The sequence below is a fragment of the Chelon labrosus genome, assembly GCF_963514085.1.
Source record: "Chelon labrosus genome assembly, chromosome: 22".
In the NCBI taxonomy this organism is placed as follows: domain Eukaryota; kingdom Metazoa; phylum Chordata; class Actinopteri; order Mugiliformes; family Mugilidae; genus Chelon; species Chelon labrosus.
In genome coordinates, this window is record NC_140355.1 from 15,369,588 (window position 1) to 15,507,988 (window position 138,401).

A 138,401-nucleotide genomic window follows, 5' to 3' on the forward strand; every position below is an offset into this window, starting at 1 on the left:
GCTTTATATGGTTGCTTTGTAGTTTGTGGTGTTGTTGAATATTTTGCTGCATAAGAGGTGTGTCTATTATTTCAACACTTACCCTCGTTGAGTGTGCAATAAATATAATAAACACAACACAGGAGAATAAAAGTGTTTAACAGGAGAATAAAGTTCAGCCACACCGACTCACACAGTTGTATCAGGATGTATTTTGCAGTTTGGGCTAGGTGCAGCTAAATAACTGGGTACTCAATGTATACCAGGAAAACAGTTGAGCTTAAGTATAAACATATGACATGCATTTTAGCTTACTCAAGTAGGAAAGTTGGAGAAAACTTCACGGAGGAGAAGAGAGGCCAACTGGAGGCTGTAACTTGAACAACAAGCACACATAACTGTGGCGCTCTCCTCTCTCTGGTATGAATGCAGCAGAAAGTAGCACAAACTACTCCCAGGAGGATCTCTTTCGGTTGTCTGAAAAAAAAGTGCAAATAATAATTTTAAGTTCATTTTTATTTTGGAAACATACAGTGAGATAATTCCATGTTTAGTTATGGCTCATTTAATTGTGACAAAGCTCTTTTCTAACCTCTGTTTATAGTCGTTAGGCCTTAACTTCTTCAGAACTACTATCAGCTGTGAAAGTTGGTATGCGCACCGAAGCTAAACTGTACAACCTTTGTAGTATTAAATTTAAAGTTAAATAGTTTAACTCTTTCGACTCACTTGCAGAGTTTAGTGCATATACTTTCAATATGAGAGGTCCACAGGCCCTGACCTCTGACTCTTGTGGTGTTAATCCTGTCCCGTCCCAATCGGCACACATGCACTCTCCTCTTGACTGATCTCAGACCAGCACTGGCTCTTCCGGTGTTATGAATAATTGTGGTCTGCCTTGTGGCATGGATACACCAGCTAGGGACTCTAAATATATCCGAATGGTGTGTCTGAAGAGCTCAGGCATGAAGATCATATACTTACAGAGGAAATCTACACCTTACTCTATTTTTTTTCCCATCTATTGTGTGTGTGTGTATGTCTTTGTGACACTGTTTGATTGTGCATTCACAAATTCTACTCTTATCTCAATAAGCATTGAAATATAGTTCTCTTTTTTAACTTCTACAATTTAAGCAATACATGTTGTGCAGAATGACAGCAGCATAGAGAAGCAAAGGGTTTTGACCATGATAGAGAGACAAAATAAGAAAAGCGGGACGGACAAGATAAGAAAGACGTACAAGGACATTTATAGTACAGCAATCCTGTTAGTACATAAAATATGTCTTTAAAAATGCAGAGCAGTCTTAGTAGCAACAAATCATTTGAGCTCCAGTATTACATTTAGGTTTCAGCACACATTCTTGGGTCACCTGTTTTCTCTTAGCAGCACATGTCACAGAGTGAGTGAAGATAAACCCAGCTGCTTTTCGTATTCATTTCAGCAGCACTTGCTGTCCCCTTTTAACTGCAGCCAGCCTTTCGACTCTAAGCTTTCAAATCACCAGGGGCTGATATGAGAATAAACAATTTGTTGTATAGCTCATGATGCCTGGAAGCACTGGCATATTTCAGGACGCAGGCTAATTCTTCTTATCATTATAGACTTTTTGCAGCTCGGCCACACAGGTATATTGTGCTTAATTTGTTATTCAATGAGCCCGCAAAGCAGCCACAGAGGTAAAGTGTGATACTGTTCTATCTTCCACCAGCAGTAATCTGTCTTTGGCTCAAAGATGGTATTGTATTCGGCCTGCTGTGCCACGGAAAGCCCCACTCCCTCCTCCTCTGCCCTGCACGACGAGACAAGAGTCGGTCTGTCTTTCCTCCACTGTGGGTTTCAGTCACTTCTTCTTTGGGAAAATGTTGCCCAACCTTTGACCCAAAACAGTGACCCTTTAAACCCACTGGCCCCACCTACAGAGTCTCCTTTTAACCACAGTTAAAGGTAACTGCTTCTTCACTGTGGCCAACTACCACAGAGGAAGCTGAAGTCACGTCCTCTCCACACAAATGTACCTGCAAAGAAGACATGATAAGATATACTGATTACATAAAAACGCCTACTGAATAAAACAAAGGCTCCATTTTCGAATGTTTTTAAAATGCTGGGCTTGTCATTTATCTGTCATGCAAAGTACATAGAAAAGTCACTGAGAAAAGATATACAAACAAGGCTTTAGTGAGCATGTGCAGTGTGGTCACTCTGCAGCAGCTGTCAATTATGATTTAAGCAGTGGCTGAAAAACTATCGAGCTTCTATACTTAAGTGAAAGCAGCACAACCACAATGTAAAAGTACAGATGTGTATTATTTATTTAATTAACATATAGAGAGAGAATTTTAATGTAGTAGTAGCTGGAGGGATGACTAGAGAAGCAGAATAGGGACCGTAATATTGAAATGTACTCAGTTTGTTTGTTAACTTGTGAACTTCTCATGCATTTAGACTGGCAAGTTAAGTAGGTTTAATTCATCTGTTTCTTTGTAGATATCACTTTTTGTTTTCACTTTAGCCGTAAAGGTTTTTAATTATTATTATTTATTTATTTTGCTAATAAAAGAAAAATTACATGGACCATTATTCCATTTATGAAAGCAATAAAAAGGAAAAACATCCAAGGGGATGAATACTTTTTAACACAAATCAGGCATAAGTTTATGACCACTGACAGGAGAAGTTAATAACATTGACCATCTTGTGACAATTCAGTGTTCTGCTGGGAAACTTCTGGACCTGGCATTAATTCATGTGGATGTTACTTAGACATATAGCACCCACCTAAACCAGAGCAGGCACCCCCACCCCATAGCAATGACGCTCCTTGATCCCCAGCAGGACGCAGCCTGACACATGTACTCACACAAAAACACTTTAGGAACAACTAAAAAAAAACATGAAGAACAGCACAAGGTGTTGACCTGGCCTCCAAATTCACTAGATCCCAAACTGATCAAGTATCTGTGGGATGATCCACAGAGGCCCCTCCCCTCAACCCACAGGACCCAGCGGTCCCCACTAACAACATTCTGTTGCCAGACACCACAGGACACCCTCAGAAGACACATGTCCCTTCTCAGATGAGTCCCAACTGTTTTGGAGGCACAAGGGAATCACAAGGGAGAGTGCAATAACATATAACATTCCCCTGTCTGCACTTTATCCACTTTGTTCATACAGTCATGTTTACATCCTCCATAGACGGTTTGGAAAGTTTTAAACATTTATGGCATAGTTTTTGTATATATTGTCTATGGTTCTATTTTTACTTTCTTTAAAAGTGTTTTGGTTTTCCACTTATGCTTCTCATATGTGTCTTAAATTGTCCCCCGGGGACAAATAAAGTTTTCTGAATTTGAATCTGAATCTGAATCTACACAGTATTATGAGGGTGGTCATAATGTTTTGACTGCATATGGATCTGTATTAAATCATGTTTAAGCTGATAAGATTGTACTTTCTTTATACTAATATAGTAGTATGCAGCTTTTAAAACATCAAAACATCAAATTTGTATACTACTTTTACTCTTACAGTCATGTTTACATCCTCCATGGACAATTTGGAAAGTTAAAACATTTACGGCATAGTTTTTGTTTTGTATTATACTTTGTATTGTTCCTTTTTTTGTTGTTTTTTAGTTTATTTAAAGTGTCTTGTACTTGCACGTCATGCTGCTCACATGTGACTTAAATTGTCCCCTGGGGATAAATAAACTTTTCTGAATCTGATTCTACACAATAACATAACATAATGTTTTGACTGATCAGTGTATATGGATCTGTACGAAACAATGTTTAAGCTGATGAAATTGTACTTTCTTTGTGCGATTGAAGCAGCTTTTAAAACGTCAAATTTGTTCAGTAAAGTTAGTATACTACTCTTGCTCTCACAAGTCATGTTTACATCCTCCATGGACAATTTGGAAAGTTAAAACATTTGTGGCATAGTGTGGGGGTTTTTTTGTATTGGGTTGTTCCTTTTTTTGTTGTTTTTTGTTGATTAAAAGTGTGGTTTAAATCTTCTCCCTGTGACAAATAAAGTTTTCTGAATCTGAATCTACACAATATTACGAATGTGGTCATAATGTTTTGACTGATCGGTGTATATGTGCGTGTATGGATCTGTGTTAAATAGTGTTTAAGCTGATAAGATTGCACTCTCTTTGTGCTATTAAAGTAGTATGCAGCTTTTTAAAACCTCAAATTTGTTTGGTTAAGTTATAAGTCTGCAAACTGGAAGAAGAAAAGAAAGAAAAGAAAAGAAAAGTCCTCTTTGGAGGATACCTTGGATTCCCCCCACCACCTCCTCCTCCTCCACCAGCTGCTCCCTCCCCCTGTCTGTTGATATCACAGCCCGGAGAGGTTTGAATTCAGTCTGTGGCTCCAGTCGCCGCCATGCTGAGCTGAGAGAGACCGACAAACCAAACTTTGTCACGCTGCTTCTGCTGCTGCTGTTTTAACACTCACCTCTTTACGCACCGGAACAGAGAAAAAAACCTTCCTCACCGTGAGTACTACTCGCTTTTAGTTACCGTGAGGACTTTGTTTATTCGCTTTAAGTAGTATTATCTTTCTAAAAAGTTATTTCAGGCTGTGCCCCGGTGCTCGTGCGTGCTGTCGCGGACTCCAGCTGCACTTGTTGCACTTGTAGCCGAAATAAAAAATAAATAATAAAAGAAAACTCCACTAAATCTCTAAAGAGTAAAAGCACAAAGCTGTAATTTTCTTTTTAGGAACTTTTTCACATATTTACACCGTTTTCCTTCGACGTTTTGTCGAAATTTAAGATTTTTTACATCGCAAATAACTGCTCAATATTATTATTTCTGCGTATCCGCCATCTTCTTTTTTTTCTTTTTATAAACATTAAACCACACTTTCACCTTTTTTTTTTTTTTTTTTTTTTAAATGCCAGCCTGAGGTCATTCAGGGGTTTTTGTAGCCTTGGCATGCATAAATCAAGGGTTGCTCTTTCACTTGCAATAACAAAAGAGCTTTATTGACAGCGGCGAGGCGCACAGCCACGTAACCACAGCTCGCACTGGAGGAGCATGAGAGAAGTAAAATACCTGCAAAATACCTATTTTTTTTTTTTTCCTCCAGCCTTGGAGGCATCTTATGCCAAGACGAGCAGGGCAGTTTTGTGCAGCTGGGGCCCATCACTGGATGCTCATAAACCTTTCACCTGCATGCATGTCTGGTCCTGGCTGCCAGTGGAGCTGTGCAGACGGCAGGGAGTCATGAGGAGTTATGGGGCTGCTTTGTGTCTCACCATTTGCCCTCTGGCCTGGCTAATTGAAGTCCTGCATCTCTGTGTGACTTTCTTGGCTCTTTGCAGTATAATTCAGAGTGCACCATCATAATCCTAAACCGGGACCTTCTCTTGACCTTTTTCTTTTAATCCCTGGGTGAAGTTTTTGGAGACAGATGTGCCGTGAAGTTCTTCGGATTCTTCCTGATTAGAGCCAGAAGCCAGTCTTTTCATTATCGATTCAACTGTATCTTACTTTACTCTATAAAGTAAGTCTGCAAGATGGAGTAAAGAAAGAGAAGAAGTCTCTCTGAAGGATACCTTGGATTTTCACGTTCTTTTTCTGTCTCTTCCTGATTAGATCCAAAAGTATTAATCCATTAGTTTGATGACTAAGTCCTTTCATTATGAAGGCACCTGGCATTTATTTAAAAACAAATCACAATATATTACTTTGTTTTGCTTCCTGTGCTCAGAGATGTACAATTTGTCCTAGAAGACAAAGAAAATGGGAACATTTCCATCATTTCTGCTCATAAAATAATAATAACTTATAGCATTTGGCATCACTTTGAAAATTGTAAATGGAATTTTTGGATATATGTATATTTTAAAGGTCAGATGATTAGCTGACTTATTGAGCAAACAATCTACTCTGATTTATTGGTATGGATTAGCTCTGACTTGCAACCCAATTCCTTGCAGCCCATGCTCTTTACCTTTCCAGGCTCATGATAAATGCATTAATGACTGAAAGCATTTTACTTGGACTAAATGGGAGCTTAGTTTGCATTGCATAAGCACTGAGGAATTTTGCAACATGCCAGCTATGCCATTTTTCCCTTTAAACACAACTGTTGTGTTTGCTAAATCTGTTTTCCACTGCTTAGTTTTTGCCGTTAACCCCCTCTCCTCCCGCCTCCCCGCTCAGCATTTCACCCCAAAAACAATGCACGGGCCGTGGCATCTCTTCCCTCGCGGCCTCAATAGGTAATTCTTCTGCCTCGTCGATTTTTGATGCCACAGGTCCTTGGCTGGGTCATACCAGGCATCGGGGCAGCCACCCGGATCTTGTCAACGTGACGGGCTGGCTGGCACCCGGGCGAGCCAGAATCATGTCAGCCAAACCCTCGGGGGGGGGGAGAGGCAAAGAACTAGCGAGAACAGGATATTGCTGTGTGATCATTCACCAGCAGTAGAGAAATCATTAAACCACTGGCTGCATGCCGCCGAGCGGTTCAGGCTTTTCTGTCTGTCACTCTGACTTTCCCTCAGGCTAGAGGTTGTGTTCTAAGTTTGTCATAGCAGGTTTTGTCATTTCCTTCATGAGACATGCATGCTGTGACTTAATTATTTATTATACAGCATAATGACTTTGAGATGTAGCCTTGTTTTCTGTGCCCTTACCTGCTTTTTTTTTTTTTTATGACTGGCAACCTTTGCCTTCACAAATCACTCCCAAAAGCTGCGTAGTTTATTTTTACTTGTCTGTATTGGATTTGTTTGAATTCTATTAGTGGAGAAATGGATCTGTCTTAAAGTAGCTTTTTTCCACTTTCATTGGAAGCACAGGATTCACATGTGCTAAATGAAATTACACAGAACGCTCTTGCTCATTAATGATACACACAGGCACGCAAACCCCTCTTCAGACCGCTTTTTTGCCTTCTTTTTTTTTTTTTTTTTTAAATCAATAATCAATTTAAAATGGGTGGGAAATGGGAATCCGGTCAGGAACTGTGTAGCTGAAAGAGAGCTTTGTGTTATACTCGAACGTTGTGTAGACATGGCATTTATTTTGGATGCCCGGGGTCATTTAACCCAATGCCTCGTTTGGGTTCCAGACCAAGATCTGGCTGTTTGTCAAATCTCTATCTTCCAAGAAGCGTTGATATTGGGTCTGACTGGCGCGTGTCCAGGGTCGCATATGGAGCGCGGATACTGCATTCCTGCTCTGATCTAAATGCATTAATTCAACAACCTCTTAAGGCCTCGCTTTTAGAGATGCCACGTTTCTTCACATGCTTGTGACTGTCACCTAATTGAATAGAGTCCTAATGGATTTGATGGTGGCCATTCAAGGGGGGTCGGAGGCTTTCTTCTCTTGGTCGTCAGCCAGCTCCTTTGCTGGAAAAGCCTGGAATACCTGCAAATGATCTGGGAGGCAGTGCTTCACCTCCTGCTGTGGAGGTCACTGTAAAAGGTGTTGTTTTTGACACCAACACACACACACACACACAACCTTTTTATTGTTCTCTCCTGCTCATTAGCAATCTAATTCACTCCTGGCAGACGAGTCTGTAAACAAGATTTGCCTCCGGTAAATCAAATGCAGGCACACTGCATGCCGAAGATGCAACGTGTGACACACACGCCTAGGCTAGTCACCTTTTTTTTTTTATTGTGGCCGTTTTAGGAAATGCGGAAGGCGAGCTTGATGTATGACTTGCCTCAGCCTTGTTGTTTTGGTCCTGCAGGAATTGGAGGGTAGAGGTCAGCGGCTAGGTGTGCTGTGCTGGCTCTATTAAAACAGACATCTGGGACAACCCCCAGCTCCTTTTGGAACGCACAGACCTCCCCAGCCACACCCTAGTTCCCCATCACCCTCAGGCTGGAATAATTTCCTATTGGCAAAAAGAGAGCAGCATCTGGCTCCGTATCGGCAGCATACAGTTTCACGTGTATGCACTTTATGCGTGAACCCGGCCGTGCAGAATGCATTTCTGCATTTCTAGTGATGTCTCGGTAAAATTGTCTTGTGATTGAATGGTGGTTTGTTTATTAAGCTAGGTTACATGTGTTTTGGAAAACAAAAGTATTGAACACCACACCCTGCAAGGCTTGGCTGCTGTGATTAGTTTTCATTGACTGAAAGCAGTCATTGAATTTGAAACCACGACACATGCACGCAGTGACGTTTTAGAAAACGTCAACAATGATCGCATTAATCAGAACTTTGAAGATTCCCAAGATGCTGCGCGTATGCATGGCTGTGAGCGATATCGCTGAGGGTGCAGGAAGCGCGCTGATCCGCTGCTGCAGCTCTATTGACGGCTTGCGCGATGTTTTGAAAAGGTTCCCAGCGTTGTGCTGCCGAGAGCAGGGAGCTGGAAGGGAATGGAGCGTGGACAGCGAGCCGACATACAGTACATTCTGTCGCTGTGGAGGATATCGCTGTCTGACACAGCTGACTGGAGAAGGTGTTTTCTGTCTTTGTCCGTCTTCCATCTGCAGTAAAGCAGCGAGCAAGTGTTGTTTACAGGTGGTAGTTCTGCAATGAGAGAGACTGTGTAGCTGGACCTTTCACGTCAGCAGATTTTAATCAGTTTATCAACTTGTTGTCACTGACTGTTGTATTTGTTTAGTGTTTGCATAGAGAGAACGACGTCCCCGCATCATTGATTCATTGCCTGAGGATGCAAACTGTATTTACAGTTAACCTGTTTGAGTAGTTCATGCCACCTCGGGGCAGCAGCTGAACCTGAAGTCCACATCCACCCCCCCCCCCCCCGAAACGTCCCCACAACAATAGACACACTCCCACAGATGCACATGCACACTGCTCTAACCTCAGCCCCCTCCCCCTTTCTTCTCTCCTATCACCCCGCCACCCCAAATTCCCCCTCCCCCTCCTCAGCAATTGTGTGCGTTGACGCTTTCCAGAGGCGCGATCTCGGCGCTGTCGCTCCCCTCTGGCTGCAGCGTTTCACTGCCCTGACAGCGGGGGGAAACGTAATCCTGCCCGTTCGGTCATACGCTCAGATGGAGACAGTCTGCCACTGGCATGCGCTAAAGTGAAACGGGACTTGAATGGAAGCACGATCCCTCCACCCTTTGCAGCATCTTGTTCCTGTCGTCAGTGTTTATCGTGCTAGATGGTGAGAGGAGGGCTCAGGGAGAGCGAAGGAGGGAGCGTGAGAGAGCAGGAGATCGACCGGGGAGTAGAGAGGAAGGAGGTGACGGACAAGTCGCGGTGGATGATCTGTTTTTTTTTTTTCCCCCTCTGTCATGCAAACCATTGGTGACTTTCCCAGTAATGACAGTGTGACTGAGCCAGACTGGAAGAGCTTCTCCTACTGCGTTCTTACCTCTTGAACCTGCAGGATCTTCCCACTCAGATTTTGGTAAGATTCATTGTCACACACAGCATGTGTTGACAGAAATGAATGTGTCGACTGCTAGTATTTAACACCTATTTTCTTCTGCAGTGGCACAAGATCTGCTGTGTTTTTTTTGTTTTTTTTTTTAAAGCTCACTCTGTGCTGCAAGGAGTGTCTCCAGCATGGTGCATGCTATTTTTACCCAAATCTCATCTGAGGTAAATAATTCAGTGTTGTGGTCCGTAGCAGGTTCTCATGATGCAGTGAGTGGGACTCTGTTGTGTCTCATTTGAGGAATCAACCAACATGCTGATTTTGAGTGTGTGACAGAACATTTCGAGCGTCTCTAATAAGCGACAGCATAATATTTTCTTCATAGAAACATGTGGAAAGAGTTTGTCTTCTCCTGGCACGCTGTTCATAAATCTCCCTTGAGACAGGAAGGAGTGGCGGTATCCTCCCAGTTTGGACAGTTCAGATTTTCCTGCCCTCGAGTCAGTCTCCTTAACTGGGCGCTGAAACACTTGAGAGAATTATGCTCGGTGTATTTATTTGTGAGCTAGATCAAAGCTCGCCAACGTGTTTTTTTTTTTGTTTTTTTCCCCAAGTGTTATCACTTCAAAGAGCTCTACTACTTCTCTGCACGCCTCTATCTCTGCAGCGCACATGTGGGAACCTCTCTATCTTTTCGGCATTCACGCGATCTCTCTTCTTTTTTTTGTTTTGAACCCACTAGCTGCAAATGTTTTGCAGCTCAGTCGCTGTTCTTTGGTGTGCACCGCATTCATTGTGGAAAGTTGAGCCAGCATGCGGTGCATCATGGTTTGCGTGGGTAGATTTAAGGTTTGGGTAAGGCGCTCTTGCTTTGCAGGAAAACACCGTGCAGATCATCACCACCACTCAGAGAAATGGGACAGTTTGTGTGTGAAAAAGCATTTGCTGTGACGAAGAAAGAAAAGCTGACGTTTAATTTCTTGTGGTTGTTTTTTGAAGAAAATGAAGAATGATTATCGCCCTCAAATCAAATGTCAGCCCTGTTTGTTCAAGCTGATTTTAGATGTTTGTGTGTCTTTCTCTTTTGACTACGTTTCCGATAAACAAAGCCGAGACTGAGAGACCAGAGGAAATGGAACTAAATTGATTATCGACATGACTTGGGTGTATACAGCTAATGCCTGTTTCTGTCCTGAAGACGGATGCATGGGGAAAGGTTCAGCGAAGTGCCATTAGACAGGACAATGAAAGAGATGGACTGACAGGTTAGCAAGGGGCCGAGACCTTGCCTCCGCTCGTCTGCTCATCTCTTATGTAAACTTGACTGTCTGCGAATTGGTTTTTAATGCTCGCCTCCTCGCGGGAGCCAAATCCCACTGTTGCAGGTCACAATCTGTGTTATGCCAGCCTGTTAGCACATCACCGGGCATAATCTATGAATCCAATGCGCCGCTATCATAATCTTTTAAGGGCTGATAAGCTGAAGAGCTAATGCCAGGTTGGCTCATCAGCCAGCAGGACACAGGATGCGACTCGTCTAATCGCCTTATTAAAATTTCAAAATAGGGACGCTGGCAAGGAAGTGATTCTGCTGATTTATGTGCGCTTCTCGTTATAATTTATTAGAGGTGTATTTCTGCAGTTTATTGATCAGTTTTTAATGAGCTTTTTATTGGTGTTTTGGTGTATTGGTTTTTATGAATTATTCATCCTTTGATGCCGGGAAATAATCAGCTCCACCGATCCTGGCAATGGGTTTGTCATCTGCGTCTGGATTCCTACTGTCTGTGCTCTCTACCCGGCAGACTACTGCTTGGTGCTCTCTATTTGTGGTAGCTGGCTGGTTGGCTGCCTTGGTAACCATGGTAACAGTGTCCCCCAGAAAGCCGAAGAGACCTTGCCTTGCTAGGCTAATTGTGAGCGAGTGAAGCATGTCTGCAAAGTTTAGACGTGGACCCGGGCTGGACGACGGCCTATTCAGTGTTTCTCAGGTTTTTGTCTTTTCACTGACTTGCAGCGGATGTCACAAAAGACTCTTGTCTGTTCAGACCTTTGTCTGATGATCATTTGGTTCTCGACTTGACCTACATACATGTAGAGCAAAATAATGCATGTAGTTCATGATTAAAAAAAAAAAAAAAAAGACTTTGAACTTAGTCACAATGATGGAATCTTAGTGATAACTTAATCTTTAAACAGTTGAGTTACTGTTTTAATTTTCTTAATACTGTGCTGTGATAAGGAGAATAATCGATTTAATGGTTTGAAAGAAGGTCAATCTGGAGTCATTCTCAAAGGACAAATGGATCTTCATATAGAAGGATCTTCAGCCTGTCTTTCTCATACAGAATAGCAAATTAAATACGTTTTGAGTTACTCTATCTTTGTGAATTTACAAATTTGAGCTCTTGAAAATAGCTTTTTACCGTTTCAGGTCCGTTTACTTAATTAATGGGATACAAATCAGCAGATTTAGTAACTGAATTCTTGAAATATATCCTGTTCAGCTACTTAAATGCAATCTAATGTTTTTTTTAGTGATTTAAAATATTGAATCTTTATTATCTTACTGTTAAGCATAAAGCAAGAGATTTGAACACATCAGCTTGGTTGTAGCGTACCTATTTCACTATTGTCTGACATTGTATATACAAAAAAGCAGTTGTTTGTTGAAGTTATTTTCCCTTGAATGTTTAATACGCCTACTGTAAGTGCGAAATGAATGATTTACCGTAAACCTTTTTGATTTTTACCTCTCTTCCAGACCTGTGTTTGTGACCTGAGCCGAAGGTTCTCCAGCTCAACCGTTTCCATCCGTGTGTAGAAAAGCGAAAAAGAAGATTTAATGAATCAGTATTCGCTAGCCGACGCCATGACGGACAAGTAAGTGATTTATCCCCTTCGCGTCTGTGTGAAGAGCCACTTGTACCGTGGCCCTTTTGTTTTCGAGTGTGAAGTAAGAAGATGATGCAGTCCCTTGTAGTTACACTCCTCTGCCTCTGCAATGAGACCCGTCTCCTGGGAAGTGTTTACACGAGTGTGCCTCGGTGCGGAGTTGGAGGAGAAACAGGGGTTCAGATAGCACAGAGAGAAGTGTGTTGTGGTGGGGGGTTGGTATAAAGACAGCCTGTATTGCCCTGTGAAGACGTATGACATTTGCATCAGGGCTGATTTGCATGCTCGTTCACTGCGCTGGTATGTTGCCGCTGCTGTTGTCTGCTCTTTATGTCCCTGACAAAACAGTCATTTAAAGTTTTTTCTTTTTAGGTTTCAGCATATTACTACCTCTTCTTTGTATTCTCCCCGTTTTTCTTTTTTGGTGGTCTCTCCTTCATCCCATCTTTCCCTTCCCCCCCCCTTTTCATTTTGCACCGGTGCTCTATCTATGCCCCCCTATCTCTTTTCTCTTTTTGTCTCTTTTGTCAACTTTGTCTCCCGGTCCAGTGTTGGTCGGATTTAATCTATAGAGGACGGAGAACTTTTGGGTGCAGTAAGACAAAATAATCTGCCGTCAGCGTTCATAATAAGCGGAATAAGTGGTGCGGGCCAGTCAGCTGAAAGGGATAGGCACGCACAAGGCTGGGGCTATTATTTGCCTGAGTTACAAAAGTTTGGCCTGTAACAAAACTAAAGAAACACGTTGTTCTACGGATACTTTGATAAACCGTAGCGATAATGAATGTAGACTGAGAAGGTACATGGAGTGAACTTGTGAAAAGTAATAGTTTGTGTGCACTTAGTCAACCTCCTGCAACTCTCAACTTGTTATTAATCCACCTTTTTGAGAAAGGAGTGAATCACTGTCTTTCTATGAAGCAGGCCCTAGGGTGCCGTCCCTGGCAAACACCATGCACGCCATTATGTCAACATAAAATATCGAGTTGTTTAGTAGCGTTGGATAATGCTATATTTGCCCAGAGGGGAATTTCTCTTGCAAATTAGACGGTTGTAGCACTTCCCTTGTAATTTTTCAGGGTTGGAAGTTTTTTTTTTTTTTTTAAAGTATCTTGGATGCAGCACGAAGAAAAATATGTTCTTGGAAACTTTAATTTGAAAACAAGACACGGCAGGATTTTTCATTAAGGCTCCGCTGAAAACGGAGTGAAGAGAAGGTTTTTTTTTAAGTAAGTGATGATGATGTTGACAAGCTGCCCCGCTGGATGAAAGGTATCCAAGCAACCCGGGAGGCGGTGATGGTGGCGGGGAGGTGGGGTCAGTCCCATTGTGTGCTAGATGCTCGTCCATGTTGTAGGATGATTGTTTCACTGGGAAGAATGATAAATGTTATGCTAAAAGGAAGTGAGGGGAAAAGTTGGAGGACGTGCCCCCCGACGGTGACGGCGAACAAAGCCTCCCTCAACATGGGACTACTTAAGATTCATACAAAGGCAGAAGAAGACGGCTACTTGCTTTCTTTCCAACACACATGCTTAAAAATGTCCCCGCCCCCCTTTTTTTTTTTTTCTTTTCCCTAAGGGTAAACATTTACACATGCCAGGATATCAGAGGACATTCCTGCAGATATGTGCATTCCAGTTGGTATTCCCAGATAATTCACTCTGAACTTTGTGATTTCCATGTGTTCCTGTCGATTCACGGGTCAACTATGCACCTGCGAGCGTCCGTCCTCTTGCATCCTCAAAAATTAACATGTTTCATTTGCTGAAATTCGACCTGCTGTTGTTCCAGGATGCTCTGCGATGAGGAAACTTTTCTAAAGCCAGATTTGCTCTGTGGAGCCTGTGGACGGGGATTCTTTCTGTTTAAATTCAAGCCGGCATAATCCTCTTCAGCGCACGGCTTTGTGTGTGTGAGTGTGTGCGTGTGTGTTTGTGCGCTAAAGTACAGAGTCCACGCACTCTCCATGCAGGATTTGAATGAACAGGAATTTCACCTTTCTTTCTGAGAGACTTACACAAGGATTCACTGTATTGCATCACATGGGAAAAGTAGGACAAAAATGCCACACCCCGAATGCACAGAGAAAATGTAAACTCAGTAGAAAATAGCACTTCACAATTAATGTGTAAGTGTAAAACTCTTAAAATTGCATCTACAGCCTCTTGTTGTTTGGGGCAAAACAGAAAATCAAGATGGAAAAATTCATTGTTCCTTAAAGCCCTCAAACCATACGATCACGTTTCTTTGTGCAACCGTTCCCTTCTCGTTTTCCATAAGGAGAATCCTCCTCCTACTCATTTCTCCTCGTTCTCCGTCTTTGTCTTCTCTCTTCAACCACCAGAAACCTGCACGCTACAGTATCCTCTCTCATATCAGCCACTCTCCTTCCTTCCTTCCCTCCCCCAACTGCGTGGGGGTGTTCGCTGACAGCCTTGTCAGAGACTTGGGATGCTCGTAGATGGACAGTAAGGTCGGCTGCACAGATGTGTGTGTGTGTGTGTGTGCGAGAGAGTGGTGGGGAAGGGCTTACTGGAATGACCGCGCTGTCACAGAGATGAGTGGCCTTTCCCAACCTGCTGTATGTACATGTGCTTTGGCTATCTGTAACAGTCAAGGTCCCGTGTGGGAGTGCATGTCGGTCTCAGGGGAGTGAGGGTAGAAGTCGGTTAAGAGCTATCTGTTACGCAGAACCATAATACTTATGCATGTTAGAAACCTGCTAAACGCAGAAATGTGTGGTTTGGAGGTGCACTCTCCAGAGTAAGTGTTTGAAGACTGACAAGAAGTCCATCGGTCAGCGCCAATCTGTGCAGGCTAGAGGTTAATTATTGCATAATTCACATTTTTCTCCAACCGCCTGAATGAAACAAGGAATAAAAGTATTTGCACTTAATTACACTATCATTTTTCATATAATTTGTAGAAGAATTGACTGTGGCCAGAAGATTGATGGCTTTGATAAGCCCCTAACTTTGTGATTTTTAAAATGTCATGAAATTTGGTACATCCAATAATTTCCATTTCTGGGTGAATTGTATTCGCTGTGGTGTTCCTTTCACTTTCCCCCGTGGCACCAATATGAGGTCAAACTTCTTTTGCTTTATTGTCACGTAACATAACGCCACTCCCATCAGCCTGTACTTCACTTTAATTATAATTAGATAGCATGCCAAGACTGTGACTATAGTAAACAAAATGCCAGCTGTATACCAGCCCATTAGCCTCATCACTGTTAACATGTTGGCATGCGGGCGGCCGCTATTTAACCCGAAGTGCTGCTGTGCCCAAGTGTCGCCTCAGGAAGCTCCTAGCATGGCTGGGGACTTGTAATCTTGTAATTTTGCGCTTTGATGAATGGAAACCTTTAGCCTGTTACTGGGGCAAAACTGAACTTTGTTTTTGGCTGGGACGCCTTGTGCTGGGAGGAGTTTGTCCCATCTGTTTTTCTTATCAAGTTCAAACTGTTGAGTGTGGTTAGAAGTAAAATATATGGCAGGTTGTTCAAATTACCTCAATTAAATCCATCGCTGTTGCCGTCGGGCAGGGAGGTGGAGTTGTGAAGGTCATACGATATTGACAAAAGCTCAAGCGGAGACCTTTATATCAGCTTGGGGGTAAAATCAGGTGTCACAGTGGATTGAGTTGAATAGCGCTTCCTGTCAGTGTGTTTACCATAGGCTGAGTTTCTGAAGTAGGGCTATTAATACATTTGTTCTGGCTTGAAGAGTCCTCAAAAGGCCAGCTTTGCCCGCTCCTCATTCAAGTCCACTCATCAATTAAAAACCCCGAGACCCGTGACATCTCCGTTTCCTCTCCGTGACTTCTCCAGACCACTGTGTCACCCAGGGCGTGGTTTGTTGGGGCGGGGGGCACTGCTGGGCTCGCACCCGGGCTCGACACCCACTCAGGACATCCTGAATTGAGACATGTGAAGGCGTGGTGTCACTGGTGTCACTGGGATTTGCGGGAGCGTAGTTAAAAACTCTGTATCAGCTGTCACTGGGTTTTGTGGGAGCCAAGGGAAGCCAAGTCAAAGTGCTTCCTGAAGATGTCGAGGGGGCTGCACCCTTTGGCCTATGGCTCATCAATCTTGAACCGTCATCTACTCCCAGTGCTCCATTGATGCTGTCACAGGACGGAGACGGGCACGGATCTGATGCATCGTGTGTTTTTTTTTTTTTTTTTTTTTCTTGACCTTGATTCCTGTGAACAGTTGTTTTCTGTCGCCACAGGAATCACGTCACTCCTCTCCTTCTATAATTTCTAGTCGTTTATAATCCACACGTGATGAAAGAAAGGGCGGCTTATTCATTACACGATAACGGTTGTCACCACAGATGAATGTGAAACCTGAGAAAAGCGTGCAGTTAATGCTCGGGCACGTACAAAGCTCCTCGGCCTATAAAGCGATCAGTAAACTCCTCGTGTTTGTAGTCTGGTGTGTATCATCACTGCTTAACATAATCTGATTATTCTTTTATACACCAGAGCAGGGGGTCTGCATTACAGTAGCTTACCCCACACAGCAAATGCTAATGAATCTGCATATTTGGGTTGATTTGGTTGACCTGAATTCAGTTGTCTGGAAGATTTATCTGGGACTGTATTATTTGTTTCCAAATCCATCCATCAGTCTCCAACTTTTAACTTATTTAAAGATTTTTATATATTTTTTTTTAAAGGTGTTAGGACAATTAGGCATTTATTCTCTATTTGAAAACTGGAAACAGACCACGACTCACAAGCTGAACCACAGTCAAGGCAAAGTAAATATGTAACCCCGTGTTTTCCACTCAAACAGAGCTGGATTGTAGAGGACTGTGGGAATAAAGCCGGTGTACTTGTGCAGGGAGAATGTATTCAGCCTTGTTGGGAGGGTTTTAATTTTGCTCAGGGAAGCAGTGTAAAGGAACAGACTGGAAAGTGTTGTGAATGGAGGCCCAGCCATCTGTCACAAGACAATAAGAAGATTTCTACTTTTTCCACTGGTCGACTTATAAACTCTTTTTTTTTTTTCCTTCACTGAAAATGAAAGTAGTAGAATTTTCCAGCTGACTGCAGATTATTCTTTTAAACCTTTTAGTTTCATTAGTGATGCACCACCAGTGCTGCTGACACTGCAAAAATAGACTTTTTTTTTAAGAGGCTTAAGGCTTTTCTCGATGGTTTCTACCTGAAAACCAAATTTGAATTGCAAAATTACTGCTGCCTCCTGTGTTTCTTTTTCATTTCTGTGCCATTTCAGTCAAACGTAATCAAGCCACGTTTACATAGTCCTGATCAAAGTTGAGAATTTTTAATCAATAAACCATATAAGGCTGTCATCTCACGCTAATAACAGATTGTTTTTACCTATCCAGTGAATTATCTCGGCATATAACATTTGGATCGGCACCATTATATAGTTATGGTCTTTTACTTTTCTGTTTTAAATAAAAAGTCAACAACTGATGGCATTTGGTTTATGGTTAATGCCAATAAACAAATCATGGCACACTTTAATTTAGCTGCAGCTGCATGGTTGCACTGTGGCTTTCTATCTTTAAACTTTGAGCGTTGAAAACATGTACACGAACGTACAGTAGTAAAACTGTTTAATTCCTCTGTTGAATTGATAACGGTTTGCACAATCTATAATTTACTCGGAATAGAAACCGTGCAACTTCCAAGGGGCCTGACTGTGGCTCACCTCATGGGATTATCGCAAACACGGAGAGGAAATAAATCCCGAGCGTTGACGGGTGAATACGTTTATTTACATCTGGTCGTTCGTAGACATGTCTGACCGCAGCCATATATCTGTTCTCGTGCAAACAGCCAGTCCTCTGTGGCAGAAGAGGAAGTAGAGGAGGAAATTAGTGTAGCTGCTGCAGACCTGAGGTTCCAATGACGGTATTCACACAAGATAATGTTTGGCTGCTCACCATTTGTTTGTCCTTGGTTATAAAAAGTCAACACTGTATCCTGATATACATCATATGATATCACCGGCTTAGTAGTTAAGGATATTTAAGTCGCTGTGTAATTGTTTTGTCCTTCCTAGAATGATTGTCTACTTTCTGTGTTGGGTTTGTTTTATGATGTCAGATTTAATGTGCCACATGTGTTTTCATTGATTCATCATATCTGTCTCACTACGGTAAATCTGTAGACAACTAACCATACACTCAGCCTTCTTCTTTCTAGATGCATGTAACACACACATTACATAAGTGTCTTGTCTGATCTTTCTGTCTTCTCCCCCTCCCCTAGCTTGAGGATTTTATAATTCTCCGGAGGAAGAGCGTCGCAACTTTTAAGGAGCCACAGGTCAGAAACTCTACTCCTCTCCATTCCTTCCCTCCCTGTTTGCTGTGCAGACAGACTGTGAGCCGCTTCACTGGCCTGCATGCTTCGACACGAATGCCGCATGCTTCTCCAACCCCCCCCTGTAATCACCTTGGGGCTTTGTTTTTTGTTTTCCCCCTGCATGACCGCTCCTGGACCACGCAACTCTTGATTTGATCCCTCTTGGCTTTGTTGCTTCTGGAAGAAAACCGCCACATTTTTATACTTCTCGTTTTAAAATGCTGCTTTCCCTTTTCTCCAATTATTCCTTATGTCATTCCCTATTTGGTTTTCCTTTCCTCTTTAAGTTGTGATTCTCTTATTTTGTGTGTGCTTGGAAGCAAACGTCTGTGTTGTCTTATATCTAATGTGCGTCTATAGTGACGAGCATTGTGCCTGCTTGCAGTGGCCTTTTGGACAACTAGCATTACTCTTTGGCTTTGCCCTGACACGGCTAAGTCCCTCCTTCAGACAATGATTGTCCAGTCATAGCTTAGCAACCGTAACTTGGCATGGCAAGTCTGTCAAGCTTAGAATTTCTCCAAATGCCAAACTGGTGTGAATGTGTCTGCAGAAAGAGCTAAAGAGTTTGGTGTCTTTTTTAGCGCCTTTCTGAAAGTAGAAGCGAATAGAGAAAACTCTGCTCTAATGTGAGCTGCAAATGTTAGCATGCACAGCAAAGATTGTGCCTTTTCAACACGTCAAAACATGAACTAACTTACAAATAGCCTTGTTCTGGAGAAGCACATAAACATTATGGAAGCAAAATGCCTCCATATCTAAATTAGTTGCCTTGGCAGCTTTTTATTTGATTTTAGCAACTTTATACTCAAGCAACCACATAACCCCAGTTACCAAAATAGACTTATATTTCCTGAAAGCATCTTAAATGAGTTAATCCTCACTATCAAAGCCGTTTCTCTTGTAAAAGTGGAAAAAAAGTAGTAAAAAAATACGAACAATAAGAAACTAAACTAAAATCTCTGTACACAAAATTTCTGTAAGGCATCATTACGTTTGAAATGTTTAAACACACAAGTGTGAAATGAAGTCAACATGCCCGAAGCCTCACTCGTGAGAAGCTTAATCGATACAGGATGTCGGTAAGCTTTTTCCCCTTCTGAACAATTGGGAACTAAACATCAGATTGTCTATCCAGTTCTGTCAGTCTGCACTTCAATCAGCTGCCGTGACACTCACAATGAAACTACTCAATTTAATTTGTAAGTGTTGATGACAGGGCTCAACAAAGGTTTGCGGTCTCGTGACAATGGGTCTAATTGCATGCAGCACCTCCGGTCGGAAGTTACCCAGCGGCCCCGCCCTAGCTATTTGTTTTCTATCACTTACTGTGCAATCACCTCACTTATGACCTGGCTTGAAAACGTGTTATTATTAAGCTTAACTAGCTCTGACATTATCAACTGGTGAGGATGTTGACTCTTATATGCGGTTCAGACTTCTGCATCAATTATACATAAACCCTACGCAGGCCCTAGCGCCGTAGCTGACGTGCACCTCCCCAGAAATGTGATTGGTCCGCTAGGTAGTAGCGTGTTTCCGCTTTAGTATTTTGGTCTGCTTCTCCATCTCCACAATTTTCAAATTGATTGCTTTGGATGAATGAAGATGGAACACATCGAGGAAAGGTTAAAACTGAGCAGGTTCAGAGGATTGTCTTCGGCGAAATTTCTGCAAATGTTTCAGTTGCGGTTGTTGAAAGTGAAGCAGGAAGTGGAAACAAAAATTAACCTGTTTGCCAAAAAAAGACACAGCGGCAACCAGACTGATGAGCACACAAGTATAAATGTCCTGCACCTGCGTTGGCCTCAAAAGAGCCTTCAGTCTTTGCTGCAACGTGTAGCTTTGGCCTGAGGTGTTTAGTAAAGCCATGTATGTTGCCATCATTCGCGTATTAATAACCTTCACGTAGCTCTAAACGAGTCAACTGGAGACAATTGTTAACCAATTCAGCGTTTTGTTCGCTAAAAGAAGTGGTGCAACCATTTGTTTGAGGACTACCGTTTGACACCTCGGGTTTAACACTCTGGTCATCGGCATCTTCATTATTTTGAGCCTATATTTGGAGAAGAGGGTGGAGCTGGAGAGAATAAAGTTGATGCTACGCACAGCAGTACGGTAGAAACTTGTCAATCACAATGTAACCATTGTATTTAGCTAAATGTTGTATTAAACAAGACTTGAAGCTAGTGACTAAAGTTCATAAACTTACAAGGAAAATGGAAGTATTCGTGGAAGTATTGTTTGCTTTTGTAAGGCCTCTGATGATAGTTAATTAGGGAAACCAAATTTAGTTATTTTTTTTTTTTTTAGTGAATGTCCCACTGTTTTAGTAAACTGCATGCGCTTCGCGAGATCCGAATGCTTGACCTAAATCTGCCGGCCAGATCACGGGATCAGCGCGATAGGTGTAGAAAGTTTCACGACTTGGCTTTGTGTTGTTTATCCCCCTGTGCTGTGAGGAAAACGGTGAAATTTGTGTTTTATGTGCTGGTATGCCAAGTTCAGGAGGACACACTGTTGGTGTTGTGGCAGGCTGTGTGGGTGATGGTGGGGAGGGAGAGTTTTCACACAGCACTCCAAAGGAGGTTTTTGTCTCTGCCGGCCAAAATTACCAGCATGAAATCGGTGCCTGCTGAAGACTGCACTGAGAGAAAAACAGAGGAGAAAGGAGTCCCCTTTAAAGGCGGTTAGGGTAGGAGGAAATATAGCAGGGTTTCAATCGTGTTTACTGCTTCTTCAAATGTTTCCCGACTGGTAGTCAAATGTTTCCAGTCTAGTAGCTGCAGTTTGTTTGGTTTCTTTGTTTATCTCGTCGTATTCGTTCCCCAGTGCACAAAAAAAATCTGTAAAATGTGCAATCATATAGACATGCGTTCTGCATTAGCTAATTTAAAACCTAGTCACCTGCCCTTGGCTTTAAGAGAAAAAAAAAAACTACAACCAATGTGACTACCATTCAACAACGTGGGACCGCAAGGCCTTCAGCTGGGGACCACAAGGCCTTAAGTTGGGCTTTCACAGATTCCCAAAATAGTCCCACATTATACGCCCCAAGGCCTAGCCGGCATCACAGTAGCCTCAAGGAAATTACATCAAGTGAAAGGTTTATGACTTGACTGTGAGTGGTGGCTGCCATGTGACCCCAGGCTATATAACGGATTATTCACCTCGAGTAAAGCGACAAAACTTGCATGCTTCACTGGATTTCTTTTAAATGCAGCGGCAACCGTTTAAGAAGTTTAAATTCTTTTACTCAACACTTACTCCATTTGGCATCGTTTGTATGTTGTTTCTAGCAACAGCTTGGATATTATTCTTATAATTGTACGGGACTTATGCTTCAGGGAGAAGCTTACATTTCTGAATGATGACAAAGTGTCTGGTGATACCCAGACGTTCCTATAATTTTTCTTTTTGCTGTTGCAGATGTCAATAGTAAAACGCTTAAACGTTTTCCTCCTTTAATTAAAAGAAAAAGAGCCCGGTGATTATGTTTTCATGTTGGACTACTGAGGCACATTCAGCACTTGGATGGGGAACACCACACAGTAATCCCTGTTCCTCTAGTTAGCTTACTTCACTTGCCTGGATGTTTATAGGGAAGTTTTTCAGATCTTCCAGAGCCACGTGACCCAGGGAAAGGGCGTGTTGTTTTTAAAAAGCTTGCCATCGGCAGACTAAATATACCCTTTACTGGACCTGACCCCTCATTTGCCTTTGCTGTGGCCACTTTAGGTCGACATGCTAGCTCAGCAGGGACCCTACAACTAGTAATTATATAGGAGGGTTTCCATTTTACATCCCCTGTATAGTGTTGCCTTTACACAAGCTCCTTTCCTCAATTTAGACATCTGAGTTGTCATTGATGGTTTACCTACATTTGAAGTCGTACTTCTTAGTGTAAGAAGAAACCGTCTGTTTTCAGCCCATTGGGACGTCAGCGATGAGTGTCATGTGCGCATTGTCATCATGAATTAATGTTGTGGATCAGGCTGTAAATCCATGATCTGGCTTTTTATAAATGGAACTTTTCCTCCCATCTGTCATCCCGTGGGCTCACCACGGTTAATGCACAGTGACTGCTGCATCATCTGTTGCAGTTTTAGTTGATGTTCTCCGTATGACCACCAGTCAGCTGTGCGGCGGAGGTCGTACAGCTGTTCCCTGGCTTTCAAATGACTCAATGTTAACATGATGGGGCTTTGACTCGGCGGCTTTGCACGTCTCAACTTAAGGCCGGAGTCTGTCCTCCGTGACTTCCAGATGGTTTGGACCAAAGCTGCAGTTTTGGCTGTTGTGATGATTTATCCCGACAACTTGACACGTTGAGAAAATCGGACCGTTCTTGAAAGTGAGGGGAATTTACCAGATTTACACATCAAAGACGGTTTGCGGGTCTTGGAAGAGTGCTACTGCATATGTGCGAAAAAGACTGGGTAAAGTGGCTCCAGATGGGGGTAAATGGTCTCCAGTGATATTGCTTTAGTTCTGCTTGAGGCTAGCAGGCAGCAGAACCAGCTTCAGCTCCAACTCCAACAAGAGCCGCTCATCTCCCGTCACCATTGTTTGAAGTACAGAAACTTGACAAGCCGCAAACTAGTGTCTTAGCGACGTGGACGGTGGCAGAAAATTTGGACATAGTGTGCATCCTTGTTCATTAGATTAAAGAATATCAGGCAGCTGCAGCTATAATACCAGTAGCTTAGCCAATACTGAGTGACTATAAAACCTTGGCTGTCTATGTTCAGAATGTCAAAAAGGGTTCGTCAGCCTGCAGGCAAACGCAACCCAAAACTCTGGTCAGCTGGCAGTATTTTAAGATGGGCTCTCGGTCCCTGTCAGGTCTCATAAGGGGGATTTGATGCCCGCAGTTGGCGTTATCGTGTCCACATGTGTGCAAGCTCGAGTCTCTGCCACATCTATAGCCAAACGCCATTAATCTGTAAATGACATCGGAGCAGACATCTGTCCCCATCTGAGTGTCATCCTCTGTGGTCTCTGTATTTTGTTTCAAGCGAAGGATCTCTTGCTCCCTCGCTTTTTTTAATACATGCCTGCTTCCAAATAACTCACTAGAACATTGCAGCGACGCAAAAACATACGACCAGAGTCATTAAAAAAAGGTCTTGCAACAGATGGTTCGGGCGTTCAGTCTATAATGCAAAGGGTACAGAAATTAAATTCACCTATTCCCCATGGGTGAGGTTTTAAAACCAACAATGCAGAACCCAAAGATTTTCAATTTAAATCTCTAACAGATGAAGAAAAGCAGAATATATTTATGTTTGAGATGCCTGAACCACTGGATTTCTGTTGTTTTTTGTTACTATATTAATCAATTTCTAACCCTTTTCATTAATTTATGTAGGAATATCCAGTGGCAGCCACATGGCCATTAGGTTATTACCACATGAAGTAACGGTGCATGTCTTTTAGAAAACATTCCGTAAAGCAGGCTGATAATCACAAACTGTTGGTGTTGTGTTATCACCAGTCCCACAGCTTGGTATTTTACAGTCCGCCCTGCTGATTAAGTCAGTCACCAAAAGAAAATGTGGTATATCGTTGGTATTGGCGAGTGTGGAGAGACTATAGGTGCATTCGGGCAGTAGGAACTTTACTTCCTCCAACAATTATAGGAACTGTCACTTTCTTTATGCGATCGCACTACGGGAACTGAGAACACAGGTGGTTTATTTTAAGTTCCTTTAGCGAACCGAGTGTACAGTAGTCTAAACAAAGGAATGCAACACTGACAACCGCCTTTTAAACAGACCTGTCTAAACTTTGGTAAAAACGTAAATCTACCAAAAACACCTTGTGTTATCCTTAAAAATGGAACAGAATATGGAGATACGGAAAGTAGAGTCCAGGCTTTATCGAGCTTGGAGTTCATTACCTTTCCTCTACCATACCATTGCTGTATAATACTGGTTATGCTATACCAGCTACACCATTCACAGCTTTCCTACTGGTGGTGCAGATTGAAGGTATGTACTTCTTGGGGGAACTCCCCGGTGGATAGTTACCCTCCGAGTCCCCAGAACAATTTGATCTGAGCGTTCCTTATAAGTGCCTGTCCAAGTAAGGCCCCAGGTACATAATTGCCAAATAGTACGTTTATGGCGGTGGTGACGCAGGTTGTAAAGTAGTTGTCCTCTAATCCCGGGGGTGGCAGTTCGACCTTTTACCCTCCCACGTGCCAGTGTGTCCTTGGGCAACACAGTAAACCCAAAGTTGCAAGGACATTTACCATTAACTGGAAGTGGACAACATACTGAATTGTTATTTTTCATGAAGAGTAAAGTCAACAAGTAGGAGCAAAGTTAATATGCAGCACAGTTGAACTTCCGAAACTGAATGGCTTTTCCACAAAATGAACTACTTATAGGGCATTTCCTGTTGCACAGTGTTTAGGAACCTTGGTATTATAGCAACAGATGGAGCTGAAAGAAAATGAGACGCATCCTCTTGGCGCGCTGCAGCAGAAGGAAGAAGAGCATCTCTGTGCATTGATGCAGTTGACGAGGAATGCACGGAAAAGAGAGCCAGTGAAGGAAAATAAGTTGGGAGTTGTTGGCAGGCGCTGAATGTCCAACTCCTTCACATTAGCCTCCATCACGCTCTGTGTCCTCACCGCACTCTCTCTGAGCTTCCTGTCTGCACTGGAAATGAGGCGGTGAATCCTCGATGTGGCTCTACGTGAGAAGTCGGACAGGCGTTTCACCGAGGAATTAGATTGGAGTCAGTTGATCTAAATTGATCGTGAGGCAGAATGAATCCATATCGGACTCGGCTCAGGAGAGGACACTGATGAGGCGTTCAGATCACATGTTGGCTTCACAGTAATAAATCAAAGTATAACGTTGGATGGAAAACTGCTTATAAAGATTTTATAAGATGGAAGAATTAAACTGGCTTGTTTATATGTGAGAAATAAATTGACAAAAAAAGCAGAAAGGACGTAGCTCTACAAATTTGCCTTCACTGCAGTTTTTGGTTGCTATCAGAGGTCTCTTCTAGTGTTGCAGTCTGCTTTCTAAGCTTTTTAACCCCAACTGTCAGAGTTGATTTGTTAGGGTTTGCCCCATTGGTTATAGTCCTGCATATACACTGATCAGCCACAACATTAAAACCACTGACAGGAGAAGTAAGTAACATTGACCATCTTGTGACAATACAGTGTTCTGCTTGGAAACCACCCACCTGACCAGACCAGGCACCCCCACCCCATAGGAATGACACTCCTTGATGGCAGCAGCCATCCCCAGGAGGATGCAGCCTGACCACACAAAAACAGTTTAGGAACAACTCAAAAAAACATGAAGAACAGCACAAGGTGTTGACCTGGCCTCCAAATTCACTAGATCCCAAACTGATCAAGTATTTGTGGGATGATCCACAGAGGCCCCTCCCCTCAACCCATAGGATCCAAAGCCCCCCACTAACAACATTGTGTTGCCAGACATCACAGGACACCCTCAGAAGGCCCATGTCCATGCTGTGATGAGTCCCAACTGTTTTGAAGGCGCAAGGGAGACCTACACAGTATTAGGAATGTGGTCATAATGTTATGCCTGATTGGTGTATATTACACGCACATACACTTACACTATGTTCCTACAGTCCTATCTAAAAATGTTTTGCTTTAAGGGCTCGACTATCAATCTTATATTGTCCTTCATTAAGAAGTGCCCACAAACTTTAATTAAAACTGGTTACATATGTTTGCTAATGAACTGATTAGTTGTTGGAGACTGCCCCGTCGTTGTGGTTGTGTCGAATTAGCAAACCAAAGGGAAAAATTAATTATCAGGAAGTGGAAAGCTTCGAACTCCTCACCCAGTGGTCAAATATGTGTAATCAGTGATTTATTATCACGACCGGCTTCAATTAAAATCAAATGATTGGCTCAGGCAGAATCATTCGTTGCTTAAAGACGTTAAAGTGCTTTCCAGATGAAGCTCATTCATTTCCTTTCTTTCAAAGCTCTCATGCACAGATAGGCTGAGCTCCAGTTTCCCCCTCTCTGTCCCCTGTGCTCAATGGGCAGCCTGCCAGTATCCATGCCCAGTTAACAGCACAGTGCTGGGAACCCCAAGGCCCCAAGCAGGTGTCAACCTCCCGGCCCAACCAAAGGAGCTGAGAGGGGAACACAAAGGCCTCAAAGAGACCTGCCAGCATGGTTACCGTCTTAAATGTCCCAGACCAGTATGGCCACTCCTCTAAATCTCTCAGCAGCATAGGGTAGCTGCCAGTATGCTCTCTCTGCTACTGTAACACTCAAAGGGGTTTGAAGCTTAAGCTTTGACCTAAATGGGGCTCAGAGTGGTAACATTGATAAAAGGTCTCAGGAGTGTGCAGATAGAGGACAGGGTCTAGTTGGAAGTTTTGGATTTTATTTTTTTTTTGTGTTGCCTATAGGGTCTTCATCCTAAATTCAGTAATGTTATCTCATCCATTCACATTTGTTGCTGTGTCAGTCCTTTTTTTGTCTCTTTTTAACAGTTTTGCTGCGTTCGACGTCTCTTGTGGGGGGTTTGCGTGATCTTTTAAAACGCTAGCTCGCCTCATGGCTTCCTTCATGGCTAAGCTGTCCTGGCATTTAGATTGGCAAGACTGTAGAGAGAGAGGGGGGCGGGGGGTGATGCCTTTCTCTCCTCTCTTTCTTTCTCTCTCTCTCTCTCTCTCTCTGTTCATTGTTGACTGCTCTGCAGTGATGATGTGGATGCGATGGGGGTGGAGTGGAGTGGAGGCTACCCTCATCTTCAGTAAACAATAGGTCCTTGTGTATTTGACCCCTTCTTTAGCAGATCGGAGTAGGGATGGAATTCCATCTTTGCCAGATTTCGCCAGAGGGTCCTGGCCTCTGGGGCTATTAATTCCAAACTACACCCCAATCGATAATCAATTATCATTCCTCCTCCTTTTCTCTGGCTGTGGTGGGCCTCATTGATTTCCTACATGTGCTGTGGCATATAATGCACCCCCCTCTGCTGGGTGACTGATTACTAACCTATATTCGAGTGGAATTTGCCAAAATGGTGTTACTAGGTCATTACAGAGTAGCTGACAATGATTTATCTAGTCTATGAGGTTTAAATGTGTTCTGTAATGCTGGTTAAAAAGTCTAAAATGAGGAGAAATGACCCAGTAAAGCAGCAAATTTTCAGTGTAACATACTTTCTTTCTCGAGCGCCGAGTTCTTTCATTTGGTTTTACCTTAAGTGACTAACATCAATCTACATCCCACACGACATCCGATAACCCTTAATCACATTCTTCGCGTGACTGCCCCACCCATTTTGTCGAGGTGTTGTGTTGTGCGGGTTCGTCTTTTGAGCAGGTTGTGGTAAAAACCAGAATTACTTGCTTTGTGTCAGATCGGTTTTCATTCTCAGAAGAGAAGAAGAAAAAACAAAAAACATCCGGACCCGCCTGCCTTGGGTGAGCGCTACGTGCAGGCGGCTCGCGGCTCCGTCAGCAATCCTCTGCAATAATGTAAAAGCCAACTTCATCCGTGAGAGAAACCAGGGGCTGTGCGGCCGCCCCCTCGGCATTTCTCCTTTCACATGATTGGATCAAAAGAAAGGAAGCGGTTGAGCTTTACAATTGAATTATGCGACTTAATCACTTTCCAGGCTAATTCCTTTTCAGTGTTAATAATAATAATTATAGAGGAAAAAGAAGGTAATCTTCACTACACGCCAGAGTGAATTTACTTTGACAAGTTGTGACATTTATTTAATTTTTTATTTCTTTTGCACAGCAGCAAATTTGGCCAACACAGCCAGGATTGAGAACAGATTTAGAGATTTATTTTAATATCTTACTTAAGCTTTAAAGCCTATGCTTTTTGCCTCAGATTTTCTGCTGACCTCAAACGGCCAACTTTGACTGTGGTTGGTTCAACTGTAAGATATTATCCCTTTTTAGATAAACCCTCAATAAAGGTATTATTATTATGTTAAGTGAATCTTTTCAAAGAAAACTACAATTCATTAACAAAACATAAAACCGTAAAATAAACTTGCCTCTAAATAGAATACATTAGATTTATTTTGTGACGTGAATGGACCAGGCGAGAGCTGGTGGAAGGCTGCGGTCTACAAATTGACAAATGGAAAAAGACGGCCGCGTCCGATAGGAGCTGATAGCTACCAGGAACCTCGTGATTATCGCGCCTGTTGTCTTCATCACCCGAGGCGAACAGATACACCTGTCTGAACAGTAATGCAGTGCAGGACGTAATAAACCCTGAGGCGTGCGCACACAGACACAAAGTGGAAATGTTGTTGGATAATTACAAACACAACATGATCCATTAAAAGGAAGTATTAACCTGCATGTCATGGTGCCCTGCTGCCTGGGTGTGTCCGTTTTCCTGCTTATTAATGTTTTAATGTGGTGTATCCCTCCTCCTTTCTCCTCCTTACTGCACATCTGATACCTTATTTATCCCTTCAAGCTTTCACACATAACTCCGAGTCCCAACCAGTCATTTACAAGATAATCTTTTAGTTATGCGCTGGAAATGTGGGGATTGAAAACTCCTGATCATTGCAGCTCTAGAGTAATGCATGAGCTCAAACCTTTGGCTCTTGCATGTTTTTATTGTTGGAAAATAGTTTTTTACTGTTTTTCTTCCTCTGGTTTCATTCAAATATATGATGTGCTGTACTAACACGTACAAAAGCAAAGGAATCACTAATGTCAGCCTTCAGTATAAAGGGAAGTAGTCAGTGTCTATGCTGCTGTGATAAGATCAGCCCTGTGAAACTACACATCACCATGAAATGCCCCGTCAGCGCAGGTTTTAGCGCGTCGCTTTAGTCTTGCCTTTGTGTCCTCGCAGAGGAAACTTCACGGTTCCGAGGTTATCAGAGTCCAACATGGGGTTTGGCGTACTGGGAGTGTTTCTGGGGCTGCTCTTGGAGGTTTCCACCCATGGACCCCACGCTGTGCCCCGGACGTCCTGGAGGCATCAAGGTAAGTTATATTCTGTTCAGTTTTATCTCTATTCCTTCTGCTTATGTCTAATTTTTGCAGTAACCCTAATCTTTATTTCTGATTAATGTTCTTTAGAGAACCCTGTTCTAATTTAAGGTGAAACTGTGGGAAGTCATGCTTGTTAGTCTCAGCTGGTATTTATGAGGTGACACAATCTCGAAACCAGAAACATGAGACGCTTACTTAAAGTTAAGTCACTCCTCTGGCAACATAGGTGTGTATAGATATGTACTGTATAATCTATCTTACCTCGGGCTCACAATAGACGGCCTGGTTACACCTGTTTCCTTATTTTATCACCCGAGATGGCTGTCAGTCTCGCCACAAGGTCTCAAGTTAGAACACAGGCCGAAGTTGTATTTGCATAACGCCGTTTACAGAAATAGCTCAAGTAACTCGGTCTCAGTGTGAGAACAGTTCACCCTTTAACAAAGTTTCTCCAGCCGACTGTGACACAGTCACTGTTTGGGCAGGTCAGTCAGTGAAGGTATTTGCTTTCATCACTGAGGCGTTTATGACCCGGCACCTGCAACCCGAACCCACTTGCACCTGGCACAACCAGTACCATCCAAACACTAACTCTGGACTAGGTCCGCCACCAATCACAACACAAAGTCTAACAAGATACGCAGTTATCCAAGGTTGAGCTTGTTGCATACTCCACAAGAACAGAAAAATTTGTTCTCTCTTGTTTGGGAGTTTTGTTCTAGACACTTTTTTTTTTTTCATGTGCCGCCCGACAACTATTCTCTGATTGGTCAGAAATTGGAAGTGGCCGTGGTCAATGTGGGGAAAAAAAGGGGAAATGTAGCCCGAACGTTGTGCACAGAGAAGCACGTCTCTCACGAAAGATGTAAATGACCCAGCCTGAATGAACTATGTTCCTTCTTGCAGAGTATGTAACAAGCTTTAATGTTAATGTGTGGTACTCAAAGAGACAGAAACGTCACTGCATACACAACACTGACATAGGTTTATCTTATAAAGCTGGCCTCAAACAGAAGGATCCCCATTATTTGAGCCAGGTCCTGCTCAAAGGGAGCTTTTCCTTGCTACCGTCCTCTCAATGCTTCCTCTGGGGTTTCAGGCGTTCAGGAGTTCTGTAAAGCGTCTTGGGACAATTTATATATTTAAATAACTAAATAATAACTTAAATTTGTAAGAACTTCTATACCTCCAGCAGACACAGGGTAATGTTCAATACGAATTGTGTTTCTGGATCAATTTAAGTCTATTTAGTCTCATTTTTAGCTCAGCTTTGGTCACCACCATCTCCTTAAGGAACAATCTGGTTAAATGCTCAACAGCGAAAATGCAGACTTGGCTGAAATTTGAATTTTTTTAATATCGATTCAATCTTTTAAATTATTCAGACTTGGACCTGATGGAGTTTTCTGAGCCTGGCATCTACAACTACTCCACTTTGCTGCTGAGTGAGAAAAAAGACGCGCTGTACGTGGGAGCGAGGGAAGCCATCTTCGAGCTCAGCAAGAAGAATGTGACCGTCAGCAACAACAAGGTAACGAAATATTCATCAGATCCGTGAGAGAGAATCTGCAGAAAGTTATTTTGATTATGATGTTTTTTTTTTATTATTATTTTAAAGGTTCTGTGGAGAGTTGCGGAAAACTCCATGACAATGTGCACGCTAAAAGGAAAATCAAAAGAGGTGAGTTAAAGAAATGTTGCTTCATCTGCATCATCACTCTTACAAGTCTATAATAATATATATTTCTTACATAACGTCTCTTTCCAGAGGGATTGTCTAAACTACATTCGAGTGCTCCAAGTTGTAGATGACGACCGGCTGTACGTCTGTGGCACTCACGCCTTCCAGCCTCTGTGTGATTACTTGGTAGGTTAACGCTCGACCCCTCTTTTAACTGGAACGCAACCCTGAACAAACATACATGTGTTCGGACTCGCCAATCAACACCGCGACCTTCAACTGAAACCTAATCTACCCTTTCAGAACCTTGGCGACTTTTCATTGAACAGTCAACATGAAGATGGCAGAGGGAAGTGCTCGTTTGACCCCTCGCAAAGCTTTACCACGGTCATGGTTGGTGAGTTGAGGCCAGTTTCATCTCATTTTACAAAGAGCTCTTTTGGTTGTCAGCCCTGCAGTAAAATGCACAATAATCCCCAGTAATCTGTTTTTTGTTTTTTTTTGTTTTTTGAGGAGCATGCAAAATGGACGATAATTTTTTTTTGTTTTATTCTCCCCCTTTCTGTCAGATGGAGAGCTGTACTCGGGGACAGCTTATAACTTCTTAGGCAGCGAACCGATTATTTCCAGATACTCCCCATCCCAGTCCCTCCTGAGGACGGAGTACTCCACATCGTGGCTCAATGGTGAGTTGGTGTACAGCTAAGAACGAGGAATAGTTTGTTTGAATTAAATGATTTGTAGATCTCTACAAGAGAGACCTAATCTTATCTTTTCTTAAAGGAACAGTATGTAAGATTGTGGCCAAAACTGGTACTGCAATCACTTTCAAAATACTGTAGAACGGTGTATCCCCTCCAACCTCCCCCCTGACTCGAGGTTGCCAGGTTACCGAGGTAACGTTAGGCTACTCAATACGTCTCAATTACGTTTCACATTGCCATAATCGACGTGCTAATGTTGTTTTCCTCGGCGTTTCAGCATAGTGACAGAGAAACAGGCTCATAATGCATTGCTAATGTTAGCAATGACGACTCGCAGTTTTTATTTCCCAAACAATTCCTTACCTTTTCAATTCGATGACCCACCTCCTCTGTATGCGCTAACGTAACTTTGCACGAACATGCATAACTTTGTTCGACTGTCGTGAATATTTGAAATGTCCATTTACATTATGTACAAGTAAGTTAGCCAGATGAATCTTACCTGTCCAGGAGAAAATTAGCAACGTTGGCGTCTGTCTTCAAATTCTTCTCCGTTTTCAGCCGTCTCCATCTTTCAAAGGCATCTCCTGTACAAATCCTTGTTTTATTTCGGACTTTGTCACGACGTATTTCGGATTCATAACGAGGTCTTAGGTTTCGTAACGTTATACATGTTTTATCCGACACGTTTGTAGCTGCAGCTGCGGTAACTAGAGCAGAGCTGGCAACCCGGAAGACGAAACTCTACTGACTTCGTGATTGGTAGATAGGTGGAGGGTGGCGCCTCAGGCCAAAACACAACATGACAACAATAACATCAGTTGAGGGCTGCAACTCTCACTTTTAAATGACAATATCCTGGCCGGACCACTGTTGTCAGTGATATAAGTATTTGAAATGAACATGATTTCTTCATGTCTAGTGACATATCAGGGCCATTTTATGATTAACTGAAATACATTTCTTACATACTGTTCTTTTAACTGTGCAGTGTTTGCGGTTGGCAATATCTAAATGTTTCAGACACTATAGAAATCTATTCTTCCTCTTTCTTGTTAGTAGAGGGCAAAATACCAAACTCTGAACTAACCACTTCTCATTTTTTACCCAGCTATGACCTCATTAAAAGTAAAAAAAATTATGCAGACAGCGGAAGTATCGACTCTCACCTATTAACACACTGACACATATATGTTGTAGACATGCCTGTTCATGCAGCAGACGCAGAGCTTCGTTATCACCAACCTGCCTGATTAACGCAAGTTCATTCCTTTTAGCTTTAGTTTTGGTCTCCACCAGAGCCCTGTCCTGTCCTTCAGCTGCTGATTAGTAGTTAATCTTTAGTTTAATTTGGCCTTGACACCACTCATAGAATAAAAGTGATGTGACACGGTCTTGCAGATGACTACGGCTGAAAAATAAAGTGTCACAGATTTAATAATAACACAGCTGTACAAATGTTGCGTCTACATATATACGTGGCAAATAAAGCTATTTGATTTGAGGCATCTAATATTAAAGGAGCATGTTCTGTCCCTTCTCCCGTCCACCCTGCTCTTCAAAGGTTGACTGTCGAGCGCTCCACTGCTGTTAAATTTATTGTTTTATTCATTAACAACTTGTTATGATTGACGGTATAAAAGAAAAACACATCCTGCAGAGTTGGACTAGACGCTCCAGTGAATTACTAACCCATCTTGTGGTGTAAAGTGGGATTGAGACACGGTACTGGACAGAGCTAGCTAGTTAGCATGCCAACCACAGTAGAAGTCTATGCAGTTCAGTACACAGATGTCTTTGTTAGCATCATAGCTAATATTTCTTCCCATTCAGCCCAAGTCAAATGTCTCAATACCTTTCTCTGTCTCTTCCGTTTTCCTTTCAGAGCCCAGTTTTGTTTTCGCCGACGTGATCAGAGAAGGGGAGAACGGAGAAAACGGCGAGGACGACAAAATCTACTACTTCTTCACCGAGGTGTCGGTGGAGTACGAGTTCTTTGGCAAGCTGCTCATCCCCAGGGTGGCGCGCGTCTGTAAGGTGGGTACATGCCATGCGCCATCTGGCCTTTTGAGCTCCGTCCCTCTTTAGCCTGTGACCCCCCTGTTGTTTGTGTGTCTTTCTCTTTTTCACCTTCCTGCCTCAGTTTCCTTCCTCTTTTGTTTAAATCTAATCTGAGCTCACAATCGAGTTACTGACCTATAAGTCTCAACCATGACAAACGAAATCTGGTTAAAAACAAATTGAAATTAAGATGAGGCTTTCTTTTTATGCACTAAACTTACTTAAAATCCTAATTTTTTAACATTTTTTAATAAAGTAGTATTGGGCCGGCTGGCCTTTCTGTGTGGAGTTTGCATGTTCTCCCTGTGTCTGCGTGGGTTCTCTCCGGGTACTCCGGCTTCCTCCCACCATCCAAAGACATGCTTGTTAGGTTAATTGGTGATTCTAAATTGGCCGTAGGTGTGCATGTGAGTGTGAATGGTTGTCTGTCTCTCTGTGTTGGCCCTGCGATGGACTGGCGACCTGTCCAGGGTGTACCCCTGCCTCTCGCCCAATGACAGCTGGGATAGGCTCCAGCAGACCCCCGTGACCCTTAACAGGACTAAACGGGTATAGAAGATGAATGAATGAATAAAGTAGTATGTGCAGGTATTCTTTTGCAAATAAGGTAAAGTAGTCTGTATGTTAGAGGCAGACCTTGGTGCATAAAAGTCCAAAACAAGGTCTGTTTTCCTCTCTAGCTAGATTATAACAGGTGAAAAGTAAGATAATTAACCCAAAGAAATAGAAGTGAGGACTTCCAAAAGCAGGATTTAGGACAGCAAGGTTATATTTCCCCTCTTTAGAAATCCTGCCTTTGCACAATTTCTAATTTCTTTAGCCTCTTTTCTCTGCTTCACTGTCTAATGTCTTCAACGTCCCACCACAGGGTGACCTCGGGGGCCAGCGCACTCTGCAGAAGAAATGGACGACCTTTCTGAAAGCCAAGCTGGTGTGCTCCATGCCCGAGCTCAACTTTGTTTTCAACGTAGTGCACGATGTCTTCATCCTGAAGGCGGACGACCGGAAAGACACGGTCATCTACGCCGTCTTCACCTCTCAGTGGTCAGTGATTTATTTTTTTATTTTTTATTTTTTTAAAGAAAAATCAGAAAAGTAAAACAAGCCAGTAAAACGCCTTACATTCACTTCCCACCCTAATTTTTCTGACGTTTTCCCTCACTCTCCCAACTACTCATGTCCCAGGGGGAATGTGGGTTTGTCAGCTGTGTGCGCCTACAGCATCACAGCAGTGGAGGAGGTCTTCTCCAAGGGAAAGTACATGCAGAAGGTGACGGTGGAGCAGTCGCATACAAAATGGGTGCGGTTCAACGGCCCCCCTCCGTCTCCTCGCGCTGGAGCCGTAAGTGTCTTCAAATTACAAACTGAGCTCAGCTTTCTGTGAGTGTTAGTCTAAAACACAGCACAGATACAAGGCATCTCTTCTTCTGTCTTCTTCACCAGTGTATCAACAACCAGTTGAGACGGCAGAACATCAGCAGCTCGCTCCAAATGCCCGACAAACCCCTACAGTTTGTGAAGGACCACCCCCTGCTGGAGGATCCCGTCCTGCCCATCGGCAACGGGCCCCGCCTCATCACCAAAGACGTCAACTACACGCAGATTGTGGTGGAAAGGGTCCGAGCACTCGACGGGAACATTTACGACGTCATCTTCACGGGGACAGGTAACGACTCATCAGCTACGGTGCATGGGGACGATCCGAGTCACTAAATATTAAAATCTGTCGTCAAGTGGGTGGTATTCAATTTTCATAGTCTATCTTATAAAGAAAATAAAGGGTCACATCTCTGGTGTTTATTTGGACTATTGACCGTTCCTTCTCTATCTTTAGATAAGGGAGTCCTGCACAAGTCGGTGGTGTTTGAAGGAGATGTTCATATGGTGGAGGAGATCCAGCTGCTGAAGAACTCAGAGCCCATCAAGAACTTACTGCTGTCCTCAGAGGTCAGTGGCTTTGTTTTCAAGAATTTAAAAAATGTGTTTTCAGCACGTAGCCCTTCGATGTGCTTACTCTGTTGTGAAATATTTCAAGATAAGGAGTGACAAAGAAGATTAGTCACTTACGCATTAGTGTTAAAAGCAAATTCGCCAGTTCCTCTAAAATGAAAGAGGCTGTATTGTGTTTTAAAGTGCTTTTAAATTCCAGATTACTCATTGAAATGTAAATGTTGCGCTCTCTTGCCACGTATTTATGTGAATAATCCTCCACAGACACGGTCTCTGTACGCTGGTTCCGACTCTGGTGTAGTCCAGTCACCTACAGCTTTCTGTGGGAGGTACTCCACCTGCTTTGACTGTGTCCTGGCACGGGACCCTTACTGCGCCTGGGACCGTCGCACCTCTACCTGCGTCAGTATCCTGGATGCTCCCAGCCAGCAGCTTAGGTAACTCATCACGAATCTAGATTGGCAACGTTCAACCTCTAGCAGACTGTCTGCATACCAACTCATTGTTCACCAGAACATGAAACTAAAACCACAATTGAGGCATTAGTAATCCATCTAGTTGGACCTGCTTTACCGTCTCAGATTGTTATTTTGTCATCTCACACTTGGTGCATATTTTTGGCTTATGAAAATAATGCTTGTTTTTCAGGAACCTAATCCAGAATCTGAATGGTGACGCAGACACCTGTCCTTCAGGTAGGGTGCAACACGCTCATATACAGCCTCATAACAAATCTGATAACATCTACAGTGAGATTCTCAAGAGTTTTCTGACCCATAAAACATCCCGCCGTATATTTAAGAGTACCTCAAACTGGGTGATATATACACTGATCAGCCACAACATTAAAACCACAGACAGGAGAAGTAAATAACATTGACCATCTTGTGACAATACAATGTTCTGCTAGGACATTTTTGGACCTGGCATTCATGTGGATGTTACTTAGATATGTACCACCCACCTAGACCAGACCAGGTACGGTATGGGGTGGGGCCACAGCAATGACACTCCTTGATGGCAGCAGCCATCCCCAGCAGGATGCAGCCTGACACAGGCACATACACAAAAACGGTTTAGAAACAACTTAAAGAACAGCACAAGGTGTTGACCTGGCCTCCAAATTCACTAGATCCCAAACTGATCAAGTATCTGTGGGATGATCCACAGAGGCCCCTCCCCTTAACCCATAGGACCCAAAGGCCCCCACTAACAACACCACAGGACACTCTCATAAGGCCCATGTCCATTCTCTTATGAGACACAACTGTTTTGGAGGCACAAGGGAGACCTACACAATATTAGGAAGGTGGTCATAATGTTATGCCTGCCTATACAGTACCACAATACAGGTTTTGGGCCCGTTTTGTCTTAAGAACTTTTAACAATCTTTGGAAAACAAACCAGGAAGTTTGTTTTATTCAGACGCTGGAGATTGTTGTGCATGAATCAGCAGTTTTTGAAATGAGCTTAAGCAGATCATCTTGACCATGTCTACGTGCCTAAATGCACAGAGTTGCTTCCATGTAATTGGTTGATTATTGAAAAGTCATTGTTTTTTCATATTTACTATTTTTTAGTGTCAGCTCGGTCTCTGAAGGACTACCAGCGTGTCACGGTAAAACCAGGGAGCTCCGCTGAGCTGCCGTGCCTGGTTCACTCCAACCTAGCCCAGGTGATGTGGAAGTCTAACGGCTCGCTCCTCACTGAAGCCTCTCGCTTCCACTTCATGGCCGAAACCGGGCTGCTCATTTACAGCGTGGCTCCGGAGGATCAGGGTTACTACGAGTGCTGGTCTGTGGAGTGGGCTCCAGGTGCCAAGAAGAACTTCAGCCGCCTCCTGGCTGGATACATGCTGGCTTTGGATGTTCCGCCGACGCCCCCGCACCAGGCGGGCCACGTGGCCACAACGCTCAGCAAGCAGGAGACGCTGAGCACTGAGGGTCTAGAAGCTGAAGGTAATGGTAAGACAGACAGAGCCCCACTAACTTCGGCCCTTGCCCCTCCCAGCTTCACAGCCACAGTCCTGCTCACCTCCCCGCCCCAAACTGACTCATCACTAACCCCGTCCTCCAGCAGCACAGTCAAGTTGCAGCCAAAGCAGCTTCATCCCCAGAACACCATTGTCACAGAGAAGAGCGGCGACCCATCAGCCGAGTATCTGCAGCACAACAACAGCATGGCCCTCCTCTTCCTCTTCCTCCTGTTTTTCCTCCTTTTCTTAGCAGCACTCGTGTACAACTGCTACATGCAGTATCTCCCAGCTCCCTGCCTGAGGCTGCGAGCCGCTCTGCTGGGGAGTCACAAGAGCACCAATCAGCCCGAGTACAGGGCCTGCGAGGCGGGTTTAATGGAAACATCTGCCGCCGATAAAATTAACATGACAGAGCAGCCGACCCAGAATGGCAGCCAGGCCACTCAAAACCTCCGGGCGCTCCGCGACACCGGGTACGAGACTGAACCGGAGTGCGGCAACGGTCAGATCCCTGCTCAAGGTTTCAGAGACGACAGCCCCTCCCAGGAGAAACCGTTCGATGTGGACTGTGACTCTCAGTCCATACAGTTCGCGGACGCAGACGAACCTTACTGATAGCCTCAGAGCAAAAATAAAAAAAAAACTGTATTCAAGTAAGCTGCAGCCTTTCAGCTTAGTCCAGCAAGAAAAGCTAATTTCTTACATTCCAAATTGGAAACATTATTTACCAAATTGGTACGTTACCGTGATGTTTTCCAGATTGGAATTTCTGTACAGCCCTTTTTTTTATTTGCAGCAGTGTGTCGTCGCTCCGACGTTAACAGTCATTTCTCAGGGAAGATTCGATCAGCCTGGCTTTGTCGCACACACACAGCGTCGGCATCCGCAGCAACAACCTGGCATGTGGGCCTTATAATCTCAGCCAGCGAGGGGGCTACGCAGCGTCTTGAAGGTCAAACGAGCGGACACGTGACGACTTGCAAGACGGCGAAATGCTGGAATAAATCAAACCACTGTGTAGAGTTTGACATTGCTGAGTTTTTTTTTTTCCATCCCTGTGTGAAGTCCCTTTCGTGGATACGGCTCCTGTGTATTAACCTTCATTAGTGTTCTGTAAAAATGTACAGCATGCTTGATAACAAAACCCTGGAACCAATCTGAATTTTTTTTTTGAGATTTTTAGATGATTATTATTTAAGTCACACCTGTGGTAACATTGTGTCTATTAATGGTTGTGAGCATCCTTTGTTTTTCATTTTATTTATTGCAACAGGTTTTTAGATCGTTCATTAGTCTCCTCCTTGTGTCTGGTGAGCATGTCATCCCTTGTTTCCCGTTTCCCTCAATTCTCTGTTCTCTTCCGCCACTCCCTCTCACAGCCTCCTCTCCTGTCGACACTTCATCCTCCCTCTTCTCCTCTGGAAGTAGCACTCGCTCTGCCCTTCCTTCCTCCTCTTCCTCTTCTTCCACCTCCTCTTCCTCCTCCTCCTCCGCCACCAAGCACCACAGTGTGGAGGCTCGGGAGGCGGAGGTGAGACTGTTGCCTCCCCTGCTGAAGGACCAGGCCTGGGGGGTTCATGCTCAGGAGGCTTTCCTGCTCTTCTGCCTCGCCCTGGGTGAGTGGTGCCCGTCGCTTTGACTCCCAACCCCCTCCCCCCTCGTTCTCACCCATTCCCTCTCCTTTCTCCACCGTGCATGTTGGCATTTACCCAAAACGAGAACTAATCGTATTCATTCCTAACAAGCCTGCCGTTTGCTTTAACACGTCTTGTGACTTGTGGAGAACTCAAAATACCTACGTAATCGATGAATGTTTGAAAAGACGAGGCAAAAGTTTAAAGGTACAGTTTATGTGTATTGTTGTGTAACCACAGACTGATGAGAAACGTGTAAAATGTGTCCAGAGTGTTGAGAATTTTTTTTATTTTTATTTTTTCCTCAGAACAAATTATAGACAGCTCGACCGTCTCCGTACTGTCTCTGGATAATTTCTGTGCCTGTAAACAAATGTAAATATATTTGTGTATATATGGGAAAAAAAAAAAAACCTTTTGAAGATGTACATGAATCTAGGGAACATTTTGGGGCTACGGCTCTTGATAGGGAGGAGAAATAAACATTGTTTTCAACACTGTTTTTAACTTTTCTTTACTTAAACTGGCAAAAAAAAAAATACGGTGTTGCTTGAAACTATAATTGATGTTGAGGCTGGCCTTCTGATTGGTCTGTCAACCAGAGTGCTCCTACCTTTTGTCAAGTCTGGAGTTTCTGTGTTTACTATGTGAGTGGACCCCTGCATTGCTTTTGTGTGTCTAACCTAACAATTGTAACGTAGGAAGCTTCCACTTGACAAAAGTTCAAGCCCTTTGGACAAAACGGAACATGGTGTCAATTAGGAAAAACGTCTACGAGGCATGACGCAGACTCACCATCTACTCTGCACGTTCACTTTAACTGATCTCACACACAAACGGACCCACCAAAAGGCAAGTATCCCCACACGTCATGTGCGTGGTGTCGGGAGGGCGTCAACACGTAGTCCAAATATCTTGTCGCCGCAGGTCCCAGCGACGTCCACATTCACTGGCTAATAAACGGGCACACCCTGGACACCCCCATAATGGAGTACCGCCGGCCGCTGGGTCAGAAGGAGGTGCTCGTGAGCAGCTGGCTCCGAGAGGGCCCGCTGATCAAGGACGCCCGTTACAACTGCGTCGCCGAGGCCAGCACGGGAAATGACATGTCAGAGGTCGACCTCCGCCTCACTATTGGAGGTATCTGGACCTGGTTTGGGCGTGGCTGTGGAAAAAAACATTGTTGGAATAGTATTGTTTTGAGATTAATGATCACAGAGCTGCATGGGGAGTGCCAGGGACTTGTTGTCAGTTGATTTGTTTTTAAGCGTCCAGAAACGATAAATATGTGTAAAAGATGCTGTTATTTGACAGATGAGGAGAACATTCCATCCAGGGATTTGAACCAGTGGAGAGGTGCTCTCACAGAGCATGAGCAGCTGCTAAAAAGATGGGAAAAGGCCTGGGTATGTGTACGTCCTGAGTTCTTGGAGTGGATTTCTTAAAGTATTATTGTGCAGCTGCCTTGGATTGACTCACTGTGTGTGTCATGTGCACCGGTTTTTAACCTGCTCCGCATGTTTGGCTTCAGGTTTCCAGTTTTGTTTGGGAGCACGAGAGAAGTCCAAAGTCCCTGTTTGTTGGGCATAAAGTTATGACGGGTTGATTTATTATTCCATAAAATAAACAGCTCTATAAATGCCTCTTTTTTTTTTTTTCTACAGTTTTCCACAAGGGTTCTGCAAACAGCAATCTGGAAACTTAATCAAAACCAGTTTTTCCTGCAGCTTATTTGTTAAGCACTCTTAACTTCACTAAATCTAACAACATTTTTTCAACCACATGAGGGATTAACTATATTCGGCTAATTGTGTTGGAGATAACTAAACGCTAAAAGCATGTTCCTGTGAACTATTACTAATTAAATTTACCCAAAGAACCGAAGTGCTCGAGTCTCGTGATGTTCACTACACCAGTCTTAGTTTGAAATCAGATCTTCCACTTGTATAAATCAAGTTAACTGGAAAAATAGTTTCTCTTATTGCAAAGCCTTTTATTACTGATAAAATTAAAGGAGAAAAAAAGGTTGTATTACTAAAATTTAGTTGAATTTGCCTTTTTAGTCGTATAAAATGGCTACGCTCGCACAGTACAGTTCTATTTTTCCCCTCTACAGGAAAGCTGTGACGACCACAGAGCCGTGTGAAGGCGTCTATTTAATCCGGTTGTGAACGCGGTCCTCAGTTCGGACGGACCACACCTCTTGACACTGAAACTATCACAAACAGATGGAATATAATGTCCCAGTGTCACCTCTTAATGGGAGTTTGATGGACCATGAAGCAGAGAATTGCCTCCTGCAGGGGCCTCACCTGGTTGTGATGATGATGATGATGATGATAGTGGTGGGACTCCTACCCAAACCCTGCACGGAGATGAAGCCTCATCGGTTTACCTCGGCGTGAGGACGTGCGGGCTGCCTTTCTGTCAGAAATGCATTTATTTTTATTTCACAAAGGTCCTGAAAGCAGTGTTTGTATGGAACAATAAATCTGTCGGTGTATGAGGGATGTTGATCAGTTCCTGTAAGTGACGCAGCACATGTCGCAGTCCAGTCTGTTTATAGAGTGATTTATCTTTTGCACCTTCAAAATCATCAGTTTGGTCCTTCACAGCTACCTTGCAGTTTGACATTTTCACTTGAGATTATCTTTAGCGGACACCTTTTCCTCCAAGTGCATCAAAGCTTATCTAGGTCCGATAACAGGAATGGAGCTACTATTTATTTGACATTTAGCAATATTTTAGAAGCACAAATAAAGATCAGATAGAAAATACATCATCCGCACGGACTTGAATCAAAGTATGGCACAAATTGAACTGTTACAGGCTTAATCCTTTCTGTCTGTCATTATTTTTCTTCGCATTAAAACCACTTGACTTTAAAATAGCCATCTTGAAGCGTCTTAAAACTTGTTCTTGTGAAGTTATTGCTGCATCACATGGTTGATTAAATATTCACAAGGTATGGCTCTTGCTGGATCAAACTAGAGTGACACGTCAGCTTTTTCTTTTTTCCTTTTTTTATGCTGTCTGAATTATTTACTAACCTCCACTCAGCATTTCTCCTTTGACGTCAGCTTGTAGAGTTTACAACAGTGTCCTTGACTGGATTCAGACTCTTGAGAGTTAAAGACTTCTGGGCATTTATTAACAATATTACAATAGATACTTATTACCTTAGAATAACTCCAATATTTGTTTATTATGTGACATTTAATGTAAGAAGAAAAAAAGTACCAGACAAACAATATAGTTTGCTGTGTGTCATGATTAATATATTTATTTGTTGCTATGCTGCCATCTACAACAACTTGAGCAACAGCGCCCTCTTGTGACAATGTAAGATGAAGAGAAAAATTCTTTCTGGCTTTTATTGTGGATCCCATATGCAGCAAGTAATCAAATCTTTACACCAAACACAGCTAATACACAGTGCACAATCACCAGCAGCAATAAAGTATTCCATGGAAATAATAATGATAAAAAATATTACAGCAGGAGCAATCATCAATGTGTCAATGCTTAGGTAGAGGTCTTCTGAACAGAAGGATGTGCGGCTCTGAAAGGACAACGAAAGACAAATGAAAGTCACCAAACCAAGGCTGACACTGTTTTCTCTTGATAGGTCTTTAAATACACCTATCAGCCACAACATTAAAACCACCATCCGGGTCCTGCCATTTATGTGGATGTTACGTTGACAGGGACTGCCACCTGAACACTGCTGGTCCGGTTCTGATGCTCACGTGCCCATTGTTGACGCTTTCAGCAGTGGACAGGGGTCAGCATGTGCAGCCCTGATTGGTCTGCGGCTGTGCCCTTTCTGTCAGAACTAGCATTAACTGAGCTACAGTAGATCCCACGTGCGTCAATGAGCCTACCACCAATTCACAGATTTTCCACTTTTGACACTGACCACTGCAGACTGTGAACACCCAACAAGAGCTGCAGTTTTGGAGATGATCTGACACAGCCGTCTAGCCATCAAAATGTTGCCCTTGTCAAAGTTGCACAAATATATCCCACCCACAAACAGGTGCCACGATAACAACATAAACAGCCTTATTCACTTCATGTGTCGGTCGCAATGTTATGGCTGAAAAAATTTGATACGTAAACAGTATGTATTTTTAAGCTCATCATCGGGACAGAGGTCTGGGTCGAGGTTTTGACCTCTGACACACGCAGTACCTGGTTCATGTATCATGTAGTGGATCCATCCTTGACTCTGCTGCACTCCCAGTTGTCTCCACTCGTGTTCAGACATGAGGTGGGACTTTGGGACGTACTTCACCATTTCCCGAGGCAGAACGACGTGTCTAGTGAGGAGAAACAGATTATAGTCAGCGACTGTTGGTGACAGTTTCAGGATACAGTGGGGTTTACAGTGGGGTAATATTAAAAAATACATTCTCATCAACTGTAGCCATATGATAATGTACATCAATCAGCGTTTTTTGTATGAACTTGGCAATCTAGCCAGTTAATTAGATGCAGCTGTTAAAGCTGCAGGTATTAAAGATAACTAAACTAAACTAAAGTCTGAAAAAACATTTTAATTAACTGAAATAAAAAAAAACTAGACATTGGAAAAAAAAATTAACTGAAACATTACTGTTTTTCAACTAAAATAAAATTAAACTATACATCTTTAGTTTTAGTCTTTGTCAAGTCTGCACTGCTTAAAAAAAATAAATAAAATAAAATAAATCCATGACACTAACACTAAAGTCTTATAGACAATAAGGATTATAATAAAATTAATCTAAAACCATTTCGAAAATTACATTAAACAAACTAAAAATAATAAATAAGAATAATTAAATAATATCAGGAAGTTGTCAATTAGATTTTTATTTTTTTCAAAGAAGAGTGTTATGGAAAATGTAGTTTTTATTAGCAAACGTTACAAAAAACTAAATAGTTGTGACAGTTGGCTAACAGGTTAACACAGTTTGCTCACCTGTACTCATATTGGTCGTCTCTATACCTGTCCGAATAGTATATGTTGTTGCGAGACATAATTTTGGGGATGAAGTGTGGCGGTTGTTGAGAAAAGTTTGACAGCAGAGAGCTAACACATTACAGAATGACAGCACAACTCACGTTTAGCTTGTTGCTTGAAAATAGCACAAAGGCTCTGATTGGACGATTTCGGTCATGTGACTAGAATCTCATTCACTGTACTTCCGCATATAGTTTTCGTCCATCGTCAAAAGGCACAGGTGAGTGATGTTTCAAATTATTGTTTGTTCTCAAAGCTGTTCCTATGAAGCGAGTAGTTGTCTGTTGTTGTTGTTTTTTTAATAAATCTTTATTTAAACAATATACATGAACAAAAATATGTAGCCTTGGCTCAATATATTTTCTAAGGGACCAAACAATATATTCTTCCAGAGCAAAACAACATTTTCAGTAATAATCTCGGTAACAAAGTCGTATACTTTCTGCAAGAACGAATACACACTCGTTTCTGGACTCATATTGTTTTTTTGGCATGACAAAATTTATGAAATTTCTTTAACCTTACTGGAAATCAAGTATTAACTGGGTTAAAGTCGGATATTTTAAGGGAATTCTTGTCTTATCTTTTTGTCATACCACATTTTTTGTCTTACCACATTCATGGTTATCTTGTAGCTTAACAAGTTTGGGAAATGTTGCTACACAAAAGCACCTACACCACCTTTACAATATACATTGCCCTGATTGTATAACGTATTACTAGTTTTCATTTCATTAGTTATTTATGGTCCATATTAAAATACTCTATGTATATGCCAAGTATTTTTACATATGCAGGACTAAAGCTGTCGTAATCGATCAATAAATAAATAAATAAGTACCACAATAAGTAAATGTACATGTCATTAACATAAACTAAAAATAATATTAAACTAAATGTTGATATGAATTAACTTATAAAATGTGACATACATTGCTTTTGTAATTCCCCTATTTGTAAACATAGCATTCAAATGTGGTCCCTCTTCCCCAGCATGGAGTGCATGAAGAGAGGGAGCGGCGTTAGCAAAAATTCATTAGAGAAATAAAATGTTTTTTTTTTTTTTATCGTCATTGTGTGTGGAGTGGATTATTCACTCCTGATGTTCTAGAGAGTTTAAATTAGTTCAGGCAATTACTGATTTGTTGAATGAATTATTTTCTATTAACAGCATTTGATAAGTTCATTCATAGAAGTGGCTTGAATGGCACATACAGTATGAGGTCAGTGGGTCTATAGGGTTACGTAAACTCATGCATATGCAATTCTTTTGAGCTTTTTTTGTGAACCATTCACAGAAAACTCAAACGATGGCCCAGTCGTGATTATGAAAATCAGCCCTCAAGGTTGCGGATGTTATTATCCGCACAGGAAATACTTACATCACTCCGCTCTCTTCAAGCAAGCTATCAATATTGTCTCCCTCTGCTATTCATTTTATTGTGTTTCACCGAGATTTTAAGAAACATGACACACCATTGTATAATCACAGGCAACAATGTTATTGGAACATGGTCACAAAGGGGCCCAATATTAGGACATGGATGTAGGACAAGAAAATGACACTCTAGACAATTTCAATCATCCCTGTGAACATGGTGACAACCCGATGTTGTATAACCTTTATTTATATTTTCATCAGAGCCAGAGGGATCCCTGTAATTTAGACTGAATACAGATGTATTGATCCATACACTTTCATAAGAATTAAATAAAATAGCAACTAATTACAAATTATTTTAAACGCCCTAATTATGGATCAGTTGTGAAACAAAACTGAAATACTGGTTAGCTATCTCTGAACTGTAAAAAATTAAGTATTTTTCCAGTTTGTACGACTGGAGTCACATCATTCATTTTACTCATTCCATTCATAAATTTGTGATGCCAGTGGCGTGTCTAATAATGTTGTGTCTAATGTTGTGCCTGAGGATGAATCCTAAAGGCTAACCATCTTAGTTGTCTTAGTACCATCATGAGGTTCATATCTGTAGTTTTAAATTCAAAACCTGACATCACCCACTTAATTTTCCAAGAGCGGTTTTGAAGCTAAATGTTGTTGCTCAAGTTGTTGTCATCTTGGCAATGCCTCGCTCTGCCCAAATCCTAGCAAAGTTTTTCAGTCTTGCGTCTTTCTTTGTCCCTTATTTATACATAACTTTGACTATAACTTTACCGGGCTGTAAACATTTTATTTCTGCCGTAAAGTTAGACATTTTAGCATGGAGGTCTATGGGGATTGACCAAGTGGCCATTTGAGGAACTGCAGTTTCTGGGGCTTCACCTTTGGCTTCAATTTTCAGCCCCAGAGGTTACCATTTATCAGTTTGATAATATCCTGCCTTTCAAACTGCCTCCAAGTCAAAATTTAGATTTAAAAATAGCTTCAAAAGTAATCATACAACCATCAGCCCTAGACTTTTAAGTAAGTAGCAAGTGGTTAGCATGCCAACACAGGGCCATTAGATAAATAGATCAATAAATACTTTATTTATCCTGTGGGATGGCTTAACATTTCACATACAATAATTTAATAATTTAATCGTTTCATCTTTGACGTTATTTGTGCTACAGTCTGTATGTAATTGACTCACATGGTAGATTGGTTTGGAGACACGTTTTATTGTAACCCCATGCATCTGCTTTGTTGGATGTTTGTCTTGTGATATATATGTCAGTGTGAGAGAATATCCTCTGCTAGTGTATTTAGAAGGATGCATTTCAACTTTTGGTAAAATAAAATCTTGTAATTGTTACAAAACCTGGTAGTAGCAGCTATTAACCATAGGAAACTAAAAGTCCTGCTAAAGTTTGCCAACTGTTTCAAAGGGGAAAACTGCTGCAGTTATAGAAGAGGAAGTAGCTTATTTAGTACACATTTGACAAGACAAATAAATTAGATGCTGCACTAATATAATTTGCCTTTCCCTTAACAATACACGTTCTGTTGTGCAACTTCATGTTTTATTATGTCTGTCTCCTCAAATGTTACAAACAGCATGATGCTTTTCATTGCTGTTGGTGTATTTCTTTCTTTTTTTTTTATAATTGCACACACACACACACACACACACACACACAAAAAAAAAAGGGTCACATTTTACCAGTTGCATGTGTCTTCCCTTTTCTGTACCGTCGGCTATTTTGCTCCTAGCTAGTCTGAAAATAACTCTTGCTTTTTTGAATGTTTTTGGTAACCTGGCAACAGTAGTCAAGTGGAGAATTGTCTGTTGCTTTGCTTGCCAATGGATGCTCTTTTCCTCTGTCTCTCCTTTCCCATTCGCTCTTAATGTACGCCTGAAAAAACGAGATCAAAAACTCATATTGGTTCACATGTTTAAATTCAAAGAAACACGTGTTTTTTTCCCCCACTTGTCACAATTGATTGTTGCTATATCCATTTAATGCAACAAACTTTATCTTATAAGTGCACGTGATTCATGAATGAAAGTGTCATCTGTAAGTCACCTACAAGTATCTTAGTAAGTTTGGAAATTAACCCTTTAAATCTTTTTTAATCTGGCAGGTTAGATTTATTATTTATCAGATGGTCTGTGACCTGTTCATATATCCACTTGTTATCACGTACAGGAAGCTTCACTGTGGCCTGTGCTCCATGCTGCACCACCAACTAAGACTGAATGCCAGTCAGTAGGGAGGAAATACTCAGAGTGACCTGCCATAATGATTAAATTTCATTTTGTGCTGTTTATAACTTATTTAAAGGTATGCTGTGACGCATTTGAGGTCTGCTGTTTGTAATCGGAGCACTCAAACAGGAGTTGAACCGTTGGATGTGGTTCAGCGGCGGGTTAGGGTGAGCGGAGGGGTTAGCCAACCACATCTAATGATGGTTTAATGGCCACAATTGAGGAATGCCCACTCATGTTCTGCAGAGGCTCCTTACACAATCGGGAGTTGCGACCGCAGATTGCCAAACCGGAGAACTTTTCACTTAGCTGCTCTGGAATCAGCTGTACTGAACAGTTTTTGTCCCTGTTATTTTCGTATCTATATTCATAGCCTGACCAATACTGATCTTTTGGAATGATGCCAGTTTTTAGGAAGTAAAATAATATATAAATACTTTTTATATAAAAAATAAGAAAATAATTTTTGACAAATCCTGACGTTGTAACTTGTTCAAACTCTGCTGTGGATGTTCCCTTTCCAGTTGGGGGTGACGTGTTGTTGTTTATGCATAATCCTTGATTCTGCATAGACGGAAAGCACCAAAGCGGAAATAAATGGCACCAAATTATAGGTCAGTTCAGTTCAATCATTTCATTTTTGGCATCCCTAGACTTCCACACGGTACCGATTCCTTGAGCTTACACGCATCACACCTTATCCGACCATAGACTGTATAAAGATAGGCAGAGCTGCTCCTCTAAAGTGAAGCCAAAGCAAGTAGAGCTCCCCCTGGTGGCTGACTGCAGTATAGGTCATAAGCTTCACCCCCTCCATGTTAGTGGATGGGACTTGCGCCAAACTAAAACACTAAAATACACGTTAAAATATTTTTTTTTCAAGGATGGTTTCTGTCATTTAAGGTAGCTAATATAATGTTGATGCATGTTCAAGTGTCAATTTCTTGGATAAGTTATTTGACGCTATAGAAACAGGATGTGACATAATGGCGACCACCAGCTGCCATGGCAACTGCTCCGTGAAGCGTAGTCCCGTGGGGCTGTGAGAGTTGTAAAAAAAATAAAAAAAATAAGTACAGTGTATAATCCAACATTTCCTTGTAACTGATGAAGGTAGAGCGGAGCGCAGTATTAATTAAACAAAAAAAGCAAGTAAGTCTGGAGGAAGTGTGGGCGGGGCATCAATATCGTGGCTCTGCGTGGCTCCACTCTCGGACCGTACTGCGCAGACTCTGGCTCCAAAGTCGCAAGATGGCGCTGCCTGTATCCCCAGGAAAATAGCATCAGTTTGGCCAATGCAAGAAAGTGTGGAAGCGTTGTCCATATTTATATACAGTCTATGTATCAGACAGTCATGCATTATTTTTGGATTTGCAGTTGTTGAAAAGCAAATTGACAAATTCTAAAATTAATTAAACAAAAGCAGATTGTTACAGACTTGAAATTGGAAGATTTATTTCTCCATACATGCTTGACCAGTGATTTTTCCTCACAATTTAACCAACGTATCAGCTAAAAGGCAGTTTTCATAGTTGCGATTAAATGGATAAAATAATGGGACAATATACAATATAACATATATGCTGATATAGCGTCATTCTAATAATAAAATCAAAGCCCAACATGATGTATTTTCAGATGTCCAAATATATCTGTATGCCAAAAATATAATTTGTTGTTCTAGTGCATTTGTACTATCTGCCCTCATACATATAACCAGTAAATCAGTAATTAAATGTGTGTAGGTGTTCACATGAATGTGGAGGGGGGAAAAAAAAAAAAAGGTGATAATGGTGACAATCAAAATGATGGGGGTGGCTTTTTTCCGTCTGTTTCACGTCCTGCACGGTCTTCCTGTTTCTTATTCCGTGAACTGAACATCTTCTAGTTAAACTGCGCAAACGTCTCACATCTGAGGATGTACGGGGCTTTTTTGAACGGCAGTTAAGGGAAAACAAAATGTACACCTGTGTCCGGAATGGTCTCTTCCACTATTCTGCAAGCCTCCCCTGAATGAGTCATCCAGCTGGCTCCTCATTGGATAAGACCATGCCATCCCTAGGGATTGCCTTGCAGAGGCAGAAAGGCCTTGCTTCCATTCACAGAAACACTGGTATGCCAGCCTGCTATTTCATTCACATAAAAGACTAAATATTGCATGCTTTTTTTTCTCCTCCTCTGCTCTTTTTCTCCTTTGTCTTTTTGCCTCTTCGTTTGATTTGCGAGGGCCTGGCTTTTCTTCCCCTTGCTTTTGTGTTTGCCTTTGTTTCTGAGGAGAGGAGGCAGACGTGCTGTCTTTTTTTTTTTTTTTTTTTTTTTTTCTCTCCCCGTTTGCCAGGCAGGAAAGAGAGATATTGGGAGGGACTGCAGTGCGAAATCTGCAGCACAGTGAGAGCGGAAGCTGCTTATGAATGAGTGTCAGTCTTTCGCCTTTTCTAGATGCTCCTGAGGACATTTTATATGAATGTGCGCTTGCCGCTACCGGGGAGACAAAGATGCTTCATTGCTGCTGGTTTTAAAGAGACTCTTGGGCTTTTTATTTCCGTTATCCATTTTGGTTGTTTTCATTGACTTATCTGCCTGAGAGACGTGTTGTTCCTTCTGTGTTTTGTTGAGTTGTATCATTCATGTTTAGACTGGCTGTGAATCTGCTTCCTAGATGTGGATTTTTTTTTGTTGAAGACATAGAATTAGTGCTACGCAGTAGACTATTAATCCCAAAATAATTGAAAAATTGCTTTATTCTCATTTGAATTAATGCTTGATTATATTTTTGCGGCGAGACAACAAGTGCATTTAGTAGTCGTAGATTTTGGATAGTGCAAACCTGCGTGATTATAAATTAACATGGGCAATATATTAATGATGCTACGTATTTCCAGCCAAGCTAAAATTTTACTTTATTGTTTCCTTTGACGATTTATTGGGATTTCTTTCACGGTAAAATTTTATTATCCGTTCGAATAGAGGTTTTTATTCCTGAATCAAAAAAAATAAGGTTGTGCGTTTTTTTTCCAGAAGAGATTTTAGCAAGCTTCCTGTCGATGAAATGACAATGAATGTTAGTTTTCGTGACTTATTTCACCTCGTCTATCGCGATTAGTTTGTGGCGTGTCATCCTTTTCTCGCAGCTTGTGTCTGATCGTCGGCTTTAATGGCATTAAGTGTTCAAAACGCGAATTCAAGCAAACGATTATGTGTAATTGTTTTACTAAGTTAGATCATCAGGCTACCTCTCGTTCTTCATTTCCCTTTCTCAGAAAAACAAATAAGGGGGAAAGAGTTATGGAGAATAAATATGAGACTGGGGAATTTAAAAATTGATTGGTTCTAGTGTGCTGTAAGTGGGAGGCTTTTTTTTTCTCTCCCTCCAACAGGAAGTGATTTGCAGTGTTCAGCAAGCCTTTTGTTGAGAAGGTTTTCTCAGATCAGTGAGTCATGCTTTAGCTCTGAGCCGGCAGGCAGGCAGGCAGGCAGGCAGGCAGGCAAGCAGGCAGGCAGGCAGGCAGCAGTCAGTAGAGAGTATTTGCTCTTCCCTTGCAGTGTCCGTGATCATCAACAACATAGACCGTTTTTTGTTTTTTTTTCTCTTCTCTTACTTTTTTGGATTTTGAGGCTAGAAACCAGCATCACCGCTGGAAACCAAATAAGCTGCACCACAACCCTGGCAACCTTTTATCCTCTTCTTCCTCTGCCTCAGTGTTGTGTTCCCATGGATTGTGTCTGTGTGCTTCTCTCTGACGGATTGGATTGCAGCTCTGGATTTTACTGAGAGCAGATTGGACTTTGGCGACAGCAGCAGCAGCAGCAGCAGCAGAAAACACAACCACCACTGTAACCTCAATAGAGAAAATTACAGTCAGGTGGCCTGTGATTGCTAAAAGGCGTTTGCTGCCTGTACCATTGCTGCTATGTTACAGGAGAGGGTAATCAGCACGGCTCAGCCACGTCTGCCAGCACACTTGTGAACGAGGCAGGCTGTGCGCGTTGGTTGGTGGAGAGAGGGGAGAGAGCAAGAGAGAGAAGGGTATGCTTCACCGTACCAAATACAACCGCTTCAGGAATGAGTCAGTAACATCCGTCGATGAGCTTCTCCACGGCCTGTCCATGAACCCCAAGGTCTCGGCCACCCCCCAGTCTGCAGCCGAGACATCATACACACCCCCGACTGAGGTTCAGCCCTCATCCACCACCGCTCCTTCCAGCACCCCCACCGGCCACAGCTCTGACCACCTGGAAGATGGAGGCACCACCCTCTGTACCCTCATCAACAAGGTGTCCAACCTGAAATTCAGCAACTCAGGCAGCTTGCTTGGCATCAAGGGTCTGCCCTCGGCTGTCAAGGACCTGGCTGTGTCTAAGCTGCAGGGGGGTGGGGGATCGGGCTCAGGCAGCTCCAGTGGCCCGAGCCCCAGTGCGGCGACAGCAGCAGCCTCTGGTGTGGGCGGCTCTCTGTGCAGCTCGGCCTCTCACTCAAGCCCCTGCTCACAGCTGGAGCCAGCTGTTAGCATGAGCAAGAAGAGCAGGCTGGACGAGCTCCAGCCCAGCGGAGAGGACTGGAATCCAGGTGGAGGCGGTGGACTGGTGAGCAAACCCTCCAGAGGATGGCTACACTCGAACGAGAAGATCTCTGGTCCAGGAGTGACATACATTGTGAAGGTTGGTGGCCGCATTTTGGTCTTTGTCCTACCCTTCTTTTCCAGTCATTCTCTTTTTTCTTTCAATGACTCCAGTTTATCTACCTGCATAACGGGGGTGAGATAAAAGAGAGATAACTTGCACATCACAACATGCCCTTGAGTGGGTGTATGTAGGTAGGCTAGAGCAGAAAGCTGAGCGAAGGAGCAGCAACCAGAAAATAGACATTGAATAATTCAGGAGATGGAGAAGGTCAACACTCAGGAAAAGTAGATGAAAACCCCATGAATGCAAAATAAAAACAGCAATTACCAGCGTCATCTTAAAAATGGCGCAAACCATTTAATTGATGCCGTGTTTCTGTCCGCCTTGTGTGTACGGAGCCACGGCGTTATGCTTTTGTAACCATGGTGATGTGTTATTTCTGTACATTGTGCACCTCCATGGGCTCCGTGGCTGTTTTAGCTGGCCGATAGTGAAACGGTCGAACGGAGAAAAGACACAACAGCAGCGCATGTGAGTCTCATTACACCCGTACCTCTTGTTAATGTAGCTCAGCCATCATACATCATTTAAGGGAGCACAAGTTGGCGCACAACTACAAGAGCTGTGAATGTCATCATGCCGGCAATGAGTCACTAGCATAAGGAGTGATGATGCTGAGCCCTGGCTCTTCAAGGTGTGAAATGAATGGGAGAAAAAAAAGAAGAAATGGACTGAAGCATTTTTCAATGAAACCATAAAGAAACCTCAAATTCTATTCATGCAAAGTCAAATGTAGGTTTAGGATAAAAATATACATGAAGAGCAGCATTGTCGGGTGAAATGTGTTATCTCCCAAATCAAGTTACACGCAGTGATTGCCATCATATGACACCTTCTACAACTTGCCCGGACAAAGCCTGCAGTATCTGTGACCAGCATGGCATTCCATTAACTGCATTAAGGCAGAAAGCGCTTATTTGTCCAGTCAATGCCGCTGAAAGCATCCACACTGCGAGGGGGGAAATGGGTCCGCTCCGTGCACCCCCACCCCCGGCTCTTTCCTGTGGTTTGAGTCCTGCGAGTATTGAGTTCAACGCGGTGTTGTGCTCACAGCACTTTTAATTAGCGTCATGTGGTCCGTCCTCGCACATCATGCACCATTACTCTGAGGGGACATTGACTGACGGCGACACTGTTTACGCTCGCACTTTTAACGCATGCATTTATGCGAAAATAGACGGATTCGGTTGCACTTTTGTCGTAGCAATCCTTAATGTTATCGCTTTTGTAGCTTCAAGATTGAGTAGGAACTTTTGTTGCTGTTTTATTGTTGTTGTTTTTTTTGTTTTCTTTTGAATGTCGAGCCATTTTGTTTCCAGGCAATTCAGATGTGCTTGGGATGGCAAAAAAACAAATAAGTCAGATGTAAAAAAAAACTGGCTTGGGGTCACACCAATTCGACATCAAAGAACTACTGCCAACGGTGGCCAAAAAGTTGCACTTAAAAAAACGTAAAAAAAAACAAACTTCAACCAACATCCAGCGGGAACATACGTTTTGCAGGAAATAACACCCGTATTGGTCTGTGTTACTAATAACTGGGATCATGTTGGTTTGTGGTTTTGTATTTTCGTGACTTCTGCTTTTCTTCTCACGCACCGGTTCGCTGAACTGAACAGCCAATCAGAGAGGCCTCACTCACCGACTTGTTCTGCGGCCAGGTCAACGCGCCGAATCAGCTAAAACGTCGTCGACAGGGGTCCACGTATTGCCAACGGTGCAGGATACACCACGAAAAATAGAGCCACAGATACGGACATGGCGTAACTAAAATTCATAAGACAAGCGTTTTAGCAGACAGTTGGTACTTTACACATACTGCAATCATGGAGGAAGATTAGCGTAAAAAAAAAACTTCACTCTGCACAAGCTGGATGATTTAATTTGCTGTTCTTCCACTAATCTTTGCGTGTTAATTGATAAAGCTTGACCTGACTTACACTGACTGTACAGAAGTGGACTGTTTATATCATAATGGCTGCACACCAAAGCAGTCCAGCTACAGAAGTACTCTAATGGTAGTGCTGTAGTGGAGGCCGTGACAAGTAAATAAAAATCTTATTCACGTGCGTAATATCTAGACTCCAGTAAATATGACTGTATCCTGTGAGATAAGGTCTATGTATTGTTGTGACTTCTTGTCTACTGGAATCATTAATGGCCTCTTACGATTTGGCCTCTTGTCAATTTTCAGAATTAGTCTGAAGTTGAGTTTTACGTTATGATTGAGGTGCGTGCAGTGAGAGTAAAGAAAAGCCTCCGTGTTGTGCTCAGAATCGGCCTCTACCGGTTTTATAACAGTTTGATATGTGTCTGACCGTTTTGGGTTGAACACTTCAAACGCTTCATTGTTCTAAAAATAGCATAACGTTAAAAATTTGCAAACGTCACGTTGACAGGAATTGTATCTGTTTGCCTGAACTTCGCAAAATGCTCGCTGGAGAGGCCGCGAGTCATAATGTGAAATTTATGATTCTAATAAGTTTTTCCTTTTTTTTATGAAAAGGAGTTGGCGTGTCTGGATGCCTGTTTTGTTTACAGCCAGATTATGAATGTGATTCTGATAAAGATAGGAGCTCGTCAGCACAAAATGTTCCTGGTCTGTTCAGTATTAATCAGGGGAGGTGTTGTAATGTGAGAAGCCGGCTGATACAGAAGATGAGTTTATGACAAAGCAGGACGTAATAACACACTTAGAATTTTATATGGAATGAGCATTTATTTAATTTTTTTTACATCAGCTCTGCGTCTGATTGTGGCTCTGTGAACTCTTTGTCGAGTTTCTAAGAACCTTGATATCAGCAAATTTGTAATGGTGGTTTAATATGGGTTTATTTTTACATGTGCGTGAACAGATGTAGGTGGCATTAAATGGTAATAATTAAAGTGAAGATCTTCTAATAATGCTCATTTTTTGACGGTGCTGACATGAAACGCCTTTATCCTTAGACACATTTCCTGGGACACCAGCAAATACATGTGATGATAAATTAACTTAAAGGGGAAATAACATTTTTTCCTTATTTCTGGCATAAAATACGATCGTTTACTCACCCATATAACTTTAGTGTCATTTGAATTTGTTCGGACGATATTTAGATATGCTTATATCCATATAGTGGGAGTGACTGGGGCACCGAAACGCGGCCTCTAAATAACACATTATCTGCCGTGAAACTCGTTAATTTCACCAATATTTTGTTATGATACGCTAGTGCTATTCCCCGCTGAGTCCGGAGTTAAGTAGACAACAAATCTTATATCAAGGCCTTATATTAATGTCAGTGTTGTAAGGTACAGAAGTTATTTTCACTTAAGTTCAGATCGCTAATCAGATTGCTCTTGTGCACATAATGCCGTGCTAGTCTCTGTTTTGTTTATTCTCACAGGTTTTTTATTCTTTCTTTGCAGTATCTGGGCTGTATAGAAGTCCTCCGGTCAATGAGATCCCTGGATTTCACCACAAGGTCACAAATAACAAGGTATGTACAAACACAGTGTAGCTTTATATCCAGAAGTTAATAGATTTTACAACAAACCCCAAAACAACATGCACCTCGGACTGGTTAATGGGTAGTTTTATTCATAAGAAAGACTCAGAACAGACACTCATACTCATACTATATTGTTAATTCATTCATTTTTGTATGCATCTCTTACAGTCCCACGTGACTGCTTTAGAAGCGGTTGGCATGGCAACTGGTAGTCACCGTTATGTCACATCCTGTTTCTATAGCATCAAATAACTAAAACGAAACTCATCCAAAAAATTTACACTTGCATCAACATTATATTAACTACCGAAAATGACAGGAACCACCCTTGAAATTTATTTGACATGTATTTTAGTGTTTTAGCCCAAGTCCCATCCACTAACATGGAGGGGGTGGAGCTTATGACCTATAGTGCAGCCGGTCACCAGGGGGCGCTCTATTTGCTTTGGCTTCACTTTAGAGGAGCTGTTCCGCCGCCCGTCTTTATACCGTCTATGATTATAATACAGTTTCAAGATGCTGTAGTCACATTACACCTGTTCATCAACTGTATCTGTATTGCCATAGTTGTGTTTGTGAAGGTTCTCAGTCATCCAGGTCGTGGAATATTCAAAAAGTGTTTGAAAAAAGGCAACTGGACTTGCAGAATTTTTTTTGAGAAGACATTTCACCACTCATCCGAGTAGCTTCTTCAATTTGAAGGGACGTGTCGTTGAGGGGGGACTGTTTGTCCCTGTCCTCTTGCCCTATGAAAGGTGCTCAAACAACCCTTTGTCAGACTGGAGCCTCTGACTGACAAAGGGTCGTTAGAGCACCATTCATAGGGCAAGAGGACAGGGACAAACAGTCCCCCCTCAACCACAGGTAACTATCTAGCCGTTAATGGAAATTAGCTGCCCCAGTTCCTGATTGTCAACAGAAACAAGTCAAGCAAGTTTCTGATGGGTTACCAACAGAGTTTCCTATTTAAACCTCAACTTCCCACCTGTCCCTTAGAGCTAAAGAAGCTACTCTGATGAGTGGTGTCTTCTCAAAAACCTCTACAAGTCCAGTTGCCTTTTTCAAATGCTTTTTGGATATTGCCATAGTTTTGTTGTTATGAATTAACCTTTTTCTTGTACTTGCTCACAGACATATGACAGTTCAATCCAGTAAAGTGTCATCTACTCTGCAACAGATTTTAAAACATCGGCTCATTTTTAGCATTAGCCACCATGCTAGACAGCAAGCTAGCTTGCTTTCTGAGATTAATGATGCAGCTCATGCTAACATCTGTAAGTAAGAATTACTGTTAATGACTATTAACAATAATTACAAATCTGATATGCAATTTAAAGCTTGGGTTACTAGTTTGCAAATTATTGAGCATTTTGATGATGTGATGCTAAGCTTTGCCGTGCTAACTGGAACATTGTCTATAGGCTATGTACCGCTGCCCTCAAATGGGGTCCCGTTTACTAGAAAAGTCCGTATTGCCTCCTCTTGTGGTATTAACAACCTCATTAGTGAATTTTTTTGTTAAAGTCTGAGTTTACAAGCTGTGACGTACAGTATATGTTAATGTTTTCAGAAATTGCAGAGGTTGATAGTAAGTTTAACATGTTGTAATTTAGTCGTATAGAGTTTTCTTTGTAAATTAATACAAGGTTTGAGCAAAAACGTGATTCGTAATGGGCTCATCTTTTCATTTCCTACATTAATTCAGTCTACATTACGCCAGCTTGATAAACTATTAGCCTGGGTGGCTTCAAGACACTAACAGTTGCCTAGCTGCAGCGTCACTTCATTTAAATGTTGTCAACACAAGCTCTTGAGCTCTATATGAAGGCAGCATATGTCTACTTGTGTATTTCTAGTTGGGTATTGAAACAGACATACAATGACAGAGACAATTATTCCATAATTAGTTGGGACTTAAAAGAACGCCCAAAAAATAGCAGACAGTGTATCAAACAGAGAATATATTGTTTGTAAAACGACATTTTGTGTCATTGGTTTTAATCCATCAAATGTTTAACTATCTACAAAATGCTGCTGAATGGTTGAATATATGCTTTCAGCTATGATTTATTGAGACCAAGCATTTAAAAAATATCATCTTGCATATGAATTTTGAGTGCATTTATTCGTTTGCATGGAATTTTCTTTGTCTCCACTCTGAAATCATTGACCAATGTGCACTGAGGCAAAGGCCAGCAGTGAATCGGTTTCTGTCATGTTCACTTTTCTGCTTGACTTCCTGAGGCCGGTAACGTTAGCTAGCAGTAGGCTCTCTCTCGCTCTCTGTCACTGTGTGTATGTGTTGTTTTTTCCTGATAAAGGGACAGATAGAGGAAGAGATATAGAGACAATCAGAGAAAGTATGCCTCTATTATTAGACCTTTCATTTTTTAAAATAACCTACTGCTGTGCGTGATTTGGAAAGGATACAGAACGTAATATTTCTGGGTGTGTTGTGACACCAATATTCACTCTCATCTCAATTTCCTTTTATTTCCATCAAAGCAGCTCTATGTTTAGCCATTGTTTAATCCGTGTATTTTTAACTTTTACATAACAATCATTTTAGGATTGTTTTAGATTTCCCTCTGAAATGTATGGCACTGGATATGGGATGCAGATACCGCAGGCATTTTGAGGGCATGGCAGTACCATAAAAGTCATCCTTCATGTGTTAATAGACAAAAAAATCAACAGACAGTGCAATAAGTAAATAAATCCCTCAACATTTCATTTAGCACCGCCCACAGGTCGAAATCTTCACTGAACAAATCTCCACTTTGCCGCCCCCTGTGGCAAAACGTGGCAATTACAGGTGTGTTTTTTGGACATCGCTTCCCGGATATCATAAACAGAGTCGCCTGTGTGACATTGTCACTCAGTTAAATGTTAACTGCCCGAGAGATGTATTGTGTGCATCATTAACTGTGTGCGGCTTGTAATTTTGCACAGACACATCATTGTGAATACTGTCAATGGAAGGATTGTCATATAATTTCATCAGTGTCAACCACCGTTTTGTTATCTCATTTGGTGAAAGGCATTAACGCACATTTTCCACTTTAAAACTGCAACAACCGTACTGTTGTATGGATTGGTCAGAAAAGCTAATGAAATACAGGACAGCCTCAATCGTACTTTGTACTGAGTGCATAATACGGGGTTTTTCAGGATATACATTACACCTGAAGACCACCAGTTTGTCAACACTTTCACTGTGGGTTTCCTTGGCGACCTTAGCATTCAACGAAAAAATTCTGTAGAGACATACCATCATCACCTTGGTGTGTGTCACAGCCCTTAGTCTTGTTCGTTTCAAGATAACAAAATGCATTTCTGAGGCGCACACTGGCGATTACTAACTGTAAACACAGTCTAACTTAATGCCAAACTAACTGTGGCTGTGTCTATAGTCACCATCTTCTTTTTCCTCCTCTTGCCCTCCCTCTAGGGAAGCCATCAGCCTTGTGTGCGAGGCTATTCCAGGGACCAAAGGAGCACTGCGGAAGAGAAAGGTACATGGACAGAAAGGGAGGGAAAGCGGGGAGGGAAGGGGGAGGGGGGTAGTGATGCCCATACTGCAAGCCCTGAGAAAACGAATGTACAGTAGATAGAAAAAGAGGAAACAGCATTAGATATTCATTCACCCTTCCATATTCTATATATAGCATCTCCTCTGTATTTTTTTTCCTCTCCTCCTCTCCCTCCTTTATGTAAAAAGAGAGGGAAAATAAAGACAGAGAGATAGAGATAGGGAGGAAGAAACGATGAGAGAGAAAGATTGTACTTACAGAAGAGAGAGGCTGAGGAGAGAAGAGAGAGAGAGATGAAGAGGTACGGGACTGTATCTGCGTGGGTGTTGCTCCAACCCACGATGCATTGCACACCGCACACAGTGCTTAGTGACTCATGTAGTGCACAATATCTGTGATCAGGAGGCTGAGCTACTGTGTGTGTGTGTGTGTGTGTGCATATGTGTGTGTGAGTGTTTGTGTGTGTGTGTCCACGGTGTGTGAGGAGACAGTGTCTTAATGTGGGGTGTGAAATGAAGCATTACTCTGCTCTCGAGAGCTTGCTCAAATGTCAGGGAAGAGTATATAAGACGGAATCGGTGCAGACGAGTTTCTCTCCGAACAGATTTGAGATATAAGATAATGTTATTTTGGCTGCGTGGCTGACAAACACACTATGGTGTCACCAGCTTCATAATGATTTTTTTTATTGGCGAAATCCAAATCTTTTTAATTTTAAGCAGAATTTGTGTTGCTCAGACTATAATTAATACAAATATTAATGTTAACCTTTTAATTGTAAAGTGGTCCATCTAAACGTACGAACATAAGGTGATTATTTTACTGTTTTTAAACAAAAAAAAAGATTTAAAAAAACTGCTGTCTTTAAGTAAAGAGTGAATGACACTTCAATTAATAATTTAATTTAAATTAATTGTTCTGCATTTTGGAAAGTATGTTATTCTTTGAGAGTTGGACGACCTGTTAGCTTAGCTTAGCATAAAGACTAGAGACGGCTACTCTTATTATAGCGTCACTGATTTCCTCTGACTGAGTAACTGACTGCTACTCATTTCTTTCATGTCTTCCTGTGATCCTCCCAGCCACCGTCCAAAGCTCTGTCCAACATTTTGGGGAAGAGCAATCTGCAGTTTGCTGGCATGTCCATCAACCTGAATATCTCCACCAGTAGCCTCAACCTGATGACCCCTGACTGCAAACAGGTCAGTGTGCAACCTCTGCAAACTATTATAAGACATGTGATTAAAAAAAAAGGAGGAGCTACTGCTACGATGGTGTGTGTAAGGGAATAAAAGCTCTAAAAGTTTTATGCTGAGTCTCCATTGAAGCCAGCTCAACTTTGATATTTAGCTAATCAAGTGCATTGAAAGTTAATTGTAGCTTGTAGCTCCACTGCTGCAAGTGTGAGCGCACCATTAGGAGGTCTCACCATGCTCTGGCAGCAACACAATGTTTTTTTTTTTGCAAAAAAGCCTTTCTCCTCCTCAGCTAACATGGAAACTATTTTGGTCCAGAAAATTTAGTGAGTCTGGACAGTTCGTCTGGCCACTCCCCTCTGCTGCTATAAGTATCTGTGGATTGAAGTGTCAAGTCATAATGTGTGTCCATTCTGTACCGCTATATAAATAATATGACTGGGCGTCAACCACTGTTCAGCTCTGAATGAGCCGGTCGTTGTTAACTGCACCGAAACGGCTGATACAAGCACAAAAAAAGGGGAAAAAGTTGCAAAAGAATATGCTTGAAAGCTCTGTAAATAATAGAGTTTCTGGATCATGTATTTTAGAGTATACACCACATGTGGCCAAGGTCAAGAAAGAATCTCCACTGTCAACTAAAAGCGGACCAGTAAACCACATTGAAACTACTACTGCACTAAAGGAAACTTTATTTTAGGCATTGTTAACATGGCAAGATTTTTAAGAAAATAAATGACGTTCCTATAAGGAGGTTTATACATATAACCAAGGAGCAATTTAAAGAGAAACAGAAATAATATAAAATCAACCAAAACATCTGTGCTCATACAATGACTGCATTTGTGTTTGCATGTATGCAGTAGGATGGGTTAAACCATATGCATTGTATCATTTCCTTCCTGACAGATCATAGCCAACCATCACATGCAGTCCATCTCCTTTGCATCAGGCGGAGACCCAGTAAGTAAATCCATAGCAGCATGAAATTGCATACATGATTTGATTGTGCAAGAAAAACCCTAGTATGTGAACATGCCTGCCTTGTATACTGTGCACGGTTAGCAAAAGACTTCCAAAAGATATTTAGCCCTCTGAGTGCTTTCGTTATATCAATAGATTTTAACAAGATGCATCTTTTGTTATAGGACACAACAGATTTTGTTGCATATGTAGCAAAGGACCCTGTTAATAGAAGAGGTGAATATTCTTCTCTTTAATACTATAATAGAGGATCTCATATGCAACATGCTCATTAAAACTTGCTGCTCTGACTCTCGTCAGCATGTCACATCCTGGAGTGCTCCGACGGACTGGCCCAGGACGTCATCAGTACCATCGGCCAGGCCTTTGACCTTCGCTTCCAGCAGTACCTGCAGTGTCCCTCGAGCAAGCTGTCCGCCACGCATGACAGGTGTGTGTGGTGGTGGGGCTCATGGAAAACACACCCAAGAGTACTTATACACATACACAGAAGCACCTACAGATATGTTTTTATTGTTTTCTCTTAAGGGTATTAAACATGGAGGAGTTACCGTGGACAGAGGAAGAGGAGGAGTCAGCAGAGCACCCTTACTATAACAACATCCCCGGCAAGATGCCACCCCCCGGAGGCTTCATCGACACCCGGCTGGCCAATCAGAATGCAGCATCAGATGGAGGCCAGGTACAGCTTAATTAATCTGGACTAACCTCAGTGTTAGCCAGGCCAACTTAGGGAAGACGTCACACAGCACGTTACTGTTTCTACTTGTGTGTATCTGTGTGCTCTGGTGTCACAAATAATGGGCGTCGTTCGGCCTCAAACCAGCCATAGCGATAACGGCAAATGGGTAGAGGCGGGACGGAAACGAGGTACATTGAGCAATTGTGTCAGGTCATTACTGTGGGACTGCTAAGTAACACACTTTGCCTACAAAATGCTACAAACGTCAACACACTGCAGCTTATACAAAGTCATCAAACTGTCCATTCACATTCTGAATGCGCTACCATGGTTACTATATGATTTGCATAACTGTAAACAGTATATACTGTGGCTTGCACAGATAGCTATGCTAAGTTACAAAGTTTAGCTTTTTAAATCATGCTAAGTGTCTAAATCTACTAATCCTGCAACCCTCATCTCACTATTCTCATAATACATTAATTAATATTGAGATAACATCCGATATTTTAAATATCCGCTGTTTTTCTGCATATCCCCAGATGGGTCCCGGCTCAGTAGATCAGACGTATTACCAAGGGCGACATTGTGAAAACTGGGGAGACGAAAGAAAGCCCATCTTCCTTCAGCAGGGTAAGAAAATCCAAGCAGTGCACTACACGAGGTATTAAAACCCTGCACCGTTTTTATCACTTGAGCAATGCGACTCCGATTGTTTCTCCACATGTCTAGGATCGTTTGATATAAGCAGTCTGCCAGAGAGTAAAGGTCAGGCATCAAAAGCGGGGGAGATGCCCACGTATGTGAACACCCAGCAGATTGACGCCCAGGTGCTCGCGGCGCTCCAGGCCGAGGCGGAAAATGTGACAAAGGGCATGGCAGCGGCGGCCAAAGAGAGCCCACAGAAGGACCTGTTTGACATGAGTAAGATTTGGTTAGCCTGGTGTTGTAGATTAATGCTTTTTCTTGCTTTTACACGGACACTTCCAAATCAACAGTTTACACCAACGCTAAATAAAATGACTTGATAAGATAAATGCGTCCATATGCCCTAACCGTAAATTAGAATATAATGTTTTTGACACTGACTTCATTCAATAGAAAAAAAATCACCAAGTTGAAGTTTTTAACAACGCTTCCGACATTGAGTCTCGCTTAGTTCATCCTTTCATACGCTTTCCGGTTCATTTTTATTCAATTCTCGGTGTACCTCAAAAGACTTTCAGACAATCTGCTTTTAAAACTCACCTGTTAAAACAATACATGGTAACTAAATTATACTTTTAGTTCTTAATTATAGAGGTTTCCAAGCTTTTGTTACTCAGTGACTTTGCCCTGGCATTATAATAATATCATGTCCGTACGGAGACAAAAGGAGGACAGAGTCACTGCATAGCTGTAGTCTTTCCTGCGTTCAGCTTCAACCTTAGCTTTGCTATTATTATACATGGAGGATCAGTTACATGAAGCTGTAACTATGTATGAAGACTCCATGACACAAATTACATGTGAACATTTCACTATATAATTTAAAAGTGCACATACTCTAGTCCGTTAAAGGGAAACTACTGTTTTTTTACAATCTGGACCTTATTTCTGCCATAAAATACCATCGTTTACTCACCCATTTAACTTTTGTGTAATTTGTAGTCGTTAGGGAGATATTTAGATCAGCATATATCTATATAGTGGGAGTGACTGGGGCACCGAAACGCAGCCTCTAAATAACGCATTATCTGCCGCGAAACTTGTTCATTTCACCAATATTTTGTTATCGTACGCTAGTGCTATTCCCCGTTGAGTCCGGCTCGTTACTTAAGAATCTGAAAAATATTCAGCCACGTTGCAAAAAACTAGCAGTAGCAAATTACAGGTAAACAAGTCAGAGATGATGATAACAGATAACAGGTAACTCTGGACTCAACGGGGAATAGCACTACCGTACGATAACAAAATATTGGTGAAATGAGTTTCGCGGCAGATAATGCGTTATTTAGAGACTGTGTTTCGGTGCCCCAGTCACTCCTACTATATGGATATAAGCAGATCTAATTATCTCCCGAATGACTACAAATTACACAAAAGTATATGGGTGAGTAAACGATCATATTTTATGCCAGAAATAAGGTCCAGGTTGTAAAAAACGGTAATTCCCCTTTAACTGTACAGTCACATTTTACTTCTACTAACAAGCCCAGTGCTCATGCTTTAATGTTTATATATACTGCATACTTAACCTTTTAACTAATCAGAAGTGGATAATTGCACAAAATATTGTTAACGAAAAACAAACTGTTCAAGTACATTCATATGCAAATCAGGATTTGGGTGGGAAAGATGGTCCAAGTCTGTCTGTGTAAAGTTTATACGTTTCATATGTATCCGTCTATGTCCTTTGTGCAGCAGTTTTAATCTCACTATTCATATTAATCTGTCAAGTTAATCTGCCACCTGAATTACCTGCAAGTTTGAGATTAAGGTAAATGTCCAGCGTTACTTTTATTGGCTGACAACTGCCCATCGGCCTTACGCATACAACTCTGTGTCATCAGCATATCATCGCATCAGGCACTCAACTGTTAAAGGTACAGTGCGCAATATTTAGGTGGAGCTATAAGAAGTAACTGACTATATAGTATGTTTTCTCAGTCTAGAATGAGCCCTTTATATCTACATCATAGGATCTCCTATACTTCACCACTAGATGCCAAAAAATCCTAGACACTGAAGCATCCGAAATTCTTTAGGGAGCATTACTTCAGAGGAGAATTACGATCACGATCAGGTACACTCTCTGCCGTGCTAGTAAATGAGTCACAGAGTAAACCCCAGAAATGTGCTTCTTTTTATAGGACTACATAGAGTGGCAAGTCTCAAAGAGGCTTGCTTTTCCATGCCTGAAACATGATTGTCCCTGCAGTTTGTCCTAAAAACTAATATTTCTTTCCGAAACTACTAAAAATTATTTCATGTTTTGATCTTTTCATCACGTGCTTTACACTTCCTCTCCTAACTTTTCATTTCTGCACTGCCCTCATCTATGCCAGAGCCCTTCGAGGACGCCATTCAGTCCCAGTCCCAGCCACCGTCCCAGGGGCAAGCCCAGTCCCAGGTGTCTGGTCTCCACAAGGCAGCATCCGTAGACAACTCCAGCCCTCTGCTCGTGCGCTCTCTGGCCTTCAGGGCACAGGAGGAGCTGGAGGGCCAGACGTGGTACCACGGCAAAATGAGCCGCCGCGATGCTGAGAAACTGCTGAAAGATGACGGGGACTTTCTCGTCCGTAAGAGTACGACAAACCCAGGGTCCTACGTACTAACAGGCATGCACAATGGACTTGCCAAACACCTACTGCTGGTGGACCCCGAGGGCACGGTAAGACAAATGTAGATTGCATCTCTAGAAGAGACTCTAGATTGAAATGCCTGAAAAAAAATCCATTGTCTGATTTCACAAAACAGACTTTTAATATGTCTATTTTTCTTTCCAAAGGTACGGACAAAAGATCATATATTTGACAGCATTAGCCACCTTATTGGCCATCACCGTGACAACAATCTGCCGATTGTGTCAGCCGGGAGTGAACTGTGTCTCCTACAGCCTGTTGGAAGGAAACAGTGATGCTCGCAGTGCCTGACGGGAAACAGGAAGCTCTAAACGGTCTCCAGTGTTGGAACTTGAAGATGAAACACGAGAAGATGCTTAAATAAAGGCTCTATGCGCTGACAGAGTGACCTGCGGCTACTTTACTGGAGTCACTGGAAGATTTGTTTAAGATACAAAAAAAAAATAATATTTATAGAACTGTTATTATTTTTGTTGTGATGACTGAAATGCTATATTTTTGAGAAGACATAGGTGCATTTGGACATAATATCTTGATTTGGTGTTTTAAAAGATTTAAAAGAAAAATGTTCTTGTAGTTTAGATGAAGTGCAAATCGAACCTCAAAGAGGTGTTAACAAGAGTATTTTAGAATAAAAATCTGAAATTTTAGTTTTGTCTGTCAAGCACAACCACATTTCTACAGGAACTGTTGGCTAAGATGTTGAGAAAACAGAAATGCTGTTTATAATGAATTACATTGGGGGGGGGGTAAAAAAAAACAAAAACAAAGGTCCTTAAATCTCACCAATAGTGTGACGTCTTATTCAATTAGTCACTATATGAATCCTGCTTTTACTGGAGATTAGAACTGAATGTGTTTTGCTTTGCAGTCGTCACAAAGTGTTGGGGTGCAAACCGACGCCCTCCATAGTGCTGTCAATGGCTTTAAAAGATAAACTTTTTTATGAAGTATTTTCTCGTGTCACTGCAGTCGCATGACTTAAAAATCAACTGTTCTTGTGGCCATGTTCGTAGACCTTGAGACCCCTTTATTTGAAAGAGGTGCTTGTGTATGCTGACACTGTAAAATAGTTATGCTTTTCAACCAGTGATATTATTTCTGAATTGGTTTTCTCTGAATTCTTTTAGGTGTGTCGTCGGTGATTAGTTTTTTGGGCCTTGCAGTGGATATTCTCACATTCTTAATGAACATTTTCAGATTTTTTTAATTTTATTTTTAATTTTATTTCTTTTGGTGAAAATGAATAGCACAATCAAAACGTTAGATCACCTAGATCATCTGTGTCAGTTGTACCAAGAGGAATTGGTGGCGAGACGTAACTTATGGACTGAATTAGAGACAGATGCTGCGTTCACACTGTGTGCACTCGATCCAGAATGTTAAATATCAGATCATTTTTTGGTTACTGATTTTTGAAAGAGTTTATCAGCGTTGACATCAAAATGGCAGTACTACTGTTTTGCCACTAGATGTCATCAAAGAGATACATGTTTACCCCTGTCAGCCACGCTTCACTTCTCTTATTTTATCATTTATTACAAGGGAAGAATGCAGTGCCGTGTACTGGTTGAAGCATTACAGTTGAGGGGCAAATCCAGCTCTTTAAGAAGCAACTTTTAAAAGAGTTTAAAGATTTTCATTTTGCAGTCCGCTGTACACGACCGTTCATCGGAACAGTTAAGTATTTAAGTTATACAAACTGCTTTTTTTTTTTTTGTGGGGGAATTAATCCAAATTTTAAAATGGCTCACAAAAGCGGTACAAAAATGCTCTCATCCTTACTATTGTCAGGACTCTGATGGAAACCAAATGAATGGGGCATTGTATTTGATATGCACTGGACCAATTCAGTTGAACCAAAATCAGCATGTGTTCAATGAGTTTGACAAGACAGATGCAATGTAATATAATGTGCCTGTGTTTTGCTGCAAGAGGGAGTGTACAGTACATGCATCTCACAACAACAACACACATTTAGCAAAAAGCAGTATGGGGATAGTTTTAAGTAAATAAATAAATATTCCACTAGATCGGTTCCAGACAAGTTGTGTCCCATATCCCGGTTTTCATCTCAGGATTCGTTTAAGGGGAGAACTGGGGAGATATATTCACCACTTATGTTTATGTTTTCCAATATTTGCGACGTAATTTCATCAAATGTAATACTGGGAGAAGGAGCGAGGCGCAAAATTTCTCTTAAAAGCGCCAATTTAAATCTGTTTTCAGAAAATTTTAGGTACTTGATCAGCTTTGTGACATAAGGAGAAATTAAAACACCAAACACACTGGGACACAAATAAGTACACGCCGTCTTTCCAGATTTCTGTTGATGAAAATGTGCCTTTTATTTGCACAATTGGTGGTGTTTTTTTTGTTTTGTTTTTTATATATATATAAATATATTTCTTTCTCCCTTCAAAGTGCAATAGCTGATCTTCAATGGGGCATGCCTGTTCACTAGAGGTTGTGTTTTGCCCTGCTGCGTGTTGCTGCTTGAGACTACTGTTTCCTCTCTCTCTCTCTCTCTCTCGCTCTCTCTCTATCTCCGTCTCTTTCCCTCCCTCCCTTCCTCCCTCTCTATTATATATTCTAGATGTATCATTTCGAGATTCTGAATATAAATCTTTGTCGGAGGGAATCACACAGAAACTCACTATTTTGGGACAGGTAAAGTTGAGAAAAAAAAAATAAAGGAAATAAAAACATAGAAACAACAAGTCCAAATGATGTTTACAGATTTAATCTTTTGGTTGTATGGGTTTCTCATTATTCTGTATGACTGTTGGCAATAAAACCGTGAATGTGTAGAATCTCTATTGTTGTCTGTGCCGCAATCATAACAACGGTGGGTTTTTCTTTACGTTTTTACAGACGTGGGATGTAGATTCGCTTGACAACATCTTCAAGAAACCTCGAGCAAGTCCAGTCGCCCTTGTTTTAGCCTTGCTATAGATATGCCATGTCTTGGATGACAGAGAGTCTTCACAGACAGGTTTGCCTCATGTTTGCATGCGGATAATTTTAATTTACCCAGCCCCTCAATGAGATTTCTTTTGCTGCCACATCACAAAGTTGGTGAATTGTTATTTGTCTTGCTCAAAGCTCTGAACATCAGGTGTAAAAAAAAAAGCACAGCAATATATTGATAATTGATTGTTACTCTGGATAATCCACTCAATAAGATTGTAAAACGTCTGTTTTTGGCCACAAAGAAAAAAGGAGAAGCTATGATGACTTTCAATTATTCAAAGTGTTCCTGTTTCGTAAAGATTATGTTGCTGCTGCTGTTTCGAAACACCAACTGGTTTGCCAAAATGTCATGAATACATATCTAAAAACTATCAGCGTGCCTGTACACCACAATAAAACCTGACCTCTAAACGAGGCCGCACTCTGCTGCCCACACGAGGTAATCGGGATGAAGCATCCTTATGCATACTCTTTTTTTTTCACCTTTATTGTGTAAAAGCTTATATTTTCTGCTTCATATAAATAGCTGCATTTGATCAACTTTTACCGTAGCACATGCTGCATTCACATGCCTCTAGTGACGTGTTTCTTCATGCTTTTTCAGTTCACATAAAACATGCAGCAGCACAACCAGCAGATGGAGCCCTGTTATCACTTACACTACTGCCGTTGCCTCAGTTAACTTTCCTTGCTGAGTGGCAACAAATGCTGTTTTTTTTTGGTTTTTTTTATCGTGTTGCTACAGATGAAACAAAAAACACTTGGGTGTACAAATTCCAATTACAGTAACTGCACAGCATACTGTAGTAATACTGAGTAAATACAAAATTGCAGAATACATTGAACAATAAATACCTTTGGCTGTTCATCATTATAATAATAGTTGCCTACAATCATTCTACAATACATTGTTTTTTAGTGCTATAATTGCACTTTTTATTAGCTGCAGGCGAATGTTCACTTTTTGACTGTGGCTCATCAAGAGCACCATTTCATTCGACGTTTGTCCTTCATTATTCTGCATAATGGTCAAAACTGGAGATACTTGGTTCTTACTGGACACTAGATGTGACAAAGAGGGAAGATTGAGACAGTCACTGTACTTAATTGCCTCATGCATTAATTTGCGTAAAGTTGCGTGTGAACATTTGAACTACTGCCCAGCAGCAAATGCTTCAAATCTGCCCTTTAGGCATCCTTCATTTTAAATCCCTGTCCCTCATAATCCCTTTTGTATTCCAATGCATTCCACTGTGAACAGGCCCCTAAATATATAGATTATTTTCACCCTTCCTTCAGTCTTTTCTCTCACTCTCAAGGACAGCCTCAGCAGCACCTCTGCTTGCACCCGCCACCACAGAGACCTGGCCGTGGCCTGTGTCCGTCTCCTGCTCCTTGTCCAGATCTGCCTGCTTGGAGCCCTGCTGGTTCTGGTTAGGGTTGTTCTGGCTGCTCCAAGACTTGCTTCTGCTGCGGCTCGGCTCCAGAGACTGCTTGTTCGCGCTGCCGTTTATGGAAACTTTCGCCTTGTAGCAAACGCCACAAACCAGACCCAGGAAGGCCCGTCTCATCTCGCGGCTGGCCAGAGTGTAGATGACCGGGTTCATGGCGGAGTTGAGCACGGCCACGGCAATGAACCAGTCCGCCTGGTAGAGGATGTGGCAGCGTTGCTCGCACGCCACATCCATCAGGAGCAGGACAAAGATGGGCGTCCAGCAGGCAATGAACACCCCGACGACGATGATGACGGTGCGCAGCAGGGACATGGCGTGCTCAGAATTGCTGTGCTTGCCCACCTTTCTGCTGCTGGACTTAACCAGGATGTAGATGCGGGCGTAAAGGATTGACATGGCTAAGAGCAACACCATGAAAACTGTGATGCAGAAAGCTACGTATTTCTTGGAGTAGAGAGGGAGGACAGTTGAGCAATCAGGGAGGTTGTCCAGGCAATTCCAGCCTAGAATAGGCAAAGCTCCAAGAGTTATAGCAATCAGCCAGCAGGTCCCTATGAGAAGGAAGACTCTGTACTTCTTGTTGGCGTCATAAGGCCTCATTTTGATCATAGTCAGGTGCCTCTCTATAGCAATAGCCAGGAGACTGAAAATGGATGCACCAAGTGCTACGAACATGCTGCCCTCTCTCACAAACCACAGAGCAGTTGAGAGGTGCAGGGTCTTCTCTCCGGACAGGAGCAGGTTGACCACGTAAGCGACTCCAGCCAGCAGGTCGCACAGCGCCAGGTTGGCGATGAAGAAGTACATGCGGTTGTGGAACCGGTGGTTCCTCCATATGGCCACCAGCACAGTGAGGTTCTCCAGGACAATGAAGCTGCATATGATGAGGAAGAAAATGGTTTTAAAGTCCAGGGTGCCAGAGCTTGCGCCGACGTTAGTCCGGTTGTCCAGCTTTCCTGTGGAGTTGTAGTGGAGTTGTATCTGATGGTTGATCATCTTCGAAACACTGGCTGTGGACACTGGATGTCAGACTTGAGCAGGGAGTCCAGTGTCCACTGTGTTCAACTGCAGCAGAAGATGAGAGTCTTAGGTTATCATTCTGCCACTATTATAGTATAATGTCCCACTTTATCTTAAGAATTTCAACTGTTTCTTTTGAAACAAGGGGTCATTGAGTCTAGAAAATACCTGCAAACAGTTTACAATAAACACAGAGTCAACACCTTAAAATAAACTGTGATGTTTGTTTACACAGGACTTATTATTAAATTTATTAAATATAAATTAAAAGAGGCTTATTCAGGGTTAAATTTTCTTCGGCTTCTCAAACATGACATTTCGTCTAATTCTTAATCACACTAGGTTACAAATGACACCGAGGTCTTTTAACGGGTTTAATTGGCCACTTCGTGCAGATTCAAGCGGTCTACTCTCCTCAAGATTTGACACAACTCACCGCTGGACGCTCGCAGTTCTTGTCTGGCTGAAAGTTAAGAGCACACCGATGGAGACAGCTGCATTTCATCGCTGAGTTGTCGATAGCGTCGCCTTATTTCCTTGAAGGGAACTTAAAATATCTTCTGCTTCACTGGAAGAAAGCTGCTCCTCATCTTTTTTACTGATCTCTGAAAACTCCGGAGTTGTCGACGGCTGGGCTGGAAGTCACACCCCTCCCCTCCCCTCCCCTCCCTCCCTCTCCCTCCTCGAGTCCGGACAGAGAGAGCAGAGACGCAGCTGGAGGGGTTAGCTCAACTCACCAAGAATATCAAACCAAGAAGGAGGTATGTGGAAACCCAACACGCACCAGTGATGATATGTTGCCGTGTCACTTTGGCCCCACATAAGGTTATTTGTAAGCATACATAAAGCACAGTTTACTTTTTAAAGTTGTAACACAATTACATAACGTGCTGAGCGGGCAGTTAATTAGGCTACCTGTGTATTTAGAGATGCAAACACACACAAAATTAGCAGTTGCAGTTAATTTAGTGTTATCTCTTTGCGTTATATTTATTTATTTTTGTTCACACAAGTTCGAAATTGCTCCACAAAGCTGTTTTAAGCCTTTTGAACAGACATTTTAAGCAAATTAAACTAGCCTGTGTTGCTGTAGCAACAGAAGCTATAGCAATAATTTGAGCTTGACTGCTGATTATTTAAGGTAGCTAATGTTGCTAGTTAGCAAGCTACTAATAATTTAAGCTATCTTATATTTTTGTTTACCGGCTAGTTAGCTATCAAGTAACAATTTAAGATAGCTAATATGGGTATTGTTTTTAAATAGCTAGTAAGCAAGCTAGTAATAATTTAAGATAGTTTATATTTCTGTTTACTGGCTAGGCTAGTAAGCAATCAAGTAACAATTTAGGATAGCTAGTATGTGTGTTGTTAACTAGCTAGTAAGCAAGTTAGTAATAATTAAAGATAGCTAATATGGCGATTGTTAGCTAGTTAGCTAGCTAGTAATGATTTAAGATAGCTAATATGGCTATTGTTGTCAGTTAGCTATAATTGTTAATTAGCTAAGGAGCTAGCAAGTTTAAGCTAGCTGCATAACTAGTTTTGTGCAATGAGTGTATGTAGCTAGGTACTGAAATAGCTTACCAAGAAGAAATAAACTAGACAGAGCTAAAATTAGGAACTTTATTAGTTCTAAATTGGGAGTTATTGTACCGCAGCTGACTGAGAACAATAGATAAATAAGGAAACCTCAATTAAATTAAAACCTGAATATAATAAATATCTGCACAGACAATAATACCATACTACAAACTGATAAAAGAACCTAAAGTAAAATGATAACCACAATTCAACTTAAAGCAACAAAATTCAAGCAAATATGTTGAAGCTTAAGAGTTTGCCTCTGGAGGTTTATCCACTCATCATAGCTAACTTTAATAAAAGCCTAGAGTCTGCAGGACTCTGCATATTGCCTGATTCACTTTTGACGTGGACGAGAAGTAGAAAGAGAGGGCAAACAATATGCGGTAAGCGTTTAGGTTAGGATGACTGCAGCCCATCCTTTGTTCTGGTCTCTCTGTTGTGACCTCATATCCAGGAAGGATGGGCAGGGCTGGCAGCAAGGAGTCTGAGAGGCAGAAAGACAGATGATGACTTTTTAAAATAGATGTGACAAAGTGGACTCTACACTTTGAGGAGCTTTTAAGATGCTCCTGACTAAGATCTCAACATAAAATGGCCCACTTGAGACTAAAACAATAAACATTATTTTTGAACAAAAGAGCTTGAGAGCCCAGAATAACTGAGTCACAAACTAAAATGTTAAAATCTTGTTTCTTTAGTACTTTAGTACAGATTGTGCTACACATACCACAATTTTCCCCACACAAAGCACATACCATTCTGTGTCACGGACCAAATCATTAAATAGCAGATATCTTCCAGGGTCTGTGGTTATTAACCCAGAGGAATGTTTTGCGCGGTCGAATAAACAGCTGTGGTCTGGCATCGGTCCATTAGCATTGTTACAGTCACAATTCTCAGTCGCTTCCTGCAGGTCACACTGTGCCAGAGGCAATGGGAAAATTTCAGGGGAAAAGCCAAATAGTTACTGTGGACCCGCAGCAAATCTGGGACCAATCACAGAGTGGGTCCATGTGAAGGCAGCTGGATTAACAGGCCGAGAACATGGTTGGAAAAACCTTGGGTTTTTTAGCAAACGGCAGTGATGTGGGGCTCACATCTGCATTTACATAAACTTTGGTCCAAATATGAAACCATCAGCAAGTACTAACCCATAATATGTGGTTTGAGTGAGTCTATGTGTATTCATAGACTGCTGAAGAGGAACTTGGGTGGAGGGGTTTCACTTCTGCAGGACCACCCTCACTAAAATGTTACTTTGTAGGCAGCCATTTCTTTGGTTAAAGTGAGGCTGGATTTTCCTGTCATCTTCGTCAGCAGGACAGTAATTAAAGTCCTCTGTAGCTGCCATTTTTCAGCATGAGACGTTGTAAGACTCCCCTAAATCATCAGTGCACCATATGTGCGATTTCCTGCTATTATAATGCTATATTATTTAAGTGTAATCTACAAGCTGAAACCCCTTATTTGAAAGTACTGTACAATATAACCTTCCTTCACAGTAGCTGACCTTACAGATGGTAAAACCATTCCTCGGGGAAGGTTTCCACTGCTTAGCTACAGCCAGCCCCAGACATTTTACAGTATACAGTTTTTATGTGTCACTGTTTAAATAAACATAACCAGTACTACACTAATGAACACCTTCAAGTTTGATATTGAAATTTTACTTTACAGCATCAAGGTGGAGCTATAACTAGCACTGCTTTATATACATTTGGATTTAATAGAATAACCTAAATAATTAAATTAGATATGTTGTTTATGTTTTAATCTTTATTTTTTTAATAGACTTTGTGCAGGATCAACTCACTGTCTATAGATGTAGAACATTTAAGTAACAACTCTTGACTCCAGGCATGAACATATCAAGGTATTCATTATTAATCATAATGCAACATTAAAGCAAAGCACACTCACGGATGTGTGTTTGTATAAAGTACATTCATAATTGATTATAATGCAGGTTGTGTGACTGGTAACATAAACGACTCTCATTCAAAGCAGGAAACTAATTGTTAAATGAGAAATGGACCGACAGAATAAAGATAAGGGCCCTGTGCTTTAGTGCTATAGGCTTATTACAAAATCTATTGGGCCGACATCCCTGTAGGCATTACTCTGCCAGGTTTTGCCTTGTTCATGCTCTCAACCCGTCATTAGAGTGCAAGAGCTGGGGTCAGCTCCGTGGGCAGTGGGCACATCCATGTGCAATTACATGAAAGCAACTGCCTTTAATTTCACCCTCGCCTTTTTTGAGGCAAAACACACCCCATGAGTCTGGGCTACAAATCTGAGGCGGACAGTCCCCTCCTGCCCTGTGGCTTTGTGGTGGCAGTATTTCTAGGCATGGCGGTGTCTTGCATGCAGCTTAACAGAACACGGGTTCGGAGATGTATCTGGGGCATAATTTCAGCTGTGGCACAGTTTAGTCTAGGCTCTGCCAACTTCAGAAGGCCACACAAACAGAAATAGGTCTTTAGTTCTGTCATTTCCTTGGCTGCAGAAATATTTAGCGCTCTTACCTTCAGTTCTTCTGTTAAGTGCAGCACTTTTAATTTTCCATTTAATTTGTTTCCAGCTGAGAGATTGAACAGATGAGTTTTTTTTTTTTTTTGTTGAGATTCTGCCAGTGGGTCTGACATCAGTAATACTACAGTAGCTCCTCTACCAGTGATCCAGTGTCAGACTGGTTGACTTTACTGTAAAAGCAAAAGTTTAATGGACTGAAATCACTTAACACTGAACGTGGAAAAATCCCAGAAGCCGCAGTTTTTCTGTACTTGACTCATTCTGAAGGCTTGCGTGATAATTGCATGGTTTCCAGCCAAGGTCATTGCCTGCTCTGCTGCATGTGAGCACACGTAGTATTTTACCAGCCTCCAAACAAAGTACATGCAAATGAATCAAATATCAGAAATACAGTAGGTTTAATTCTTTACTAATACTTACAGATCAGCTAAAGTATTGCCTGTACCATGTATTCATATAGTAATATAATAATACAGTAATTCTTATCAAATATGATACTATAAAATAACAGTATTAACATTATTATTATTAACATTTAACAATATTTATATTTCAACTTCTAAATTTCAAGTTATTTACCCAGTTAGCCTCTGTTAGCTAGAGCAACAACAATGTCCACTATCCATTTCTTAATATTTGGTACATTTGGGCACAATAAGAGAGTTAGAATATCTATACTTATATACGATATTTACTGTGAAACAGAAAATACAAATACAACGTGTTATATCTTAAATTGTGAGACGAATACATTAAGTAATTAATATTTTGAAATAAATTAGATGTTAAGGATTAAATACAGGTTATTTGTGTAAGGTATCAGACTTCAATTCTGCAGAGAAACGAGAGCAAGGTCTCTTGCATACAGCTGTCGGACGTTTTGTATGAGTATTAATGTTGGATTTAGATGAAAACAAAAATGTTTTCAAATCATCAAAATCATCCCCAATTGCAAGTCTGTGGATTCCTGAACTGACAGCCTGGATGATGTTAGCATAAAGTCTGACACCACTTTATCAGGCTGGATGATGTTAGCATAAAGTCTGACGCCACTTTATCAGGCTGGATGATGTTAGCATATAGTCTGACACCACTATCAATTTGCTGCTGGCTCTGACGTTTGCATTATTTGAAAAGGACAGGAAATGTTACTGACAAATACTGAGTTTTGCTTCCGTCTCAGGCAGGGTCTAAGACTAAGAAAAGACTAAGAACATCAGTGCTACATGTTGTAAATGCAGGCCCTTTATTTTAATTCTGTCTTCACATTTTGTTAAGCCTATATGGCCCCGATAACTTGTCAGTCAGGCTGCATTAGGTAGGGGGAAAAGCGGTTTTCTTTTTGCTGAGTGCAATTGCCTCGGCCTTCCAGACAGTTAATGTGAGTGTAAAGCAAGGGCTGATTTATCACAAGGCTGAGCAGGGCTTTTCTCTCCCAGGCCCATTAGATCTGCAGTACTCAGAGCATGTTGTATTGATGTCCAGCAGTCATTGTTCATTGCCTGCTGAACGGATGGCTGTTACATTGTCATTAACCAGGAAGGAATTTGGAAGGCAGGCTTCGTATATAGTCCCTGATATCACAGTGCATTATATGTATTATTTACAGCTTCTGTTTTCACAACTTGACCTTCTTCTTAATACATCAGCATATTTGAAAAATAAATTATGAAATTAATCAATAGAAGTTACCATTTTAAAGGAATAGAAAATGCATTCAGGGTTCAATAAGTCAAACTGATCAACCTTCATTTATAATAAATTTGTGGTAAACATGCTTTAGCTTCTTTATGTTAGTTTCATATTCAACAGGCATCCAAAGTCAAAAGAAATCTTCCTCTCATGATTAAAATCAGGAACCTTTTCTAAAAGGTGCATTCTTATGGGGGCACACACATTTATGTTGGATATTAGTGCTTTCTCTATTTATGATTGCTTATTGTTTTTATAAATGCTGTGTTTTTTCCACGTCATGTGAATTATTGATGTAAAATCCAGTGTTACAGTTCATAATAAAGTGTAATAAAATGTATAAATAAGGTAAATAGAGTAATAATGTATACAAATTGTTTTATTTCTTACAGTCATGTGCTCACGCTCTATGCAATGTGTGCAGCCGTACTGCCTCAAGGATCAGGACCAGTCATTACAAACTGGGTGAGTTATTTACTAGGGGTGTGCATCTCTCCAATATAAGACGATTCGATACGTATCTAGATACATGGCAGTGTTTCCCATTAATTAACGAGACTGTGGCGGCCCGCCACAGTCTCGTTTGGACCCGCCACAGTCTTATTTGACCATTAAAAAAAATAAAAATAAAAAATCATAAAAAAAATAAAAATAATAATAAATAAATAAATGATGATGATGATGATAATAATAATAAACAGTATTTCACCATCTCTAATCACTGTCAGTCAGCCCATCCCGGTGTACTCGGTCTCTCCAGCCCGCGAGTGAGTGCACTCGCACTCGCACTCACACACACATACACACGTATATGTCTCGCTGCATTGTCTGGAGCTTTACTGGCTGCACCTGGCGCTATCCAGTCATACATCTGAGGACAGCAGGACGGCATTTGAAGAGAATTTGAGAATTTTTTGAGAAGAGAAACGACGAGATGATCTATGGCAGGGGTGCTCATTACGTCGATCGCGATCGACCGGTAGATCGCGAAGGTAGTGCGGGTAGATCGCGTGCAGCCGAATTTTTTTTTTTAGATGTTAGTCTAAAACATTAATCTGTTGCGCCTCCAAAACAAACAGCAAGACAAACGTTCATCTTTATTTATTTTTACTTTATATTTGTAACATGCCCTCAGTTCAGCGGCACACATCCACAGCCACGCACAACTTCAACAACAACTCAACACTACCGTCTTTCTTAAAGAGACAGCGCTATTTTTCTAAAGGTGCAGTGCACCAGTTTTTCTTGATAAAAATAAAAACAAAGATGGATAGAGCTTTTAACACTGTAGCACCAATTTATATGACAGTTAATATGACTAATATATATATATATATATATATATATATTTATTATGAATGAACCAACTGCCCCCCCCCCCCCCCCCCCCCCCCCCGGACCCTGCCACCACAGTCTCCTAAAATCCTGTGGGAAACACTGCATGGGGTACGAAACGATTCAGGAAGGATACATTTTAAAAACAACCGATTCGATTCAATTCGGTAGGATTTGATCCGATCCGATCGGATTCGGTACGATTCAGTGCAATATGATGTAATCCGATGAGTCTGTGCAAATTCTCATTTGTCCAGGTCAAAGGCATCTCTAGGCAATTGAATCAGGTCAACTGGACTTGGTTTTTGTCTGTGAAGGCGTTTCGCTTCCTTATCCAAGTGGCTTCATCAGTTCGAGAGACGAGCAGCAAGTCTGACTAGCCCGCAGACACAGACAAAAACCAAGTCCAGTTGACCTGATTCAATTGCCTAGAGAGTAATCCGATATAGTTCCTTGTTTAAAGTAGACATTTTACATTATGAATGATCCAAAATCAATCCTAAAAATGTGATATTGTTTACCTTCATAGTGATAAATTTAATAGAGTCTCGCGAGATTTTTGCGGGAAAGAGAGAGAGAAAGAGAATAAGCAAGCGGGGCTTCCAGCTGTATTGCTGATATACCGTAAATTCCGGACTATAAGCCGCTACTTTTGTCACTTGCTTTGGACCCTGCGGCTCATACAACGAATTATGGATTTTTACAGCTAACGGTCACCAGGGGCGCACTATCATGGAAGCGCAGGAGCGAGACAGACAGTTTGCGCCAGGTAACGAGAGCAAAACAAACCAAGTGAGTCCAAATGCAGTACGAGAGCTGCTTTTAAGTTAAAGGCGATCGATCTGGCTGACTTTTCTGGTATAGTAGGCTGGTTATTTTGATACAGTAAACGGCCGTGTTACTGCACCTTTACTGCTGTGTTGGCTGTTTTCGAAAAAGATGCTAGTTATTTAGTTGAGCAGCCGGGTTACTGCACTTTTGCTGCCGTGTTACAGGCAAGCACTTTTAAAAACGAATTAAATTTAGCCATTTAACGTTATTGACTCGTCAAGCGTTGTAAGCTTTGTTTTTTGTTATACTGCACTACTACAGTACTATGACTGCAGGAAGTGCGCTAGGAGCGCACCGTTGTATTATTTGTGCGCTGCACGAATGCTGTTTGTAATCAAAGATGTGAAAGTTTGATCGATTGATTGAAAGATTTATTGTGTTTCTCAAATGTAAATAAATGGGACGCTTTGCGTTTCCAAACAGTCATTTCTGTCCCGACAATCCCCTCCGTGGTAGAAGAAACCCTTACGGTAATTAAACATTAAAACACCAGCGGCTTGGGTGCGGCTTATATATGGAACAATCTGTAGTTTCCCCAAAATTTAGCTGGTGCGGCTTATAGTCTGGAAATTATGGTAATAACCCGATTCATAACTTTGTAATCGGCCCATCGACCGGTTCGTGGTACATTTAGATCGGTCCAGGGGCTTGTGTATCGATGCACTCACATCTTTTAAATCAAAACCGATTTCCGATTCATATCGGTAATTTGTTACATTCCTATTATTTACAGTATTACACAGCAATGGTAGCTTTGGTTTTGGACGTAGCAACAACAGTTGATAGGAATCTGTTGTAAAAATATACTGTCATGGCTACAGTATAAGTCATGACATGATTGGTGATGACAATACTAGCATGGGAAAGAAATATATATTCCAGCGAAATAGTGGACTTTTTCATCATATTTGAATACAAATTTGAACAGTACCTACATCTAAACAAGGAAAAGGTCAATGAAAAATTTTCAGTCATGGTATATTTCTAAAAGCAAAGAAAAAAATAGTTTAAGGAACTTACTGTAAGTGATGCTATTTGTATTTTGTCTGACACAGTCCATTATTTGCCTGTATTGTATAGGCAAATAATTAATTCGAAAGTGCCTGACCTCTGAATTTACCTTCAGCAGTGGTAAATTAGTTTGCATGATAATATTAATAGTTTAAATTAACAGAACTGACAAGTAAGTGATGCTGCTCTGTTATTTTAACACTGTCTTCACTTGTTGACTACCTGTCCAACAATCAGTCGACTTGCTGAAACTTCTGACATTCTCAAATCTTGGCACCTAATCTGGAGCAGCTGGTTTGAATTTTAAGTGAATCAACGAATATAATTGCTAATCCAGTGTGAGGGATCTATTAGTTGTTTTATTTTGAATTCAAATGGAACCTATGATCTTGTGGTTACAACATGGCAAGCTTTTTTTACACAACTCGTTTTTTGCATTTACAAGGTTATTTATTGCAATTGAAGTCGTGCAAGTCCAATGATCAGCCTGAAATGGTACAAAGGTAAGTACTGAACAGCCAGAGGTTAAAAAAAAAAAGGTTTGGTTACCCAAAACTAGGGATGGGAATCGAAAACCGGTTCTTGTTGAGAACCGGTTCCCAGTGTTTCAATTCCTTTGAATTGTTTGCAAAATTTGCAAACGATTCCCTTAACGATTCCAGGGGGAACGATGACGTCATCACGCGCATTGCGTAGCTTACGCTCAGTCAATAGTAAACATGGCACCCAAGCGGAACAAACGCTCGAAAGTCTGGTTGTATTTCACCAAAAAAGACGAAAACAGGGCCACTTGCAATACTTGCAATGTGGATATATCGTCAAAGGGAGGAAATACCACTAACATGCTAAAACATTTACGTACACAGCATGCAATAACAATAAATGAATGTCGCGTTTTCGATCCGCTCCGGACTAACAGTTCTCAAACCACCAGCAGCAGCAGCAGCAACGTTAGCATGTCCTCGGCTAATAAAACTGCAGGTAACTAATTAACTAACAAACACTGCCTATCATATTAGCTGTGTAAAACTTGCTGTTAGTAACGGTTAACGTTAAATGAATGCCTTCTCATGCATTACATTTAGATGACCATCACGAGAGACAGAGTCTGGCTGGCTCAGAGCCAGAGGCTGGCAGTGCTGCCTCCAGTTCACGGCTGAAAATGTTGGACATTCTTGTGGAATTGCCACAGAATAATTTATGTTGTATTTTGTTAATTTCTACAGAAGAAGAATATTTATTTTATTATTTAATAAATTTTTTTTATTGGTGATGCTAATCAACAATTTATTGTCCTTTTTTTCCAAATGAGAATCGATAAGGGAATCGATAAAGAACCGAATCGTTAAGCAGAATCGAAAATGGAATTGGAATCGTAAAAATCTTATCAATTCCCATCCCTACCCAAAACTGAAAAATAATGTACATTTCAGAATTATACAAAAAGGCCTTTTTCAGGGAACACAAAGTGGGTTAACAATTTAAAGCTGTTCTGCAGCAATGAAAGTTGAATCAGCCTTGAAAGCTGGTGCTACTAATTCCTACAAGTGTTCCAACTTTTCTTGATTACTTACAACCCCCTCTGTCTGCATAAAAGCAGTGTTGGAACACACTGTGGTACCAGACCCTCATGCGCATCAGGTGAACAGTATTGTGCTGCAGAAAGTAGTGTGTTGCTACAAAAATGGCGAGAAAAAGGCAATTACCAATGGAAGAGAGACAGACCATCATAACACTTAAAAATGTAGGTCTTTCAAGAAAGGTCTTGCAAAGAAAGTCAAGGTGTCAGTGAGTATGGTTTTCTTCACCATCAAAAGGCACTCAGAAACTGGGGGAAACTCTGACAGGAAGAGGCCTGTCAGACCCAAAGCCACAACTGAATCAGAGGACAGAGAGTTAACAGCTTGCATGATAGGCGGCTCACAGGACAACAGCTTCAAGCACAGCTTAATGGTGGTCGTAGTAAGCAAGTCTCAGTTTCAACTGTGAAGAGAATACTTCGAGCTGCAGGTTTGACAGGATGAGTTGCAGCAAGAAAGCCATTGCTAAGATGTCAGAATAAGACAAAGAGGCTCGCCTGGGCCATGAAACAACCGCCATTGGACTACTGAAGACTGGAAGAAGGTATTATGGACTGATGAATCAAAGTTTCAAATCTTCGGTTCATCACACAGGATCTTTGTACGCCGTCTAGTAGGCGAGAGGATGGTTTCACAGTGTGTGACATCAACTGTCAAACATGGAGGAGGAAGTGTGATGGTCTGGGGCTGTTTTGCTGGATCCAGGGTCGGTGACTTGTACAGATTGAGAGGCACCCTGAACCAAAACGGCTACCACAGCATTCTGCAGCGCCATTCAATACCCTCTGGTATGCATCTAGTTGGTCAGAGGTTCATCCTACAGCAAGATAATGACCCAAAACACAAGTCCAAGCTATGCCAGAACTACCTCAGGAAAAAAGAACAAGATGGTAAGCTTGAAAACATGGAGTGGCCAGCACAGTCTCCAGACTTAAACCCCATCGAGCTGGTTTGGGATGAACTGGACAGAAGAGTGAAAGCCAAGCAACCTACAAGTGCCACACATTTATGGGAACTTCTGCAACAGACTTGGGAAGAACTTTCTGAAGAATATTTGATTTTTATTGTAGAAAGAATGCCACGAGTGTGCTCAGCTGTTATATCTGCCAAAGGTGGCCACTTTGATGAGTCAAAAGTTTAGAATACATTTTGGTCTATAAATTGATTCCATGATTTCTTTTTCAACTCAAATTGCTTATTTGTTCTATGCTTTCATTTCAGAGTGCAGTGAGACACTAAACTGAATAATTTTCAGTAAAAAAAACCTTTTGACCAGTAGTGTATATATACTATCTGTCCAAAATAAAATTGTCGCCACCAAAAAAACCACACACTGCAATATTTCGTTGGACCGCCTTTGATTGCAGCATACTTTCGCTGTGGCATTGTTTCGATAAGCCTCTGCAATGTCACAAGATTTATTTCCATCCAGTGTTGCATTCATTTTTCACCAAGATCTTGTATTGATGATGGGAGAGTCTGACCACTGAGCAAAGCCTTCTCCAGCACATCCCAAAGATTCTCAATGGGGTTAAGGTGTGGACTCTGTGGTGGCCAATCCATGTGTAAAAATGATGTCTCATGCTCCCTGAACCACTCTTTCACAGTTTGAGCCAGATGAATCCTGGCATTGTCATCTTGGAATATGCCTGTGCCATCAGAGAAGAAAAATCCATTGATGGAATAACCTGGTCATTCAGTATATTTAGGTGGTCAGCTGACCTCATTCTTTGGGCACATAATGTTGGCACATAACCTAGACCTGAGCAACCGCAGCAACCCCGGATCATAGCACTGCCCCCACAGGCTTGTACAGTAGGCACTAGGCATGGTGGGTGCATCACTTCATATGCCTCTCTTCTTACCCTGATGCAATGGTTCCCCACTATCCGTCCAGTTTTTAATAATGCGTTGGACAGTTCTTAACCCAATTTTAGTAGTTTCTGCAATCTCCTTAGATGTTTTCTTCATGATGCGTGCCAATGATTTGACCATTTTGATTTCAACATGGTTGCTTAAGAAATGAGAAGCTACTTATTGCATCAGTTGTAGTCAGTGTTGTGCAAGTTCACGCTAAACAAGAACATCACTTTCTGGCCAAAAAAAAAAAAAAAATTCGCCACACTAATATTTCGTTGGACCGCCTTTAGCTTTGATTACAGCACGCAAGCATTCGCTATAGCCCTGTTTCGATAAGCTTCTGCAATGTCACAAGATTTATTTCCATCCAGTGCTATGATCTGGGGTTGCTGCTGTTGGCCAGGTCTGGGTTCAGCAACATTATGTGCCCAAAGAATGAGGTCAGCTGACTACCTGAATACCAGGTTATTCCATAAATGGATTTTTTTCTTCTCTGATGGCATGGGCATATTCCAAGATGACAATGCCATTCATTCATTCATTCATCCTCTGTAACCACCTGTCCTGTGAAGGGTCGCGGGAGGGCGAGAGGCAGGGTACACCCTGGACAGGTCGCCAGTCTATCACAGGGCCTATACAGAGAGACAGACAACCATTCACACTCACATGTACACCTACGGCCAATTTAGAAACATCAATTAACCTAACGAGCATGTCTATGGACAGTGGGAGGAAGCCGGAGTACCTGGAGAGAACCCACGCAGACACAGGGAGAACATGCAAACTCCACACAGAAAAACCACGCCACTGTGCTGTCCTTGGCCTTAACCCCATTGAGAATCTTTGGGATGTGCTAGAGAAGGCTTTGCACAGTGGTCAGACTCACAACACTGGATGGAAAAAAAATCTTGTGACATTGCAGAAGCTTATTGAAACACTTACACAGCGAAAGCGTGCTGTAATCAAAGCTAAAGGCGGTCCAACGAAATATTAAAGTGTGGGACCTTTCTTTTTTTGGTGGCGAAACACTTGTAAATCCAAAAAAAATAAAAAAAGAATCCAAATCAACAAACATGCACCTACACTGAAATAAAAGGGTTTCTCAATTTGTATTACTAAAGCTTTTAAATTATTCAGCTACTTCTAAAGCCATCCAAAACCATTAAGGAGTTTAGCTCTTACGCTATTGGTGAGGAAATACTGGACGGGCTACATGGAATTGATTACTTGCCTCAAAATGCGTTTCAATCAGTATCCCCGTCATCACTGCTTTTTATTTTTATTCATTTCTCATAACCTCGTAAGTGATATAACCTTAAGAACATGTTTAAAACCAGTTATGTCTAAAATGTTCCAGAGAAGACCTCAGTTAGAATCTACATATTGCTTTTCTGCACAAGGCAGACAACATTAGTTTTATATAATGAGATTATCTACAGAAAATGTTCTGTTGGATCAATGTTTTGCATCTCCATTTGCCTACTGGGTGTTAATGTATAACCTTGTACTATATTTAGTTTAATCTCACTAAATCTTTCTTCAGTTTTCATTGTGATTTCACAAAAAAATACATATTTTCTCATTTCAAACACATTCCCAGTATGATTCAGGCTGACTCTTTTCAAGAGATGTAAAAATGTATTTGTGTTTGCTTCCTGTTTGTGGAATCAATAACGCTGCTCTTCAGCTAGCTATAAACTTGCAAAGTAAGATGTATAGTAAGTGAACAGGAAACCATTACAGCTTGTCTGATTAATAGTAGGTGTATCTTACACAATCCTGCCGTGCATCCCGGGGACGGATGTCTGCCAGTATACTGCATGTACCTGCATGTGTACTGCATTTTCAAGCGGACATTGATTGGGCTTTATAGCTGCTGCTTACATCGAGAAAAAAAGTAAGGCAATAATACTTGGAACTGCCAGCAGTGTAACTCAAAGCAGGTGTTCCTCTTGGGAATGGATACCCCCCAAAATCACCACGTTATTTTCAAGTTGAGCATATGCATTAGTGTGGTTTGTTATCGTAAAAAACATGTTCCTAATAAAACATCTTCTTTTGTTTATATCTTCCAACATGGCTTATCACAGGCGTTCACTAGAAACCTCATTAGAAACTGGTGACTGCTTATGTTTCAACTGATTTATACTTTTGGAGGTCAAAATGTGTGAGATTTGAAAAAAATCTTTATGAATATCCAAAGTGGGTCCATTTTTTATTTGCTTACACAAATGTTTAGACAATCAGATCACTCTGTCGTCTCAAGGGATCTGTGAGTGTGTGGGTCATGAGGAGGATCAAAGTGTCCGGTAGTATTCTTTAAATAATAAACCTTGAAAGTAGAATCAGTCCTCATGGTGACGCTCACTTTATTGAATATATCTACATACTATATTCACTTGCTGTGGGCTTTGTCATGATTTTTACTGGTATGTTAAGTAGAGCTCGGTGGCTATTGTGAAATAGTAAAACCTTCATGTGTTTATAAATATTTCATTATATGTTCAGATGACTGGTGCCTTCCTGACCATGGCTCCCTTAGATTACACACACACACACACACACACATTTTATTTCAGTCTGCCATTGATGACTGAGGGAGTCTCTGAGTGGCTGTCTGGTGCTGATGAGCTAAAGTCTGAGAGCGCAGCTGACAAACTGTCTGCAGCTCAGAAGTATGCTTCACGAGTTTAGGGAGTTAAGGGAGTAAAGTGTGTTACACTGGACATTATAATCTGTTTATGTGTGTATATAAGGATCTTGCTGTAATGTTAAAAATCTTATATACTGAGCCACAGTTCAGTTTAATTTTATTTATATAGCGTCATTAACAATACAGATTATCTCAAGACGCTTTATAACCCCCAGAGCAAGCCTTAAGGCGATGATGGCAAGGAAAAACTTCCTTTTAACAGGAATGAGCAGAACCCAGCTCATATGGAGGGACCCATCTGCCTAAGGCCAGTCGAGTACAGACAGAAAAGAGGGCCGAGATAAACATACATCTGTCATAGATACATACATCTGACTAAAGCGTACATGTAGAATCTGATGATGATACAAATACAACATATAGCTGATGATGTTACATGAGAATATAAGAGGAATCATAGGCAGGTTGGAGAATTGTTCATTCAGGTAGGAGTGGATAACTGCAGGAGGCCATGAAGACTGGGCAGGTTGATGAGACAACAGATGTAGTATGGAGCTCCACAGGAAACACACAACTCCAGGCCACTCACTGCCACAAGATTTTTTAAATATACTCTAGGAGATGACACATCCCATACAACAAGGTCAAACATACGTTCTTTATTCAAGATGCCAAACAACAAAACTAATTTGCTTTACCACCAGTGGTTTAGTAGTCATCATATCAGTCGGCTTTTGCCTACCCTATAAATACACATAGTAGACTTTCGTTTCTAAGAATCAAATTTGTCGCACTGCTGTCAGACAGAGCCGGCTTCCTTAAAAGGTCTCGCACGACATTTCATGCAAAAAACAAGAAGGCTCCAGGAAACTGAACTTTATATCATATCAAGATCTAGTTACCTGCTCATCCACACTGAGAGGAGAACATGTTTCCAGCTAACGACATCTGTGTTGCTGGGCTCCCCTTTCTGGAGACATTATCACTTACTGTCATTATAAATCAATGAGTGCTAAGTCCTGAACAAAGACACAAGACTGATATTAAACCCATAGACATATTCATGGTAAGTAAGTCATTTTTGATTTTTGATTTTTTTAGAGAACGTTGCAGATTTTCAACCTCATCTCTATTTGTCCATCTTTTGTGCTTGTGCACAATGCTTTCTGGTGCATATAGGCAGGGTAAGTAATGTGATACAGTGTATTACAATGTTATTTTATGTTTATTTAACTCGGGTTTGTGTTCTCAGAGAAATTGAGACCAAGTTCTGATACTAAATTCAAAGCAGCTCTTTTAACACTTACGTCAAAAAAGGAAGTATCTGTGATGTTGATCCAACCACTCTATCAGTTTGTGCACACACTTCCTTAAAGTTTGATGATAGTTTTGAGTTATTTTTGTATACCATACAATGACGCAGTATATATAAATTCATTAAGTAACAATAGTGTGCTGAAGTTTTCTATCAGCACCAAAATATTTAGCCTTCAGTAAACTGGGAGCCACTGACATGGATATCACTGAGCTACTTTCTAATTATGCTGTACTTATTGTTCCTTGTACTTGAGAAAAAAAACTACTTTTTTCAAGGTTCTTTGTTTTGAAGGTGTTTCCTCACTGGCCTCTGAGAAGCCCCACAGAGAACATCAGACCCTGTTACCTTCAGCAGTCCCTGTGGTCTAACTTGTGGCTGCATTGTGTTGCTGCATTGTCACTCCGCTTCCTCGGAGGATGTCCCATTAGGAAGGCTATGTGTGTGCAGGCGCAATTTGCGCACACGTAGCATGCAGAGCTAGACAGTGCAAATGCCGCAATGTATGTGCAACCGCAGACCTCAGAGGATCAACAAGTAAAATCAGGGAGGGGTACCCAGAAAACACCACAGGTCAGGAAGCTGCACCTCAGGAGGGTGAGAGGTTAGGTCACGCACACGCACAGACACACACACGTACACACACACCCACACACGTACACACACACATAATAGACAGTCACACTGGGATTGCACAATGTGCAATGAATACAAAGATATACATTGCAATCACATAACTCGTATATTACTCATCCTTTTTTCAAAGCAGCAGTTTATTTCACTATTTTTTGGCATGACCCTGACTGACTAAGTTCCTTCTCCAGGCAAAACATGGGCAGTGCATTCAGACATTCCTGACCCATTGTGTTTTGCAGGTTACATATGACGGAAGCATGTAAGTGCAAGCAGAACCAATTCCGATTGCTTTGTACCATATGAACAAAAAAAAACCCAGACAACAATAACAACATAAAACTGCCGAGAAACTCTGAACCTAACTCAAAACCCAAACCCACCTTGATTGGACTGTATTCAGAGGCACAAGGACAAAACGTCTACTGAGAGTCACTGATATCTGTTTGACACTAGTTCAACGTATTAGATAAACAAACAAACAAACAAAAAATGTGGTTAACCATATGCAATGCACTTCATAAGCACTTTATTTTTGGACACAGCAGACAAAAGTATAGACAGACGGAAGAACTGAAACATGAATGTCAGACGTGATAATGTTCCTGCAGCAGTAGTGCAAGAGAAGTGAGCTACATTTTCATAAAATGTGCTGTACCGTGTCATCTGCCAAGCTGAACCACACTCTGCACTTTAGAACTGCTTTTTGTTACCTTACTGTCTATAGATTATTGAAGCATTCACAATAGCCTCATGTCACAATATTTAACTGTCATCTTTAAGGTAGCTTTGCTCTCAGTCACAATAGGTGAACAGTTAATCACAACAGTCATTCATCACTTGAATGAAGACTAAATAATTAGAAACTATCAGAAAGCAGTTGCTGCAGTCAAAAAAGGATGTGGTTTGTGTGCGTCATGTGCCATAAATAGCATCTATCACGTCACCTATTTTCTGTACTCAAGGGAACATTTATCACAATTAACTAAAATAATTAAAGAACCTCTCCTTCCACTATTCCACAGTATTGTTTTTGTCTATTCATATTCAATTCAATTTTCAATAAAATTTTATTTATATAGCATCAATAACAATACAAATCATCTCAAAACGCTTTACAAAAACCCGGCTTGAAACCCAAAGAGCAAGCCTGAAGGCGACGGTGACAAGAAAAAACTCCCTTTTAACAGGAAGTTAACATGCTCCTCATGAATGAGACATTATTCACAATCTCTGAAATTACTTCCATGCCATGTTGGACTGCGTGTCACACTAAAGGTCTAAAGTTAAATCTTTAGCGCCCTCTGGAGGCATAAAACTGTGTCACAACTGAAGGGACGCTTCAAACAACCAATGAGATTTTATTTCCTTAATGAGCAACTTAGAGATGAATTTAATTCACCATTTTACAAGTAGTAATTTGTATCGGTTTAATGTTTTGTTCTCTTATTTTGTCATTTCAAAATCAAACTGTGACATCCATTTTCTTCAATCATTCACTATCACACAGTAAATTCAGATGAGTATAGTTATTCTTTTAATATTAGGAAATACATGCGTGAGTACAGTACTTGTTGTTTTCCACTAGAGGTCAGGGCAAAGAAACAGAAGAGCACTGTACTGTGTGAGGTGCCACCAGTGGAATTAGCACATGAAGAGGTGAAAAGGCTTTTGAGAGAAAACAAGTTGAGTGTTGTTTCCAAATTGCAGGGAATACACGGTTCTTTCGACTTGCAGGAAGTCTCAGCACATTCAGTAACAATAACAATATACTATACCTTTGCTAGTTATCTGTGTAAATATGTTTATATATGACAATCTGGTAAAATGCAAAAGGTATATTTGATCAGACGGGAATTATTAACTGATCCGTTAATCTATCTTTTTTAAATCTATTTATAGAACAGTTAATTGAAACATTATTTATGTGATGTTATGTGCATTATTCAGCTTCAGTACGTAATTATTTAATTGTCATTTCAGGTTTATTTTAGGTGTATTTCACAAATATTATGATTAAAGGTGAGCTGGACGTGCCGTAAAATGGATATGAAAGAGCAAACTGGATTCATCTTTAATAATTTATTGTTTATTGAGCTTGTAGGATTATCTGTGGTGGTTTTGTTTTTATTCTAATTTCCTTGCGTTGTAAGGAGTGGAATCTCAGTCTCATTAAAGACCAAAATATTTCCGATACACTATTTGTGACTCAGAAGTATGACTGACTTCAGCAGGAATAGCAGCTGTTGTGTGACCCAAGATCACAGCCAACGCTGCCTACCTGTAATCCTCCAGCTGAGGAGCTTTGTTGTGTTGTTTGTGTGGGTGTGAATAATATAGTACTATAGAGACAGTAGATTATAGACTTGGTTTATTGTGTTAAACTGATTTCACCAACCCTTTCATGCTGATATAGACATTTAAATTATTGTGTAGCTCCATGATCACAATCTTCTACGACGCTCAAGCTGCTGCCATATTTTTAAGTGCATGTCTTTTAACATTATTGATTAAATAAGCTATAATTAAGCAAGGTCTTATTTTAAAATTCCGTTTTCTGTGAGGTACCTTTAAATCCTAGTGCTTCTTTGGCTTATAATATGTTGATTGTATGTTTTTGCACTAAAATATCTCCCGGAAAATAAAGTAGATCTTCTTACTCACCACTTACAGTATCTATTTATCTGCGGTGTTCTCTCTTAACCTTAACCACCATAACTGCACGACTAACCTCTAACTTTCACTTTGGCCTAAACTCTATCCTAGTCCTAAATTTAAAACCACACACAGTCCTTTAAAGAACAGAGGTGAGACCAATATATCTCCACTTTCCAAAAATGTCCACACTATCAACACAACACAACACAAACACACACACACACATACATACACAAAAATTATACTCCCAGACAAGAGCAAAGTTCAACATTTAGTGTCTTTATAAAACAGATTTGCAAAATATAGCCAAGGCTCATTCATTTTAAATACGCATAAATAGCAAGAAAATACTTTCCAATTTCAATTCAAATAATTTTTTGAACTTCTTTGTACACAAGAGACGGACATATATGAAAAATGGGGCCAAAACCCATTGGATTCGTTGCAGCAGAAAAAACAAAAAAAACAAAAAAAAACACAAGCTTACTGTGTAGCTAAAGCGGCCGTTGATTAGTCAGAAATATACATCCTCTGAAGACACATATTCATAAACATTAAAACAAAGTCTTATTCAAGTCTGAGAAATATTAAAGAACACATCTTTGGATGGAAGTCTTTTAAGATCAATATATATATATATATATATAAATGTGTGTGTTGTTTTTCTTTTTTTTTTGTACATGATCAGCAACAGAACCGTAATTAACAACACCACGGCCAAAAGTTTGTGTCTATGTACAATAGTGCAGACGAGGAGCTTAGATCAGAACAAGGCAGTGGAAAGATGATAACACATTATCAAATATCCAAAACTGGATTTCAAGTGGGTTCCCTTTGTTTTGGAAAATTAAAACATAAAGTACAGTTTCAAATTGGATTATATTTGTCTTCATTATATCCAGATTATTATTATTATTGTTGTTCTACATGTAATGATGTGTCTTACATTCACCATAGTCACTGATTCCAACGAATTTAAAGTCTTAATGTGAGGCTTCTTGCATATGAAATTTTTTTTTATTTTTTACTTCTACCAGAATTTTTTAAGGAATGTCATTTTTAAACAGCCTTGACGATAAATAATACCTAAAACAACATTCTGATATGTTTTCCTCACTAGCAGTTTGTTTATCTTAAATGCCATGAAAGTACTTGTAAACATTCAAAGCGCTGAAACAATTGCTTAGTTAAATTATTTAACTGGATTGTGTTTTCAAAAAAAAAAAAAAAAAAAAAAAAAAATGTCTGCCTTACCACTGCCACATCAGCAGGCTTCAAAATGTTCATTGATATCACGGTTTCACTTTATAAAAAGGTGCATTAGCTTCCTGGATCAGAACAGACACAGAGATTAAAGAGATTTTCTTGTCTTTTATTTTTGTCTCCTACAGACCAGAGTTCATTTGGCTGGTTCGGGAATGGGTGGAGCACGGTCTAGTCTCATGGTCCAGGGGTCAGAGGTCGCACCATAAAATGGAGAGTGGGTAAGCACTTCTTCTCCAGCCAGGGCGAAGGCAAACACTCCCCTCTGCCTCCCTGCTCCTCCTTTCTCCTCCTCTGCAGCATGCTTCCCCTCTGCTCGCCGTTCCTCCCTGCTCTCCCTGCCTGCACCGTCCACGCTCTTAAATCCCAGACCCCTGTTGCTGAGGCCGAGCAACTCCCCAAGTCCGTGACTCTTGACCCCCTGGTATGCAGGGCTTAACCCGTTCTCTTCAAAACGATTGCTCGCAGCATTGGGGGGGCACAGGAAGTTGCTGGTAGGTGTGGACCTCCAAGCAGCTGGCTTTCGACCTCGCCGGGGGCGGGAGATGCGGCAACTCTGCCTCTTGATGTGTCGATGTAGGTGGTCGGACCGTGTGAAACTTTTGTAGCAGTGCTCACACTGGTAAGGACGAACGCCCGTGTGAATACGCAGGTGGTTCTTCAGGTCGTAGTTGTGGACAAACTTGGAGTTGCAGTGAAGACAGATGTAAGGGCGCTCACCTGTGTGCTTCCGCATGTGGATCTTCAGTTTGTCTTGTCTGGTAAAAAAAAAAAAAAAAAAAAACACGTATTCAGAAATTATGTTGTGGTTAAAAACGTTTAACACATTACAACACTGCATTTCTTTGACCTTTTAGATCTTGACTGATCGTAAAAAACAGAAACAAGGATTAGTTTTCAATGTCAGCATTAATGTTTTGCTCTAAAATACAGGTGGAAAATATGCCAGTAGGAGGATGTAGGTAAGTGCGATACCACTACTGCAAAGAAACCAGCGGAGGGGGCTTTCCACTTTTAACGCTTTGGTATTCAGATGAGGTGAATACACATTAACCTCAATCAAAAGAGCATGGGGTACTTTTCCGTTAACCCTGCTGTTTTTCAAGACTTATGCTTTGTAGGCAGAAGAAGAAGATCTCAAGATAATCTCTGTGTGATCTGTTAGCATTAAACACTCATGTTAAGTAGGGCTGTTTCTCATACCTAGTGAATCGTACTTCACAGATAGTGCACATGTATGGTTTCTCTCCTGTGTGTGTCCTCATGTGTCGTGGCAGTTTCCCAGCTCCTTGAATGATCTTGTTGCAGATTGGACACTGCTGCGACGCTTTGGGCTTCATCTTCCTCTCTTCTTCCAGCTGCCAGGGAGGGAACAGCGCCCCCAAGTGGGACGCTGAGCTTAAGAAGCTCAGGTACGACCGGAAGTCTGCCTCATCCTTAATCGGACCCAGTGTGTGACTTTCTGACGGCACCGAACCAGCGTTGATAGCGCTGCCCAAGCCTGAGCTGACCAACTCTTTCAAGAAGTCGCCTTGGAGCAGGCCGGACGGGACTTCGTCTTTCATCTCCTCCTTGATGATCTGTCTTTTCACAGCGAGATCGAGAGGCCTGGAGGCCTCAAGTGGTGCAGCAGCAGGGAAGGTGTGAGGGAGCCTGGTTTGTGGTGAGGCTCCTGCGTGGGGATGCTGATGGTGGCTGGGGTCCAGGAGCTGCTGGGGGAAGGCAGGGAACTCAGCAGCCCACATGGAGGGGTAGAAGCCCGGCAGGAGAGGAGAGAAGTTGGCCCTCCTGTCCAGTGTCGACATGCGGGGGTACAGCCCTTCCTGGAGAAGGGACTCAATGGAAAAGTCCTTCAGAGCCCGACTCTCCATACTCTCCTGCAACACAAGACCGCACAATTATTATTGCTCATTTAAAGCTTTCTCTGCTCTGAAATCACAACATTAGGAACATAAACAGCAAAATGTGCATCAACTGTACCTGTTTTCCTCTCATGGTGTCTGGAGACTGTGACTGGGACGACTCTCTGTGCAGCTCAAACCGTTGCTGGTACGTGGAGGTGCTCGGAGGTGGTGAATCCTCCGTCCCCGGAGGCGTCTGCTCTCCCCTGCTCTCTGACGACTGCAGTGACCTCTCGCTGACGTTGTCCTCCTCTTCCTCTTGCTCATCTTTCCTCGAGCCCACATCCTCCTCTTCATCCTCCTCTTCTTCTTCCTCCTCCTCATCTTCCTCCTCTTCCTCTTCATCTTCTTCTCCTTCCTCCTCTCTCCCTCCTCCACCACCTCCTCCTCCTCCTCCATCGCCGTCCCCACTGTCCATGATCTCCATACAAACGTTAATGATGCAGGGAATCTCCAGCATCTGAGCTGCGTTCAGGATCTCTTTGACGTTGGACGCCGTAACCGTCAGAGTGGAAGTGTAGGCAAACTCCAGGATAGCAGTGAGCGACTCCGGAGCTACAAAGTCAATTTCGTACACGGCCGCAGTGTGATGGTGATCTCCACCGTCAGTGGTGGCCACAGTGAAGAGCTTCTTGAAGTACTGGCTGCAGGCGGCCAGGACAGAGCGGTGGGTGCGGTACTCCTGGTCGCGCACGATGAGGATGACATCGCAGAGCAGCCCGTCACGACGCTGCTCATTGAGGCTGCAGAGGACGTCGCTGCTGTGGTTTGGGAAGGGAATCCCAATCAAGTCCTCTTCTCTGTGATGAACCATTCTCCTCTCTCTGCCTCTGCTGACTGGAGATAAGACAATGACAGTAAATAAAAAGATCAAACTGAAAAATGATTCTGAATGAATGACCCACAAAATATCCTTTTATCCATAACCAAAACTTTACTTTTAATTACACTTTTAAAAATCGCAATAGAGTAAAAAAAAATTTTTTAATTCTCATTCATTCATTCTGCCCATTTTGTACATAAAATAATAAGTGGTAATATAAAATAAAATTAATGATCAACTGTAAAGTTTTTGTAAAATTTGTAATTATACTCAGGTTTCTTTTGAACACATTTATAAGGAAATAAACCGAACGGTCTTAAATGGATATTAAACTACTTGGAAAATAAACCTTCAAAATGATTCAATTAAATAACCTTCTTCAATCAGAAAAACAACACACACTCATATGCATACGTGTAACACAAACATATTAAGCAGTGATTAATTTCAGCGTGGTGTTTGATTTCCTGTTGGCATTTGATGACTGGTCACATTTCCTGTAGCTGTGACTAAAGAGGCGTGTTCCTTGCTCCCTCGGCGAGCGGAGGGGTCTTTCTTGTAAACCTTCACAAGGCTGTTACAGCAGCAAGTTGAATCTGCAGCAGGGATTCCTCAGGTGATGAGGAGGCCACGTTTAAGCAAATAATGGAACAGGATCTGGAACGCTGATTTAAAGAGTGCAGCAGCAGCAGCTCAGCTAACACCTGCACCTCTGTTTGAAATGAAGTGTCACCGATGACAAGAGGCATCCATTCATGTGATGAATGGTTTTCCAAAAAAAACAAAAGCATTCATAGCTGCCTAAGGCTCTCTGCTGAACAATGAGTGACAGTCTAGCTTTATTAAAATATACTGTAGGCATGCTTGTTTGTGTGCCATCTGTGCAGCAAAGGCAACAAGTGGTAAATACAGCATGTCTCATTTTGTGCAAACATCGCGTCGGGTAATATTTATTCTTGAATGTGTTATCACGATTTCTTGTAGAGACGTGTCGCAACTGTGTGAGTTTGGGAAACCCATCATCTTGATAAAGCATAAAACGGGGTTTGAATTTTTCAATTATTGTTTTTCGGTTTGACACTTTGTGAGGTGGAAGAATAAGTGCGTGCGAGTTTTTCGTGATAATGTTCTTGATGTCCATCCCTCTCCTCTGTCTCCCCACCAGATTTGACGCAAACTGATACCTTCAACTGAACAATACAGTGTGATTGGGATGTGGTGAGAAGTGAAGACAACGACAAAAGAGGTCAGATTGTACACTAGATACTGTATCCTGTCAAAACGCTTACTTGCAGTTTATCCTCACTCATTTGATTCACAGCTCGGTGACTAGCAGCCTGATACAGGAGATACTGTCTCAATGCGCGCACACAATCGCCTTTTCACTTTGCTGTTTTCTCAACTTTTCCATTCCCCCTGCTGCCTGAGCTCCTACCTGTTGATTCACTGTGCTGTTGTTTGCAGTTACGGTGATAAAACTTCCTCTGGCAGGGTGCTCATTCATTCACATCTATGAATAGAGCTTAAACTTAGCCGTCCACACTTGGTGGTCACTGGAGGCATGTGTAGATAAATACTTTGAAGCAGCCCCACACACCACAACTGCATTGTTGACTGGCTCTAAATGGGCCGGCGTTAAAGCCACACACACACACATGCATCAGTGTGTGTCGCTTTCTTGTCCTTGCTGCAGAGAATAATACCAGAGCAGGATAAAAAAAATAAATAAAAACAGTTTCAGAAAATCCCTTAGTTCACCTCCAGGTATATAACTTGGGTACCAATCTTACATGTAGTTTATTCTTGTCGATCTTGTTGCTAGGTAACTGTTGCTATGTTCGTGCCATTGATACAGTGTGGACATAATTAAAATGTCTATAGAGGGGGTGGTGCTATAGGGCCACAGACCCATGCACCTAGCTCGATGGGAAAGAGAGCGTTACAGTGACCAGACAAACTGGTGATATGTTCAAAAAAAAAAAAGCAGCCCCGAAATGGTGCACGAATCCTGTCTGCATCTTACGGTGCAAGTGCAAATCTCGTGCTGTAACCTTGCGTAACGCGCGACATGTTCAAACTTTGCACATTACAAAGAGCGAATTATATTTTAAGATCCACAAAAGTAATAGCCTGGGTAAAAGGTGAGAGAATCTCCAGTGAGAGAGCGAGGGAGAGATCAGATGGCCCTAAAAGTTCCCTAACAGGTTGCACAAACACCAGCAGAGGGGCCCCTCCCTGTAACAGCCTGCCAAGGCAAACAATAGTGCAGAGCTTGGAACAACACTGAGTGGATAAGAGGGAGAGAAAAAGAGTCTGACTGGGAGGGCTTGGCGAACCCGCTGTCATTCGTTTGCTCTCGATCCATCCCACCCACTCCTGGAACTATGGGACACGTGCTGCTGTTGCTGTTTGTTCGCCTGGTGCCCCAGTGAGCACCACTCCCCTCTGTTCCCACTGTTTGCCTGCCACTAGCTAGCACTAACTCTTAGCGGCCGGCCCTTAATTACAATGTGGAGAGGATCTAAGGAGGATGTGCCACATAGACAGGGAGGGGAGGAGGGCACAGCTTTCCCACCACAAGGTCCTGGAGCGACATTTCATCAGCCAAACAGTCTTAACCCTTAACACACACACACCCCACCCACCCACCGGAGCAACCAGGGCGGGACGCCTTGAAAAAGGGCACTGATAATTACTATATAAGTCATTTGGGTCATAATACAGCTTCTTTTCCCATAGAGTCAAACTTTTTAGTATGAAAATTGACTCAGTACATAGACTCAGTCAGCTTTCAACAACATGTTGACACGATTTTTCAATGTGTTAATAGTAAAAGTCGTGTTTTGTACTCGGCGGTGGCACCGATTTCCATGACAAACTCATCACTGCTTAGCAGGAGATTTAGTTCCGTATGTGAAAACTGTTCAGCATCAACTAATTTATTAAACTGACCTCTAATAAAGGCCGTTCAGTCTGTCTCTCTCTTTCCACCTTCCTGTACTGACCACGTCTCCTCTCATGCTTCACTTAGTCACTAACACTTTCAACTCAGCACTCCCACCCCAGATTATGTGTCACCTCCATTCACTGTCGTCTTTCTCCCAAGAACTTCATCTGCTTTCCGAGCGCTGACCACCACCTCCTCCTAATCATTCTCCTCGTCCTCCTCCTCCTGCTCCTCCTCCTCCTCCTCCTCCTCTCCCTCTCTCTGTCCGGCTGTATCATCATTATGCCCAGAGTAGAGTGGCTAACTTGTCCCCAGCCCTGACCGCCCAGGCCACAAATCAGCAGCTAATGTCCATCTCAACCCTTGTCACGGGCAGACACTCATTTGGCCTCTAAGCTGCAACACCCAAAGCCTAGTTTATCCCTGTCAGGCCAGTGCATCCACCTGACCCACATGCTAAATCACCAGCAGCCAGAGTTTACCCCTGTCACCAACTGCCCATAGCAAACACCTGCTAAACAACTGTCACAGGCGGACAATTGCACAGCCAATAATTTACAGTATTGACAGCCAAAATTCACCCGCTTATTAGGAGAAGACATTCATTTGACCTAGTGTGTAAACTAGTCCATTATCACCAGTGAAACACCAGTGCACCTGTTTCTCGAGTAGACACTTCCTTGGTTAGTGTTTTAGAGTCAATTGTTTGGAGCCTTTAGGCCGCATAGGGAGACTTTTTACACTCTATTTTAATTGCTGTCAATTACAGCAGGTGAGGGAGGCATATGATGCCAGTTGCACAACACGGGTTGTGTATTTTACTGTACAATAATGATGAAATGTCAGGGCCACATTTGAGCATTTAGTTTCGCGTAAAAGTTGAGGATCGCCTGGCAATTATTTATGAGGAAATTACCCATTTTTTTTAAGGGTTTAAGGAATTAAGTGTGTTGTCGTGGACAATTTTGTTATAAATACAGACTAAACGTCAATCTAAAATTTATGTCATTTAACAATCCTGAACTGTGATTGGTCACAGAAAATCCTGCTAGAAAAATGAACTGTTATATTTCATTGTTCGCTTAGTAATTTCAAAAAAAGATGACCATGGCTTCAATTAATATATAATTAGTATTTTTCAGACATTTTCAGACATTCGATCGACTTAAATAATCAGAAGTTAACACCGGATCTGGCTCAAGGTCACTTTTACTCGCCTCCTAAAAGCGAAATGTCATCTCTCGAGCCTTAAGGGGGGGGCCCACAGCTATACGCCATTACCATCCTCCCCCCCAAAAAGTAAACGAAAGTTTATGATTCACTGATGAATATCAGTTCAGTGATAAAGATTGTTGCCTGTAGACTGTTAGCCCCCAAAGCGATAAGAAGATAGTGGGACGATGGGCACAATATAAAATGAAAATGATATAATTTTATGAATAAGGAACGTTAATATAATATACTTTTACATTTTTCATCTGTATTTGTATTTGTGGTACAATGATCTACTTTAATAAACGTGTATTTTTTAAGCCTTTATGGCAAGCTTGGAGGTGTAGTTTAAACTGACGGGATGTGACGAGATATCACAGTTGCGTTACTGATTTAAGCAAACACAACCTTTCTGAAAATTTCTCACAAAGTTCTCCAAACTTTATTGTGACTTAACACATGTTCCAACATCTGCAACACCAGCCTTTATTTTGCGTTTTTATCTATGCAGTTTTTCTGCTCTGTCAAGAAATTAGTGACTAAAAACAAAAGTTGAGACTCAAATGAAAACAACAGCTGGCAAACAGTTCTAATAGTAATACTGGTCATTGCTTTTCGTAACTACATGAGGTAAGATGTCTATAAGCGGACGGGTGGCAAACAATAATTTACAGCTCAGCCTCAAATCCATAACATGTTCTTATTTTTGTCCACGCTCCCAAACATCCCTGTTAACTTTATGAATTACCTGAGCATTTGTTTTGGATTTAAAGGGTAACGTCGTTATAGATATGGAAACTGAAATGTGTAATTAGCCCTGGAGACAAAACACACACTTAAGTCCACTGAAACTACTATGGTTAACATTTCCAAACTGTGCCGTGATGCTATAAATGCTCAGTCTATTCTCAGAATTTTATTGCACAATATTTACACCTCAGCCTAAATAACGATGTGCGTCATTAAGTGATTTTATTGACCTGTTTGCACCTTGTTGGGCCTTTGTGGTCTTAACGCGCAGGGCTACAACACTCGTATGAACACAACTGATGCACATGTGCATGCTGTAACATAACACACAAGTGCCAGCCTGTTCACAGTTACACACATTCTGTAACACTGGTATACGAACTATTACAGATCTATAGACACACACCCTTGTGCATGCTCCACAAGTCTGGCATCCACATAAATTTACACATGTCTTGATACGCTCTCCAGCATTCCACAGCATTCAGCAGCCGTCACCTACCGTGCCTTTAGTTTCTCGATTCGCCTCACGTGTCTGTATTTCCAGACTACTTCGCGGCTCTGTTGCTCCCCGCTTGACCTCTCAGCATCGCTGTCTTTAATTGAAACACAGCTACCGCTCTCTTTGCTCGTCTGTCAGTCAGTCAGGCAGGCAAGCAGTCAGTCCATTCACAAGCTCCTCACACTGGGCACTGATTCCCATTCACAAAAATTAAAAAGAAAAAAAAAACAACAGAGTAGAATATCCAATGGAGAGAAGCAAAGCAGCGCAACAGAGGCGAGCAGAGTGTGATTCTTGGGTCTGTCTGTGTAGCTGAGTGGCTAGTGTGGAGTTTAGAGTCAGGCTCACTGTTGTGTGTAGCTCATGTAGGACGAGCGAGAGAGTGAGAGGAAGGGAGGGAGGGCAGCAGCACTGCGCTGTGGAGATGTCGCACCACTAGTTTTTATAGCAGGGTGGGTAGCTGGAAGATAATAATACCCCATCCTCCTCCACAACACAAGTTTAAGCGCAGTGTGTAATAAGCCCATGGCGCAGACACCCTCTGATTTAGGTCAGACAAAATGAATTTTTAGTTGTGTTCGAGTGGATTTTGGTATAAAGGGACCGGGGCAAAGAAACTCGAAGGGGTTGTTTGGGGAGACCGAGGGAGGGTAAAAAAAGAAAGGAGAAAGAGAGGGAAAGAGAGTTGGAAAACTGCTTTGTGCACCTCCGTTGGTTAGTCTCAAGCTGAGATGGCGAGATGTACGTAAGCACAAACAGCAACTTAAAGACACTTAGTTTCAGTTTACACCTGTTTTAAATTGAGCACTGCTATTCTCTGTTTTAAATGCCACCTCACCCAGAAGTAGGTTTTGTCATAACAGTGACATTAAAGAAAGCATTGAGACTTCTGTGATTCAGAGAAAGACAGCGAGGAGCACATGTAACCCCCATAAAAACCACAATAGACTAATTATTCAAAAACACAATAAAACAACCCACTCTGGTATGGGAACCCAGTAACATTGCACGATTCAATCAATGGTGTTAATCTGAGAGGAAATATTACCTCTACATCTCAGACATGATTCAACCACAATGAAAGTATCACAAGCAGCTGCGTATGGACTTATTTTCGTCCTTGTTGAACCGTTATTTAAACCAAGGTTTCAAAAACCAGCTTGAGAGGAGCATAAGGCCAACGTTAGATTCCTGTTTTGAGTCAGAAAGCGCCGGGTAACAGTTGGTGAGCACACCACCACCTCAGTCTGTGGAGAGGAGGAGGAAGTTTGTGTAGAAAGGTGTAGAAATAAGTCATTAGCTATAGGGTTCAATAGAGGAGAGGAAATCAGTTTAGAAGGAAATTTGAGGACATGTTCAACGTCAAGAAAGAAGAAGTTCACGGCAAGAAAACTGGAAGAATGACTTATTAACTCATTAGGCTGCTTCCTATGTTGTGTGTGATTGTGTCAGTGAGAACTTGAAGTAGAAAAAGAAAAGGGGAGAACCCGAGTTTCCTTTGCTGTCACAGACAAGCCAAATGTTATGATATAGCACATTAACAGGATCTAAACGGCCATTGGGTTTAACTGTATGACGTAACTAAACCCCGCCCCTTTTTTTCATTTAGGTTTTGCTGTCTGTATTTTGCACTTTACAGCTACTTTGTCAAAGTAAATTGAGAGCAAAACATTTAAAGTAGACAATAAAACTAAACTGAATAAACTCCCCTGCCAGTTTTTGATTTCTAAAGGTAGAATATGCATTGAGCCACTGTTTCCTTGGTGGTTACTGGAACTTAAAATCTATTGAAATATGTCTAACCATCCATTTATCACAACCGACAATCATGCTGTGATCAAATTGTGTCAAGTTAACCTCCACAAACAAGTCAACATCAGAGTGTACATCAGACTGCTATGCCCACTTCCCCCTGGGGAAAACATGGACTGAAGCAAACCACAGCCCATGCCCATGGTGGTTTACACTGTTTTGTACAGGGTGAGAGCTGAGGCCAGCTCACATTGGCATCTAGTATATATAAACAAGGTTAGCCACTAACTGCTAGCAGGCCAGCCAGACGGCCAGAAAAACAACGTTTGCCGTTCTATAAGATCAGCTATCTGTTCTAAACACGTTGCCACCACCATAGCAACACACACCGTAAGTGGTACCTGCTTTGTTCTAAACTTGGTAAAGCTGCAGGCTTTTGAACTGCAAACTGTTGTGTGCTAAACTGACGGAAACCCGTCATCGAATGGTGCTGATATATGCGGGTGTGTGTGTGTAATACACTTGGTTTTGCGATGAAAATGCAATTTTATTTAGTCACACTAGGTAGGAATGCTGCAAGACAGATTTATACCATGACCATGCTTGCAAGAGTTTCATAGATTGCATGAGAAGAAAGATTTTTAAAGCTTATTGTTGTTTTAAAACCTAAAAGAATATCTGTGTTTTAGTGATTTATATTTCTTTTTTCAATATCGATTGCTTTTCGTCCCCTCCATCCCTTCGAGCGTGGAGGGTGCAGACAACAAGAAGCAGCGAGTCTTGCCGCTCACAGTTAGAAGACTTGAGGATTCAAGGGGCTGAGTAAGAGTCATCTGTTTTGTCTGTCTGTCTGTCGGACTGGTGGCTCGGCGTACCTGTTTACTGCCACCTGCTGCTCCCAGCAAGAGACACGTACCAGGGCACCAGATTGGCACGTTGGAGGGGGGATGGGGTGTGAAGAATCATTACATAAAGTTGACATCATGAAGACTTTGACACTGTTGTCAGCTTGTCTTACTGTACAGTATCATAAACACGGCAAGCAGATTTGCAACAGAAGCAAATAGCTTGAATCTGAGCTAAAATAGTCCCTTTCAGTGTGTCTAAGAAGACCTCGTCAGAATATCTCAGGCTGTCTTGTAGCAGCACTACAGCCACATATCATAGAGCACCAATTTGTATGTGTCAGTTGAACAAAAGGACATTCACAGACTTGCATTAAGGGTAAGACCTACCAACCTAATGCTGTTACTATTATTTTCCATGGCTACTTACTCTAGAAAGCCCTATTGTGGGATCCCAGACTGTCTGACTTGTTTGACAAACAGCAACCCCAGTGATGCTGCGTCAATATACCTCTTTTCTGCACACATATCTATTCAAATTCCCTTATTTTGATATCCCCTTTGTCTTACATTTGGCTTTGCATAGCCTACCTCTTCGGCAGTAGGCAAGGCTATACTTTGCACCGGTATATCGGCATTGTTCTGTACTGCAAAAACTATAGTTGGCTGTGTGATATGAGTAGATGGTGTGTATGACCACTGAACTGACTGAGGCAGTGGACGTGGACAAGGAAATGCGCTTTGGATCAGTGACAGTGGTTGTGGTCTGTCGCAGTGAGGTGAAGTTGTCTTTCTAGGGAGGTGCTTGTCAGGCTGGTGCATAGGTTGTGTATTATATTTCAGTGATCCTGATAGAGATGTCAGAGCAGAAGATTTGTCAAGTTTGTGACTTGAGGCAACAGAAAGGAGTTTCTTCAGCAGTTTAATCATCAAACTTACGACTTTCGTCAAAGTTGTCTGGCAACTTTCAACAAACTGGCCGGCCCTACATGTTGAAAATGTAGCAGTGGTAAAACAACATAGAAATCAAGTTCAGGGGAGTGCTTAGCAGACCTTCCCAGGATTAATAGAAGCAAACACAACCGGCCTGACTTGTGCCCTTTACCCCGGAGTCTTGGAGGCCAGGTGTGGCTTGGTGTGGGAGAGAAGCAGGAAAGGGAGGCGATCATCCCCCACACAGTCCAGAGATAGGGCATAGCAGCAGCCTCCCAGGTCTGCGCCCCTGCCTCCTGAAGTCCAAGGACGGAGACGGCACTCACAGAGGCCGTGTTGCTTATAAACGCAAAGGGAGGTGTACAAACCCACTGTACACTCTGCCTCGCTAAGGCATAGACAAAAGAGACACACACCCATCTGTCATTGCGCTGGGGTCATTAGAACTCACCTTGGAGCATGCCATTCGGGTGAGTGAGGTGAGGGCGTTGCCTTTCTGCTGACTTGTCTGTTTGTGCTTTAACTTTCTCCTGTTCTGACTTCTTTTCAAACAACCTAATCAGTATTGGAAGCTTTGCCAGAAGGGAGGTAAAGTACACAAGCTGCATATTTAGAGCTGCGAGTGCTGAGAGAGAGTTACAGTATTGTACAGGTGGCCGTAACAAGTAGAATGAACCCATTGTTGTGTGTGAAGTGGACTCGACTGGCTAGATTGATTTCTTGAAGACAAACATTACTATTCTTTATGTTTTTCTTATATTTTCCTGCCTTCACTAAAATATTTATTCTGGGCCTGAAACTGCAAACTAAATATACAAGAAATCAGAACGACTTCACAATGCATTTCAGTGTTGTGTTCATCTGATCGGCTTTGTGTCTGTGTTTGTGTGTGAGCGTGTGTGCGTGTTGTGAGGGTCGTCAGGTGAATGAGGACAACTCCTTATGGTGATAACGAGAAGGAGGCCAGCCTTGGTGGGACAGCCTCTGTCTGCCCTCGGGTAGTGTGGGTGTGTGTGTGTGTGTGAGTATGCATGTTTGTGTGTGGTGTGTGTGTGTGTGTACGTGTGTGTGTGTCAGCAGGAGAGCCCTCGGGCACTCTGGCACCTCCTAATTAAAACCAGTCAGGCTGCAGGGCAGGGGAGACAGATGCCTGTCATGACACACACATGCATACACACACACACACACGCGCGCGCGCACGAGGTTGCGGACCTCATTGAACCACACTCAGAAATACACAAGTGTGATGTGTAGGTCAGCTATTTTTGGACCAATCTCATCCCACCCACTCAGGTATCACACAGGTAACTAAGCTGCCTGTGATACAAATGACAAAAGAGAAGCAGGGAATTTAACATAATATAAATTAGTTCACATTAGCTCCAAGACGACGTTTATTAACTGTCATTGGTTAAAACAAATTTAGCTAATTTGGTGAGCTCTCATTAGTTTTACTTCTACATGAAACCTGCTGAATTATAGCCAACAAGTTCGCCGCTGACATACACCGAGCGTGACGTACACTCACACACTCTCTCATATGCAATTGACCCATAGTGGCTTCCAAATTGACACATCTCTCTTTCTCCCCTGCTCAGAATGAGACATAATTGTGCTGAATGTCTGTTACCTGCAGACTCTGTCACATTTTATCTCCGTTCCCCCATGTACAACCTAGAGCTGCAGGCGACCACATATAGTACTTAGCAGGCTAACTGCTGTTTGTCTGGGGTGGGTGGGTGGATCAAGGCATGCTGCTCTCCTTTCTCTCCCAGTGATTAGATAGCATAAGCAGGCCAGCTAGCCTAACCCACACACTCATGTCTCTAAAACTGCCATCCAGCCCTGCTTTCTCTCTCACTGCCTCTCACACACAGGTGGGTGGACCCACTTATTCAACCCAGATCTTTCTTTTAGACATTATGAAATCATGCTCTTTTTTTTTTTTCCCTTTCTTCTTTTCTTCATCTAACTCCCTGACGCTGAATGACATTCGGGTCTATATGTTTCCTGCAACGCCTTTGCAACTGTGCTCTACGGTGAAAAGCAGAGCTTTAATTTTCTAATTTACTAGCTGATCATTTTGCCTCATCGCTAAGCCGAGAATCATGTCTCTTTGTTACTTGTCACTCGGCTAAAGCTGGGTGGGTTGCCAGTGGTTACGGGGACCTATTTAGTATTATCTAGGTAACATTCAGGAAACACCCACAATTTGTATGTAAAACGTTTCTCTGCACGACCACATTAACAAACTGTGGCTGCCACTGACATTTCAGATGTTGAATATATGACAGAAATATTTCTATGATTACTTTGACCTTACTAAGAATACAAAAACAACCACAAGACACATTTACACTGTGATTTAGTAACTATAAAGGTAATAAAGGCGCTGTAAGGAACTCATAGTATACGTTTAAATAAACTAGTGAGCTATTAAATCAAAAATATTGTGTTTAAAGCAAGTAATATTCTTTTTTGCTATTAGAAAATATCACTCAAAGGCAGAAGTCTAGTTGTTTGTGGACTAATTTTTGCAGGGCTTGTCACAAAGCGCAATATTAAGTAAACAAATTATCAGTATTACAAAAAAACTTAAGTCCACCTTATTTGATTTGAGGTGGTAAAGAGTTAGAGTGTCAAATAATCAGTAATTAGATTGAAGAAAACCCCAGAAATGAAAAGGAGCAGCGGGGCCGGAGGGAAAAAAGTGGAGAACGGTGGAAATTGTAACTGGAAAGCTCAAAAAGCAGAGAGGGTGCGATCGAGCCGACCTCTGGGAGTGCAAGTGCCTGCCTCCCTGGCTGCTTTGTCGTTTTAGCCAGGCGCTGCGTTTCGTGAGGAACGCAAAAGTACACAAATCCCACAGAAGGAGCTTTTTTGGCAGGGCTCGGGCCTCCCACCCACGGCAGCCTCTTCAAGCCTCCTCCCATCCTCTATTCATCTGTGAGGGGCGGCTTACTCACCCAGCCCAACTCTGCACAACAAAACCTGGACCTCGATCCTACGGAGGAGGGCGGACACGCACACATGCACACACAAACGGCTTCTCCGCCATAGTAGACATACAAACACATACGTGCATTATGTGCGCTGACACGAAAACACGAGTGGAGGGGTTTTGAGGGCATGCATCTAATTTACTGGTCAGGTTTCGCCTGAGAAAGACTTGAAAAACATGATGGCTTCTGTGTCATGTGAGGTTAAGACTGAATTGTGTAGCTCAGTGTAAATGCTGTTACATGGGCATGCCCACACGCTGTCAGGTGGGAAGAAGGCGTGTGGACTCATTCACTCTGTCAGTCTCATAATGAACACATTGCATAATTTTGCAATTATTATGAAGCCACATCCTCACGTCTTTGACACATTCAGCCACGACACTCAAGTCTCTCAGTCGAGAACTTATGCTTTCGCACAGAATTACGCAGTCGCTCGGTCGCTTCCTCTGTAGAGCGACTCGAATGTTTGCTTCACGTCAAGTGCTATAGGCGAGATTGTACGAACGCAAATGAAAATCTGCCTCGGGTAATGTTTGTTAAACACGCCGACGTTAAAAGAGGTCTCGTAACAAAAGACGAGCAAGGATCAGGTTCAATTCAGATAATCCTGGTGAGGAAAAGAGGCAGACAGAAGGGCTGTAGTCAGGGTGTGTGACGAGAATAGGTGTGGTACTGTCTACATGATGTTATCCCCATCTAACCCCCACTGCTACAGGAAGACAACTCTATAGGTTTGTGTTTTTTTTTAATTAATGATGGAAGCTGATAAGGTTTCACACCAAAGCGCATCTGTTATTTACATGCTGCTATAAAAGTCTTTAAAGTCTTTCAAACCAGAAAGTGTGCAATGTTCACGTGCTATTTAGGAAATACTGTTTTTTTTGTTTTTAGTTTTTCAGTCATTTGCATATTACCCATAACGGAAACAAACTACGTGCTTGATAAAGAAGATGATAAGAATGTGGTTCAAATTAGAGTTAGACCACAACTGTTTTTAGATCAGTCCTGGGAACTGAAAAGTCACAAGCACATTGGCATTAAGCTGTAGCTGTACAGTAATCGCAGGCGCCTTTGCACATTGAGCTTCATCAGTTAGGATAATGCCAGTCTTACTAATATGAAAATGTAGTGCAAATTCTTAGAAAGACACTCGATTATAATATCTCGGGTTTCGCTGTGGAAAATTCCAGCATCTATTTCTGAAAGATGAGCCGACGAGACTTATTATCTTCCTTTAATAATACTCATAAAGGTTAACAGTAATTCATCCTATCTGATGCGAAGTCACAGGAAATATATTTTTGAATGTCACATCCCTGCCCCCACATCTGTTGCGCAGAGAAACCGAAGTTGAGAATAAGGTTAAATGATCGCTGACTGATTCCTGGAGGACAGATGTTATCCTCTGTAGCTCATTGCCACCTTGTCAATTAAGAGTCGCCATCCGCTCAGATCGTGTTCAGCCTAATCGTGCGATCACATGCGCAGCTTCTTCGCGTTCGCGGCTCGCAATGAAAAATATCACACGGAGCGAGACGTCACGCGCAGTAAATCCTCGTGCAGTTAAACAAGCTGCTCTGACATTAACAAGTAAAAGTGATATCAGTCTTTCAGTCTGTTCCAGCTTTGTCATGCTTTCACTTGCTTCCTCCTCAGCGTGCGGCTGGTATGTGAAGAGGGAGGATTTCACTTTGCTCACATCTGTTGCAAGATATACACAGGAAAGTGTCTAGGTACCTCTGGACGTTATTGTCTGTGTTGTGTACCCCATCATAAAAAAAGCGATTTACAACTTAAATTGGGAACACAGAGGAACCTGGTTGCACAAAAGGTCAGCCATCCTTTAGTTAGATTCTGCTTCTCAGTGGGTAGCCGGCAGCGCTTGCATGCTTTGAAACTTTTTTCACAACAGAGAGAAAATATAAACCTCTCATTATGACTTTTTTTTTTTTTTTTAGAGAAGAGGAAATACTAGCGTGACAAAGAAAGAAAAAGGAAATAGGACAGAATGAAAGAGACAAGATGTTACTGACCTTTTAAAAAGAGAAGTTTTGATTTCAGTTCCTCTCTCGTGCACTCACTCCTTCTCAGGAAACCCAGCACTGTCTCAGCACTGGTAGACTTGTGAAAGTGAGAGCGGGCAAGATAGAGACTCAAATTTGCTCTGAAGGTGTGTCAGTGATTTGGGGGAGTGAAAAGGTACGGTTCCATGAAACGGTTATCTAAGAAACACAACAAAACAAAAAACTGCTACACCCACCAGCCTCAGCCAACACCCCTCCCTCCCTCTAACCAAAACTATTTGGCAGCGTTCCCTACAAGTCCACCTGTGCTTAGGGGAGGGGAGTGACACACACACTAGCTCTCGCAGGCCAAGCCTAAAAAACTGCTTGCAAGCTTGGACTGGGTGGTATGGTTATGGATGAGTATAGACAGAGCTGAGCCTTGGGGCTAAAACTCGAGGACAGAGAGGGATGGAGGGCTGCCTGACCAGGGCCTGAAGGTCTGGAGACAGGGAAAACGCTGGAGAGCTGGGGCAAAGGCCAAGCCAGGAGCAAGGGTTAGAAAATTGATGCAGCGAGACTGGAGCTGGTAATAAAACAGCCAAAGTGAGGCTTGTGTGCAGCTGGATTGAACTGAACTGAGGTTTAAAAAAAAAAAAAAAAAAAAAAACAGGGAAGAGGTGGTTGCAGCATAATGCAGGGTTGAACCAGTGGGTGGGCCTTTGCCTTTGCCAAACAGGAGCTGGAGGGGTTCATATCAGGTATCGAACAAAAGACATATCAGGGTAGAAGTGAAAGGAGTTGAAGAAAGGTGGTGCGATAGAGAGTCGGTGACAGTATCTGAGTGTGTTTGGGTGTGTGCCTCAGTGTACCAGTTCGTACCTGGCAGGATGTAGGAACCATTGTGCAGCTCTGAAGCCCGTAATGCGGCATAATGGGAATATAATAAGAGGGTGTAATCAGTGATATAAATGCTGCTGAAAGTGTCCTATTGAGGGACACGGGAGCGACACACATCACGGGGTCTAATGATTCCCCAAATGAAAAAATATACTCGCTTTATCAGTGATTGTAAAGCTTGGCTGGGTGCCTTTTCATTTTAAAGTTGTCTTATGGAATATTCTTGCCTGTTTAAAGTGTCTAGAAAGTGTCAAGGCCCATACTAATGACCCTCACCCAAATGTATAGCTCTTCACACATTTACTATTTTGGTTCACTGCTGTCAAATCTTAGTTTTCAGCTTCAGTAAAACCTCGTCCTCTGTACTCTCCCAGCTCACACCAAATGCCCCAAGCGACATTTAGCAGCTAAAGAGCCAGGTACTTCCCTCAGTAACTGGTAAAGACCAAAAACAGAGATAAAAGGAAAATGATAGTGTTGCAACATTACTGTCAGCTGTTTCCTAATCCATGTCAATTATTCGTTCACTTGCCCTTTTTCTGCTGTGGCCAAAAAAACCCCGGGGTCAAAGAGCAGCTAGTTTAGTGTGTTTACGCAATTATTTTATTAAGTATCCTGGACAAGCTCGGACGCGTACTGGAGAGGTGGTCGATCAATCAGAGCAAACTAAAGCACAAGATTGCTCTCAGTTATTTTAAGCCCTTATCCAGCTGTTCTTAACCTGGAGGCTGGGGGTATCATAAGGTGTTACAAAATGATCAAAATATTGATCCGGGAATCAAGACTAGAGGTGATTTCTGGAAGGTGAGTGTTGGCCACCGCCGCCCACCATTATTTTAAATGTATACGTGGCAGCAGGTGTAGATTGTACTTGGTGGAAAGTTGATTGGAAGTAGCTGGAGGATAGTGCTGCACCTTGCACTTCAAAACAGAAAAGTGACCGCAACTATTTGCTGTCTGGCAGCACTTGACACCTGTAATGACGGCATTCTTCTTTGTCTGAATTGTAGTGCAGTTGTTTTGTACTCTGACTCTCGGTGAACTTATACATGATGTACATATTTGGAATACTAATCCTTTACAGAATGAGGTGACAGCAGCTGAGTGTCTACGCTCTGGATGTTCACCTGACACCGCGGCACCTTTTTCTCTGCTGTGGCTTTCTCGCATTCTCGTTAGATATATCCTGACTTTATCTTATGGCTTTTGCTCTGGAACCGCCAATACTTACGATACATGTAAAATCACAGATTGCTCTTAGTTAGTTGAGGAGGTTGGGAGCGACTGTCTAAACTTTCTGAGCTGTGTGCTGGAAGAAAGCCACTCAGACATGGGAAAATATTACGACTTCCAACAGGAAGAACCAGAAACAAGATCACATGTTTGTTGCTGTAAGTGCAGATCGATGAGCCACCAAGTCATGATTTGGCATGGGAGGAGGGAAATTATTTCAACTTCCTATCCTCTATGTCATACCAATACAGGATGGCAGGCAGGTTTTGCAGGTACTCAGAACATCGACTTCACTGTGAGCTTTGAGCTCCAGGAAGTTTAACTGCAAGTTTCCGGAGCAATGGGCAGCAAGATAAGAGTTAGACCCAGCTATACTTAGTCTTTAACACGTACCGGTGTGAGTTCAGATTACAATAGCCCTGTCCTATTTTCTGGTTTAGTATTTTGTTGGATCTTAGAGCACGGCATTTGTTTACAGATGTATACCCCCAGCAGACGTTGGACCATTTTATGTTCGGTCCTGTGCAGAGACCCATTAATTGTCTTCCTTTTTGTCCTAGAATAATGTCAAATGTCATAACAATTGAATAGAGTTACATAATGCAGCAAAGAGGCAGAGAAGCAAATGTAGAAGAAGAAGAAGAAAAGTTATTTGGGAAAGGAGACACTGTTAAAATAAACGTCCTCACCTCCGACAACTCTCTGACCTCTCTGAGATTTCAAACCCTGAACACAAACACCAAAACTATTATATCTTCATTTTTTATAATTAACTTCATTATGAACACACTGAAGAGTGGAGACAGTCTCAATTTATGTGGAGCAGAGCATTACTGGGAAAAAAAAAAAGGTACTTTTGTATCAATTCAAGGACAGTGATGTATGTACTGATGTAAGATGTAGTGCAAATGCATAGAAAAGTCAAAGGTAAGACATAACCTGACCTGAATTTACCTACAGCGGTGGAAACTAACACATTTGCACAAGCTGAAAATGTTTCAGACTGAGCAAAAAAAGTCTGTTTCAAAAACGTACATTGACAAGGAGGAAACGGGAGATACGTGACAGACCGTGGCGTTAGAGATGAGTTCTGAGATCAGTCAGAGGCTGAGCTGAATCCAAACTAGTGCATCCTGGCTAGCGTACAGCTACATGTGCTCTTTGTGGCCACTGAACACGAACTGTGGAACGTAAGTATGACAATACTAAAATTAAAACTCTGCATTTAAGTATTGCAGTTTGGTACATCATATTTTTAGTTCCCATACTATTATTTCCATAACCCCCACCCCTTCCAACATGGTGATAATATATAAGTGCTCTGTAAAAGCAAACAAACAAACAACATTTTTTACTTCTTCTCATAACTGCTTTGAACAAACAAGATGGGGTGGTTCATCTTAATTTGCATAAATCCATTGGCAAGGTTTACCACCCTGTTAATTACTGGGGCTTCTGAGAAACTTAAGGAGGAGGAGATGCATCAAGGGCACTGCAGCAGAGCAAAAGAGAGGTCTGAGAATTTGAATTATCAAAAACAACGTGAATAATCTTGTGCAAATTCTGTTTTCAAGTGTAAACAAATCCCCTCTACGGCCTCCGCATAAATATCACCTCTAACGCTGATTAAAACCCAGATTTTTAATTGTGTCTCTGCGAGCGTCTACTCACCTGCCCATGTTTCACGTGCATGAAGTTGGGGGTCCAGCGTGCCAGACTTCCCCCCTTTGAATAAAACAATGACGAAGGCTTACAGTACACAGAACAACAACTCTAAGTTACACCCACATGCTGCTGTTGCTTTCATTCTGCCACCTGTGGAGTGGGTGTCACCATCCTATCCTCCAAATCTGTCAGATAGACCTGTTTCTGCTTACCGGCCATGCTTTGAGTGATGAAATCTGTTTCGTGAATAGCTTTTGTTATTGTCTTTTTTTTTTTTTTGGTTATACTGTAGGCTCGTCTGTTCCCACACCGTTGGAGGAAAATTAAATAAATTTATTTAGGTGCCATACTTTGTTGGAGACTCTATATTATCTTAAAGCCAGAATGCAAATGCTTATCAAAGAACAAGAAGAGCATATACTGAGTCGCACAGAAGAAGATAATTCTTTTGTTTTTTCATTTAGCCAAAAATAAAGTCTAATCAAACACTTGTGATGTTAAGTAAGATATAGACAGTGGAAATATGATGCTAAAATTGTGCTATTTAACTGATAAAGTATGTGTATTATGCATATATTAAAACAAAGCAAACTAAACGAAAACCTGAGCCCAAAGAATCAGCAGAGACATGCCGAAAACCCCAAAAACATGACCGCTTCTACCTCTAATTGAAAACTGAAATTACAGGCGAATATATTTACATATTCACTTCTCTACTCTTCTCTCTGTTAGATGCCAAATGTTTTCTCTTTTCTCTTCCTATAAAGAGTAAAAATTGGTCCATCAATCTAACTCAAACTGGAGGCTGTAAACAAGTGTGTAGGTGTGTGTAGGAGGCGCCAGTTTGCAACATCACCAACTTTTTTTTTTTATTATTTTGGTCAGGTCTCTTTACTTCTCAAGGTTCGGGCATAGATGACCTGATGACTGATGTGAGTTCATTTTAATTAAAGCAAACGTTTTCAGCTGCATCAGATAGCTACGGAGAAATGTAACTGTCCGATGTTCGCTCAAGTGAGTCAGCACCCATTGGGTCTGACCTCAAACGGTGTTACGGTGTTATTAGTAGCATTGTGCATTGTGTGGAATAGATTTGCTGCCTTCTAGTGTAACTTGTGAGCCATGGGAAGTCAGGTACAGAAATAACTTGGTGCACAAGGGGTAACGTCGGCCGTAAGTCACGAAAACACTACTCCTATGCAGATGTGAGGCATCGACAGTTTGGCAAGCTACTAGCGAATATCAAGGCTAACCATTTAGCAAGCTTACTTTACTGAGCAGGTGTGAGAAATGCAAAGACATAATGAAAAGATGAGGTCGTTGGTAGTATCAATGTTTTCTTCTGAAATAACATTTCAAAATGATCATTCAAATGGATTTTCTTGTAAACATTGTAAACACAAACATCTGAAGACAGGATATTACAAAATCAGTAAAACAATGTTTCTACTGCAGTGATTTTCTAGCAGAGAGGCAGGAGGTTGTAAACATCTGAGGAAAAGTGAAGGCCATGTGGCGTGTGGTAGAATCCGTGGTGGCCATCAACTTCCAAATTGATTGACTTGTGTTTAAAAGTACAGGTCGTAGCTTCCATATAAGATGTTCTGCGTCGCGGTAACATTTAGTTTGGCCATTCTGGGCTGCTGTAGAAACATGGCAGTTCAACATGGAAGAAGTTTGTGGAAGAAGACCGGTCCAATGCTAAATCAGAGGACTGATCTTTTATGACTCTGACAGGTAATGCTTGTGCAAGATGTTTTAATTTTGCAGGACGTACTGATTGCGTTCTTAAAATTAGAAAAAGCAAGTGTATATGCTTCTCGAACAGCAACAAATTGCATTAGTGCATCACAAACTCTTGAATATTTACACTATGAGGATGAACATTTGTTGTGTGATATGTGTATACAGAGTAGTCTTAGGGCGTATTCACACCAGGAAGGTCCGTTAGTTCACTTGCTTTGGTCCGGACCAATTTTTTTTTTCTTTTTTATTTTTAGTGCGGTTCGCTTTCACACTGTGATTAATTGGTACCGGACCAGAATTTATAAACAAAAACACATGTGCTAAGGTCGTTCAGCCATTGGCTGGTAAACGTATAGGCGGGGTAAAGAAGGAAGCCAAATGTCCCACGTAAATAGGCTACAATGGAGACTTTGCGTACTGTAGGTCTACTTGTTATTATGCTAGCAATATGGTTTATAAACTGAGCGCTGGAATCCCCTCTCTCTCATTTGTTTACTAAAAATCTTATATACTTCTGCATTTTTATGTGTTTTCTCCAGCATTTGAGATATCTGGACATCTGCCCAGATATCTAGGAGGCAGCGTGTCTCCTCAGAGCTCGGTTAAGCCACGGCTCATCTCTACCTAACCTACCTGCGTTTGTTTGCTTCACGTGTCTCTCTCTGTTGTGTGTGTCACTGGGCTATCCTACATTTCCCATAACTAGTGCAGTGCCCGTCGGAAGTATGTATTCCTATAGTGGGAGCTGAAGAAGATTTTTCAGTTGTGACCATTGTCGTGACCCATATCTCCTCCCCACAAAGACACCTGCCCAGTTTCAAATCAGCGTGCCACAGACAGACAGACAGACAGACAGACAGACACAAACTCACCAAATAAGTTAAAAGAAATTCTTGATTTATAGATAGATGATCAAATCACTCATGTTTTGTCTGTAAACTGTAAAATAACGTTGAGTCTCCGTTGCCATGGTTGCCATCTAGCGTTTGAGCCAGCGCAATAATTTAGAACTGTCATCAGGCAACTGGAAATATTAGAGCGGAGAAAATCTATTTTACCGATATATTTTACATTTCTTATCCAAACAACGTCAAACTTAGCAGTGCACATCTTCGTGCCCGTAGCGAGACACCTGCCCAGTTTCAAATCAATCGGGCCAACGGTTCGCGACATATGCGTGCCACAGACAGACAGACACACAGACGCTTCTTGATAGATGCGCGAAAACTACGGGAGCTCGTCAAATCCAAAAAGGTAGATTTTTGCAACTTGGGTCGGATCGAGGTCGGGCTGCTTTCACACCATAAAGGAACCGCACTAGGGTTCGGTAGGAACCGCTCCGAGACCACCTCCTCAGCTGGGTCTCGGTCCGCTTGTTTGGTCCGCACCAGAGTTCGAGTGATTGTATTCACACCAGTCAAAAAGGTCCGAACCAAGCAAGGAAACGAACTTGAGTTCGTTTTAATCGAACTAAACAAGGCAGGTGTGAATACACCCTTAAACTTGTGGGTGTGAGATCAGTGTAAGCACATGGCTTTTCTGCTGTATGTCAGGTCAATGTCAGGGAGCTTCTCTAAAGTACTAATCTCAGACTAGTGTTTGCTGTAGTCTAGAACGAGCTGAAGTTTGAAACACTCCAAATAAGCGAGTTTAAATATAGATTCTTAAATGTAAATATAGATGTTTCCAATATGCAATGAATATTGTGTTTGTGCAGTGCACTGTGATGTTTGTATTCTTCGCATAAGCTGCTATACCACTTGGTTGACAGCCCTTGGCATGGCATTTTGCCTTAACAATCAAATGCCCATTTTTGGTATGAGTAGGCAGTAAAATCACAATAAAGAGACACACCCAGAGGTGTGAGTGTTCGTGACAAAGTGGAATTGGCAGGTATGGCCGGGTAAGACAGGTATACGTTGATTTAGGGGCTAAGACATCTTCACTCATCGTTCAACCGTAAATGGGCCACTGTAAACATGATAGAAAACCAGTTTAGCATGTCTAACTAAAACAGAAACGGGGAACACGCCAGCATTTCTTGAAAGAATGACGTGAAGACAAAAAAAAGGGAAAGGTTATCGTGACTGAGGGATGGATTAAGAGCTCAGCTATAACAGTGAACTGATTTACTCTAGCAGAACTTTGCAAAGGAGTCCTTGGCGTGCTGCATGCCCCCAAAGAATAACAGGCAAGGCTCAAACTTGAACAACGTGGTATTTTCCATTTAATACTCCTGCACATTGACCATGAGTGAGATTAACTACCACTGAGAGGGATGAACTCAACATTAACCCGCTGTGTGTTAAAATTTAGCTTTAAAAGTAATAGAGCTGTTCGCTTAAATTCCCAGTAGCTATTAACATTGTGGAGATTGTGGAGCACTTTATTACCTGGACAGGTCACCAGTATTGCACGGATTTAAAACATGAGAGCTTTCTCTTGGCAGGAATGTTAAGTGTATTTTCAAAAATGTCAAACTATTTATGGTGTTTGTTGGCTACTAGGACTCCTCTATATGAGAAAACCCATACATATCTTTGCATTACACTGTATGCATTCATAGGATGTAGTATTTTTTTGGCTGTACTGTAACTGTAACATCATGCAGTGTTGATATATCACAGTATGTCATTTCCAGCTTCACTTGGTTGTGATGAAACTGAGCTGAGATTGAATGATGGCAACACTGCAAGGAGTTGAAGGGACGATAGACGTAAAGCCAGTAGGGTTTAAGGTTTCGCCATAGAGTCGCAGCCGCGTTGTTATGATGACGCACTAACAGGGAATCTGTCTGACCTCAATTGTGTCGGAAATCTGGAATCCCCTCCTCGTTTACTCAACCACAACTCCCTTTGGACACTTACTAATCGATCTCATATTACGCCATTGTCCTCTGTTGAGTTGCGCAACAGTCATTTCGGCATCTGTAAAATACGGTGTACACTATTGTAAAATAATAGTTTAATAAGGAGAGATCAAGCAGGTGAAGAATGAACATTTATTAAAGAATGTGGAACTTAATAGTTAAGAAGTTAGACGCCGAGAGCGACGGCATCATAGAACCGAATCTCAGGCAACGAAGGTAGATAGGGACGGGACCCTCCAGAGTCTAGGTGCTGGTGGTGGTGGGAGGAGAAGAAGTTGGCAGGTGGCTAAGGGAAACCTCTTAAGAAGACTTCTAGGATGACCATGGAAAGGTAGGGATGGGGAGGAAGAGGGTTAGGCAATGGTTGATTTTTAAGCACAGGGAGGAGGGAATGATTGGCTGAGAGAAGGTGGGCAAATAGTTCATTGGATGGAAGGAATGATGTGCCAATTGGAAAATGGAAGAGATAAGAAAATAGAGCAACGGCCAACATTCACCGTAGTGGACCGGATCTTCATTAGTGTGCATGCATTTAACACTACTTCTTCTATTGTTGAATTTATGTGTGCACTATTTAGTGAATATACTTGGATATAAAACGCTGGCTAGCAGATGTAGTGCACTACATAGTGAATAGAAAGTCATTTACAGGCACTATCTCTGCTTTTATACCATTCTATTTTTGATGGTATCGCATTAAATACATCAACACTTACAACAAGGTTTAAGTCCTGCAATAAATTACAATTAATAATGACAAAGAAAAATTGTGCATTTGTGACATCTTCATCTTGTCGCTTAAGTCCTGAGAGTGCTGTCTATGGTGCAGATAACTGTTCGTTTTACCAAAGCTGTCATGTAAAATCTGGGAATCATCCATACAGTAATTGCATGTTTTCTGCCAAGAACACCACATATAGCAAATGCAGACATATTTCACCACAAACCATGACAGTATTCACTGAAGGTTAAAAAAAAAAAGAATCATCCCAGGCAGAAAATACTTAATTTTAGGAATGTCTAGGCTGACTTTTATTCCAATTAGCAGGACATCAAGAAAATTATAGTTATGGTAATGGCTCCATAAGGTTGTCCTTTGTTAAAGTAGCTCTTTATAATAATTACTAAACTAGTAGTGATGTGGCAACAAGCAACCATGGAATTTAATGAAATTCAACGAGTTGCTGCAATGATAGATGATAAAACATTTGACTACGCTGAGTGGGTGGGTACCAATCTCAACTTTGAAGCAAAGCAAGCGAGGTGCCAACCAATAGGAGCAACTGATGCAGTGGATTGACATGTGATGTTCCTCAAAGATGTTCTGCAGGAAAACACCGTCCACGACGTTGGTTCCTACCAGCAACTCTTCTGTGCTGATACTGTATAGGGTGAACCCAGGGGGAGCAGAGGCATAGTTGACAGTATTTTTATTTTTTCAAATAGAGAAACCAGTGACAGCAAGAAGAGCTAGTTCTCGGCGCTCTTCCATGATTTAAGAATTTGATCTCAAATCTGAACTAAGCCTATCTGCGGACTTAAAGCAAAACTGGGTGAACCGTCACTGTTGAAGCGTATATAAGCTTCATACACTTTTACACTGGGAAACTTTTACCTATGTAACTAGAGCCTGGAATGACCACTAGCAACAAACAGCTAAGTGAGAAGCAACAAGAAAATTGCTCTGTATGTAGATGGTTTTTAGTATCCTTACATTTGTTAGTAATGAATATCTGAGGGAGATGGGAATAAATTAGCTTTGATCATTAGTTTAGCTAAAAACGTGGTCCAGACCAGAAGTACTGGACAAACGTGAATCTGACAATGATGCTATTTAAAGATCACCAAAGCAACAGTTCATCCTGGGGGGACATGAACATCAGTACCAAATTTCATGGTAAAAAATACAACAAGCCACAAATATCAGCCTGAATGTGTCTGAAAGGAAAGTCAGTGGCTCACCAGGAGTCATTAGGATGCATCCTCTGGGAACCATGAATGGCTGCTCCAAATATCAAGGCAATCCAACCGATAATAACTGAGATACATGTTTCTGTCTGAACTTAAGTGGTAGACTGCCTACCCAACACAAAGAGACGCTGTTACAACAGTTTGGAGCATGGCTAAGGATATATTTTTATCAAAAGTATCACTGAATAATTACATTCATTTCCTGACAGCTTATAAGGGCTTGATACGTTACATAATTGGTATTGTTAAAAATGTTTTCCTTTCGGTCTAAATTATGTTTAAGGTTAAACTGCAAGATTAGTTGCGACTGAATGACAAAGAAAGATGAGCAGTGAAAGCAGGAGAAGAGCTCATGTGAACCAGTCTTGCCACTTCAAGGGTGTAACGCTGCTGCTGCTGCTGCTTTAGTGAGAACCGGCGCCTCTGCCCGTCTCTCAACTCCTTCCACCAGTCTTTCACCACGTCCCTTCCTTCCTACCTCTCTCTCTCTCTCTCTCTCTCTCTTACTCCATCTCTCCATCCCCTGCTTTTCTTCCAGCCAGCCCCACCACAAAGCCCCACCCACAGCATGAGAAGACAGGGAGAGGAATATGATCTAACCACACTCCCAGAGATATTACCTCAGCAGCCACCCCCACCCCTCACACACATGCACATGAACACGCAAACACAAACTCCTACCTTCCCTCGTGCCCATGTACTCCGCCACCCCCACCCCCAAGCGTTCCCATCCCTTGCTCCCCCTGATCTCCTCCTCATCCTCCACTCCCTACACCACTGCTGCCAGGCCGTAATGTTTTTCTTAGCCTCTCCTACACAGTTTTCACACAGATTCCCTCTCCCTCAACATACAGCAACATCCCACACACCCTGGGCCCAGCTGACCCACTGAGAGAGGAGGTGGGAGAGATTTGGTTGGGGAACAACGCCATCACCGTGGGACAGGCAGTGTGAGCGCTTCGCTAAAAAGACGACAGCAGGAGATGTGATTCCACGCTCAGGCATTTTGCTGTCAATTCATTTTTTTAATTTTTTATTTTTTTTTTAGAGTGGACAAAATGATCCTTCCGCTGGCCTACATCTTATTTTATTTTTTTGCTCTGCTTACTGCATGCTGATGTTTGCAGCAGTCTCATTGAGGCCACGGTGATGTGGGGTTTGACAGGATGTGGTGTAGGATTCATTCTTCTCCACACAGAGAGACAGAGAGACAGCTATAAAGGTTAAGGTGTCTGTTATCAGCCGGTCTCGATACTTGCCATCAGTCTGTTGTGGTTTTCTCAACAGGGCCCTTAAACAGAAACAGCATCCATCTGTGGGTCTCAGCAGATACATTAACCTGGTATAGATGTGACAACAACTCTTGAGAATGGGAGAGAAAGTTGATTGCTTCAAGCTCTCTTTCCATTGTTTAATAATTTAATATTTTGCACTAACATTTTGCTTATCCCACATACGGTATGCCGTAATTTAAAAATACAAAAGCTATAAAACCTACAGTGCACTACCAAACAAGTCTTTAAAATGAATAGTAGAGTCTCGTTGTAACTTTTATTGTTGTGTTTAAAGTCGCATGATGGCGTTTTTAGCTAAATGCAAAGGTAAGCGAACATGCTGACAATGACAGTGCTTTCCAAGGTAGGCCTATCATGGTTTTTGTGCTGCTTGTGAGCTTGTGGTTTTGATCGGGAATTCGTGTACACAACATACTTGACGTTCAGGTAGTAGTATTAGTAGTAAAGTCACAAGAACATAGCTGCTGGGCGACTGTCAGTGGCCACAGAGGCTAACAATTTAGCTAACGAGCGGCCAATCCGAAGTTGAAAAGGCAAAGGCATAATGAAAGATAAATTATATAATCATCTAGAAAAACCATGTGTAACTAAATAACTATACATTCAACTATACATTAACATGTGCAGAGAAAGTGAATTTCCATGGTCGTAGCATGCGAGCATGCAAAGGCAAGATAAGTGCTTTGCGTTTGTGATACCAGAAATTGATGGGAGCCTACGCTTGAAATAGAACTTGTGAGCTTGCGGTCACAGTCGATGTAAGTCGCGAGAACACTGCTGCTAGGAAACTATTAGGGTATAGAAACCACAGTGGCTAACAGTTTAGCAAGCAAATGACTGTGTAAGTGGTAGGTTAACAAAGGAAACGTAATCAAGACGTATTCAGAGGTTGAGACAGATGGGAATGTCAACATTTTCTTGTAACTTAATTACAATATATTATCTCACAATCCACCTACACCATTTGTAAATATGATTCATATGGGTTTTAAAACAATAGATAAAGACACCAATATACAACTGGTTTAGTTTACATATTAGAATGCTAACATGCAAAGCTACATTTCATGTAGCAGCTTAGATTGATGGGAATGAAATTTTCAGATACTGTACAGTTGTATGGTTGTAAACCAAGGTCTAAGAGAAATTACATTTTTTGAGCTGAAGGTAGCCCTAGATGTAGAGTCATTGCCATCCAGAAGGTCATGACACTAGCAAGGCTTTACATTTATTTCACACTCAGTTTCCCAGTAAAACACTCAATTAAACTGCTTTAACATTGAGTATAAAAGTATAAAATATCAACTGGGCACATAAAGAATTACAGAGTATTAGAGAATATTTTCAAATTATGCAGCATATAATATGTTCTGGTTCATCAAAGGTCAGATTGCAGCTCATAGCTGTCTAATTAACTATGGTCTCCAAAGTACGGCCAAGAGTTCCTGTATTAAATAATGTTTTATTTATACTCTAAAGTGCGAATGCTTTCCACTCCACGCAAAAGTGCATGGTGCTGACCTCAGTGCAAGTTTGATTTTGCAGGTTTTAACTTTAATAAAGGGGTATGCTACGAATGACAAACGAACCAAATGAAAAAATTAAATTGCGATTTTTGTTTGGTATTGATTTGCTTTATTTTGCAGTTTTTTAATGCATAATACGCAATTCACAAAACTGTATTTTATTTATTTCAGCGGTGGTTGTTTCAGTGTAGCAGTACAGTTTGCTTCTCAAACTGAATGTAATATTGTAGGGCAAACCCAGGTCACACAGATAGATTGAGAGTGAAAAAATAAAATAAAATACAGCACTCCTTCGTGATTACTTGTTTACTGTTGAGCCAGTCACATGCGGGACAATATAAAAGTATATCCAGTGAACGATAATAATCCCCCTGGTCTATCAATATCCACATAATCATTATGGCCAGCAGAGAGGAGAGGGCGCTGGTCAGTGGAGGATTGTGGGTTTTGCAGTTCGAACAGCCAAAATAGCCGTGCCGCCGGTGGGGCATGTGACTACAGGGACCGACGGGGCTCAAGAGTGTCCTGGCAGAGTTGATGAAACCACACGCTGACACAAATGACTGGCCTCCGAGCCTTTGATCACGACAGGGAATCAGAGGCCCTTGTCAGAAACAAGCCGCCATTTACAGGCCACAAAAGCACAAGTTACGGGTGTCGAGGCATGCCAGTGAGAGGGAAAAACACACACTGCTGAAAGGACAGGAAGTGTTTTATTTAAACATCTTCATGGCAGTTTGATTGGGGGAGATACTTGAATTTTATTGACCAGTATACGGCAGTGGCTTTATTTTACCAGTTTTATAAATGCTGAGAGGAAAGGTTGATGTTATTCTTTGTCTTTCTGAGAGAAAATTAATACCAATTGCTTAATAGGTGTCAAAAGTAAGAAAAATATGTATGCAGCAAGGTATTTACATTTAAATAATACGTAAAAATACAGTGGTTTGCTACAGTAAATGCACCGCACCTCGCTCAAACCACAAATTAGTATTTTTTTATGCATACCTGTGTATGAGCATGTGCTTTTGCATGTGCATGGTGCCGTGCGCTGGAGCCCCCTCACTGGGTGGTAACAGGGCTGAGGTAACATCACGCGCTGCTTTCTTTTTTTTCCTTTCTTTCTCTCTTTTTTTGTTGATAATATATATAGCCGGAGGTAAAACGCTCTCATAACTACCGTGGTTTTTAGTGTTGCCAGGTCAACCTGCCCACTCTTACACTCAACAGCGCTGGGATGGGATGGGCTGAGCAGGGGAAGAGGTGATAGAGGAGAAGTGGGAACGCTGGAGAGAATCACGGGAGGGAGAAAACGGACGGCTGGCAGGCGGTCGAGGTAGAGCGGGGTAATAAGGGGGGGGGGGGTTGAGGTGAGGATGAAGGGATGAGATGAAGTAAGTGGAGAAATGAAAGGGTGAAAGAGGAGATCATGATGATGAAGATGAGAGAGGATGATGAGCTCCATATTGGCTCTTTTTGCTCTTTAACCCCAGCGCTCCACCCTGCGCTGTAACTGTCAGACAGTGCTGTCCTGGCGTACCCTCTAGATTTAACATGAGATAAAGTGTGTGCCTGGGTGCGTGCGCTCATGCGTTTCGCTGTGCGTGTATATATATGTGTGTGTGTGTGTGTGTGTGTGTGTGTGTGTTTGCGCTGGCCCGGCCTGCCAGCTGCCAGTGTGTAGCACTCAATCCAGCAAAGGCGAAGCCTAATTACAGACGCACGGCTACAGATTTAGCCAGCATGCTAACCATAACGGAGGAGGCAGCAGGGAGGGGATCACTTGGAAAAGTCACGGCTGGACGAAAGCTTCACAAGAGCGGACCACAGGGACATGGGAGGAGGGGGGGTACTCTATTTCAGGATCCGCTGCTCTCATTATTTATCATAGTACAAGTCTCGGCAAGAAGAGGCAACCTACAATTGACTACACGCGTTGGCACAAACGGGCAGGAGCTGAGCAAACCCCCACCTCACCCACACCCTCCCACTCGAATAATATAATCTGCCATCTACAAATTTGTGTGTCCAAATTATCGAAAAAAAAAACACGTGCGAAATAGTTTTCCCCTCATTCTTATGCATCAACATTAGCCTAACTGTTGCTATAACGCACTCGTCTCCAACAATGTAACACCCAGTATGAGCGGGATGACACAGAAAGCACTCCACTCATTACAGGGATAGATTCCTCTCGTGTCTGGCATATACTAAACGACATAGAAAGTTTTCCAGGTTGTCAAGTTGAAACTCTGCATGCAAGTGTGTATGTGTGTGTGTATGACTGTGCATGCAAGAGTGTGTGTGTGTGTGTTCGTGTGTGTGTGACGGACAGTTTGTGAGACCAGGGAGGGTTGGCAGTTAAACTCTGAGCTCACCCACGACTCTACCACTTCCACCCACAGTGTCCTCTATACAGCTGCTCTCACTGAGCCAAACTCACACTTCATCCTCATCCCTCTCTCTTTTTCTCTCCGTGCTTCGTATCACTCCCTCCCTCATCCATCCATCCATCCATCCATCCATCCATCTATCTCTTCTTAATTTACTTCCTTCTCTATATATCTAATATTTCCATCTCCTTCCCTCAACTGACTTTCTATTTCTCATTTTTTAAATCTCTACCCACCTCTTTCAGCGTGTTCATTTTTATGCAGTCTCTAACCATAGTATTTCCAACTTTTGGACCTTGACACATGCTGTGAGGTCTCGACGTATGAAAGGTTAATTTGCATATGGATAGAGCATCCATTTGAAGGTCTACTCATGTCAGCTTAAACACGTCAGCATATACAGAGATGAAGGTTGAGAATCGTCAGAACAGAGATTTGAAAGCCATGAAAGTGTAAAGAAACAAGTGTACGCACAGCTGTAAAGTCAAAACCACATTCAGAATTGGTTGTTTCAGTAAATAGAAGACAAGAACTCTGCATAAAACTCATATTTAGCGACTCGTTTCGTCACTTCTTGTGTTCATTCAATTACTGTATAAATAATCTATCAGCCATTTGTACGAAGAGATGACTCAGCGATGAAAAAGAAAAAGTCATCCACAAGAACAGAGGAGTTGACTCACACAACAACAGCTCATACTCAAAGCGAACTCAGTGTTTGTCCTCTGGTCGTCGGGGACTAGTTATCACCATCATTTGTCTTTCATTGACAAAAAGAACTTGCTCGGAGAGTTGCATACATTTTTCTAAGACCTCCCGCACTCGGTGTGCTGACGCAGCTCCAGCGCTTCCCGTCAGCTACTTAATAAATGTCCAAGAAGTCGCGGCTGTCCTCCTGAAGCTGCCAAACAAAATTGACAAAATTGGGTCTTTTTTGGATAAGGCAAGACCAATTGTGGTGATAGTGGTGGGTGCCAATTTTGTTGTGTGCCCTTAAAGCAATTTTCATCATTTAAAAATGCTACTCAACCTGCACATAGACACTGAGTTAGAGGTTTGCGTGACGACTAACAAGTCTGTTCTTTGTAAGAATCTAAAATAGTTTCATGTGTCAAATCTGTCTGATTTTAAAATGCAGAATAAATAAATTACATTTATTAGAAAGAAGCTTTGGGCATGCCTTTGCAAAGCAGCAGTGCAAAAATTAGCAAATGCTGACAGAGCATTTCTTTAATTGTTAACACTTTTACCTTTAACTTCATGAACTTGCGGCTGTGATTGTGCACAGGTCCGGGTCTGTAAAGTCTCCGAACTTAAGGGGGGAAAGTCAAGACCAGGACGACTGAGAAAAATCGTGATGGTGTACCGTTGCTCTGTGCAGTGTCTGCAACCTCGACACTAAGTCAGTGTTTTAAGTATGCAAAGTAACATCTGGAGAGGAAATGCAACATTGCACTGATGAATGGGATTGTGCGTGCAACAAAGCCTAAAATATCGCAGACCTTGAAGTGAGATCTCCTAAATCAAGACCAGCAAGACTCTCTTGTAGCTACAACAGTTTGCGTCACTAAGTACTGATCAGGTAAAAAAAAAAAAAAAAAAAACTTTTGCACATGCCACAATTAATATCCAATCTTATAGATTTTTGTAAGTCTCTGCAGGGCAAAAGAGCAGGAAAATAGCCATGGTTTCATTTTTCTCAGTGGTAAATAATCAATCAAAAGGCCAAAGACCCTTTGACATGCCATTGTAGGAATAATAATCCCCCTATTTGTGCATGCTGGCTCATTGTCAGGGCCTTCTGGGCCACATAAGGAAACTGAGATGTCGTTCATTTTATCAATTCCACAAGTGCTTTTCCTGCTGTGACAAGTCAAAATGTCATATGTGCACATAGCACTGCATAAATGCTTGTAAGTAGTTTGTAGACCTGGCTTTAGTAAAGTGGGTTAAGTTAAGCACACACACAGAGTTGCATTAGCTTAGTCTCTGCACCCCATTTTCTAATAGGCCCCAGGTGGTGCTGAAAAATGCAAAGCACAGAAACAGAAAATATATATACAGTATAACTGAAACCAATAAGTTGCAGATAATGAAGATAAGCCTTAACCCCAAACCTCACCTTAAAAAGCGCCGCCTACCACTGGTTTGAGCTCTGCCGTGTCAGCAGTGTAGTATGGGAAATGAGGAGTGGGTGGGTGTGCGACCTGACGACCTACCAGCAACTCGCTCTGGGCCCAGCCGCACACCATCAACATCTCCCTGCACTCAGCTCCAGCTCAATCGATCGCCCTCATTTTCACATGTACAGAAGGAAAACCAACTGTTTTACAGTTGTGTTGCAAGACGTCTGTGAACTGGGGGAGGTGGAAAGGAAACTGCATCGCAGATGGTTGTTGTGTTTCTTGAACACACAACAGTTTACTCACCTTCTGGGCTTGTTACCAGTTTTACACGGTAGTTTTATGAGAAAGAGGACATGAGCTTATGGCTCGTTAGAGTATATTAGATTTAACCTTATGGTTAACGTGACTGATGGCGTCTGAAATGCACACTTCTGCATTTAAATCATGCAGCATTTTACTTCTGACCGACCTGGCTTCATATTCTGTGTTAACATATGTATGTTGCCCACTCTTCTGGTAATTACTGTGCATCCTTCACTGAAATGGGCTGACATAAAAGTAACAGTAACTATGCTCTGACTTGGCAATGCCAAATGTCAACTGTGCTTTATGAAACCGACAAAGAGGTTGTAGCCAAAGGAGTATTATCTATTCTTTACTGTTCAAGGTCTAAAGGAACTGAATCCTCTCCCATTGTGCAACGAGCAAGAGGCAGGAAAACGCCTTAGACAGGTCAGCAGTCCTGTCTTCTGTTCCTGAAGACATCAGCCCATCATGTACATCACAGCCGTACAGTCAGGTAGCTTGGCACCTCGACAGATGGCCCTGGTACTTCCGTCTTGCTAATCGGAAAACTCACACTCAGTGGGGCGTCTCAGTGTTTACAGAGATGATCTTTAAACCGCAGCGACGGAGTTCAAGAAGCCTCATCAGCTTTTGTGGCTGAGCTTGGTCTTTAATGACATCTTGAACATGGTGAGAAAGAAAATCCTTGCCCACGCGGTCTGAATAATGCGCAGCCCTGATATGTACATGACAATTTCTGCATGTTTGTTGAGGTTAGAGCCAGAGCCCGCTTGGTACCTGAGCTTGACACACACATAGATAAGAAATGTCATCCATGAGTGATGGCAGACTGATGAAATGTCTTTCACACCACATATAAAACCAAGGCTCAAGAAAAAAAATCATTACAGTGTGCATTTTGTCAAAGATGAGTCCATTAATCTCCAAAGAAAAACCTTCTTTTTTTAAATATGCGTTCAAATAAAAGCAATCACTAAAAGGTTAAGATCAAGGTTTTAGATGGCATTTATGTTTTGGCTGTAATTATCACAAGGTCAGTGTGACGGTGAACAACTGAAACTGACGTCCAAACTGTGTGATAACATCACGTTCACATTTTGTAGAAGACATTTCAAGAGTTAAATCTATACTTCTCCTCACCAGTATAGAAACTGAGATTACGATTAGTTTCCTGTGTTTCTTGAGCACACAAAAGTCATAGAGTCATAGAGAGGAGAAACTGATGCTCTTTTTTCATGTCTGCGGCCTCAGATAACTCAGATAATGACATGATCGCAGTCAGCTAAACGGTCCATGCATGAGGTCAGTCACTGTTCACTGATTCTCTGTTACGCAGTTACCTTCTTCAGTTTTAGAATTTGTTTTTAGCTAACTAAGAAAAAGAAAGGATTTTACTACAACACCATTTTTCACTGGTTACCGCTTAATTCCAGTATCTATCGTGAATATATGACATTTAAATACAGTTGCTGTATGTAAGCTATCAGCAGGACAAGAAGATCAGTCATCTCAGTAAATTCCTTTAGACGTTCTACGAGCTTAGTATAGAGTTCACATGTAGAGGAGGTTTGGGTGGATGGATGGATCAACAAAACTTTACACTTACATATAGTGGACCACCACTTTATTTCCTACTACTGCTAACAGTCAGCATTGACTTCTTTCATGACCACAGCTGTTCCCTGACTTAAACCAAGAAAGCTCTAATGTCATTATAGTCACAAACGTCCCCTGACTTCATTGAAGAAGTCTTTTTCGACCAAACCATGGTTCCTTAAACCTAACAGAGTCGTTTTTGTGCCTAACCCTAGCCAAACCTCAACCATGAACAGAAATCTGAGAAGAAGACTGTTTACAAACCTGAGATAATCTGAGATCTAAAATCTGAGAGAAAACCAGAAGGTCAGCAAACAAGAAAATTAGCTGTTCGATTTTACCTGGAAAATCAGACCTCGTGTAGCAGACAGAGCTGCTGAGTGAAGCATAATGTGTGACTGGGTCTTTTTATGTCAGTTCTTGTATGGGGAGAATGAAGAAAGCAGAACAGGAAGGGGCTGAGGACAAAGGAAGGAAGGAAGGAAGGAGCATCATGGGAAAGGGCTGTGGCCACTAGCTGAGGGCTGTGCTCCCTCTCGGGGGTGCGATGCCAGGGTTAAATAATGAAGTGACGAAAAAAAAGACAAGTGAGTGAGAAAACTGGGGCCGGCATGCATTACTGTGCCATAATATATAGACAGTGTCACATCTCCCAGAGTAGCCGAGGCTGCTGTATTTACTGTTGCCACGGATGAACGTTGGGGATGTGTTATGATTCCAAGCAATGAGCCGAATTACAAGCAGAGGCAGTGGTCGCGTTTGACAGTGGGTAGTGTAGTTTTGACTTTCCTGTTATTTAGTTCCACTCAGTACTTCATAATCTTAACTTTATGAAATATAATTTTGCACAGAGTTCATATATACCCCTCTCAACGAAACAAATTTAATGCCAACCTGTCTCCACACTGCCCCAAATGTAAAATAATAGGATTTTATCTAAGAATTTATTGGTTGAGCCGCTATGCTCATGCTGCTGGGGATGTCAAATGGCCTCATCACTAATAAATATGAACGGAAACTGTACAAAATGTGTTCTACTTAACTGGACAATGGAGAAGCCCCCCTTCTAGGACTCAATGGCATAATGTTGTAGTATCTCTTGATTATTTAACGTGTGTGCTACGTGATAAGGAGGACATTTTCCACAGAATATGGAAGCCCTTTATGACATATATTGGTCTGAACACCCATATTGAGCAGAGAATTTACATAAGAAAGGGGAAATGTGGGGTATGCAGTTTCCTGTCATTCATGTTTGTGGAGTGTGACACCGGAGTCTTCTGTCTGTATGTGAGTGTTTATGTCTTTGAGCCAAGTTGTTGGAGTTGTTCATGTTGTTGTAGTACTAGTAGTAGTGTTTTGTTATTATCACTGGTGTAATGTTAAAAATCATTAAACATACTGTCTAAAAAATAAAAACTTTATGAAATATGATGCATTGCTATAGATTACGGGGGCGGATTTGTGACTGTAAGGTCACCGTTTTGAATCCCCTCTACGTCCATGGCTGAAATCCCCTTGAGCAAGGCGCCATATCATTCCAAAATTGCTCAATGTGTGTGTGTGTGTGTGTATGTGCTAACGGATTGATTTAATGCAGACAGCATGGCTCGTGTGTACACTTAGCACTTAACCCTGCAGCAGTACACAAAATCAAAATGATGCACATTGGATAAAAATTGGATTTTCTATATGAGAAAGACGTCGTGAGATATTCGGCTAATTTAGCGTTTGTCATGCACATATATATATAAAAAGGTTGATATAAATTTTTTTAATGGCTTCTAATTTGTTGTGACATAATAATATAATACTAATAATATATTCTGTTCACCTATTAAATACTTGTGATACTTCAAGTACATTTTGCTCTTAATAATAATAATAATACTGAAAAATATAATGCTTTAATTTAATTAATATATTTTATCCTACGGGCATTTATTTATTTATTTATTACATTATATTCTTAAAGAGTCCATTTTTTAACATTTTGTATGATTCATTTTTAATATTTTTTTGTTATTTTGAGAAGACAAGCTATTACTTTTGTCTTTTTTGGGGGAGGGGGACAAACTGTGTGTTGCAGAGAAACTATTACATCCTGATTTCTTCCTCTTTCTCAGCTAGGATGACAGGTGAGGGAGTTTTCGTGAACTATTCAGACATGACCTTGAAATCACAGAGCGGAACAGTAGAGGTACTGTATACTGTAGTGTTTTAAAAATACTGGATCCGACTGACATACACAGAATTTATAAAAAAATAAAAAAATAAGTCTTGGTGAAATACATTTTAACACCATTTAATTTCTGTATTTAAAATATTGTGCCAGTCTCGAACACAACACTCGACCCGTAAACACATCTCCTCTCTGCTCCTGCCCTGGTCATCGGCGCTGTGTTGTGCGGTGTGAACGAGCCCTAATCAGCTCACTTCCTTGGGCATCAGTCTCTGGCCGACGGCACAAAAGGCCACGCTGGGACCACCGAAATCCTTCCTGGGATTTTCACTACCCTATTAAATACCACAAACACACTGACATACGGAAGCGCAGGCACACACACACACACACATACACAAACATCTTTTAACACCCACACACACATTTTGGGAAAGAATATACTGGATCTAGACTCATGTATTAATTTTGATGGGTTACTTCTTTGTGTCACAATCCTTCACGAACACATTTCACGTTGTTTAGTTTTTATTTTAACAACTAAAATTTAATTAGTTCTACAAATGCTATCTCTCTGAAGGTTTAGACATCTCATGTGCGTGATCAAGAGAAAGATGTTTGAATTTGAGGGACTTGGTGTAGTGAAATGTATTGTTCTCAGACTATTTGGCTCCAGAGCGTTGCAGAATCTGAACGCCATCTTTGTTGGTAATCAGTCCAGTTTCATATCCTCTCTTAAACTTAAACAATATCTGGTAGGTATCACACTTTCAGGAAATCCGGTAACCACCTGCAGACGTTTTTCACTAATCTGAGATAGTGCTTCTCTCTGTTCCGAGAAGATGAGTAGAATAATCGCTGTGAACTCTGCTATCTGTCACGTCTTTTCCTAGATGAAGGGGACAAGGGCTATAGTTTCTGGGTCAGTGTTGTGGGTAGGCCATATCGGCCCATTACGAGGTGGGCCTTTACGCGTTGTGTCTGAGTCGCGCACTGATGTTAAAGATGAGGCGTACATGTCTATGATGACCCGTTTAGATTAGAAAAGCTGTAGTATGCATTGTGCCTGTGAAGGAATGTACATTTCCTTATTTCTTGATTCTTATTGTGTCTTAACTTTCAGTTCAGTTGAAACTAAAACTAAATGTTTGTTGTTTTTGACTTGTGTATTTTCACCTAACAGAAGTGGCGATGTAAATGACTTTTCTTTCCCTCATTTTCTGGAAGGTCAATTAAAATTTGTGTTGTATTTGGATCAAAATCTGGCTACAAAACTACAATTTGGTCACCGTTACCAGCGTTATTGAGACGCCATTGAAGTGTGACTCAAGCGTTCGGTAACGCCATCAACGGATGTAAATATAATGCCGAAACCAGTGAAGCAAACTCAAAGGAGCGACAAAGTTCAACTTCTAGCGTCAAGTGTCGGACGTAAGCTTGTCGCTTCATTGCGCTGGCTTACGTTAATAATCGTGCTGTAGCTTGTTGCTCTCTCACTTCTAGTGTGAACACATCATTACAGTCAGTACTGTACCACTTCAAACCTCCCGCTCTCAGATACTTAAGGCTCACAAACGGTTTCTACAAACTTGTCCAAAAAAAACCCCCCAAAAAAACAAATGTTTGATGGAAAAATCTGCAAAACTGCTGCAGTGTCGCTGTAGTTTTCAAATTTCAGCCGTACTTGGAGTAATTGATAAAGTCTGATGAGATTTCTCCGGTTGCCATGGCGCGCACGGAACCAAGATCTGATCAGGGTTATCGTCATGGTGACAGATAAGCTTCGTGTCCTGCAGGCTTCACAGCAGCAGACGCCTGATATGTGAACGTGGTTGTGTGTTTCCACGCAAGGTGCATGTGTGGCAGCCACTATTCTCACACACACACATACACACACTTGCCAGTTTTGCTTTACTGTTTCCATGTCCTCATCACCTCCACCCCACCGCCGTCCACCCCTCCCCATCTGAAAGCCCTTCCTGCCCGCCTGAGAAGCAGAGGCACGGCCTGCTGGAGCTGACCTCACCCTTAGGACCCCCAGGAGACGCTGTCCATTACCGTTTCCAGCTGTCTCACAGTCCAGCCAGTTATCCCTGCTCAGACTAAAATAGCACCGGCTACTCACCCTCACATCCTCTGCCTATTAGCAGTCACATATGCCCTTACCACTGTCCCTGTCATTGTTTTATAGAAGGACTGGTTGTAGGGTGTTAATGGTATAGCACAAAAAGTATTGAGGAAAAACCAAACAAGGGCAGGAAAGACGGCAATGAATTTTCTCAAGTTACATTTTCTGTATTATTTCCATAATAGTTTAAAGAATAATGCCCTTTGGTGGAGCGTAATAGTCTACAAATCCAAATCAACTCTTGAACAATGTAAATGTCGTAATGAAATCTTAATGTACTTGTGAATGTACTTAGTAACTTTCCGCCTTTTGGAAAATGATGGAAATGATGAACTGTGTGCAGATGTCACACATCTTTAGCTCTGACACAACCGACTGAGCTCACCTCTGACTTCAGCCGATCCACCGCCGCAGGACTATGTTTGACATAAGCAGAGAGGAGGATGATGTTATGAAGTGACACTTGGAAAACAACAGGGAGGAGCCGGCAAAAGAGGGATGTCTGGGCGAAATGGTTTATTAAAACGGTCTGTGACTGGCGTTTAAGACCGATCAGGACGGGGACTACAGCATACAACGCCTGTCACACCGGGTCACCAACTTTATAATTGGAAACATATTATTAGACCTTCGGTGTGTTGAGGCATTTTGTGACGAGATAAAGATCGTTAGCTTCAAGAAGCAAAAGCGTCGCTGGTTAAGCCTGAGTAGTCTTCTCGTGTGTTCGTACATGCACAAAAATTCACAACCACAATTTCCACCTTTCGCCTCCAGATGTGTGTACTTGAACCACATCTGGCTCTGTGAGGCTGCTGCGCAGAAACTGCAGGCGGCAAACGTGCAGTGGTGTGTGAGCTTGACAGAGAGGAGGAAAATCCAGAGTTTGATTGTGAAATTGCCTTTTAAGGTAGAGGGGCTGTTAGATGTGAGAGTTAATTTCTCAAATATCAGTAAACCTCCTCAAGTAACAGTACTAATACAATAATAATAGAAATAGTCACAAGTAAAGAATATGATCAGCTGAATGTACCTAGAGTATGTACTGTAAGTGAAGGTATTTGTTCTATGTGAGGTGTCAAACACTGCGACTGATTTAAATTGGTAGCTTAATCCAAACTACTTACATGTCATGGTCTTTAATTTTTGAAGCCAGAGCTAATCCAAGTAGTTCCCAGGTGGTTTCCTTCGGCTGAGAGACGGAAAGAAGACATTTCTGCAACACATTTTTAAACAATGGGGTTTAAATGAAACCATCTGAGGCGGCTAAACCGGAAAAGGCCTCAACTACACATAGATTTGTTTGTGAGAGACATAACGATTTATATTTTAATCTAATTTTTTAATAGTATAGCGATGTAAAAAGTTATATTTAAATAAGAGTAAGAGGGAAAATAAATCCCTTACCCTCCAGTTCTGAAAACGTTCTACCTGGTTGGGTATGTTTTAAAATATATACAAATTCTCAGAGTATGTCTGACTGGATTTTGCAGCATGTTGTCACTATCACGTCTTGAATTACACTGTGATGGTTTTTTTTTTTTTTCCCAACAAATGTAACCAGCGGAAAACAACAGTTTATTTTAGAGCAAACGGAATAAGAACGTGGTAGTTAGAAGAAACCGAACACAAGAGACAAAGAAAAACGCCACCCGCGGGAACTTCACGACTGATTGTTTTAATCTGAAGTGTCTGTTGAAGGTCACGTCAGTAGTTTTTTTTATTCAGTAAAAATAACCCGTTCTCTTCCTGCTTTCACTCTTAATGAAGTGATTCTAGTTTTAATAGAATAGGGGATAGTTTGACTTAATTTTTGCTGCAGTTAGTTTTGGCTTTGGATTGCTGGAACAGCTCTACAGCATCTGACTAAATAATTGACTGCCTCAACACACTCACTAACTCTCTAATGGTAAAATATGGCAAACACCTACTGAGGCATTGAAACCGAGCCATTAGAAACCCAACAGGCCTAATGACAAATGCAGGAGGGAAAAATCATTCATTGCGCGCCCCGCGCCCCGAAAACCCTCCCAAAATCAATTGAACAAAAACTGTTTATGCATTCGCTCCATACACTCGGTGGCGCGTTACATTCTGCAATGCAAATAAGGGTGCAGGTAATGAAGCTTATGCAGTGTAAAAAGGCCAATTACTCTAGTATGTGGTGGCTGGGACAAGAGTGTGCTTGGGCTCCCTCCAGGCTAAAGACAGAGCCCAGTAAACACCTCATCAGCTGATGAGACACACACACACACACACACTCCACTCCACACACTGCTGAAGATCCTCGTGACTATTGTGAAATATACCAAAACACACACTCCAATAAATGGCACACTTACACTTGTACATAGGCATGCATAAAAGCACATGTAGACACATTTATACATAAATGTACAAAAGCAGCTGTAAAAACACATGCACCTGCATTAAAACACAGACAGAAAATAATGCAACTAGCTGCATATTTGTGAAACGTAATCTGCCTACAGATGAAGAGACGAAAGGAGGGGTGCAGAACTGCAGATCTCGTCTTTGTTTTCTTTTAAATGTTAGCTTTTCATTCATCACACGCTTTGCTGTCTAAATTAGGACTTGTCGAGGCTTGTTTTGTGTGCACACTGCCCAAAAACATTGTGTGTGTCTTTTTTTTTTGTCACCACGATACAGTAAAATTTGAGAGCTGAGAAAAGTAAACCTTGGCGGAGATGAGAGCAAATTGAGGAAAGGAATCGGGGGGGGGCAGGCAGGAGAGGAGAAAACAGGAGCGACGTGCAGCAGGAGGCCACTTGTGTCACCAGTTGCAGAGGGCCGTGGTGGGGAGGTGAAAATTAAAGCACACAGGTGGCGTCTTGCACCTTAGCCCAGGCTGAACCCCCCTCCCATGCCCTCACTGGTGTCAGTGGCCTCTATATGTGTATGTGTGTGTGTGTGTGTGAGTGCAGGATGGGTTCAGGGGGGGGGAGTGATGGGTGAGGGACATCTCAGGGGTGCCGACACGCACAGGTGAGTCACAGGTGTAGCTGCTGTCGCATTCACTGCATATTTCAGAGGTATCATCACGGGGAGGAGGGACACCTGAGCGCGGGGCACGCCACGGTCCTCCCTGCTCGTCAGACAAATTATTCTGATGTCTCATTGTGTGGAGCAGGGGGTGTGGGCTGGAAGAAGTGAGACCTGTTGGATGTGTCTAGAGACAAGGGTGCAAAAGAAATTATTTTTTTAATGCTTTAACAGAAAAAGGCTGGCCTCTTTATCAGCAGACGTATTTATGTACACACAGTAAATGTGCCTCGATGTTGTGTTTAACAGTGCGTTCACGTGCTCCCTCGATGTCTCAAGTTGGAAAGTTGTTTCTCCAACTTTGGTCCATTTTTAAATCTGAATGAGGAACACGACATGGAGGCTACAAACAAGATCTAATTTTCTTACAAGTGATTAAACAACATGTTGACTGCTGTTTCCAGTATTTGGGGCTATGTTTACATGGACGCCAGTATTTCGCTGCTAATGCCTCATGTCATCACCTCAGCTGGAACAGACTGAACCGATAAAAAGAAACTGAGTTGGCTTGATGGTGGAGGGATGGTGTAACCCATTACCACAGTAAGACGTGTACCAACGTTTTCATTTGGAGTTGACCTGACCTGCTAGTTGAAAAGTGAGAGGATCATCAAAATTGTTCAACCTGAATGCGACTGAATCACATCATCTCGGAACCATTTTGATAAATGGTGGCCCCCAAAATTTGAAATGTCTGGAGATCACCAGGTCATCAGGATTTTACTTCTAGTGACCATGAATGTCTTTACATAATGTCATCAATCGAACAACAGAAATTTACACAAACATTTTTTGTAATTGCAGTTTCCCGCGTTAAAGTGCAATGTTTTGTTGATCCGTTCACCCACCTTGACCTCTTCCTTATATCGACTTGGTGTCTATAGATGTACGTACCTAAGTCGCTTTGTTCCTCTAGAGCAGGGGTGTCAAATTCATTTTAGTTCGGGGGCCACATACGACCCAATTTGATCTCAAACGGGCCAGACCAGTCAGATAATAGCAAAATAACCTATAACTAAAGAAGGACAAGTACATTTGGAGAATGTCTACATTTAATAAACTGTCCTTCAAAGTTTTTAAAAAAAAAAATTAAGAAAAATAAGTGTAATTGCTGTCTGCTGTTTAGTCCTGGGTGTCAGTGTTGCGTTCTGTCCAGTTCTCTTAATAAAACCAGATTAGACCCTCTGGTGGGCAGATTTTGGCTCATGGGCCGTATGTTTGACACCTGTGCTCTAGAGGGCGCTGTCCCGAAGACACAGACATAATAAGTTGCCTCCTCAAACAACCTGTGGGGCAGTTGTTTTGTGAGGAGAGTCTCTTTAATATACAGTCAGTATATTACATAATGTTCTTCATATTAACTTGAAAACTTTGATTTCTACTTAAGACAAGAGCAAAGTAGAGGCTTAACACAAAATGACTTTATGTTCAGTGTGTGTATAGATGACAAGTGTAACTTTAAAATGCAAAGTACAGATATATCATTTTTATTTGTAATAAATCTGTGTCGAGGAAAATATTGTTTGTGAGTTAAATTAAGCTCAAGTCAAGAAATTGTTCAAGAAGAACAGTACCCATCTAGAACTTAGTGCATTCATGGAGATGTACTTGTTGTTCCCCACAAAGAGGAAAAAATGAACCTTCGTTCTTCGCAACTTAAATTATGTAAACCATGTGAGAAACTAAAAATATGACATGTTCCTCTGATGAAAGTATGACTGAGAAAAGTTCTGCCCTCTCACTGTGTGTGTGTGTCTGTCTGTGTGTGTCTGTGTGTGTGTTTGTTTCAGTCACATCCTATCTTGACCTATGTGACTCAGCACGGGTTTAAGCGGTCATATAATCGGGATACCCGAGCGCGCAAACCATAATCATCTTCGTTTCCATCTCTCAACATTAAAGGCTGCTCATTTTTTTCTACCATGTAATAATAGGGAACTTCCAGTTCATGTCTTACAACGGCTTGTAACTTTGTACAAATCACATGCCCATCAAACAGAGCTGGTGCTTCCCTTTTGGTGTTTATTTAGCCGAAAGGAATTCCAAAACACTCTCTATAAATTCGTTTTTCAAGCCTGTAAATTTGTCGTTGATATCGAGAAACAGGTTAAACGGAAGCCGAGAGCCGTTAAGGAAGGAAGAAAGAGATTAAAACCAAAAAAAAAAAAAAAAAAGGAGTAAC

At 41.8% G+C, this 138,401-nt stretch overlaps 5 protein-coding genes across 12 annotated transcripts; 2 read left to right on the forward strand and 3 right to left on the reverse strand.

Moving 5' to 3' along the window:
* Positions 1-4,368: 4,368 nt before the first annotated feature.
* sema4d (sema domain, immunoglobulin domain (Ig), transmembrane domain (TM) and short cytoplasmic domain, (semaphorin) 4D) lies at positions 4,369-42,682 on the forward strand. 7 transcript variants are annotated; one of them, XR_014699747.1, is made up of 20 exons: positions 4,369-4,492; positions 12,095-12,213; positions 18,484-18,540; positions 29,438-29,571; positions 30,966-31,111; positions 31,199-31,261; positions 31,349-31,447; positions 31,565-31,658; positions 31,831-31,947; positions 33,851-34,002; positions 34,895-35,070; positions 35,212-35,368; positions 35,470-35,692; positions 35,861-35,973; positions 36,241-36,413; positions 36,625-36,671; positions 37,557-37,940; positions 39,331-39,567; positions 40,287-40,437; positions 40,513-40,853. XR_014699747.1 is itself a non-coding variant. In XM_084572694.1 (19 exons), exons 4-19 carry the CDS (start codon positions 29,475-29,477, stop codon positions 40,367-40,369), a joined length of 2,361 nt encoding a protein of 786 aa, XP_084428820.1. In that variant the 5' UTR covers positions 4,369-4,492; positions 12,095-12,213; positions 18,484-18,540; positions 29,438-29,474; the 3' UTR covers positions 40,370-40,562. The 7 variants fall into 7 exon arrangements, 5 of the variants coding, with proteins under 5 accessions (XP_084428820.1, XP_084428822.1, XP_084428821.1 ...); XR_014699748.1 differs by having other exon boundaries at positions 37,557-37,934; XM_084572694.1 differs by having other exon boundaries at positions 40,287-40,562.
* A 421-nt stretch (positions 42,683-43,103) lies between these two features.
* Positions 43,104-44,610, reverse strand: LOC311507550 (cyclin-dependent kinases regulatory subunit 2; the record flags this gene model as incomplete). The annotated part of the gene is made up of 3 exons (XM_084571921.1): positions 43,104-43,147; positions 43,780-43,907; positions 44,552-44,610. The coding sequence occupies 3 exons, from the start codon at positions 44,608-44,610 to the stop codon at positions 43,104-43,106; spliced, it is 231 nt and encodes a 76-aa protein (XP_084428047.1).
* Positions 44,611-52,146: 7,536 nt separating this feature from the next.
* shc3 (SHC (Src homology 2 domain containing) transforming protein 3) lies at positions 52,147-67,017 on the forward strand. The gene is made up of 12 exons (XM_084572199.1): positions 52,147-52,902; positions 56,338-56,408; positions 59,872-59,935; positions 61,036-61,155; positions 62,059-62,112; positions 62,298-62,349; positions 62,434-62,563; positions 62,662-62,815; positions 63,358-63,448; positions 63,548-63,739; positions 65,863-66,188; positions 66,306-67,017. Exons 1-12 carry the CDS (start codon positions 52,273-52,275, stop codon positions 66,432-66,434), a joined length of 2,013 nt encoding a protein of 670 aa, XP_084428325.1. The 5' UTR covers positions 52,147-52,272; the 3' UTR covers positions 66,435-67,017.
* A 493-nt stretch (positions 67,018-67,510) lies between these two features.
* Positions 67,511-72,195, reverse strand: s1pr3b (sphingosine-1-phosphate receptor 3b). The gene is made up of 2 exons (XM_084572513.1): positions 72,043-72,195; positions 67,511-71,651 (listed from the first exon to the last, which is right to left on the reverse strand). Exon 2 carries the CDS (start codon positions 71,580-71,582, stop codon positions 70,428-70,430), a length of 1,155 nt encoding a protein of 384 aa, XP_084428639.1. The 5' UTR covers positions 71,583-71,651; positions 72,043-72,195; the 3' UTR covers positions 67,511-70,427.
* Positions 72,196-91,548: 19,353 nt separating this feature from the next.
* zbtb7c (zinc finger and BTB domain containing 7C) lies at positions 91,549-109,331 on the reverse strand. Of its 2 annotated transcripts, none has more exons than XM_084572511.1 (4): positions 109,254-109,331; positions 94,534-95,291; positions 93,757-94,430; positions 91,549-93,311 (listed from the first exon to the last, which is right to left on the reverse strand). In XM_084572511.1, exons 2-4 carry the CDS (start codon positions 95,266-95,268, stop codon positions 92,690-92,692), a joined length of 2,031 nt encoding a protein of 676 aa, XP_084428637.1. In that variant the 5' UTR covers positions 95,269-95,291; positions 109,254-109,331; the 3' UTR covers positions 91,549-92,689. The 2 variants fall into 2 exon arrangements, with proteins under 2 accessions (XP_084428637.1, XP_084428638.1); XM_084572512.1 differs by lacking the exon at positions 109,254-109,331 and adding an exon at positions 100,689-101,282.
* Between the last annotated feature and the right edge of the window lie 29,070 nt (positions 109,332-138,401).

Excerpts from the sequence above, each read along its gene's own strand:
- s1pr3b (XM_084572513.1), bottom strand. The coding sequence starts at position 71,582 with ATGATCAACCATCAGATACAACTCCACTACAACTCCACAGGAAAGCTG.
- zbtb7c (XM_084572511.1), bottom strand. The coding sequence starts at position 95,268 with ATGGTTCATCACAGAGAAGAGGACTTGATTGGGATTCCCTTCCCAAAC. Across the intron at positions 94,431-94,533 it reads ACACCATGAGAGGAAAACAG|GAGAGTATGGAGAGTCGGGC; the intron begins GTACAGTTGATG and ends CTTGTGTTGCAG. Across the intron at positions 93,312-93,756 it reads TGTGAAGTACGATTCACTAG|ACAAGACAAACTGAAGATCC; the intron begins GTATGAGAAACA and ends TTTTTTTACCAG.
- sema4d (XM_084572693.1), top strand. The coding sequence starts at position 29,475 with ATGGGGTTTGGCGTACTGGGAGTGTTTCTGGGGCTGCTCTTGGAGGTT. Across the intron at positions 31,948-33,850 it reads CTCCACATCGTGGCTCAATG|AGCCCAGTTTTGTTTTCGCC; the intron begins GTGAGTTGGTGT and ends TTTTCCTTTCAG. Across the intron at positions 36,672-37,556 it reads CGCAGACACCTGTCCTTCAG|TGTCAGCTCGGTCTCTGAAG; the intron begins GTAGGGTGCAAC and ends ACTATTTTTTAG.
- shc3 (XM_084572199.1), top strand. The coding sequence starts at position 52,273 with ATGCTTCACCGTACCAAATACAACCGCTTCAGGAATGAGTCAGTAACA. Across the intron at positions 56,409-59,871 it reads ACAAGGTCACAAATAACAAG|GGAAGCCATCAGCCTTGTGT; the intron begins GTATGTACAAAC and ends CCCTCCCTCTAG. Across the intron at positions 62,564-62,661 it reads CTGTCCGCCACGCATGACAG|GGTATTAAACATGGAGGAGT; the intron begins GTGTGTGTGGTG and ends TTTTCTCTTAAG.